We start from the raw sequence: 137,573 nt of genomic DNA, 5'->3' as shown, positions 1-137,573 counted from the left end.
CACAGCCGCACCACTTCTGAGCCAGGAAACTGGGCTTATCCCTCCAGTCGGTTTACAAGAGAGGGATCACACTTCACCCAGGGAGCCCCTAGGGTAGGGATCACCAGCCTTATCTCCCTCACGTCTCAACAGCAGGGAGCATCCCCCAGGTTGGGCTGAAGTTAGTTGGGGGTGTCCCTGTCTGTCCAATGGCAGGATCAACAGGTGCTGCTCTTTTCACTCAAAAGACAATCAGTTAGCATGTTGTTTTTATACTGGTGTCAACACAGGCTTAGTATGAAATGGAATGAGAAATCTCCAGATGATTTAAGATGATATCAGACTTCCGAGAGAGATGCTGCCGCAGGGGTTGGTCCGTGTCTTGCCCTGGAGAGCAGCTGTTGGAGGCTGAGGGATAAGAGGTGTGTATCCCTGCAGGTCCCTCAGGGCTGCATAGGATGAACATGGTCATGCAGTGGGTGTGACCAATGTGTCCAGGGAGGAGCTGAGGCCGCGCTGTCAGAGGAAAGTGATCCAGAACAGCTGTGTTTATTCCGTGGAGCAATTAAGCCCCGGCGCCACAACTACTGAGCCAGAGTTCTAGAGCCCGTGAGCTGTAACTACTGAAGCCCACATACTCTGGGGTCCCCAAGCCACAGTTAATGAGCCCTTGTGTGCACCTACTGAAGCCCCCGTGCCTAGAGCTGTGCTCTCCAACAAGAGAAGCCACTGCCATGAGAAGCCTACGCACTGTAACTAGAGAGGAGCACCCCCTCTTCACAACTAGAGAAAGCCCCCGCACAGCAATGAAAGATCCGATGCAGCCAAAAACGAATAAATAAATATAAATAAAGCAGTATGTACGTGTCCAAAATTAAAAAAAAAAAAAGATTAAAATAAAAAAGAACACCTGTGTTTGAGAGCCATTGATCCAGATCAGCAAACGAGTTGCTATGACATATGGATAACTGTGCCCGGATGGTGACCGCAAGCCACTCCTCTTGACAGCCACAGGCTTAGAAGGAAAGGAGAGGTGGGGGACGGACAGAACTCCCATGAGGAGGAGCATCTTTTGTCCCCAGGACAGGGCGGGTGATGTGAGAGGGAGTAGGAGTTTAGCACTGGGAACTATACTCAGTATCTTGTAACAAACACAGTGGAAAAGAATATGAAAAAGAAAAACAAAATTTTATATATATACATATATATATGTAACTGAGTCACTCTGTTATATCTGTGAAACTAACACAGCACTGTAAAGAAAGAAAGAGGAAGAAAGGGACACGTCAACCCTCAAATCGTCTTCCCTCCAGCCCGTAGCCAGCTGTGGACCCACTCAAGGGGACAAAAGGAAAAAAGGCTGCAGTAGCCCGGGAGACAGAGAACACAGCCACCGTCACACAGAGCAGCCACCATGGTCCCTCCACAGAGGCATCAGGGATGTCACACAATCACGAGGAGCCTGCAAATTCTGTGAGAAAGAGATCCATCGGGTTGCTTCCATGTCCTGGCTATTATAAACAGTGCTGCAATGAACACTGGGGTGCAAGTATCCTTTCAAGTTACCGTTTTCTCCAGTTGCATGCCAGGAGTTGGATTGCTGGATCATATGGTAATTCTGTAGCAATTTACATTTCCACCAACAGGGAACTCTACTCAATACTCATTAATTGTAATAACTTCCCTAGTGGCTCAGACAGTAAAGTGTCTGTCTACAACGCAGGAGACCGGAGTTCGATCCCTGGGTTGGCAAGATCCCTTGGAGAAGGAAATGGCAATCCACTCCAGTACTATTGCCTGGAAAATCCCATGAACAGAGGAGCCTGGTAGGCTACTCTACCCATGGGGTCGCAAAGAGTCGGACATGACTGAACGACTTCATGTTCACATGGGAAAAGAGTGGATATGTGTATGTGTACAACTGATTCACTTTACTGTACTGAAGAAACTAACACAGCATTGTAAGTCAACTATACTTCAATAAATTTTTTTTTAAAGAAGAGAGATCCATCAGGGTTAGCTCTTTCTTAGGAACTTCAGACCCAAACAGTATTCCCAGCTCGTGATACAGAGGTGATGTCATGGCTAATGTAGTAGAAAGAGCAGCCCAGAAGCCATGAGGGAGACACGTACAGCAGCGAGGGCTGGAGATCTCGGTGACACCTGAGACAGAGGACACAGTGACCTCTGACACCAGAGCAGGAGGCCGAAGAGGGGACCAGGGCTCAAACAAGTGTCCCTGAAGAACACATTCCCACTCTCTCATCCCAGCTTAACTAAATAGCAAGCGATGGGATGCTGTCTTCTGTTTGAAATCCCATGTTCCACAGTCTAGTGTGCCCTCAGAGTGGATTCTCTGAAGTTGGCTGGGTCTGAGACCCCAAAGTCCAATGTGAAGAGGAGCCCATCTCAGCACCCCTGCTCAGCGGAACCACAGGAGTGTCCCCCTGCCCTCAACTCCTTTCTGGCTTTGATTCCCCAGGGCTAGGGCTGAAAGCCACAGCCTGAAGGTTGTAGCCCACCACACGACCCCTCCTCTTCCTCCTTTTCCTTTCCTTCTCTGTGAAAGCCCCTGAACCTAGACATTCAATCCACAGATTTAGCAAGAACAGAACTCATGTTCCCTCAGGATATTCAGGGCAGGAAGGAAGAACCAGCAGCCTTTGCTGGCAATAGAAGGAGGAAGTCTATCTAGACAGCTGCTCTTCCGATAGAGCAGTCACGAGCCATCAATGGCTATTTAAATCTAAATGAATTAAAATTAGATAAAGTTTAAAATTCAACTGCTCAGTTTCACAAACCACATTTTGAGTGTTCAAAAGTCACACGTGGCAACCAGTCACTGAGAATCAAACGTTTCCATCATTATGGAAGGTTCTGTGCGGTGTGCTTAGTCGCTCAGTCCTATCTGATTCTTTGCAATCCCATGGACTGTAGCCCACTGGGCTCCTCTGTTTATGGGATGCTCCACAAGAATACTCGAGTGGGTTGCCATGCCCTCCTCCAGGGGATCTTTCTAACCCAGGAATTGAACCAGAGTCTCCTGCATTGCAGGCAGATTATTTACCAGCTGAGCTACCAGGGAAACCCATGGAAGGTTCTATCTGCTGCAGTTCCACTCCTGGGATTATACCCTGGAGAAACCTTCACATATGTGCTCCAGGAGAAACCACAAGAATCTTTATAGCAAAATAATCTGTAATAGCAAAGCACTGAGAAGAGCTTCAATGGTCATCTAATGCACAGAGAATATAGGCTACGGTGGAAATTAATAGCAGCTTTACACATTTGTGTGGACAAATCTCACATGATGTTCAATTTTTTTAATTTATTTTTTATTGAAGGATAATTGCTTTACAGAATTTTGTTGTTTTCTGTCAAACCTCAACATGAAGCAGCCATAGGTATACATATATCCCCTCCCTTTTGAACCTCCCTCCCATCTCCCTCCCCATCCCACCCCCATAGGTTGATACAGAACCCCTGTTTGAGTTTCCTGAGCCATACAGCAAATTCCCGTTAGCTATCTATTTTACATATAGTAATGTAAGTTTCCATGTTACTCTTTCCATCCATCTCACCCTCTCCTCCCCTCTCCCCATGTCCATAAGTCTATTCTCTATGTCTGTTTCTCCATTACTGCCCTGTAAGTAAATTCTTCAATACCAGTTTTCTAGATTCTGTATATATGTGTTAGAATATGATATTCATCTTTCTCTTTCTGACTCACTTCACTCTGCATAATAGGTTCTAGGTTCATCCACCTCATCAGAACTGACTCAAATGTGTTCCTTTTTGTGGCTAAATGATATTCCATTGTGTATATGTACCACAACTTCTTTATCCATTCATCTGTTAATGGACATCTAGGTTGCTTCCATGTTCTAGCTATTATAAATAGTGCTGCAATGAACAATGGGATACACATGTCTTTTTCAATTTTGATTTCCTCAGGGTATATGCCTAGGAGTGGGATTGCTGCATCATATGATGGCTTTATTCCCAGTTTTTTAAGGAATCTCTATACTGTCTTCCATAGTGGCTATATCAATTTACATTCCCACCAACATTGCAAGAGTGTTCCCTTTTCTCCACATCTTCTCCAGCATTTATTGTTTATAGATTTTTGATGAGGGCCATTCTGACTGGTGTGAGGTGATATCTCATTTCAGTTTTGATTTGCATTTCTCTAATAATGAGTGATTTTGAGCATCTTTTCATGTGATTGTTACCCATATGTATGTCTTCTTTGGAGAAATGTCTGTTTAAGTCTTTTTCCCACTTTTTGATTGCATTGTTTGTTTTTCTGGCATTGAGTTGTATGAGCTGCTTGTATATTTTGGAAATTAATCCTTTGTCAGTTGTTTCATTTTCTATTATTTTCTTTCATTCTGAGGGTTGTCTTTTTCACCTTGCTTATAGTTTCCATTGCTGTGCTAAAGCTTTTCAGTTTAATCAGGTCCCACTTGTTTACTTTTGCTTTTATTTCCATTAACCTAGGAGGTAGATCACAGAGGATCTTGCTTTGATTTATGTCATTGAGTGTTCTGCCTATGTTTTCCTCTAAGAGTTTTATAGTTTCTGGTCTTACATTTAGGTCCTTTAATCCATTTTGAGTTTATCTTTGTGTATGGTGTTAGGAAGTATTCTAATTTCATTCTTTTACATGTAGCTGTTCAGTTTTCTCAACACCATTTATTGAAGAGGCTGTCTTTGTCCCATTGTATATTCTTGCCTCCTTTGTCAAAAATAGGGTACCCATAAGCGCATGGGTTTATTTCTGGACTTTCTGTCTTGTTCCATTGGTCTATATTTCTGTTTTTGTGCCAGTGACATACTGTCTTGATGACTGTAGCTTTGTAGCATAATCTGAAGTCAGGAAGCTTGATTCCTCCAGCTCCATTCTTCTTTTTCAAGACTGCTTTGGCTATTCAGGGTCTTTTGTGTTTCCTTATGAATTGTGAAATTTTTGGTTCTAGTTCTGTGCAAAATGCCATTGGTAATTTGATAGAGATTGCATTGAATCTGTAGATTACATTTGGTAGTATAGTCATTTTCACAATATTGATTCTTCCTACCCAGGAACATGGAATATCTCTCCATCTGTTTATGTCATCTTTGATTTCTTTCATTAGTGTCTTATAATTTCTGTGTACAGTTCTTTTGTCTCCTTAGGTAAGCTTATTCCTAGATATTTAATTCTTTTTGTTGCAGTGGTGAATGGGATTGATTGCTTAATTTCTCTTTCTGATTTTTCATTGTTAGTGTATAGAAATGCAAGAGATTTCTGTGTATTGCTTTTGTGTCCTGCAACTTTGCTAAATTCACTGATTAGCTCTTGCAATTTTCTGATACTATCTTTAGGGTTTTCTACATACAGTATCATGTCATTTGCAAACAGTGAGAGCTTTATTTCTTCTTTTCTGATCTGGATTCCTTTTATTTCTTTTTCTTCTCTGATTGCTGTAGCTAGGACTTCCAGGACTATGTTGAATAATAGTGGTGAAAGTGGACACCCTTGCCTTGTTCTGATCTTAGGGGGAATGTACTGGGGTCCAGCCCCAGCAGGATCCAGGGATACCCTCAGGATGAACGGTGTCGGCGAGAGAGATAAAAGTAAAGGGGAGAGAAAGAGGCTGATATTCCTTGGTTTACACAGAAAGCCAATAAAGTCCCTGACACGGGACTTGCTCTGTTCACGGAGGCTACAGGCGCCCTCTCGGTGGGGTGAAGACGCAGGGCGTCTTCCCGGTTGAGTGTTAGAAGCCCGGGCAGAAAAGTGAACTCAGAGGGCCTCTGTGCTCCAAGAAGTCAGCCTGAAAGAAAGAGAGAAAGGGAGAAGGAAAGAATGACACGGGGAGACCAAGCTTTGGTGAGCAAGGCCTGTAACTTTATTTTTAAAAGGAGCTTTTATACCCTCAGTTGTACATAGAGGATAATGGAGGGTGCAGAGTCATGCAGGGTCAGCAGTCCTTGACCCTTATCGAGACCAGGCTTTCTTTCTGCAAACCTGTCATATACAAAGGCTTTAGGTGATTTACATCATCATCTGGCCAGGAGGCCTGTTAACATTTTTCTTCTGATAAAGGTTAGTCAACCAGAAAACTTACATTCTCTAAGAGTGATTTTTCTGAAGTCTGGCGCCACTCTCCGAAAGCACTAGATAAAGTTGCATTCCTATAGGGCAAAGGTGCAGTGGGGTATAACAAGGAAAGAATTTATTAACTCAAGGGTCTAAAGTTTAACACCAAGGCTACTACTTATTTTTTCTATATACCAACTATATCAACTAATATACTCCCAAGGACACAATGGGATACGGAAACTTGGCAGCAAGCATTGGCCCAACAATGAAATCCTTCACCAGTTCTATTCTAATAATTTTTAACTCCTCAAAAGGCTCTATACTTTTAGAATGTTTTAAGCTTCCCGTACCTCTCCTGGTTGGGAGGCTGTAAACAATCACATGCGTAGTCGTAAGAGTCCGGATAAACCTGTCAGGCAAGTTTGAAAGCCATCTGAGGGGTTTGAATTGAAACACTCCTATTATGCCCAGGAGACTTATTAACTAGAGCTCTAAGTTGGTTTCCTTTAGGGAAAGGTGGTTGGGGACAGCCCCCCATTAATGTCAGTTGGTGAATGTCAGAGGAGTTGGTGAAAGTCACAAAATAGTAAGACAGACAGATTCTGGTTTTGGGGTAGATGCTCGAGCAGGTCCAGGGGATCCCTCGAGTCCTGATCCGCCTTGCCTGTCAGGTCTCTTCCACATGACCTTGTCATGGGTGGGATCTCCCGTGCTGGCTCCCGGCAGGAATGCTTTCAATTTTTCACCACTGAGAATAATGTTTTCTGTAGGCTTATCATATATGGCCTTTAATATGTTGAGGTGGGTTCCTTCTATGCCCATTTTTTGAAGAGATTTAATCATAAATGGGTGCTGAATTTTGTCAAAGGCTTTTTCTGCATCTATTGATGCTTTTGAACTGTGTTGTTGGAGAAGACTCTTGAGAGTCCCTTGGACTGCAAGGAGATCCAACCAGTCCATTCTGAAGGAGATCAGCCCTGGGATTTCTTTGGAAGGACTGATGCTAAAGCTGAAACTCCAGTACTTTGGCCACCTCATGCAAAGAGTTGACTCATTGGAAAAGACTGATGCTGGGAGGGATTGGGGGCAAGAGGAGAAGGGGACGACAGATGAGATGAGATGGCTGGATGGCATCACTGACTCGATGGACGTGAGTCTGAGTGAACTCCAGGAGTTGGTGATGGACAGGGAGGCCTGGCGTGCTGCGATTCATGGGGTCACAAAGAGTCGGACACGACTAAGCGACTGATCTGATCTGATTGAGATTATCATATGGTTTTTATTTTTCAATTTTTTAATATAGTGTATCACATTGATTGATTTGCATATATTGAAGAATCCTTGCATTCCTGGAATAAACCCAACTTGATCATGGTATATGAGCTTTTTGATATGTTGCTGAATTCTGTTTGCTAAAATTTTGTTGAGGATTTTTGCATCTATGTTCATCAGTGCTATTGGCCTGTAGTTTTCTTTTTTTGTGTTGTCTTTGTCTGGTTTTGGTAACAGGGTGATGGTGGCCTAGTAGAATGAGTTTGGAGGTGTTCCTTCCTCTGCAATTTTTTGAAAGAGTTTTATAAGGATAGGCATTAGCTCTTCTCTAAATGTTTGATAGAACTCTCCTGTGAAGCCATCTGGTCCTGGGCTTTTGTTTTTTGGGAGATTTTTTTATTACAGCTTCAATTTCAGTGCTTGTAATTGGGTTGTTCATAATTTCTATTTCTTCCTGGTTCAGTCTTGGAAGATTGAACTTTTCTAAGAATCTGTCCATTTCTTCCAGGATGATGTTCAATTTGAAAAAGCAAGTCTTCATCATTGGACAAATAGATTTTTAAAATGTGGCATACCCATACCATGAAATATTATATTGTGGTAAAAAGGAATGAGGTACTGCCATGATATGGATGCATGTTGGAAACATCACACTAAGTGAAATAAGTCAGTTATGAAAGACTTCATGTTATATGACTCCATTCATATGAAAGTCCAGAATAAGCAAATCCCATGTTTTTTCTGTCCTAGAGACAAAAAGTAGATTAGTGGTTGCTTAGGGCTGAGGCTGGGGCTGGGAAGAAAGGAGAGTGATAACTAGAGCTTAATTCTGAGGTGATGAACATACTCTAAAACTGATTGTGGTGATGGATGCATATTTCTATGAATATACTAAAAATTATTATTTTTTAAAGTTAAAGTGTTAGTTGCTCAGTCTTGCCCAATTCTTTGTGACACCATGGGCAGTAGCCACCAGGCTCCTATGTCCATGAAATTCTCCAGGCAAGAATACTGGACTGGGTAGCCATTCCCTTCCCCAGGGATCTTCCCAAACCAGGGCTCAAAACTGGGTCTCCTAAAAATGTACTCTTTAAATGGATGAATTGTGTATGTGGTATGTGAATGACATCTTAAGGCTGTTTCAAAATGAAATGAAACAGCAAGTCACAGAAGAATATATATAATTTGAAGCAGATCAAAAACAAGACCAAACAATGCATTGTGTAGGTTACATATTTGGTAAAACTGTAGGGAAAAGGATGAAATGATAAACACAAAATCCAGTAGAATACCTGTTTCTGGGGTGGGAAGGATAGAGACGTGATCATGGAGGTGAACACAGAGGCTTCCGATAGTGTCCGGAATGATTCTGTGTCTTCAGCAAGGTAGTGGGTCACAGGGGTTTAATTCTGACACTGGAATGTCCTACAACTGCTGTTAGCAGGTGGCAGTGATGACATAGTTGTCATTGCCTGGAATATATCTTTTTTTTTCCCTCAAACTTTTGTTTATTTTTTGGCCACACCATGAGGCATGTAGGGTCTTAGTTTCCTGGTCAGGGATTGAACCCATGATCCCTGAAGTGAAAGCAGGGAGTCTTAACCACTGGGCCACCGGGGAAGTCCCAATGCCTGAAATGTATCTTAAAGAGATTTTTGCATTTTTATTTTCCTTTTGACGTATGCACAGTTACACATGCCATAAATCTAAGTCTGAGAGACCTCTTACAGCAGGTATAAAATTTAAAAGTAAATGACAAGAAGAATACAAAACGGAGAAGAGAAAAGGGGAGCAAAAGCCACCTGAGTTGGGTGAGAGCAAATGTTGGGAAGGGAGTGTCGAACATGGAGTCCAGGAGAATCTGGGATGGAATTAGGGAGGCAAGGAAAGAGCCGCTGGAGGATTGGTTGGGAATTAAACATACGATCCTCCTTGATGCCCTTCAAAATATTCAAGTACACAGTGCGATTCCTCTGAAATTATTTACAACCTGTTTCTGTAGGTGATTCTTCCCATGTATCCCAACTTCAGGTCGGAACCAGGGTGGTCAAGGAGTCCACAGGGTGGCCATGGGCAGGCAGCTTTCATTTAGCACTAATTAATTTATATCTGCCTCTTTGCAACAACAAAAACCAACAACCAAAAAAAGGACCATTAGTGAAGCAAGCAAGTACACTTAAGCTCCCTGAATCTTATTTTCTTCCTCTGACAAATTGGGCTCCTGATGCCAAGTATCAGGGAGTCCAGGTGACCAGGTGTGAGGCTGCAAAGATTCAATGAGTACACAAGTGAAGCACCATCACAATTACCTGGGACCAGGTAAAGCTCCCGGGCTTCCCAGGTGGCACAGAGGTAAAGGACCCACCTGCCAATGCAGAGATGCAAGAGACCCTGGTTCAATCCCAGGGTTGGGAAGATCCCCTGGAGAAAGAATTGGCAGCCCACTCCAGTATTCTTGACCAAAGAGTCCAACACAACTGAGCAGACACACACACATGAACTGCAGCTCCTTCCTCCTTACTTATAGAATACTTACAGAATAAGTATTTATTCTTATAGAATCACATGACTGTTTCAAATGAAATAATAGGGGTAGAATACTTATGGAATCATGTGGCTGTTTCAAATGAGATAATAGGCGTAGCAGCATCCTGAAAGCAAAAAGCCTCTCTAAATGAAAGTCACTTTATTACTAATTTCATGTGCTTTACAGACATGAAATTGACAAAGGAAATGTAATAACAGCTTGTCAAAGAAACGTCAGGTGTGTTCTACCTTTCTCAAATCTTGAAAGCAGGGAAAAGGAGGTGACCAGGGAGGCATTTTTTAGTCCCTCTCCCTTAAAGGGGAGTCATCATCAGTGGAGGGAGGGGCGGGTGACGATGACTCACCAATCTCTGAACCACTAAGACTCAGAGAGGAGTGACCAGCCTTGGAAGTGGTGGGGCTGGAGCTTCAGCCCACCTCATTGGACTCCTATGTGAGGGCTCCTGGCCTGATGAGCTGATGAGCACCAGAGCTATAGATACCAGGGTGTGACGGTATAAACGAGCCCATGGTCAAGTCCGCTCTCCTACTTTGGGGGGCTAGTCAAGTCTGCCCTCCTACCTTTGGGGGCTGCTCTGTCAAATGGGAAACCAGAACAGAATCTGAATGGCCCCCTGGCTAACCCAGGGCAGAAATTTTCTGGGAAAACTTCTCAGCCCAGCTGACTGTCCAGTTTACACTGACAGGTTGCAGGAGCCACTACACCTCCCCTCCAGACAGATACAGGGTTGAGACAGGTGGGAAAGTTTGCAGTTCATCTGGACCTGATGCACATGACTGGAGGATTTTTGCACAGGCTTTGAGAGTCACTGATATTTCTTCCCCAGCCTCTCTTCAAACCTACCCTTCCACCCCTCCCAGGAAAAGTGTGCCTTGTCCCTGCATGCCTAACAGCCTCTTTTGTGATCCTGAACATGAATTCTGTCCCAGGTCTGGGGGAGTGCCACCTTATTTGAACCTGTCACTGTTTCCTGCTCACTCACCTACACTTACCTGCTTTTTAAGAATGCACTTAAAGACTTTTTCCCTAGACACCTACACGTACCTGCTTTTTAAAAATGCACTTAAGGAATTTTTCCACCGATTTCCTCTATTCCTTCTAATTGAACTTGTTCGTTTGACTTGTATTTAAGGGTCTGGCCCAGGCCTGGCTCCAGAGGATTTCCTGGTGGCCTCAGTTCAGTTCAGTTCAGTCGCTCAGTCATGTCCGACTCTTTGCGATCCCATGAATCGCAGCATGCCAGGCCTCCCTGTCCATCACCAACTCCCAGAGTCCACCCAAACCCATGTCCTTTGAGTCGGTGATGCCATCCAACCATCTCATCCTCTGTCGTCCCCTTCTTCTCCTGCCCTCAATCTTTCCCAGCATCAGGGTCTTTTTGGTTACAATTCCAGGCTTTCACTTCGTTGTGCTGTGCTGTGCTCAGTCGCTTCAGTCCTGTCCCAGTCTGCAGTTCCAAGGACTGTAGTCCACCAGGTTCCTCTCTCCATGGCATTTCCCAGGCAATAGTACTGGAGTGGGTTGCCATGCCCTTCTTCAAGGGATCTTTCCAACCTGGGATTGAACCCAGATATCTTGTGTCTCCTTCACTGGCAGGAGGTGTTCTTTACTACTTGAACTACCTCCCCTGGCCTGGGGTTCAATCCCTGGTCAGGGAATTGAGATCCTGCAAGCCATGCAGCACAGTAAAAATAAAAAAAGAATATTTCAATTTGTTACTTCTCTGCCCATCTGTCTCTGTAGCCACCCAGTCTCCAGTGCAGAGTGATGGTAGGAGGCAGGTGGGTGGCCCTGCCCTGACCCCTCACCTCTCTCCCCAGCCAGTTCAGGAGCCTCACCAACAGTGTCCCCATGGGAACTGCAAAGCCAGGCTTGCATGCTAATAGTATCCAGCCCCAAAATAGATACATCATCAAACAAAATGTAAAGCGGAGAACACACAAACCATCCCCGGAAGGACTGCGGGGCATAAGAAGAAAGATACAACTTGGCTTATTAAGCTGCCATCAGTCAGCCAGAAGGCCGTGGGTGGGGGGCTGGAGTTGAAAGTTCCAGGGAAGATTCTACTCTTGTCAAGTTACATACCATGCCCCCCATCTCACCCCCCAGTTTCCTGGGCCTCAAAGTGGTTCAGAAGTGCTGGCTCTAGAAGCCTTGGAGAGACTTCGGTGAGGATTACCAGGATTGTTTAAATGAGATGAGAGCTGTGAGGCTGCTGGAAAAGAAAAGGCCCTCACACAGGGAGGCTGCTGGTATTAGGACTGTTATGACTATTATTAAGGTAAACACTCTTCAGGCCTAAAAGCTAGCAAGGGAGAAGTAAAAATGGCTGAGCCAGTAAGCCCTAAGGTGTGCTGCTCTCTTCTCGAAGTCCTAATACTATTGAAAATAGAAAAGGGGTTCTTGGAGCTGAAATGTACATGCTTCTTTCTCTCTGCAACTCACTGCTATTCACCCTCTTTAGGATAAGCTCGCAGCATCAGTGCAGGAAGTGTTCCTAATGGGCTCAAACAGACTCCCCGCCTGGACTCCCAGGCTGAGTGGACGGCATGGCCAACGCCAGGAGGCTATTTTCTACTTTTCAGAAACCTCTCAGCTTTTAAGATTCTCCTGTAAAAGGCTGTCTGCTGCAGGTGGTAATGAACCTGGAATGTTTCAGTGTTCCAACTCAGGCACAGCCCAGGCCTGACTGTGCTGCCAAAATCTTGGCTCCCGGTGCACCGATGCCAAACCGAAATACAGAGGCAGAGTTATGGAGGAGAAGGAAAAAGCAGCTTTACTTCTCTGCCAGACAAAAGGGAAACACAATAGGCTAGCACCTCAAGAATTGTGCCCCACTCCCTGGTGAATAGGGAGAGGTTGTATAGTCAGGAAGGGCTATGTGATAAGGATCAAGGTAGTAACAGTCTTGCATTCTTCTGCAAAGTTTCAAAAGGATGGGGTTACTGACAAGGTTGCAAACTTGAATTTTCTGAGCTATGTCAGACTCCACAAGGACTTAATAATTCCCCCACCCTCTCCCACAAGATTTTGGCTAAAGATTTGAGAGGATTACACCTGTATCAAGGTTGAATGGACTTCCCAGGTGGTGTTAAGTGGTAAAGAATCTGTCTGCCAATGCAAGAGTGGTAAAAGACTCTGGTTCGATCCCTGGGTCAGGAAGATCCCCTGGAGGAGGGCATGGCAACCCACTCCAGTATTCGTGCCTGGGAAATCCCATGAATAGAGGAAACTGGTGGGCTACAGTCCAAGGAATCGCAAAATCAAACAGACTGAAGTGACTTAGCACACATTGACAAGATTAGGGTGTGTGCAGGGTCTCAGGTGCTCCTAATTTTGATGAGCTTCTCTGGTCCTTTTAATCCTGTCTAAGGCAGTTTCCTGGCTGCTCCTTGATTGGCAACTGTTCAAATCTGCTCTTTGGAACTCATGTAAAAAGGTCATGGAGGCTGGAGTCTTGCCTATAAGAAATGGGGGACAAAAAGGCCTCCGTGTCTGGGAGCCCCACAGGGCCCTGCTTGGCGTCAACCGTGAGACCAGGCCCTGTCCCTACCCTTGATGCCTCAGATCTGAAATGACAGCCTTTCTACCCTCCTCTGAGGCCTGCCTTGAAGACAAATGGGCCAGTGTTCTACTAAATGCCTCCTGCTCCTCTGAGCAACCTCTAAAGTGAAAGTGAAATTGAAGTTGCTCAGTCGTGTCCGACTCTTAGCAACCCCATGGACTACAGCCCACCAGGCCCTCGGTCCATGGGATTTTCCGGGCAAGTGTACTGGAGTGGGGTGCCATTGCCTTCTCTGTTAACAGTGGCTAGGCATATTATATTTACTTGGAGCTGGTATACTTGGTGACAGCCTTAGTGCCCTAGGACACGGCGTGCTTGGCCAGCTCCCCAGGTAGCAGCAAGCACACAGCGGTCTGGATCTCCCTGGATGTGATTGTCGAGCACTTGTTGTAATGCGCCAGGCGCGATGCCTCGCCAGTGATGCGCTCGAAAATGTCGTTGATGAAGGAGTTTATGATTCCCATAGCCTTGGACAAGATGCTGGTGTCCGGATGGACTTGCTTCAGCAACCTCTGCAGAGTAATAAAAGCTGTTGGGGCTACAGACTGTCTTCAGCCGGTTGTGTGGAAGCAGGTGTGGGAGGAGATTTGCCCTCAGTCTCCAGGAAAACTTAAGAGGCCAGCTTGGCCTTGGTGTGGCTGGGCCTCCGAGGAGGGGAGTGTGGGCACCAGCCGTGCTGGGGCTGAACTCCAGCCCTGCTGAAGGATTCTTCCTCCTCCTCGTCACTCCCTTACCCAGTCAAGTGGGTGTAACAGGGGCCCCAGTTGAGACAAAGCAGGGTGGGCCTGGTGTCGGTCAACCTGCAGGAACCCCCAGTACGGTCACCAGCTTTCATGTAATCAGTGGAAACCAACCCAAGGCACTTTTCAAATTCTATTTGTTACAGGCTTATTCAACATAACAAAGATCACCCAGTATAAGATTACCTAAACTAATTCTTTTTATGCAACACATACATTTTTTGGAGTTGGGATAAAAGACCATGTGTACCCTAACTTCCAGGTGAGTGTCTGGGATGGCTGCTCAACTTGTAAAATGGAAACTCTCTTCCCATCAGCAGCTGCCTAGGCCAACCTGTGGATTGAATCCAATATGAAGATTTTTGTCTGTGACAATGGATTATATGCAAAAATAGGAAGGTCAGTTACATTGATTCTAGGTTTGGTAGCTCTATGCGCTGCCTGTCCCTCAGTGACACTCTGGCTCTGTCACCCAGCTGGTTGTAGGTTTTATGTACATGCAAATTGTGCTAAGTCGCTCAGTCATGTCTAAGTCTTTTTGACCCTATGGACTGTAGCCTGTCAGGCTTCTCTATGCATGGAATTTTCCAGGCAAGAATACTAGAGTGGGTTGCCATTTCCTTCTAGAGGGGATGTTCCCAACCCAGGGATCAAACTCATGTCTCTTATGTCTCCTGCAACGGTAGGTGGCTTCTTTACCACGAGAGCCACCTGAGAAGGGCAACCAAAAATATTAATGTAAATAGGATAAGATGGCCTGCATATTAGGAAGCTGGTGGCCTTCATGGGTTGGTATTGAGTCATAATCCATACACTCTGCACAAATGTGCTCTAGTCTCCCTTAGCACAGAACCAAAATTCTAAGAGTAGTCTCATTAGTCCTTCTTAAACTGCCCCTTCCCAGCAAGCTCCTCAATGAGTGGGAAATGAAGCCAGATGTTAATCAGTCCTTCCCTCCCCCCAGCCAAAGACAGAGCTTGTAAACATCTGGAGTGCCAGGACCATGTCTGTCAGGCCTCCCTAGCATGACATCCCCTACACAGGGATGCTAAAGGATTTGGGATGATAATGGCAAAACATGGCCCTACCAGAATCCCATGTGGACTAGTAAAGCTGACCCAGAAAGGGCCAATGATTATACTTCATCCTCCTGCCATAGCAATTGGTATAGAAACATGTGACCTAATTAGAACTACACATCAGTTCGGTTCAGTTCAGTCGCTCAGTCGTGTCCAACTCTTTGCAACCCCATGAATCGCAGCACAGCCAGGCCTCCCTGTCCATCACCAACTCCCAGAGTTTACTCAGACTCATGTCCATCAAGTTGGTGATGCCATCCAGCCTTCTCATCCTCTGTCATCCCCTTCTCCTCCTGCCCCCAATCCCTCCCAGCATCAGAGTCCCTTCCAATGAGTTGACTCTTCACATGACGTGGCCAAGTATTGGAGTTTCAGCTTCAGCATCAGTCCTTCCAATGAACACCCAGGACTGATCACCTTTAGGATGGACTGGTTGGCTCTCCTTGCAGTCCAAGGGACTCTCAAGTCTTCTCCAACACCACAGTTCCAAAGCATCAATTCTTCGACACTCAGCTTTCTTCACAGTCCAACTCTCACATCCCTACATGACCACTGGAAAAACCATAGCCTTGAGTAGACGGACCTTTGTTGGCAAAGTAATGTCTCTGCTTTTTAATATGCTATCTAGGCTGGTCATTCCCATGGACGGAGGAGCCTGGTAGGCTGCAGACCATGGGGTTGCTAAGAGTTGGACACGACTGAGCAACTTCACTTTCACTTTTCACTTTCATGCATTGGAGAAGGAAATGGCAACCCACTCCAGTGTTCTTGCCTGGAGAATCCCAGGGATGGGGGAGGCTCATGGGCTGCTGTCTACGGGGTCACATGGAGTTGGACGCGACTGAAGCGACTTAGCAGCAGCAGCAGGTTGGTCATAATTTTCCTTCCAAGGAGTAAGCGTCTTTTAATTTCATGGTTGCAATCACCATCTGCAGTGATTTTGGAGCCCAAAAAAATAAAGTCTAACACTGTTTCCACTGTTTCCCCATATATTTCCCATGAAGTGATGGGACCAGATGCCATGATCTTAGTTTTCTGAATGTTGAGCTTTAAGCCAACTTTTTCACTCTCCTCTTTCACTTTCATCAAGAGGCTTTTTAGTTCCTCTTCACTTTCTGCCATAAGGGTGGTGTCATCTGAATATCTGAGGTTATTGATATTTCTCCCAGAAATCTTGATTCCAGCTTGTGCTTCCTCCAGCCCCGCGTTCCTCATGATATACTCTGCACATAGGCTTCCCTAAAATTAAAGAACCCTGGGGGAGACTCTCCTTCACCAGGAGTCACCACATCAGGAGGATGTGAGTACATGGCAACCAGCATCCATGGTACCCGCAATGAGGTAACACGAGCAGGGGTCAGCTTGGCCAGATGAAAAGAGAGAACATTCCCAAGAACTTTGAGCAACTGGACCTAGCTGCGCCAAAAGGGACAGCAACCCTGTTATATCAGCAAATAGAATTTATATTTACAAGAAAGTTTGTTTTTTCTGTCAAACCCAGAATTCATGATAATATAATGATTATATATTCATGCTATTATTTTCATACCTCCTCCTGGTGCTCACAGAACATTTATTAGTGTTCGCTGACTTACAAATATAGGGTGTATACAATAGCTGAAGTTTTTCTACAACCACAATTGTCCTCCAAGTCAGCTAAACTAATTCTTATGGGGCTATAGAGCACAGGACAGAGTTCCATGAACTGTAGGTTACCATAGCTCCCACCGTGCCCCTTCAAAACATACGTAGAAAATGTAAAAATGTCTCCTGAACAGTCCTGGTAATAAGAATTGATAGTATTACCTGTAAACATATCTTTTCCCATCTTCAGTTCAGTCGCTCAGTCGTGTCCGACTCTTTGCGACCCCATGAATCGCAGCACGCCAGGCCTCCCTGTCCATCACCAACTCCCGGAATTCACTCAGACTCATGTCCATCGAGTCAGTGATGCCATCCAGCCATCTCATCCTCTGTCATCCCCTTCTCCTCCTGCCCCCAATCCCTCCCAGCATCAGGATCTTCTCCAATGAGTCAACTCTTCGCATGAGGTGGCCAAAGTACTGGAGTTTCAGCTTTAGCATCAGTCTTTCCAAAGAAATCCCAGGGCTGATCTCCTTCAGAATGGACTGGTTGGATCTCCTTGCAGTCCAAGGGACTCTCAAGAGTCTTCTCCAACACCACAGTTCAAAAGCATCAATTCTTTGGTGCTCAGCCTTCTTCACAGTCCAACTCTCACATCCATACATGACCACAGGAAAAACCATAGCCTTGACTAGACGAACCTTTGTTGGCAAAGTAATGTGGAGATTGAAAACAGGAAATAATTTTTAGGATGGGCCCACTCATCCTGTTGTCCCTCTTTTATGATCACCCAGAACCTAACACCAACAATTACAATCACAGTCATGAAAATACTACACATCTACACTTTTCTAACCTAGAATTCTAAGCATAAGGTCTGGTTATTCAGTTCGGGAGGCCCAAGTGTCCTCAATTCAGCAGGAATGATCAGGGCTTGGCAAATCTGATTTAACTGGAGTTCCAAAGAAATGACTTGAGGAACCAGAATGACTATTTATTGTTTAGAATGAGAAACATGACATTTAACATTTAATTGACAAGATCGGAGAATTTACTTTGTCTGCTCTGAACATTGTCTTCTTGGTAAGAAAATCTACTTGAAAAATTGAATTAAGGAGGCCATTGGGTAAATATGAAATGAGACTAATGGCCTTGGATAGTCATACTGTTTGTGTTCCTCAGGCTGGAATAACCAGATGACTCATGTTTGTCCAGTTGTCAGAGGGTCATTTCCGCAGGTCAGAGCACACTCTCTAATAGATGGAACCACAGACTTCCTAAGAAATCCTTCCATATTCATATAACAGTTCCCTCTTCCCCTTCTTCTCTGGGCATTCAAGATATTCTCATCATTCAAGGCCAATTTCAATAAAAGGCTCAGAAGAAGGTAAGCAGGAATGGAAAGAATCTAGACGCTTCTCTGGTGGACTTTGCTGGTTGCCGACCCCGCCCTCCTAAGAGAACTCCAATTGAGTTCTGGAGCCATGCTCATTCCACGTAGCCCATGTGCTTCAGTTCAGTTCAGTTCAGTTCAGTTGAGTCACTTGGTCATGTCCGACTCTTTGCGACCCCATGGACTGCAATACACCAGGCCTCCCTGTCCATCACCACCTTCAGGAGTTTACTCAAACTCATGTCCATTGAGTCGGTGATACCATCCAACCATCTCGTCCTCTGTCGTCCCCTTCTCCTCCTGCCTTCAATCTTTCGCAGCATCAGGGTCTTTTCCAAGGAGTCAGTTCTTCGCATCAGGTGGCCAAAGTATTGGAGTTTCAGCTTCAGCATCAGTCCTTCCGATGAATATTCAGGACTGATCTCCTTTAGGATGGACTGTTGGATCTCCTTGCAGTCCAAGGGACTCTCAAGAGTCTTCTCCAACACCACAGTTCAAAAGCACCAATTCTTCGGTGCTCAGCTTTCTTTATGGTCCAACTCTCACATCCATACACGACCACTGGGAAAACCATAGCCTTGACTAGATGGACCTTTGTTGGCAAAGTAATGTCTCTGCTTTTTAATATGCTGTCTAGGTTGGTCTTCACTTTTCTTCCAAGGAGCAAGCGTCTTTTAATTTCATGGCTGCAGTCACCATCTGCAGTGATTTTGGAGCCCCCAAAATAAAGTCGGCCACTGTTTCCCCATCAATTTGCCATGAAGTGATGGGACCAGATGCCATGATCTTAGTTTCCTGAATATTGAGCTTTAAGCCAACTTTTTCACTCTCCTCTTGCACTTTCATCAAGAGGCTCTAGTTCTTCTTCACTTTCTGCCATAAGGGTGGTGTCATCTGCATATCTGAGGATATTGATATTTCTCCTGGCAATCTTCTCTCCAGACTGTGCTTTATCCAGCCCAACATTTTACATGATGTGCTCTGAATATAAGTTAAAAAATCAGGGTGACAATATACAGCCTTGATGTACTCTTTTTCCTATTTGGAACCAGTCTGCTGCTCTATGTTGAGTTCTAACTGTTGCTTCCTGACCTGCATACAGATTTCTCAAGAGGCAGGTCAGGTGGTCTGGTATTCCCACCTCTTTCAGAATTTTCCACAGTTTGTTGTAGTCCACACAGTCAAAGGCTTTGGTAAAGTCAGTAAAGCAGAAGTAGATGTTTTTCTGGAACTCTCTTGCTTTTTCGATGATCCAACAGATGTTGGCAATTTGATCTCTGGTTCCTCTGCCTTTTCTAAAACCAGCTTGAACATCTGGAAGTTCACGGTTCATGTACTGTTGAAGCCTGGCTTGGAGAATTTTGAACATTGCTTTACTAGCGTGTGAGAGGAGTACAATTGTGTGGTAGTTTGAGCATTCTTTGGCATTGCTATGTGCTTCAGGAGAAGTTAAACTATCACCAGCTCTAGGAGCAGCTCTACGACTGGGAGCTGACTGTAGCTCAGAACGTGAACTCCTTATTGCAAACTTTAGGCTTAAATTGAAGAAAGTAGGGACAACCACTAGACCATTCAGGCATGACCTAAATCAAATCCCTTACAATCCCTTACAGTGGAAGTGACAAACAGATTCAAGGGATTAGATCTGATAGAGTGCCTGAAGAACTATGGACGGAGGTTTGTGACATTGTACAGGAGGCAGTGATCAAGGCCATCCCCAAGGAAAAGAAATGCAAGAAGGCAAAAAGGTTGTCTGAGGAAGCCTTACAAATAGCTGAGAAAGGAAGAAAAGCTAAAGTCAAAGGAAAAAAGGAAAGATATACCCATTTGAATGCAGAGTTCCAAAGAATAGCAAGGAGAGATAAGAAAGCATTCCTCAATGATCAATGCAAAGAAATAGAGGAAAACAATAGAACGGGAAAGACTAGAAATCTCTTCAAGAAAATTAGAGATACCACGGGAACATTTCATGCAAGGATGGGCACTAAAATAAAGGACAGAAATGGTATGGACCTAACAGAAGCAGAAGATATGAAGAAGAGGTGGCAAGAATAAACAGAAGAACTATACAAAAAAGATCTTCACAACCCAGATAATCACGATGGTGTGATCACTGACCTAGAGCCAGACATCCTGGAATGTGAAGTCAAGTGGGCCTTAGAAAGCATCACTATGAACAAAACTAGTGAAAGCAATGGAATTCCAGCTGAGCTATTTCAAATCCTGAAAGATGATGCTGTAAAAGTGCTGCACTCAATATGCCAGCAAATTTGGAAAATTCAGCAGTGGCCACAGGACTGGAAAAGGTCAGTTTTCATTCCAATCCCCAAAAAAGGCAATGCCAAAGAATGTTCAAACTACCGCACAATTGCAGTCCTCTCACACATTAGCAAAATAATGCTAAAAATTCTCCAAGCCAGGCTTCAACAGTACATGAACCGTGAACTTCCAGATGTTCAAGCTGGTTTTAGAAAAGGCAGAGGAACCAGAGATCAAATTGCCAACATCTGTTGGATCATCGAAAAAGCAAGAGAGTTCCAGAAAAACATCTACTTCTGCTTTACTGACTTTGCCAAAGCCTTTGACTGTGTGGACTACAACAAACTGTGGAAAATTCTGAAAGAGGTGGGAATACCAGACCACCTGACCTGCCTCTTGAGAAATCTGTATGCAGGTCAGGAAGCAACAGTTAGAACTCAACATAGAGCAGCAGACTGGTTCCAAATAGGAAAAAGAGTACATCAAGGCTGTATATTGTCACCCTGATTTTTTAACTTATATTCAGAGCACATCATGTAAAATGTTGGGCTGGATAAAGCACAGTCTGGAGAGAAGATTGCCAGGAGAAATATCAATATCCTCAGATATGCAGATGACACCACCCTTATGGCAGAAAGTGAAGAAGAACTAGAGCCTCTTGATGAAAGTGCAAGAGGAGAGTGAAAAAGTTGGCTTAAAGCTCAATATTCAGGAAACTAAGATCATGGCATCTGGTCCCATCACTTCATGGCAAATTGATGGGGAAACAGTGGCCGACTTTATTTTGGGGGCTCCAAAATCACTGCAGATGGTGACTGCAGCCATGAAATTAAAAGACGCTTGCTCCTTGGAAGAAAAGTGAAGACCAACCTAGACAGCATATTAAAAAGCAGAGACATTACTTTGCCAACAAAGGTCCATCTAGTCAAGGCTATGGTTTTCCCAGTGGTCGTGTATGGATGTGAGAGTTGGACCATAAAGAAAGCTGAGCACCGAAGAATTGGTGCTTTTGAACTGTGGTGTTGGAGAAGACTCTTGCGAGTCCCTTGGACTGCAAGGAGATCCAACAGTCCATCCTAAAGGAGATCAGTCCTGAATATTCATCGGAAGGACTGATGCTGAAGCTGAAACTCCAATACTTTGGCCACCTGATGCGAAGAACTGACTCCTTGGAAAAGACCCTGATGCTGCGAAAGATTGAAGGCAGGAGGAGAAGGGGACGACAGAGGACGAGATGGTTGGATGGTATCACCGACTCAATGGACATGAGTTTGAGTAAACTCCTGAAGGTGGTGATGGACAGGGAGGCCTGGTGTATTGCAGTCCATGGGGTCGCAAAGAGTTGGACACAAGTGAGTGACTGAACTGAACTTAGGAGCAGGTCTAATTAGTCTCCAGGCACCCACATCTCCTGTGAAGTGATTGGGTCCAAAAAGCATGTGACCTAATCTAAGCCAATCAGTGGCAGCTTCCGGGAAGTTAGCTTCACTTCCCCCCTGTGAATATTTTCCTATTTGACCATGAGGCTGAATTTCAGGCTTCATCTTGGGCACCAGCCTGAAGATGAAACCAGCACCCACAGGAGGTCTGAGTAAGAGGCTCACAGAGAAACCGAGCCAGAGGCTGTGGATGGTGTCTCCCCTGACATTGACCCCACACTAGGACTTGAGTATGCCAGACAGTAGGTGTCCTTATTGTTTAAATGAGTTCAGCTATGTTTTTTATTACTCGCAGCCACAGGCAACCTAACTGAACCATTTCCTCATTTGAGGATTATTTGGAGACAGGAGTGTTTGTTTGGTATCCTGGGGCAGAGTACAATAAACACATCTCCTTTAACAGTCATTTGATTAGACGCTGAACAAATGTAGGTGGAACAAGGATCCTCACAATCAGATCTCTAATTAGTTAACTCATACACTTTACTTCCTCCTGTTCATAAAGACTCTCCAAACCCAAGAGAAAGAGGAAGGAGGAAAAGGTGAAATAATATGACTGGTGCAGGGGAAAGTTTCAGTTTTACATACAGCAGTTTATCAAATGAAAGTTTCAGGGAGCCTGTAGGGTAGGTGGGTCTTCTCCAGGCCTGGCCTAAGGTTCTGATGCTAGGCGGGGGTGGGGGGAGGGCGGGGAGGGGGATGGGATGAGTACAGGGAAAGGAGGAACCAAGAGTTACATTATTCAAAACAAGCTGTCCAAAGATAGCCCTAAGGCATCCAGAACCTCCCCTCTTCATCTGACTCCTGCCTCATCCTTCTTACATAAGACTGCAGCTCAGCTGGTAAAGAATCCACTGGTGCTAGAGACCTGGGTTCGATCCCTGGGTTGGGAAGAACCCCTGGAGAAGGGAATGGCTACCCACTCCGGTATTCTGGCCTAGAGAATCCCATGGACTGTATAGAACATGGGGTCACAAAGAATCGGACATGACTGAGCAACTTTCACTTGTACACTTGTAAGTTATTAGGGAACCATTGACCAAAACTGCCTGTCTTGGCCAAGAACAATGATAACCACTCACATGTGTTGTCTCACAGCAGAAGGTCCCTGTGAGGAACATGGTGCTGCCTCTAAAAACTAACCAGAATTCAGGAGGGGCCGAAAGGACGGAGGAGACACCAGCCCATAATATTGTCCTATCGCCCTCCTAGAATCCTTTGCACTGGCGTCTATGTTGGCTGAGAAAAGCATGTGTCACCAGGAACCTTAGTTCTGACCTGAGTCAGACCAAATATGTGCCAAGCAAGATGTCTGGCCAAAGACAACCCAGAAACTAATCCCATCACCTTGAAACCTGAGACTGTGAGCCTCATGGCAGAGCAGTTCTCCTGGATTTCCTTACCCTGATGCTCTCTGCCTGGGTGCTCTTTCCCAATAAAGTCTTTCTCTTTGTCAGCACGTGTGTCTCCTCAGACAATTCATTTCTGAGTGTTATTTTTTGTTTGTTTTTTAATATTTGCTTTTTTAAAAAATTTGGCTGTGCTGGGTCTTAGTTGTGGCATGCACATGGGTTCCTTAGTTGTGGTATTTGAACTCTTAGCTGTGGCATGTGGGATCTAGTTCCCTGACCGGGTATTGAACCAGGGCCCCCGGTATTGGGAGTGCAGAGTCAGCCACTGGACCACCAGGGAAGTCTGAGTGTTAAATAAGAGCTCACTCTAGGACCCTGGAAGGGGTCCCCCTTTCTGCAACAAAATTATAAAATATAGATATTCATCAAAATATCTTTTAATAAAATTTAATACATAAATATATTTATGTTAAAATATTGTAATGAAGAATGAACTAGGTAAAAGAAAGCTGGCTATAGGATGTATGTAAGCCAATTATGGGAAGAAACTTCCATTTCATAAAAACATTAAGTGAGAGACTTTACATGACAGTCAGAGGGCTTCCCCTGATTCTACCATGACACTTGGCCTGAAGAGGAGAAGACGTTGAGAGAAGACACGTGAACAGAGGTCTTGTAGAGCAAAGCTGACTTGCTATGTGGCCCCGGAGCTCAGGATGCTTCCCAAGCTTTCTTCTCCCTGCCTCCTGCCATCTCCCCACCAGTCACCACTCAACACGCTGAACTGGCCAAAGCAGCTTCTTTGTGACTAGTACTCAGCAGGCAAGGTTATTGCCTCACACAGTGTTGCACAGATATTAAAAATGGATCCCAGGGCAAAGTTTCATGTGAGCCCCTACCTGGGCCTTCCCACCCCATGAGTGGAACTGAGTTTGGCTGAACAAGGAGAAGTTTCTCAAAGAGTGAGAAAGCAAGTGTTTATTCTTCAGCGAGGAGAGGTTGCTTAGCCTAGGAGTTTGGGAGAATTAGATTCTCTGCCATGTGAATAGCCTCAGGCAAGTGTAGACTCCAAAGTAGCTGAGTGGACGGAAGCCCCAACCCTCTCCCCACCCTTCCCTTCCAGGCTGAGCACTAACCAGGACTCCATAGCCCCAGGACAAAACCCACTACAGAGAGGGGAGCATAGTGGCCTCCGGCAGTATTTTTAGCCACCAGACCTCAGCCTGCTTCAGAGTCCAGCTTTGGTTTGGGGCTTTTATTTTTTTTTAATGTATTCATTTTTTTCTCCTTTTCTTTTCTTTTTACAGATTAATGATTTCTACTTTTAATTAAAAAGTTTATATAGTCAACTTTTTTTCTTTCAAATTCAAGTAAAAAAGAAGTAGGCAAAATATCCTACCACCTGCCAGCAACTAGAAATGAATGTAACAAGAGTTGGGCAAGACCTTAAAACATATGGAAGGACACAAAGGAAGGCTGGAACCAATGGAACATTATGCCATTTTTTAGATAGGAAGACTCATAATAAAAAATGTAAATTCTCCAAAATTAATTTATAAAATTGAGACAACCCATTACAAATCACAACAACAACAAAATACTAATTTTTTTTAACCAGGCAAGCTGGTTAAAGTTTAAATGAAAAAAGGAACAAGAATATCTAGGAAAATGCTGAAGAAGAAAAGCAATGATGGGAGATGAGGCCTCCCAGATATTAAAATATATCTATATAAAACTTTAGTAATTAAAACAACTCAAACACACAGAATAATGGAACAGAGTGAAATTTTTTAATGGGTCCCCAAGTATAGGAATTTTGTATATGATAAAAGAGACCCTTAAATTGATGGAAGAGAAGATGAACTATTCAAAAAATGGAGTCGGGAAAACCAGATAGTCATCTGGAAAAAATAATTAAATAGGAGCCATGCCTCACACCACACAACAGCATACGATCAAATGTTCAAATAAAAGAAGAAAAGGAACCATAAAATTACACATCCCGAGTCCAGTTCATTCACCTCTCAGGCTTGGGCTACTGGCTGCATGGAGAACACTGGCCACTGATGCCGTAGCCTGCTTCCCCAGCCACTATCTCCATCTCTGGGATGTTACCCAAAAAATTGAGTTCACCTCTCGGTGGCTGTTGGGAAACAAAGACAAAACCAAGCCAAAGATTTGAAGAAAGAAGGATTCATTGCTTGGAACAAGTAAGAAAATTACCGAAGATCTTTCCCAAAGCAGTATCTCCCCAACAACACAACTGGGGAAGCTTTAAGCCGAAGGAACAGGCGTATTCATGAAGGAGCTTAAGCAGAGGAGAATTCAACATAGAATTGGAGCAAAGGTTGACAGAGTCCAGGCTTTAGTTGACTGAGGTCACAAGGATCCGAAAAGGTCAACATCACCTTTCCATCCTCTACCTGGGTGGGGACCTTACTTTCTACAGAACTCAAAGATACGTATCAGGTTGAGGTGTTGATTTTACAGGTACATTCATTTGTCAAAACTCTTTAAAAGGGGCTTCCCTGGTGGTCCAGTGATTGAGAGCTTGCCAGCCAATGCAGGGACACAGGTTCAACCCCTGGTCTGGGAGGATTCCACATGCCACAGGACAACTAAATCTGGGTACCACAACTACTGACCCTGAACACTGGAGGCCCCGAGCTACAACTACTGAGGGCACAGGCCCTAAAGTTCTCTGAAACAGGAGAGGCCACCACAACAAGAAGCCCATGCACCGCTGCTGGAGAGTAGCCCCGGTTTGCTACAATTAGAGAAGGACTGCGAGCAGCAATGAAGACCCAGTGCAGTCATAAATAAAATAAATATTTTTTTAAAAAGAATGTTAACTATTCAGAAAAAAATTCTTTAAAGGGTACAATTGAGTCCATTTTATGTATGAAAATTTAGTCCAATAAAGAAGATTTTAAAACTATACTGAGCTATGCTGCACCTATCAGATTGACAAAATTCCAAAAATTTGATAACACATTCTGTTGGCAAAACTGTGAGGAAAACCACTCTTATAAGTATTAATTAGTACAACATTGACAGATGGCAATTGCTGATTTAATCAAAATTACAGCTTCATATGGGCTTCCCTGGTAGATCAGATAGTAGAGAATCCACCTGCAATGCAGGAGGCCTAGGTTCGATCCCTTCTGGGTCGGGAAGACCCTTTGGAGAAGGGAATGGAAACCCACTCCAGTATTCTTGCCTGCAGAGTCCCCATGGACAGAGGAGCCTTGCAGGCTACAGTCCATGGGTTCGCAAAGAGTCGAACACGACTCAGTGACTAAGCACAGCACAACTTCATATTCCTTGGCCTAGCAATTACGCTTCCAAGGATTCATCCTATAAGAATACTTATGCATATGCAAATTAATATATATGCAAGGCTCTTTACTGCCACATCATTTGGAATAGCAAAAGTTTGGACACAATATAAAGGCTTATCAATAGGAGACTTTTTTTAAAGTCATGGTATTACCATGTTCTAAATCTGGCCTCCCAGATATTAAAATATATTATGAAACACAGGGCAACCATACAAACACTGAGGATGCTGTTTGTACTGATAAAGACTTCTGAGATATATTGTTAGGGGAAGGTAAGGTACAGAGCAGCATGTATGTATAAAAAAAGGAGAAATTTTTTTTTTAATGTTTCATTTACTTATATATGCATAAAGAAACTCTGGAAGTATATACATGTTGTTATACTATTAGGATAAACCAAAAGATATAATGAAAAAGAGGAGGAACCTGAAGGGAAATTGGCAGATGGACCTATACTGAAGACTCATTACTGATTTTTATTTCTCTCTGGCTGCGCTGGGTCTTCGTTGCTGTGTGCTGGCTTTCTCTAGTTTCGACAAGTGGGGGCTACTCTCTAGCTGCAGTGCACGAGCTTATCACTGCGGTGGCTCCTCTTGTTGGTGGCTCCCAGGCTGTAGAGCTCAGGCTCAGTAGCTCTGGCTCACGGGCCTAGTCGCCCCAGGGCATGTGGGATCTTCCTGGACCAGGGATTAAACCCACGTCCTCTGCATTGACAGGCGGACTCTCAATCACTGGACCACCATGGAAGTCTTGATTATTTTCTTAGTTTGGGACCATGAGATATAATATCTAGTTGGAAAATTCTATGAAAAAAATTTTAAATTTAGCAGTATAGAAAAATATACCCCTACCCCGCCCCCCCAAAAAAAGAGGAGAGGGGAATGAGGAGAAGAGAAAAATCCCCCAATGTCCTGGCACCACAGCCAGCGGTAACACTGGTGACCACAGGCACCTGGAAAGAGAAGGTTTGCTCAAGGTCTGTCCAGGTTGTGTGTCCCCCCTGTCGTAACTCCTTCTCAGTAGAGCTCGCAGAGAGCCTGCGTGGTGTGGGCCCTCGCAGGCACTGTACACTTAACCAGTGTCTGCAGGCCATAGGATCACTTTGGTAAGAAGAACCGAGCTCAGCTAACTCATCCTGTCCTATCTGTTAGGCTCAGATACCAGCCAGCTTCAGAAACCCCAGTTATTTCTGTTGTTCCCCAGGGGTACCTCAGATGTGCTAAGGAATAAGTCCTGGCTGTCACTTTCCCTTCCTCTCCAGATGCAGGCTCCTCCAGCAATGGCTGCTTCTGGAGCCTTGGCTGACTACCAAGAATCGAGAAGGTGCATCGCTGCTGCTTCTGGGACCACTGACCCTGAGGCCACCGCTGGTACGGCTGATATGTTGGAATCCCTCCTCAGGCTGCTCAGGCTGGACAGTGGCCTGTGGCAGAGCAGGAACAACAGCTTCTTTTCTGCAATGTTTTCCAAAGAGGTCCTAAAGCGGGGCTGCCTGTGCACTGATGATCTGGAAACAGTTGCTGATGCGCCAACACTCATTCCCCTTAAATGACTGGTCTAATCTAGTCCCAGTAATTGCATCTGCACATCACAGCTGGAGCTGCTGACCCGCAGGACGGCACAGTAAGAGACAGAAAGAGCCCTGAAATCAAGCTCGAGAGTCTGATGAGCTGTAAACTTTGCTATTACAAGAAATAATAATATTGCCTAGGTCATTTCGAGTTGAGGTTTCTGTTTTAAGCAGTTGGAAGAATCCAAATTGATTCCTGTGAATCAGAGAATTTTAGTGAGTATAGCTCTTCACCCTCTCTCCCTCCTTGGTCCCTGGAGAGCGGGACCAGTGAAAATCCAGTGACAATCTCACACTGGGCTCACAATCCCCCTCCCTGGAGACCATACCAGGAGCAAGCCCAGCTTACACAGGTAAATGACACTGGCTGGGTATTCGGCCATGACTTCACACTTGGGAGATGGTAGAAGCGTTGGAGTTGTGACTTGCACTCAAATCTTATTTGCTATGTGCTGGTTCTCCACCTCCAGTGAACTGTTTGCCCTCCTTAAACCTCACTGGAGAAGGCAATGGCACCCCACTCCAGTACTCTTGCCTGGAAAATCCCATGGACAGAGGAGCCTGGTAGGCTGCAGACCATGGGGTCGAGAAGAGTCGGACACGACTGTGTGACTTCACTTTCACTTTTCCCTTTCATGCATTGGAGAAGGAAATGGCAACCCACTCCAGTGTTCTTGCCTGGAGAATCCCAGGAACGGGGGAGCCTGGTGGGCCGCCGTCTATGGGGTTACACAGAGTCGGACAGGACTGAAGCGACTTAGCAGCAGTAGCAGCAGCAGACCTCACTATCTTACCTATAAAATAGAGAAAATATAGTGTCTGCCTTAATGAGTTTGTCCATCTCTTCATTCACTCCCCAGAATTTTTTTGAGTACTGCTCACATACCACTGGGCACCACCTGATGCGAAGAGCCGATCCATTAGAAAAGACCCTGATCCTGGGAAAGATTGAGGGCAGGAGGAGAAGGGGACAACAGAGGATGAGGTGGCTGGATGGCATCACCAACTCGATGGACACAAGTTTGAGCAAGCTCCTGGAGATGGTGAAGGACGGTGAAGCCTGACGTGCTGCAATTCATGGGGTTGAAAAAAGTTGAACCTATCAGAAGCAGAAGATATTAAGAAGGGGCAAGAATATACAGAAGAACTATGCAGAAAAGATCTTCATGTCTCAGATAACCAGGATGGTGTGATCACTCCCCTAGAGCCAGACATCCTGAAATGTGAACTCAAGAGGGCCTTAGGAAGCATCACGACGAACAAAGCTAGTGGAGGTGATGGAATTCCAGTTGAGCTATTTAAAACACTAAAAGATGATGCTGTGAAAATGCTGCACTCAATATGCCAGCAAATTTGGAAAACTCAGCAGTGGCCACAGGACTGGAAAAGGTCAGTTTCCATTCCAATCCCCAAAAAAGACAATGCCAAAGAATGTTCAAACTACCGCACAATTGCACTCATGTCACACACTAGCAAAGTAATGCTCAAAATTCTCCAAGCCAGGCTTCAACAGTACATGAACTGTGGACTTCCAGATGTTCAAGCTGGACTTAGAAAAGGCAGAGGAACCAGAGATCAAATTGCCAACATCCACTGGATCATGGAAAAAGCAAGAGAGTTCCAGAAAAGCATCTATCTCTGCTTTATTGACTATGCCAAAGACTTTGACTGTGTGGATCACAACAAACTGTGGAAAATTCTTAAAGAAATGGGAATACCAAACCACCTCACCTGCCTCCTGAGAAATATAAGGCTGTATATTGTCACTCTGCTTATTTAACTTATATGCAGAATATATCATGCAAAATGCTGGACTGGATGAAGCACAAGCTGGAATCAAGATTGCCAGGAGAAATATCAATAACCTCAGATATGCAGATGACACCACCCTTATGGCAGAAAGCAAAGAGGAACTGAAGAGCCTCTTGAAGAAAGGGAAAGAGGAGAGTGAAAAACCTGGCTTAAAACTCACATTCAAAAAACTAAGGTCATGGCATCCTGTCCCATCACTTCATGGCAAATAAATGGGGAAACAATGGAAACACTGACAGACTTTATTTTGGGGGGGCTCCAAAATCACTGCAGATGGTGACTGCAGCCATGAAATTAAAAGATGCTTGCTCCTTGGAAGAAAAGTGAAGACCAACATAGATAGCATATTAAACAGCAGAGACATTACTTTGCCAACAAAGGTCCATCTAGTCAAAGCTATGGTTTTTCCAGTGGTCATGTATGGATGTGAGAGTTGGACTGTGAAGAAAGCTGAGCGCCAAAGAATTGATGCTTTTGAACTGTGGTGTTGGAGAAGACTCTTGAGAGTCCCTTGAACTACAAGGAGATCCAACCAGTCCATCCTAAAGGAAATCAGTCCTGAATATTCATTGGAAGGACTGATGCTGAAGCTGAAACTCCAATACTTTGGCCACCTGATGAGAAGAACTGACTCGTTTGAAAAGACTCTGATGCTGGGAAAGATTGAAGGCAGGAGGAGAAGGGGACGACAGAGGATGAGATGGTTGGATGGCATCATCACAGGACGGACATGAGTTTGAGAAAGCTCAAGGAGTTGGTGATGGACAGGGAAACCTGGCGTGCTGCAGTCCATGGGGTCGCAAAGAGTCGGACACGACTGAGTGACTGAACTGAACTGAACTGAACTGAGCAAGTGAACAACAACAACACATACCAGTGTCCTAGGCGCCAGGACTTAAGAAAATTAAGTGAGATTTCTGGTGAAAGATGTTCAATAACCTTTTTCATTGAAGTCCAGGAACTGTAACCTTTTGGAGGTCAGGAAGCCAGGACTAGGAACTTTGAGTCAGGCGTCTCCTGTTCCCAGTGGCCCACTGCCCCAGTCCACAACAGAGGGGTGATTCCCAGAATGCATAGACCCCCACTCCCGGACCCTGCACCAGGAACTTGGGGGTGGGGGTCGGAGAGAGGCTGGGCCCCGCTGTCCAGCAGCCACCAGACACTGCTGGGCGCTGGAAGCCAGCAGGGTTGGGGTGGAGGACAAACTGCCGCAGTCCAGGTCCAGAAGGGCCTGGGAGCCAGATCCTGATGGTTAACTCACAGAGGCAGTGGTTGTGAGTCCAGGCTTCAAGTCCTTGTCGTGATCTTTTCCCACCAGACTTCACTTACAGAAGCTCAAATTCATAAAGTTACTAAGCATTTCAAGAACACCCACTACAGCATTAAACCTAACGCCTGCAGGCCCTTCTATCTGTGGGGCCCTGTATAACCCATGTGCTCATCCCTGAGGCCAGGCCTGATTTGAGGCTATAATTATAGGTGCTCAGAAAATGCTTGTTAATTCATTTGAGACTCTTTGAGAATTTAAAGCAACTGGAAATCTTCATTGACATTTATTTGTCTTGCTGGACCGTGGCAATGCTTCCCCAAGTGTGGGCCCATGGGCTCTCGTGGTTAAAATGCAGATCCCTGGGGCCCACTCCAGACCTCCTTAGTCAGAATTGGGAGTGAGGCCTGGGAATCTTCACACTTATAGCTCATCCTCAAGACTCTTCAAGGATTGAGAGACTGAGAACCACTGAATTCAGGCAGTGAGGACAGAAAGCATGGGATCTGTTGATGGAAGTCTCCCTCTATGTCCCTATTCTGCTGTGGACTTCACTTGCCTGGGACGATACTTTGTCTTCTGTCTTTGCTGCTGCTGCAGCTAAGTTGCTTCAGTCGTGTCCAACTCTGTGCAACCCCATAGACTGCAGCCCACCAGGCTCCCCCGTCCCTGGGATTCTCCAGGCAAGAACACTGGAGTGGGTTGCCACTGCCTTCTCCAATGCATGAAAATGAAAAGTGAAAGATATAATGTCTGACTGGCTCACCCAGCAAGGCTTCTGTAAAGGCCACTCCCTCCAGGTCTGTGGACGGGCCCACCTCCTCTTAGGACCTTCTGTGCTCGAGCCAAGGAACCAGGTTCATGGGATTCACATCTGTGAATGCAACCCAAGTCTTTGGCTCTTCAGCCTCGAGACTTCACTGAAGAAGTATCTGTTTAATTCTGTTGCCCATTCTCCTCCATCCTCCCACATATCTTCATCTCATCTAGTGCTGGACACACTCAGTAATGGGAGGGTTTATGATGGTCATGAAGGTAGTTACCTGGGTGCCACATGTCCACCTCCTCTGTTATGTTCCCTAGCTGCTTCCTCCCTAGGGCTGGTCCTAAGCCTTGGGCTGTCTGAGCTTTGGGTCACCAGGGCTCCCAGACTGGGCCCCATCCACACCTCAGACTCAACCCCTCTGAGCAGCCAAGCGGGAGGGGGAGGAGAGAACAAGCATGGAGGTTCCCCAGAGAAGCACTTCATTGCCCATTGAATTAATCTTTTCAGCAGACGTCTCCTTGAATTTTATGAAAGCCTGCTTGCATCTGATAGACTAGGGCAAATCAGGAAAGGAGGGTGCCACTCCCCAGAGGCTCTGCCTCTGCAGAAGGGAGTGTCAGTTGCTTCCCACAGACTGCCCAGCAACCACTCTAAATCATGTTACCCCCAGTCAGTGTTCCCTCCTTTCCTGTTACTGCAAACAGGCTGGGTTCTAAGAGGTGGAGCCTAAGGCTGATCAGAATAACCATCATGGAGTCTAAGCCGCCTCCATCGCTCTGAGGGGCCAGCCATTCCTAGTCCCCTTGCCTCATCTATACATGGATAGTCAATCCAGCCGTCCACCCAGAGCCCTCGCAGGACTTGGGGCTCCACTGTTCCTGCATACTACAAGACCAAGATGGCAGGAAACCCCACAGCTCTGGCTTAAGCCGCTGCTTTACCAACTGACTGCTCAGTTGGTAAAGAATCCACCTGCAATGCAGGAGACCCCGGTTCAATTCTTGGGTCAAGGAAGATCCACCGGAGAAAGGATAGGCTACCCACTCCAGTTTTCTTGGGCTTTCCTTGTGGTTCAGCTGGTAAAGAATATGCCTGCAATGCGGGAGACCTGGGTTCGATCCCTGGGTTGGGAAGATCTCCTGGAGAAGGGAAAGGCTACCCACTCCAGTGCTCTGGCCTAGAGAATTCCATGGACTGTGTATATATATAGTCCATGGGTCAGAAAGAGTCCCACACTACTGAGTGACTTTCACTTTCTTTTCTTCTCTGGAAGGGAGTACAGAGCCCTGAGGCTCAGCTTCAAGGGTAAAAATCTCCCATCTCCAGCAGCCCAGCCCAGGGGAATGCCTAGCTCTGCCAGAGGTGAGCTGACAGTGTGAAACCAAAGCCTGGATGTCCCTCTTTGCTGTTGCTGCTGCTGCTGCTAAGTCTCTTCAGTCGTGTCCAACTCTGTGCGACCCCATAGACAGCAGCCCACCAGGCTCCCCCATCCCTGGGATTCTCCAGGCAAGAACACTGGAGTGGGTTGCCATTTCCCTCTCCAATACATGAAAGTAAAAAGTGAAAGTGAAGTCGCTCAGTCGTGTCTGACCCTCAGCGACCCCATGGACTGCAGCCTTCCAGGCTCCTCCATCCATGGGATTTTCCAGGCAAGAGTACTGGAGTGGGGTGCCATTGCCTTCTCCATGTCCCTCTCTAGGGATAACCTAATTTGACTTCCATCCTTATTCATCGCTGTCTCCAGCAAGCCCGGTGCGTTCATTAACATGGTGGAGTCTGGAGCCTGCAGCTGCCCGGGTTAATTGGAATTCCACGCCTCCAGCTAATTGGAAATTGATGACCGCCTCTGGGTGAGGAATAAATCGTCTTTCTTGGCAGCCCAAGGTCCTCACCCCAGGCTGTACTCGCCCAGGTCTGTGCCCTTCCCTGGGAAACGCACCATGTTCATCGTTCCAGCCTCCCTTCTGATGGGCACAACATTGGTAATGCTTCCTCGGGGTGTCAGGTACCTGAACGGGGAGCAGCCCAGCCACACCCTCCAGGCCCTCACTGCCCTCTGCACGATTCCAGGATGTGCAGGCAGAGTGAAATTCTTAACCAGAGGATGCAGATAACCCACTTCCTCATTTATAGGGGGATATATGTTTTTTCACTTATGTGGAAAAAAACCTCTTAAATATGTCCAATCAAGTGGTGACTCAATTTAACAATGTCAATCCAAACCTCAGCACGTGTGCTGTGAAATTTTAAGAGTGCCAAGCCGGGGCTGTCTAAGCCAGCAATTGTGCTATTATAGGTGCCATGGAAATCCCCCACCAAGATGCAACTCCAGTTTGTGTTGGGATGACTACTGCCTTCTCAGAGGTGTCCGGAATCAGAACTGGAGAACCCAAAAGTGGGGGTCAGTGGGGTGTGCGGATGATGTTGCTGGCTTGAAGCGCCATATTTGGGCATCTGACTCTCTGGTAAGTGTGAAAGTTCTCCTGCCCAAGGGCACCAAGATGAACTTCTGCCTGGTGAACCATCTGTGATCAAGGAACAGACCAAGCACAGCTGGGCACCAGTCTCCAGGCCTGGCTCCTCACCACCATGTCTAACCAGCTCTCTCTCCACTTGCCTGCGGCATCCCACAGACAGGATGGCCACGTGGGCGGAAGCTGTGATCCTTCGCTGATGTCCCCACTGGCAGTTCCTGGACAAAGGCCCAGATACTTGCCTCTCAACACACTGCCTTGTCTCCCTCTGCTGCTGTGGCTTCTCAGAGAGACAGCCCTGACCAGCTCTCCCCTACCCTATGCTCCTTGGGCCCCCTGTCTTTCTCTCCAAGGACCGGGGGCTGAGAATCTCTCTTAGTCTTGGCTCTCGGCCAGATGATTGAACACTTTAATTTATTTGCCAAGAGATGTCTTTACAGCTCCGGCCTCAGTCATTCTCCCTGCAGCCATCTGCTGGGATGGGTATAATTCAGTGCCAAGAGGGCTCTGGGATGTACAGCTTGAGATAAAACTGCTAGGAAGGGGGCTTGGAGCAGATCAAAGCAGAGGGAGGGAGAGGCTCCTGGCTGGGGGTGGGTCTTGCCCCAGCTGGGGGCTGGCTCAGTGCGATCTCCATGCTGGCTGTGCCTTAGAATCACCAGAGGAGCTTTAAAAGTGATGATCCCCGAGCCCCACCACAGACCAATTAAATAAGGCATCAGTATTTTCAAAAAGCTTCCCTGGTGATTCTAAAGTTCACCCAGAGATGAGATCAACAGGCTCAGCTAAGGCTGCTGGGGAGGGAGAGAGAGGGGGCCACTCCCAGTTGGAGGGGTGTCAATCCCACACACATGTCCCCCTTTAAGGCCAGAGAACAAGGGGACGGGGGTGTAGACCCTGAGTGTGTGCTCCTGTCTCTAAGAGAGGAGGTTGGCCTTGCAGAGCTTGCTGGGGTGGAGGGCGGGTGGGGGCAGTGGCCAGCTGCTCAGATGCCCCAGAGAGTAACCAGTGAAGGGGGCCCCAAAGTGACCAGGCCTCTTTCTGTGTTTCCTTTCTTCCTGATCCCACCTCCCGCTCCCTGCACCCCTACCCACAACTTTATCCTCTAAATCCTCCCCATCCACTAAGGCCCGACTCAGACAGCACCTCCTATTCAGTCAACAAGCAAATACATAGCACCTACTGTGCAGCAGGCACTAGTTTCTGGGGACAGGAAGTGGGGACATGGTTCCAGCCTGAAGTTGCTCACCGCAGAGGGACCCTGGGAATCACAGCTCTCCATAGCACGCAGTAACTGCCATGGGGGTGATCTCAGAGAGACAGCTGTGAGAGATCCTGAAGAGAGATCTTCACTTTCACGCATTGGAGAAGGAAATGGCAACCCACTCCAGTGTTCTTGCCTGGAGAATCCCAGGGACGGGGGAGCCTGGTGGGCTGTCATCTATGGGGTCGCACAGAGTCGGACACAACTGAAGCGACTTAGCAGCAGCAGCAGCAGCTTGGATGAAAGGGACCCCCAGGTGGTACTGGTGGTAAAACAAACAAACAAAAAACCTGCCTGCCAATGCAGGAGACAGTAAAAGACTCCAGTCTGATACCTGGGTCAGGAAGATCCCCTGAAGGAGAGTATGGCAACCCACTCCAGTATTCTTGCCTGGAGAATCCCATGGACAGAGAAGCCTGGCAGGCTACAGTCCATAGGGTTGCAAAGAATCTGACATGAGCAAAGCAACTTAGTATGCACACACAATGTTTGGAAGAAAACTAGGAATCCTAGCTGCTAGACCAGGGGCTAGAGGCTAGAAGCAAAGTGGCCCTGGCTCTTGCCCTGTTTGAAAGCAAAAATGTTTCAAGGAGGCAAAAAATGCAAAAAGAGGTACGAAATTTATTATTGGAGACACAGCACAATTTATGGGAGAGCACACAGAGAAACAGTTTATTTATTTAAGACAGAAGCAAGGCAGAAATACGCACTGGAAAGAAAGGATATGGGTATCCTCTCTGATGAAGAGGTGTAAAGGAGCAGTAAAGAGGTGATGTGAATTACTTACATAGGACTGTCCTTCTGGGTCTTTGTTTACCTTTGGTCAATTATCTTGTTTCTATTTTCACACCAGTCAGGTGTGACCCTCCCTGACGTGCATGCACAATTTTTTTGCTAAGATGGATCCCACCACAGAAACCTGTGGGTGCATGTCCACACTTATTATGGGGTGGGACATCCTCCCTTTTTGACCCCCGAGGAGCCTTCCAACACATATGCAGACAGGCAAGTTTTCCTCGGCCTCAAGAGTGGGCACCTTATCTCTTTACTCCAGCAGAGCTCAGCTTCTGCCACTAGCTTTGTCCTTTGAGTGTTTGGAGGAAAACAAAGCTTCAGTTTTACTCCACTTGACAAGCACCAGTTGTTCACCCCAAGGATCCATCTATCTTCTACCTCAGGGTTGCTGGGAGCACCTGGGGGCCTTCTTAATGGGACTTGAGGTCTTCTAGGGGGTTGCAACACTTAAGCAAAGTTTTAAGGGGCAGTAGTGTTCCTTGGGGGCTTTCTCAGGTTCTCACAGCCTCAGTTAACATCCCCCTTTTCCCTGTGACCAATGCATGGGCACCTTCTCTACATCAGGTGTCCTGTAACAGGTGTTTTGTGGCTGTACCTGAGAGCAGAAATGAGGTGCTTAGGTGGGAGGAAGGAGACTTGGTAACCCCAAAGCCTAGCTTGGCAACTGGTGTGCAGTAAATACCCAATGAATGGTTGTTGAACTAAATCCAGCTCTGGCTCTCACTTTTGTTGGGTGTGGGGCAGCAAAGCGGGGGCTTTCCTACAGTCGTATCCTCAGGCCTCTGTGGGCCCAGGCCCTTCGCTCCTCTCTGTGTGCTCTGGGGTGCGAGCAGGAAGATGGGGAGGGGAGGGCTGTGGTGCATGGCTGTGGGCCTTGAGGTGAAGTCCAGACGCTGCCCGGCAAGAGGACAGGAGCCAGGCTGTGAGGGCAGCAGCCTCTCTGGAGAGTACGGGTGGCCAGGCCTTCTCGCCTGAGGGGACGGGGGCCACCACCATGGATCTGCTCCAGGGCTGTGCACAATTTGCAGGAGGGTTGAGGGACAGAGAGAGACTGAGAGGGCCTGGAGGTGTTCTGTGAAGAAGAAAGGGGAAAACAAGGAAAGAGAGCATGCGCCGTATGTGGCAGTTTGAAGTGAGGAGAAGGTCAGAGTGGAAGAGAAGTGGCCTAAGGCCACTGGGAGGACTTGACCAGGAGCCTTGCCAGGTAAGAGGCCCAAGTCAGCCTCACAGACGGCCTCAGCTGCTTCATCCACCAGGGCCAGAGGTGGATAAGGGTCACCTGTGGTGAGATTTTTCAAAATACACTGGCTCAGGTCCAGCAGTCCTAAAGATTCTGATCTAGGCAGGGGCCCAAGATGTATGTTTGAGGGGGAATAAAGGAAAGGAATACACGTAACGTACTTAGAAGGACTCACACAAGCACTCAATACATCTTAGCTGTTTTATTCATTATTATCCAAAAAAGTCTACATATTTTGAGTATTGATGTGGCACTGACAATCTAATATTGATAATCTAACACCTCTGCCATCTTATAGAAAGAGAGATGGAAACTAGTAAATTCAAGGAGTGCCAGATCCGATCTTTCGTCTAGGCCTGCCTGTCTTTTCAGCCTCCAGATCCATCTCTCTATTCCTGTCGCGCACAGTCATGGTCCAGGCCACCATCACCTCCCACCAAGGTGGCTCAGACGGCCCCTGTTTTCCTCTGCCTCCTGTCTTGCAACAGAGCAACAAGAGAGACTCTCTAAAGGCACATCTTCCTCCTCTCCTGCCAGTTCCCAAATCTCTTTTAAAGCCTGCTGCCAGTGAACAAAACGAGACTGCCAAACTGGGGCGGATTAGATCTTTCCCCAGCATCACTCTTACTTGTGCAGCTCCAGTGATGTGTGCATAGGGGGTGTGTACGTGTATGGGACACCATCTAGTGGACAGCAGGGCAACTTATTTCCAGACTATGAAATGGAAATAGGGCTTCCCCAAGCCCTGGTCAAGCTTCCTAATGTCAGAGATTTAGTACATAGCCAGTTATTTAAAATAAAGATTTCTTTCACTCCACAGTAAGATCAATGTGGCAAAGGCAATTTATAGCCTGCTTGGAAGACCCTGACTCTAGGCCCAGGGAAGGGAAGATTGGGTTGTTTCACACAGCGGGTGACCTGGCCTCCAGGGCAGCTCTGCTGATAAATGCCTGACCGTGAGCACTGCTCCAGGTGCCCAGGGCCTCCACTGCCTCATCTGTAAACAAATAGCTTGTACTAGATGAATCCCAAACCCCTTCCAGCTCAAACAGTCTAGGTCCTATCAGATCACACTCCTCCTGCTGACCACAGCTTTCCTGAAAATGGGAAATTGTTAGTCTCAGTCATGTCCGACTCTTTTGCGACCCCATGGACTATAGCTCCCAGGCTTCTCTGTCCATGAGATTCTCTAGGCAAGAATACTGGAGTGGATAGCCATTCCCCTCTACAGAGGATCTTCCTGACCCAGGGATCAAACCCAGAATTGCAGGCAGATTCTTTACCATCTGAGCCATCAGGGAAGCAGGGTGACGATGTAATTTATCATCTAAGACAGGACACTTTCTTCCAAGAGAAAAGCTAGAGCAGATGGACACCAAGACTGCAGGTAGTGAATTGGACAGTCCTTCTCGAACCAGGACAAGTGACTGGCCACCTATAAAAAGGCAGCTCTTTGGAACTGTCCTAAAATGTCGATGTTCACTCTTGCCATCTCCCATTTGACCACTTCCAATTTACCTTGATTCATGGACCTAACACTCCAGGTTCTTAGGCAATATTGTTCTTTGCAGTATAACACTATACTTCCATCACCAGTCACATCCATAACTGGATGTTGTTTTCGCTTTGACTCAGCCTCTTCATTCTTTCTGGAGCTATTTCTCTGCTCTTCTCCAGTAGCATATTGGGTACCTAGCAACCTGGGGAGTTAATCTTTCCGTGTCATATCTTTTTGCCTTTTCATACTCTTCATGGCATTCTCAAGGCAAGAATACTGAAGCGGTTTGCTGTTCGCCTCTCCAGTGGACCATGTTTTATCAGAAAATTTGGAAAACCCAGCAGTGGCCACAGGACTGGAAAAGATCGATTTTCATTTCAATCCCAAAGAAAGGCATCTGTTGGATCATAGAAAAAGCAAGAGGATTCCAGAAAAACATCTACTTCTTCTTCATTTACTATACTAAAGCCTTTGACTATGTGGATCACAGCAAACTGGAAAATTCTCAAAGAGATGGGAATGCCAGACCACCATACCTGTCTCCTGAGAAATCTGTGTGCAGGTCAAGAAACAACAGTTAGAACTGGACATGGAACAATGGACTATTTCCAAATTGGGAAAGGAACACGTCAAGGATGTATATTGTCACTCTGTTTATTTAACTTATATGCAGAGTACATCATGCAAAATGCTGGGCTGGATGAAGTACATGCTGGAATCAAGATTGCCGGGAGAAATATCAATAACCTCAGATATGCAGATGACACCACCCTTATGGCAGAAAGCAAAGAGGAACTAAGAGCCTGTTGAAGAAAGTGAAAGAGGAGAGTGAAAAAGCTGGCTTAAAACTCAACATTCAAAAAACTAAGATCGTGGCATCCAGTCCCATAACTTCATGGCAAATAGATGGGGAAACAGTGGAAACAGTGACAGACTTTATTTTCTTGGGCTCCAAAATCACTGCAGATGGTGACTGCAGCCGTGAAATTAAAAGATGCTTGCTCCTTAGAAGAAAAGCTATGACCAACCTAGACAGCATATTAAAATGCAGAGACATTACTTTGCCAACAAGGGTCCATACAGTCAAAGCTATGATTTTTCCAGTAGTCATGTATGGATGTGAGAGTTGGACCATAAAGAAAGCTGAGCGCCAAAGAATTGATGCTTTTGAACTGTGGTGTTGGAGAAGACTCTTGAGAGTCCCATGGACTGCAAGGAGGTCCAACCAGTCCATCCTAAAGGAAATCAGTCCAGAATATTCATTGGAAGGACTGATGTTGAAGCTGAAACTCCAATACTTTGGCCACCTGATGCGAAGAGCTGACTCATTAGACCCTGATGCTGGGAAAGATTGAAGGCAGGAGAAGGGGACAACAGAAGATGAGGTGGTTGGATAGTATCATCAACTTGATGGAAATGAGTCTGAGCAAGATCCAGGAGTTGGTAATGGAGAGGGAAGCCTGGTGTGCTGCAGTCCATGGGGTCGCCAAGAGTTGGACATGACTGAGTAACTGAACTGAACTGAACTTGGAACTGTCAGTCACAAGATGAGGGTGTACCCTCAAAATCCAGTGCTTTCCATGCCCGTACCAAGGACAGAGTGAAAAGGAAGAGTGTCACTCAGCCCAGAGTACCCTAGTTTGGGTTCCCCCAGAAGCAGACCTGACTTAAGGACGTGGGTGGTGGTTTATTTTGGAGTGGGAGGGAGGTGGGGAAGAAATGAGACATAAGAGGGACTGTCACCAAAACATGCTACTTTATCAAATGGTTCCCTCTGAGGGCAGTTGAAGCTTAATCCAGAAGGGAAATTCTAGAAGCTTCAGAATGATCCCAGCCCCGGGGCAAGGGAGCTGGAGCATTTCTACATCATCAACCAGAGCAGATCTCAGCTGCTGGAATGGAGGTGGGACATCCTGAGTAGAGGAGACAAGGGGAAGTGGAGAGGGGGTGGGCACCCACAGAGGCTACTACACTGGGTTTGGGGATGTTTTCTTTCTTTTTTTCTTTTCTGCATTTTTCTTTTTAAAGTATAATTGCTTTACAATTTTGTATTAGTTTCTGCTGTACAGCAATGTGAATCAGCTGTATGTTTACTTATATGCCCTCCCTCTTGGACCTTCCTCCCGTTCCCTGCTCCCATCCCACCCCTCTAGGTTATCACTGAGCACTGAACTGAGCTCCCTGTGCTATAGAGCAGCTTCCCACTCAGTTCAGTTCAGTTCAGTCGCTCAGTCGTGTCCGACTCTTTGCGACCCCATGAATTGCAGCACGCCAGGCCTCCCTAGTCCATCACCAATTCCTGGAGTTCACTCAGACTCACGTCCATCGAGTCAGCGATGCCATCCAGCCATCTCATCCTCTGTCGTCCCCTTCTCCTCCTGCCCCCAATCCTTCCCAGCATCAGAGACTTTTCCAGTGAGTCAACTCTTCGCATGAGGTGACCAAAGTGTTGGAGTTTCAGCTTTAGCATTATTCCTTCCAAAGAAATCCCAGGGCTGATCTCCTTCAGAATGGACTGGTTTATACATGCTGCTGCTGCTAAGTCGCTTCAGTCGTGTCCGACTCTGTGCGACCCCATGGACTGCAGCCCACCAGGTTCCCCCGTCCCTGGGATTCTCCAGGCAAGAACACTGGAGTGGGTTGCCATTTCCTTCTCCAATGCATGAAAGGGAAAAGTGAAAGTGAAGTCACTCAGTCGTCCAACTCTTAGTGACCCCATGGACTGCAGCCCACCAGGCTCCTCTGTCCATGGGATTTTCCAGGCAAGAATACTGGAGTGGGGTGCCATTGCCTTCTCCAGGTTTATACATGGTAGTGTACAAAAGTCAAGGCTACTGTTCCAGTTTGCCCCACCCTCCACTTCCTGCTTACGTCCACATGTTCATTCTCTGTGTCTATATCTCTATTCCTGCCCTATAAATAGGTTCGTCAGTACCATTTTTCTTGAGGGAAACATTTTCATGGTATCATATAGGCAATGTTTCAAACAAAAAGAAGGAAGGGATAAGAGATGCCTCATACTTATTTAATAAAAAACTGGGGGTTGCGTATACAGGAACCCATGAGCACCCCCAAACCCACCACCATTGATGCTAAGAGGGAAGGACTTCCTCACTCCTGGTGGGAAAGATTTTCCAAGCACAGTCCTGACCTCTCCCTCCTCTTTACTCCCCTGTGCGTAGGAGGCAGATGCATCCTTGTCCCCACACCCACCAGGTCCAGGCAGGCTCCCAAAGTCTGCCTCTTTCTGGAGTTCAGTATTAGCAAGATCCCTGACCCAGAGTCTTATCCTCCAAGCTGGCCCCTATCTGTAAGAAGGGGGATGTTTTTCTTTCCTGTTCTGATTTATTTCTCAATGCCTGTAAAGTCCAGGGTAGAGAAGAGGGTGCTGTTTGTTGGGGAGTCACTGGGACACCCAGACAACAAGCAAGGCCAAGCCAGAAGTTGGCCCCTACCTCACCCATCCCTTCAGATAGCACATTGTCCCCATTTTTGTGTTCCCTCGCAACTGTCTTCAGTGTCTGTTTGGAGATTGTTTTCTCTTGATTTAAAAAAAAAAAAAAAATTTGTTTTGGGACTTGGAGAGGCGAGGTGAGCACAGCAGAGGATTTGGTGACAGCGTCTGGGACCAGCCTGGCCACAGGGAGCAGCATGAAGGCCGGGCCTGGCCCGAGTCTCCAATCACGGCCTCAGCCAGGGCCGGTGGTGGGGCGCTCTGGGAGCGAAGCTGTGTGTTCAGTCCCTCCCAGGCCCCTCTCACTTCCCCTCCGCCCGCGGTCATCTGCCTGAGGAGAGTCAGGAGGAAGTGACTGGCTGCTGCCTTCCTTTCACAGGTGAGGAGCTGGGACCCAGAGTGGAGACCTGAACACAGCACGAGAGTCGGTCGGTGCTTCCTGCGCTGTTCAGACGAGAAGGCACGGTGCCTAGGGGACCCAGGCTCTGGTCCACTCTGTGGATCCAGTCCAGAGCGCAGGGATAGTCCTAACCCCTTTCCTAAAAGGACAAGAGCCCTGACCAGTTCATTCCAAATGCGAGTCTCCACTGGGCGCTGGTGTTTTCAGTAGTAAATTAACACACGGGTCCTGACTTTTACATCACTCTCTCAGTTGGTTTCCAACTGCTTTCTTCTGGGTGTATGGATAACATTGAGTTACGAGACTCAGACACCTGAGGATGAGAGACTAGAACCTGGTGAGCCCGGCAAGACTCGGCCAGCTGGGCCTGTCCTAAGTACCAGCGACCTGGCCTTTCTCTGGAACTGCCATCTTGTCACATCTTCAGTCACAATCCATGAATGTGACGATCAGAGCCTGGGCTCTTCACAGGCTGGTGAGTGCTGGTCAGAGGCCATTCATTCAGTAAATGTTTACTGAGCTCCTTCTATGGGCCAGGCTAGGAGCTTCTCAGGCATTATCTTATTGAATCCTCACAGCAGCCTCATAGGTCCCACTGGTATTATGTCCCTTCCACAGATGAATAGATGGAAGATTAGAAAGGTTGGGACCTTGTTCAGGGACAAGAGCTAGGGCCAAGATTCAAACCCAGGTCCTCCTGAGACTTCAAAACCTGGGCTATAAACTACTGTGCCCCGTGTGATGGGAAGATGACATAGACCACCAACAAGGCACCCCATCAGAAGCTCTCCTCCTCCCCTGTTTTTTGAGAAAACTATATGCTGTACTTGTCAAAGGGCCAGTTCTGTCATCTCCCAGAGGAAAAAAGCTTGCTTCTCACAAGGACGTATGAATGCTGAGCCCCAAAGAGGGGTGTCTGCTAATGGACACTCAGTACCTGCTAGCCACAGACCCTTGGTAAACTGTGATGGGTTGGCAGGAGGCTGTTAATTTATTCTTCTTCCCTCAAGGATGCTGGAAGTGGTCCTTTGGGGAGACACCCAGTTCCCCCTGGGGCAAGGACAGCTGCCCTCCCCTGTCCTTGTCTATTCTACAGACAGACCCCTGCAATCAGAGGAACAGCACTTAGCAGATAGGCACTGAAATGGATGGGGTTCCAAACCCATTACATGTACAGCCAGACTGTTTGAGGGCCTTGGGCTCCCCAGCAGGTTCCTCCCCACCTCTGTGGGCAGAAAAGATGAAAGTACTATGAAGAGATTCCATATAGGTTTATTTGTTGGTGATGTTTTGTTTGAAACTTTTTATTATGAACTATGTGGGGCTTTCCACGTAGTGCAGTAGTAAAGAATCTGCCTACCAATGCAGGGGACACAAGAGACTTGAGTTTGATCCCTGGGTCAGAAAGATCACCTGGAGTAGGAAATGGCAACCCATTCCAGTGTTCTTGCCTGGGAAATCCAATGGACAGAGGAGCCTGGCGGGCTACAGTCCATGAGGTCGCAAAGAGTCGGACACGACTGCAGCAACTTGGCACTCACACACGCATTCCACTGAAATGTGGGTTGTTTCCATTTGGAGTTGTTATGAACAATCCTGCTACCAACATTTTGCAATGTTCTATTCTTGATGCTCATGGGCAAGCATCTTTCTAGCAATAGAGCTATGGGCCAGAGGGATGAACAAGTTCAACTTTATTAGGCAATGGGTGGTTGTGATTTTATTCTGCCCTGGGGTTGGCTCTAAATGGGGAAGTTGCCATTGTTTATTTATTTTGCAAATATTTGATGAGCTGTTTTTGTACCAGTCACTGTGCCAGGTAGAATTTCAAAAATGAACCAGATATTGCCTTTGTCCTGAAGGATTCACAAGTTAGATGGGAAAACCAGCTATGTGAGCAGATTATTTTAAAACAGGATTCAGCGTATGGTTAAGGAGAGTCCATGAGTTTACTCTAGGCTCTGGGAAGTTATGAAAGAATGCCTCTTTGGTTGTGTCTCCAGGGCACTGTCACTGGGTCTGGAGAGGGGTCCTTGCCCTCCATGTCCTACATGTGGTACAATCAAGGTGACTGAGCCTGTCTGGGGTTGTCCTGGCCTCCTGAGTTTGCATCATTGCTGGTTTGCTCACTGCCACTTCTTTACACCTCTGCCCACACCTTCGTCTCACAATGAGAGAATGCTTCTATCCAGAACACTAGCCCTAAACCCATATAGATTGATCATATTCCTGTTGGACAGAGTGGAGAAAGTCTGGGCTGGAATGGCTGTGTTCTCTCCCACTCTGTCCTCACTAGCTGGGTGACCTTTGGGAAATCACAGTAGCTCTGATCTTGTTACCAAGAGTGTATGGGATCCGGCTGCTCGCCTCTCAAAAGCCAATAAACAAGCCAAGTTGAAGGAAAGGAAAGTTTGCTTTATTTCAGATGCCAGCATCTGGGGTTTGGGGGGCTACATGCAGAAACAACACAGTACATTTCCAACAGTCATCTTCAAATTGGTCATCAGTGGTCTGACCAGCATCATCTTGGTTGTTTTAGGTAGTTAATCTTCAGTTCCAGGGTCCATTTGTTCCCATTTCTTTGCGGCTTATTCTCAGAATTGTGGCAGCTGTTGTCCTGGTCACAGTCTGGTCATCGTGTAGTTAACTTTTCACCTGGTCTTTTGGTATATATAAGACAACTCATGGGATATGCTTCAGAATATTATCTATAGCCCTGTGTGTGTGTGTTAGTCGCTCGGTTCAGTTCATTTCAGTTGCTCAGTTGTGTCTGACTCTTTGCGACCCCATGAATCACAGCATGCCAGGCCTCCCTGTCCATCACCAACTCCCGGAGTTCACTCAAACTCATGTCCATCGAGTCGGTGATGCCATCTAGCCATCTCATCCTCTGTCGTCTCCTTCTCCTCCTGCCCCCAATCCCTCCCAGCATCAGGATCTTCTCCATTGAGTCAACTCTTCGCATGAGGTGGCCAAAGTACTGGAGTTTCAGCTTTACCATCAGTCCTTCCAAAGAACACCCAGGACTGATCTTCTTTAGGATGGACTGGTTGGATCTCCTTGGAGTCCAAGGGACTCTCAAGAGTCTTCTCCAACACCACAATTCCAAAGCATCAATTCTTTGGCGCTTAGCTTTCTTCACAGTCCAACTCTCACATCTATACATGACCACTGGAAAAACCATAGCCTTGACTAGACAGACCTTTGTTGGCAAAGTAAGGTCTCTCCTTTTTAATATACTATCTAGGTTGGTCATAACTTTCCTTCCAAGGAGTAAGTGTCTTTTAATTTCATGGCTCAATCATGTCCAACTCTTTGCAACCCCATGGACTATAACCCACCAGGCTCCTCTGCCCATGGAATTCTCCAGGCAAGAATAACTGAAGTGGGTTGCCATTCTCTTCTCCAGGGGATCTTCCCAACCCAGGGATGGAACTTGAGTCTCCTGCATTGCAGGCAGATTCTTTACTATCTAAGCCACCAGGGAAGCCCCTGAGAGGGAACTAAAGATCCTTGACTATGCTTAATAGCTACATTATTATTGCTTAGTCTCCTTTGACTGTTTTCCTTTGTTTCAGCATTTCTCACTTCTCTGATTAAACTTATTCTTTGATTAATGTTTTCGACAGACAAAAGGTAGGCAGAGGACATGGTGTGGGGGCAAGGACCATAGGGTCCTGCTCCGTTTCAGCTTGAACTGTAAACCCAGGAGACCAGACACAGCTCCAAGATCCCTCCCTGTTTTCAAAGTCTGGGGATGGGGACTTTTGGCCCAGCAGTTAAGACTCCTTGCTTCCAATGGGAGGTGGGAGGTTCAAGAGGGAGGGGACATATATATACTTATGGCTGATTCATGTTGATATATGGCAGAAACCAACAGTGTTGTAAAGCAATTATCCTCCAATTAAAAATAACTAAATTTAAATTTTAAAAACTTAAAAAAAAAAAAAAAAAAGAACTCCATGCTTTCACTTCAAGGGACATGGGTATGAGTTGAATCCCTGGCGGAGGAGCTAAGATCCTGCAGCACAGAAAGAAAAAAAAATTTTTTTTTTAAATTCTGGGGGTGGAGAGCGGGGGTAGAGGGTTGCTATTATTGTATTCCAGGGAATTAAATTCAACTCAAGTTATTTCTCAATAAGTCAAATCACAAATCTCACTACAATAGGGTTCTACTGTCATTCAAACAATCAAACCTTTAAACATTAAATTATGTGTGTATTTAGTTCTAACTAAATTTTCTGCCCTCTGAAATTGTACAGAAAGAAGAATCACTGATTTTGATGCTATTTTTTTAAAAAAGGAATAGTTATTGAACAATAAATCATAACAGTTGAAAAAATGACTCTGTGTAAATGCAGTTAGGAAGTCTGCATTCTGATTAGAATTATGTAATGATTTCCAAGGCAGTTCTGTCTCATAAATACAAAGTTTCCCAACTGTATGGTAATATAACTGGGGCTTGGGGAAGCTATTACCCACTTGAATTGGTGAGCTACCTGTAGCTTTATTTTCTTCTCTTTTCTCCTTTGTATGTTTTTTTTAAAGAACAAAGAAATAAAAGAAGATTGTCTCAATCACTAAGAGAACAGGGACAGAGATCTTCAAACTAGAAATGTGGGAATGAGAATGTATACTGTATACTGTAGCTTTGCTCTCACTCAAGAAATGAGCTTGCTGCCAGCATTTAAGTTCCTGCATCAGCCTCAGACCTACGGATGAGGCTTTGATCTCTCTGCAGTTCTTTCTAGAACATTTCAGTCCATCACAACAAAGCCCCAATTCATGACAGAAAATCAACGTCCAGGACAATTGTGCGGGCTTAGCAGGGAACATAATCTTCTGAGGCAATTGTGAGTTTCTTTATGTCAGTCTCGTGTTTCAAAAAAACTAGGCTTATTTGCTGTGTGAAAAAGGTGCTCAGGAGAAAACTGGCCACCATGCGCAGAGAGGTGGGGCAGCGCAGCTGGGCTCAGACCAGGCTCAACCTGCCCACTGAACTGAGCCCACCGCTGAGGGGCCCTGCATCTTCACCAGGCCCTGTTGGGTTTGCTCCCGCCTTTTTTTCTTTTTTTTAGATTTATTTTATTTGTTGGCTATGGTGGGTCTTTGTTGCTGCACACGGGCTTTCTCTAGTTTCGGTGAGCAGGGGCTACTCTTTTGTTGTGGAGTACAGGCTCTAGGCAAGAGGGCTACAGTCGTTGCGGCTGGAGGGCTGAGTTGCATGTGGTGTCTTCCTGGGATTCAACCTGTGTCCCTTGCATTATAAGGCAGATTCTTAATCACTGGATCACCAGGGAGATCCATACTCCCACTTCTTTCAAGGCAAGTCAAAGAAAAAATTTTTTATGTATTTATAAATGCCAACCAAGGTCCATCTAGTCAAAACTATGGTTTTTCCAATAGTCATATATAGATGTGAGAGTTGGGCCATAAAGAAAGCAGAGCACCAAAGAACTGATGCTTTTGAACTGTGGTGTTGGAAAAGACTATTGAGAGAGTCCCTTGGACTGCAAGGAGATCCAACCAGTCCATTCTAAAGGAGATCAGGCCTGGGTGTTCATTGGAAGGACTGATGCTGAAGCTGAAGCTCCAAAACTTTGGCCACCTGATGCGAAGAACTGACTCATCTGAAAAGACCCTGATGCTGGGAAGGATTGAAGGCAGGAGGAGAAGGGGATGAGAGGTTAAGATGGTTGGATGGCATCACTGACTCAATGGACATAAGTTTGAGTAAGCTCCGGGAGTTGGTGACGGAGATGGACGCCTGGTGTGCTACAGTCCATGGGGTTGCAAAGAGTCGAACACAACTGAGCGACTCAACTGAACTGAACTGAAATGTATTTCCAGGTGGCGCTAGTGGTAAAGAATCCACCTCCAGTGTAGGAGACCCAAGAGACACGGGTTCAATCTCTGGGTCGGGAAGATCCCCTGGAGGAGAGCATGGCAACCCACTCCAGTATTCTTGCCTGGAGAATCCCATGGACAGAAGAGTCTGGTGGGCTACAATCCATGGAGTCACAAAGAGTTGGACACAACTACGCAACTGAGCACAAATGTATTCAGTCATTCATTCATTCAACAAATGTTTACTAAATTGTTTATCATATGCAGATGCAAGGCTAAGAGTTAAGAATACAAAAGAATTCACTTTATAACTTACCTATATTGCCAAGTAGTAGAGCTGCATTATTCACTCATTCATTCATTCACAGCACACTGCAAGTATAATATGGCTAAGACTCTCAAGGAGCAAGTGCCAGTCCTTAAAGAATTTACAGTTTAGTAGGAAGTGCAATTGGCATGATGAAGGTCATTGTAGGGGCTGCCTTCCACTCATTCATTCATTGATTCATTTCTACAGAAGCTGTTTTTTCTAAATTGCCTGACCCAGGTGTCCCTTTGGAATAATCTATGTTAAGAACTGCCAATCATTCAAAAAGTCCAGAGCAATCCCGTTACCCCTTTTTGAGATGTGGCCTCCAAGTGTGCCCTGGTCAGGACTCCTTGGCATGTAGATCGGTACTAGGGGGTAGAAGAGAACAAAACTTAAGAGGCCCAAGAAAATTCTTGAGAGAAATGGCAGAACCCAACCTCTCCATCTCTCACTAAAACTCCTCTGTCTGATTGAAATGGTTCCATCTGAGGTCTGCAGCAACAATGTCCACGAGGGCTCCAAAGATACCAGGGCTCAGACTGATGGGGAAGGGGTACTGGTTACAGCACAACTATAGCCTGTGTTTGGAACTAAACAGTTGACACTCATGGACATTCCTCATCCCCCACCAAAGGGCTCCATAAGAGCTCTGGACCCAAGATGCTCCTTCAGCTCAAATGACACATCTTTCTCGTGCACGAGGCTCAGGAGGCAGTCATCAAAATGAGGGGGAGCCCTGAAGTCCTCCATATCACCATATTTATGCCAGGAACTGCTCCAGGCCCCAGGGACCCAGCAGTGAACAAGAACCGGACGCACAGAGAGCCTGCGTGCAGACACCACCTTCTGGGGCAGCCACCAAAATGTGAATAGAGCCAGAGTCTTACCGCCTTCCTCACCTGGAAGTAACGTGGCTTTGCTTTGTTTCTAAGGCTGAATGTTTTACTTATAAAATCAGGGAAGCAACAAGGCTGTAATATTGTGGCTTTTTAAAAAGGAAGACAAGCAAAGGAGGGTGAGGCCATGCGTGGTAGAGGTGGCCATGGAAACAGGCCTTCTCCGCCTCTCGCTCTGCACAGACCCCTGGCTCCAACCGCCCACCACAGTCTCCCAGCATCATTTCTGTCTTCCCTCATCATGCAAGAGCATTTGTTCTTCTCATCTCACTCTGTTAATAAACCAGGCAACATAATGTAGGGTAGAGAGCATTTGGAAGTAGGAACAAACAGGGAAATAAAGTAAGGCATGTTTATATATCATTTAAAAAGAACTATGAGTCTTAGAGTAAACAATGTGGAAAATATTTTTTTAATGGGCAAGAGGTAGAACAAGAAATTTCTCTCACTCTTTTTTTTTTTTTTTAAATTCTTTTGGCCACATCTCTCAGCACGTGGGAATTTAGTTCCCCAACCAGGGGTCAAATCCATACCCCCTGCAGTGGAAGCACAGTCTTAACCACTGCACCACCAGGGAAGTCCCAGAACAAGAAATTCAAGAAGACATTGAAATAGCCAATGAATATATAAAAAGATATTCAATTTTGTTGACAGTCAAAAACTATTTAAATAAAAAATATTAAAACCCAACAATACTAAATGTTGGTAAAGATATGTAACTAATGCAACTCGGACAGTGCTCTCAGGGGTGTAAATTGGGAGGAACATTTTGGAAAACTGGCAGAATCTAATCAAATGTATGCAAGCCCTATGATTTACAATCCCACTCCTAGGTAAAACTAACCTAAATTGGAAAGGAGCTCCAAAAGTTATGTATTGTGTTGACCAAAAAGTTTGTGCGGATTTTTCTGCAAACGTGACAGAAAACCCAGGCAAACTTTTTGACCAACCCAATACATTCTAGTGGATAGGAATGAGACCTGGATCAACCAAAAACACAGAAACAGCCTAGATATCCATCAACAGAAGTACGTTGAAGTGTGGCCACCTGGTGGAATAACATGCAGCAATTAGTGACTGAAGTGCAAACACACACAACCCTGGGGTGAATCTCACAGACACAATGGTGAGCAAAAGTTAAGCATTAAAGAGCACCGAGTGTAGGAATCCATTTGCATGAAGCTCAAAAGCAAACAAAACTATAGAGACAGAAGCCAAGCAGTGGTTGGTGGGAGGTAATAACAGGGAGCGCACATGGGGGCTGCTTTTGAGGAGCTGGGGATGTTCTGTATCCTGAACTGGGCGGTGGTCATGCAGAGGAATTCCCTCAGTAAAAATCCATCAAGCTGTTTGCTCAACACATGTGCACTTTACTGTATGTATGTTATTCTTCAACAACATCATTACAAATAAAATCAGAAGATCATTAGAGTCTCAAAATTCAAGGGACTGTACATTTACCCACACATTCACAACTTCCACCGGATGTTAGTCTCAAACACTGCTGGAGGGAGTATAAATCAGTATAGCCTCCTCAAGGAGCAATTTGCCAGATTCTCTAAAAATTTTAAATTCATTATCCCATCTCTAGGACTCTGTCTCAGGAATCATAGCAGAGGTGTACAAAAACAAATGCGTAAGGGTGGAAATGGCAGCATTTTTTTTTTCCAGTTCAGTTCAGTTCAGTTCAGTCACTCAGTCGTGTCCGACTCTTTGCAGTCCCATGAATCGCACCATGCCAGGCCTCCCTGTCCATCACCAACTCCCAGAGTTCACTCAAACTCACGTCCATCGAGTCGGTGATGCCATCCAGTTATCTCATCCTCTGTCGTCCCCTTTTCCTCCTGCCCCCAATCCCTCCCAGCATCAGAGTCTTTTCCAATGAGTCAACTCTTCGCATGAGGGTTTTTTTTTTTTTTTAAGAACAACAAAAAAAGTAAGTAACAATCTAGATTTTTATAAAAGCCAAGTAAATTAAGGGGAGAGAGACTGAGCAGATATCATGTAGTATCCAACCCACCCCAAATCCCATGAAGCCAGAGAATAAAAAATATTTTTAAATTTATTTGTGTATTTATTTATTTGGCTGCGCTTGGTCTTAGTTGCGGCACTTGGGACCTTCCATCTTCATCACAGCATGTGGGGTCTTTCTAGTTGCAGCATGTGGAATCTAGTTCCCTGACCAGGGATCAAACCTGGGCTCCCTGCACTAGGAGTCTGCACTAGATCCAGTGGAGTCTTAGCTACTGGACCACCAGAGAAGTCCCCAGGGAAGAAATATGTTAAAGTAATTAATAAGCCCATAACAGCACAGGAAGACAAGAAAGCGTGCAGTCGGTGTGTTCTGATCACTCCCTCCTCACCCCGTTAGTGAGGGAGTGATCCCTGCCCTAAATAGTAGGACATGACAGCTGACACAGAGCAGATGAGGGTGAAGGGAGCTTCTTAGTCACCTGTATCACAGCCTCGGGGGGAGGGCACACACACCAGGAAGGGCCACACCAGGGCTGCACTTGGGAGCAGAGTGAAAAAGCACTGACTGTTGGAGGCAGGCTTTGTAGTGACAAGGAGATGGGCTGACCCTTGGTTTCCATGATGGGGGGATGTCACTGACTTGTTTGAACAAATTTTCAGGCTGGCAGGAAGGTAAAACCCCTTTGATTGAGGCTGTGGACCAAGAATGTCACCTGCCGTTTCAGTGAACAAGGATGCTGTGGCCTTCAAGTCCTCAGCCACTGCAGTCAACGCTGATGGTGTGTCCTGAGGGAATTCGGAGTGGAGAAAAACAAGATACTGGCCCTAGATAATTAATGCACATATCAAAGCATAATTCCATCAAGCCTAGACTTTTGCATCTTCCCGTATATAGAAAAGCACTACATTCACTAGTTTGATATGCTTTTTTTAATTACCAGTAATCTTTTGATGTTCAACTACCTGTTTTTTGTTTGCTTTTTTTGGTTGATTTTTTTTTTTTTTTTTTTTTTTGCAAAAACTCCTGGCTCCTTCCTTGTCTCTTTCAAACAGGCCCTCAGAGTTATATGAGAGGCTGCCTCCTGGACTTAAGTCCTCAGTAATGCAGCAAATAAAACATAAGTCTCAACTTTTTGGCAGTGTATTTTTTCCAGTCAATGAGATTCAGGTGGGTAGGGTGCTGTAGCACAGTTGATAGAGGAACTAACCAGTGGGGAGCCTTTCCTGATAGGAGAGGGGCATGCTGGTGAGAGCCAGGGAACACAGGGTTGGGTCCCGTGAGGCCCAAAGATGGCAAGGCAGGACATAGCATCCCAGGTCTTACAACACATGGTGGACCAAGACCTCAGAAAGCCCCAAACAACAGAGAATAGACAGGGTGGGACATGCGGGGAAACTCCCAGATAACACCACAGCAGACGGTGCCGCAGGAGCAAGGCTGGGTGTTGGAGGGTGGAGGGAATGCAACTGGCCCACTGAACTCAGAAGGCACCTTAAGACTAAAAAAATGAGGCAGGCCACTCCTTACAATCAATGGATCAGTTTATTATAGAGTCACTTACTTACTTGGTGGGAGCATAATCAGGTTGATCCGGAAGAATGTGCAGCTGCTCTCCACACCTGGGACAATTTTATAGTTATCTAGGAAATGAGGGCAGAGGCTTAGAAACAGCACATGCATTCCTAAGTCAAGACTTACAAATGACTAACTAGTCTCATGGGCACCAGAAATATATCAGCGAAGGTTTCCATCATTGTCTGGGGAATAACAGAGCATAGAGACTACATGGTCCTAATAATTATTAAACAGTATCTACTAATTACAATGCCCTTGACAACAGAGAAATGATTTGCTGCACAGTACAGTCCTGGGTAGGGTCAACAGAAGGATAAGAGAAACTGTAAGTGCCCAAGATGGAGTCAGTTATGCTAACAGCTGACTCCATCAGCTATTAGTGGGTAAGGAAAGCTGCACACCCAGACAACAGCTAAAAGGGGAAGAGGAATTTAGGGGTATTAGTCAAGGCTACAAGGGCACATCCAGGTTAGGTGTGGAAACTGGAGAGCCTCTTGTGGCTCCTGGCTTCTGCTGTCTCCAGGAGGGGTGGGAACTCCTGCAGGCAGAATAACCTACCAGCACCCCCATTGCAGAAGCATGCACCCACTCTCACCTCCCCACCCTGCTCCCCACAGACTAAATCACCAGTCACGACAAACAAAACCAGAGATGAACATATATATAATCTCTAATACACACATCAGCAGATGACCAAGAACGACTAAAGGTTTAAAGCCTGCCAACACTACAAAAGTCACACACAGTAAAACCCAGAGACGCTCTGGTTCAGAGTTCAGGTGATTGGTTACAGTGTGCTTCCTCCCCACGCTTGGTTCTCGAATAGGGGCAAGATAAATTTTATCTTTGAAGGAGATGGAGGGCAGGGCATATATAAAACTCTGGAGAAAACATAGAGGTACAGCTTCATGATGCTGGATTTTAACAGTGATTTTTTTTTTTTTAATTTGACCAAAAGCATGGGCAACAAAAGTAAAAACAGATAAGTTAGACTACAAAATTAATTAAACATTAATCAAAATTAAAAACTTCTGTGGATTAGAAGACTATACAACAAAGTGGGAAATCTATAGAATGGGAGAAAATATTTGCAAATCATATATTTGATACGGGGGATAATGTTAAAAAAATATATAGAAGTTCTACAACTCAAGAGTAAGAAAACAAACAACTCCACTACAAAATGGGCAAAGGACCTGAATAGACATTTCTCCAGATGTACAAACACCGACAAGCATGTTAAAAGATGCTCAACCTTACTAATCATTTCAATTCAGTTCAGTTCAGTTCAGTCGCTCAGTCGTGACCGACTCTTTACTAATCATTTAGAGAAATGCAAATCTAAACCACATTGAGACACCATCTCACGCCCATTAGAATGGCTACTATAAAAAGAAAAGAAGACCACAGAAAATTACAAATATTGGGGAGGATGTGGAAAAATTGAAATCCTTAAGCAGTGTAGATCAGCACGTAAAATAGTACAGCTGCTGTGAAAAGCAGTATGGTGGTTTCTCAAAAATTTTCCAATAGAATTACCATATAATCCAGTAATTCCACTTCTGGATATATCAAATCAGATCAAATCAGTCGCTCAGTCGTGTCCGACTCTTTGCGACCCCATGAATCGCAGCATGCCAGGCCTCCCTGTCCATCACCAACTCCCAGAGTTCACTCAAACTCACGTCCATCGAGTCGGTGATGCCATCCAGCCATCTCATCCTCTGTCGTCCCCTTCTCCTCCTGCCCCCAATCCCTCCCAGCATCACAGTCTTTTCCAATGAGTCAACTCTTCACATGAGGTGGCCAAAGTACTGGAGTTTCAGCTTTAGCATTAGTCCTTCCAAAGAAATCCCAGGGCTGATCTCCTTCAGAATGGACTGGTTGGATCTCCTTGCAGTCCAAGGGACTCTCAAGAGTCTTCTCCAACACCACAGTTCAAAAGCATCAATTCTTCGGTGCTCAGCCTTCTTCACAGTCCAGCTCTCCCATCCATACATGACCATAGGAAAAACCATAGCCTTGACTAGACGAACCTTTGTTGGCAAAGTAATGTCTCTGCTTTTGAATATGCTATCTAGGTTGGTCATAACTTTCCTTCCAAGGGTAAGCGTCTTTTAATTTCATGGCTGCAGTCACCATCTGCAGTGATTTTGGAGCCCAGCAAAATAAAGTCTGACACTGTTTCCACTGTTTCCCCATCTATTTCCCATGAAGTGATGGGACCGGATGCCATGATCTTCGTTTTCTGAATGTTGAGCTTTAAGCCAACTTTTTCACTCTCCACTTTCACTTTCATCAAGAGGCTTTTGAGTTCCTCTTCACTTTCTGCCATAAGGGTGGTGTCATCTGCATATCTGAGGTTATTGATATTTCTCCCGGCAATCTTGATTCCAGCTTGTGTTTCTTCCAGTCCAGCGTTTCTCATGATGTACTCTGCATATAAGTTAAATAAACAGGGTGACAATATACAGCCTTGACGAACTCCTTTTCCTGTTTGGAACCAGTCTGTTGTTCCATGTCCAGTTCTAACTGTTGCTTCCTGACCTGCATACAAATTTCTCAAGAGGCAGATCAGGGGTCTGGTATTCCCATCTCTTTCAGAATTTTCCACATTTGATTGTGATCCATACAGTCAAAGGCTTTGGCATAGTCAATAAAGCAGAAATAGATGTTTTTCTGGAATTCTCTTGCTTTTTCCATGATCCAGTGGATGTTGGCAATTTGATCTCTGGTTCCTCTGCCTTTTCTAAAACCAGCTTGAACATCCGGAAGTTCACGGTTCACATATTGCTGAAGCCTGGCTTGGAGAATTTTGAGCATTACTTTACTAGCGTGTGACATGAGTGCAATTGTGTGGTAGTTTGAGCATTCTTTGGCATTGCCTTTCTTTGGGATTGGAATGAAAACTGACCTTTTCCAGTCCTGTGGCCACTGCTGAGTTTTCCAAATTTGCTGGCATATTGAGTGCAGCACTTTCACAGCATCATCTTTCAGGATTTGGAATAGCCCAACTGGAATTCCATCACCTCCACTAGCTTTGTTCATAGTGATGCGTTCTAAGGCCCACTTGACTTCACATTCCAGGATGTCTGGCTCTAGGTCAGTGATCACACCATCATGATTATCTTGGTCGTGAAGCTCTTTTTTGTACAGTTCTTCTGTGTATTCTTGCCATCTCTTCTTAATATCTTCTGCTTCTGTTAGGTCCATACCATTTCTGTCCTTTATTGAGCCCATCTTTGCATGAAATGTTCCTTTGGTATCTCTGATTTTCTTGAAGAGATCTCTAGTCTTTCCCATTCTGTTGTTTTCCTCTATTTCTTTGCATTGATCGCTGAGGAAGGCTTTCATATCTCTTCTTGCTATTCTTTGGAACTCTGCATTCAGATGTTTATATCTTTCCTTTTCTCCTTTGCTTTTCGCTTCTCTTCTTTTCACAGCTATTTGTAAGGCCTCCCCAGACAGCCATTTTGCTTTTTTGTATTTCTTTTCCATGGAGATGGTCTTGACCCCTGTCTCCTGTACAGTGTCACAAACCTCTGTCCATAGTTCATCAGGCACTCTATCTATCAGATCTAGGCCCTTAAATCTATTTCTCACTTCCACTGTATAATCATAAGGGATTTGATTTAGGTCATACCTGAATGGTCTAGTGGTTTTCCCTACTTTCCTCAGTTTAAGTCTGAATTTGGCAATAAGGAGTTCATGGTCTGAGCCACAGTCAGCTCCTGGTCTTGTTTTTGCTGACTGTATAGAGCTTCTCCATCTTTGGCTGCAAAGAATATATAAATCAGCTCTGCCCAAAAGAAATATAATGCAAAACACTTATGTAATTTCAAATTTTAGCCATTTAAAAAAAAGAAGCATAAAATTAATTTTAACAATATATTTTATTTAAGCCAGTATTCCAAAATATTATCATTTCAACATATAATCAATATAAACAAGTTACCAGTGAGATATTTTACTGTAGTTTTTTCATACTAAGTCTCCAAAATCCAATGTGCATTTACACATATGGCACATCTGAATTTAAACTCACATTTCAGGTGCTCTGTAGTCACACATGGGAAGTGGCTGTGTTGAACACCGCCCTGGTAGCTCAGTTGGTAAAGAATCTGCCTGCAGAGCAGGAGACCTGGGTTTGATCCCTGGGTTGGGACGATCCCCTGGAAAAGGAAATGGCAACCCACTCCAGTATTCTTGCCTGAAGAATTCCATGGACAGAGGAGCCTGGCAGGCTACAGTCCATATCTCAAGAGTCAGATACAACTTAGCAACTAAACCACTAACCCTAAATATTTTACAAAATGGATGTGTCTGTGTGTCATGTGTGAACGATGAAAACTCAACACAGATAAACATAAGTAACATTATCATCCCTCCAAACAAACCAACAAACCAACAAAAGTATGGTTCATCTATTTTATAAATGTGCAAGCAGCTGTTGAAAGGAATGGTATCTCTGGGATACTAAAAAATGTAGGGTACAGTATGTATTCAACTCATACTGTGTGTGTAAAGAATCTTGCAGGTTATAGGCTGAACCATAAACAATGATGAGTGATGACCTCTGAGCTGTGGGAACAGGTGTAGGGAGAGCTTGAGAGTAGAAAGGCTTCCATTCTTTATTCTATTCATACCTGTGTTGTTTAATTTATTGTTTTTGTTGTTTAGTTTTATCAAAGAAAAACCACCATACATCCCTTAAATTCAGTCTCTCTCACACACATACACCTCTCCCCAAAACAATAATATCTGGGCTCTGGGCTCCTCAGGCATCTCTGGAGGTCCTGAGAGACGGTGAGCAGGTGGGGACGCATTTCCTTGCCCCTGCTCGGTTGCCCGTCCCCACATACAACAGGAATTGAGGTTCCTATGGAGCTAGCTATACAATAAAAAGAAAATTGACGGTACTTGAAAAATATGGATTTGATTAAATAAACACTTTCTGAGGGCCAGCTAAGTGCCAGGCATCTAGCTGTCATTCAGAAACAATGTTGAGCAAAAGAGAGTTTCTGCCAAGGAAGAGCTGAAACCTAGTGAGGGGCCAGGTCTGGCCACAGCCGGCTGTAGTACAAGGAAGGGTCTAGAAGACACCAGAGCTTTCATCAGAGAGAGAAGGATGGAGGAGACAGTGGCGTAAACTGTAAACTGAGAGGGAAAGGCAGAGGCTCAGTTCTCTTCCTGGCTTTAATACCAGGTGACCTTGAGCTGTCCATTCTTCTCTGCTCATCTCCATTTTCTTATCTGAAATGAAAACAGCTCCTGGAAAGAATTTAACTTAAAAAGTGAACACATAGCATAGAGACTGAGTCTTCCCTGAGAAGAGAGGGCAGCTGCCATGCTATGAGAGAGCCCAAATCACAGCAAGGCCATGTGAAGGGGCTTCAGCCTACAGCCCAGCCAAAAGCCAGCTGCAGCCACCAAAGGAAGCCTTCCAGCTGACTTCAGCCTCATCCCCCTCTGACTGCAACCACCTGAGACCCTGGGTGAGACCCAGCCAACCTCCAGGAACATGGCTGGTAATGACTATTTGAAAAGACCCTGATGCTGGGAAAGATTGAAGGCAAGAGGAGAAGGGGACAACAGAGGATGAGATGGTTGGATGGCATCACTGACTCAATGGACATGCGTTTGAGTAAACTCCAGGAGATGGTGATGGACAGGGAGGCCTGGCATGCTGCAGTCCATGGAGTCGCAAAGAGTCAGACACAACTGAGCTACTGAACTGAATGACCATAAGTGACTTTATTGCTTTTCACCTCAGAGTTTTGAGTGGTTGATTATGCAGCAATAGATAACAGGGAAGTAGCAAGAGGTGAGAGGACAACAACAATTGAATACCCCATTTTAAATGAGCAACACCCTTTCAGCTCCAGCCAATTTTTGCCACATGAGAATTCAAAGTCCAGGGTTCCCACATTTCAAGTTAAAATAGAAATCCAGGCTTTTATGAGAAACATTCAGGTTTTGAAATGTTAACAAACAGTTCAAAACCATCTTAAGCCTATTTAAGACAATGCTGTGGGCCAAATGTGGCCTTCAGGCCACCAGCTGCCTGGGTCTGGTTGGGCAAAGTGGAGTAACTATTGTCTGCCTAGCCCCTTCTTTCTCTGGGAACCCCCCACCCCACCCCATCTACGTAGCTGCTGTAGAGAAGCCCCATGTTCTTACATGACCAGACCTCTGAGTCCCTGTTGATTGGTTTGGGGATAGGCATCTGACCCACACTGTTTTCATCAGAATTCTCACCTGAAATGTCTTATGCAAAACAGAGGGGAAAAGACCCTCTCCCTAATGATACAAGCTATAAAAAAAGAGAGGTCAAGAGACATTTGGGGCCTTAATCTCTGCTGTACGTATCAGAAGCCAGTCTTCTATAAGAAACATGTTCTGGAGAAGTGGCAACAAGAAGCAGAGATAGTCCCAGAGGCGTCTCAGTCCCTGGATCCCACCGTCTCTACTGCCATCCACATTCCATCCTTCCCAGGTTTGGGTGATTCTTCCTTCTCTTCTTGGGGCTTCCCTGGTGGCTTAGATGGTAATCTGCCTGCAAGGCAGGAGACCCAGGTTCGATCCCTGGGTCAGGAAGATCCCTTGCAGGAGGAAATGACAACCCATTCCAGTATTCTTGCCTAGAGAATTCCATGGACAGAGGAGCCTAGCAGACTACAGTCCATGTGGTCACAAGAGTCGGACAGGACTGAGCGACTAACTTTGACTTTCCTTCTCTTACACAACTACTTCAGTATTCTCTCCCTAAATTGCCCTTCTGATCCATCTTCTTTCTAGCCAGATTTCTGTCATGTATAATCAAAAAGTATTTTTTTTTAATTTCACTCTTTATTTTTGGCTGCGCTGGGTCTTCATTGCTGCACGCAGGCTTTCTTTAGTTGCAGTGTGCCAGCTTCTCATTGCAGTGGCTTCTCTTGTCGTGGATCACAGGCTTATCTCCCCTGAGGTCTGTGCGATCTTCCAGGACCAGGGATGAAAACCATGTGCCCCTCTTTGGCAGGAAGATTCTTAACCACTGGACCACCAGGGGAGTCCTAGAGTCAAAAAAATAATTTTTTTTCTTTTTTTAAAAAATGTATTTTTAATTGGAAGGTAATTGCTTTACAATATTGCGTTGGTTGTCAACGTTTTGATACAGAAATTCAAGAGAGGGTTTTGAGCAGAGTAGACATCATGATCAACTTTATTTTTTTTTAAAGTTAACTTTGGAGGTTTGACAGAAAACAGCAAAATTCTGTAAAGCAATTATCCTTCAATAAAAAATAAATTAAAAAAAAAGAATCCAAAAAAAGAGGTGGGGGAGATATGTATAGCTATGGCTGATTCATGTTGACGTTTGGCAGAAACCAACACAATTCTGTAAAGCCATTATCCTTCAATTAATAATAAATCAATCTTTAAAAAATAAAAAAGACAAATTTGGCAATGGATGTATTGGAAGAGGGTGAGCAGAATAACATTGAAGGGCAAGGTGGTAAAGATGATGGCAGAGGCCTCCCTGCCTCTGAGGAAGGGCCAGGGGGGCAGCAGACAAGGCTTAAATGACCAAGGAATGAGCTGTCACTAGGCCTTTCAGGTTCATGCGCTTATGTGAAAACTGGGACTCAGAAACACCTGGAGACACTGCTGAGGCAAGTGAGAGCGAGGGGCGCTGAGCCACTCTGCCTCCCTGAGGAAAAGTAACTAAACACCGGCAGGGCAGAGGAGGCCCTGAGAAGCCTGAGGTCAAATGTCGTCATAGGCTCTTTGCATAAACTTGCCAGAAGGAGCCCAGGAAAATCCATCCAGATGCTTCAGTCATTCTCAAGTTATTCTTTAAATGCTCAGAAAGGGGACTTCCCTGGCAGTCAAGTTAAGACTTCACATTCCAATGCAGGGGGCACAGGTTGGATCCCTGGTTGGGGAGCTTAGATCCCACATGGCTCATTGCCCAAGAAACCAAAACATAAAACAGAAGCAATATTGTAACAGATTCAATAAAGACTTTAAAAATAGTCCACACCAAGGGAAAAAAAAAATCTTATAAAATGCTCAGAAATGTGGAAAGCCTTGTCTGACGAAGAGAAAGGAAAAAGTTAAGTGTGGACAAGGCCCCTTATCAAACAGATATGAAAACTTTTATTCCTCCCAAAATGGAAACAAAAAGTTCAGGGTTTCCAACCACCCAAAAAGCCTCCTTTGGCCGGTTTCTTGTGTTTGGTGTACCACCCCAAAACCAAAGAGGACCCTGGTCCTAAGTCTAGTGGCAATGATGCAAAGAAACCGGGAGAGATGTGAGTGACAGTGCAGATGGCAGGCAGCCTGAAAAGGAGTCTGCACTGTGGAAGGAAAAGTACCGAAAGGATCTTGCTGCATCCTGAGCCAAAGGAAGGCTGATATGGCAAAAAAAAAAAAAAAGATGATGTCAAGGCTGATCCAAACAAGAAAAAAAAAAGAGAGAAAGACAAAGAAGGAGAGATAAATGAAGAGGAGGAAGATAAAGACAACAAAGTTGAAGATAATGATTACTGATGAATGAAATAGTTCTAGGGCAGCTTTTATTTTTTTCTTCTTTCTTTCTTTTCTGTCAAGCATTTAACCTCCCTGGACACAATTCATTCCTTTTAAATTGAAAAAAAAATTGAAATGTAAAACTGTAAGATTTTCTTTTAAACTGCCCCTTTTGGGGATGGGGGATTATTGTTAACAAGAATTCCCCAATAATTTTTTAGACAGCCCTGTACTGGTGCTATTTTTCATGGCCACCAACCTCACCTGGTATCACTTTTGGTTGTAAATCAGCATGGGAATTCAAACCAGCTTCATGTTGGCGCCCAGGACAAATTAATTATATAGGTGCATGGTTGTTTTTTCAGTTGTCTCTCATGCAGCTTATAGGAAATAATTGTTCTGTTACTGAATTGTCCCCTGTAATTGGAAGTAGGGGGAGTTATTTATAACAGTTTCATGACAGTCTAAATGCTTCTGAGTAAATATAATAGTGTATTAGTTAATGCCATAAAAGTTTTTTTTTTTTTTTTTTTATCAGTTCAGTTCAGTTGCTCAGTTGTGTCCGACTCTGCGACCCCATGGACTGCAGCACACCAGGCCTCCCTGTCCCTTACCAATTCCTGGAGTTTACTCAAACTCATGTCATTAAACTCATTAAACAGGTGGGCTCTGCACAGGAAGTACCAAATGTGCATTCATTCATTCACTCAACCAATATTTAGAGTGCTTGTGCACTCAGGATATTATAACAGGCAAAACTACTGCCCTAGTGGAGCTTACATTTTGGTAAAGGAGACAGACAATAAACATACACGTGTATATGAAATATGCTTAGAAATAATAAGTGCAAAGAAGAACATAAGCAGGGCAAGAAGATGAAGATAGCGTACAAATGAAGCATCTTAGCTGGGGTGGTCACAGAGACGTGTGAGCAGAGGCTGAATGAAGACAGGGAGTGAGGCTTGTGCTCACTGGTAAAAACTTTTGGGTGGGTGGGGGTGGGCTTGAGGAACATGCAGGAAGCCAGAGTGGCTGGGACAGTGGGAGCCCTCAGGAGATGATGGCAACCAAGTCAGGGAAGCAGCCAGAGCTCAGATTCAGCCATAGGAAGAACTCTGGATTTTCTTCCAAGTGTGATGAAAAGCCTTTAGGTTTTGGACGTGGAAGTAACACAGGTTGAGATCTAAAGTGACCTCACATGCTTTCATGGGGAGGAAAAGAATGTAAAAAGGGCCAGCATGGAAGGAGACTCTCCCAGAACCGCCAAATATGCAGGCGGTCCCGAAAACAGTGCTATGTTGATGGGAAGATACTGAGAGACTGTGGAGGTCAGGAAGTCAGCATTCAGCGATGGATCGGATATGGAATAGAAAAAGAATCAAGTCTGACTACAAAGCATTTAGCCTAAGCAATGCAGAGAACCATGGACCATTTGCCGAGGTAGAAAGCACTGGGGGAGGTTTTGGACATTACTGGATGTCCATGTAAGATATCCAAACAGAAATATCAAGTAGAGGGGTAGAATATACCTGGCTTTCCTTGGTGTTCTTGGGCAGGAATTCCTCTCACCTTTTTGTAAATTGAACCAACCCCATGGAGTGCAGCCCACCAGGCTCCCCTGTCCACAGGATTCTCCAGGCGAGAGTAATGGAGTGGGTTGCCATTGTCTTCTCCAATAGTTGATTTACAAAATTGTGCTCATTTCTGCTGTACAGCAAAGTGATTCAGTTATACAATTTTTTTTCATATTCTTTTCCATTAGGGTTTATTACAGGATATTGAATATTGTTCCCTGAGCTATCCGATAAAATCTTGCTATTTATTCAATCTATATATAACAGTTTGCATTTGCAAACTTCCAATCCAACTTCCCACTTGGCAAGCAGAATCCCTTCTCTATGTGAGTCTGTTTCATATGTAAGTTCATTTGCGTCATGTTAAGACTCCACATGTAAGTGATATCATATGGTATTTGTCTCTCACTTCACTTCATATAATAATCTCTCCAGTATTCTTGCCTGGAGAATCCCATGGACAGAGGAGCCTGGCAGGCTACAGTTCATGGGGTCGCCAAGAGTCAGACACGACTTAGCAACTCAGCTACTAAACTACTGCTAGGCCCACTCACATAGCTGCAAATGGCATTATTTCATCCTTTTTTATGGCTTATACTCCATTCCATTCATCTGTCAATGGATATTTGGGTTGTTTTGACGTTTTGACTATCGTATACAGTTCTGCTATGAACATAGGAGCGCGTGTATCTTTTCAAATTATAGTTTCGTTCAGATATATGTAAGGCAGGGATTCTTAACCTTTGTGTGTGCACCCAGGGCCCATTTGTCAATCCAGTGAAGTCTATGAGCCTCTAATGCAATAGTAGCTTCCAGATACACTATCAGGCAAGTTATCTGAGAAGTCACAGAACAGAAAGCTTCACAGACTAAGATGCTTGAATTGCAGGGCTTATTAAATCAATTTGAAACACCTAATTGACATCTTCTGCAGCAAGGAGAACAACATGGGATGGATAACATACCCAGGACTGGCTGGAGGAGAGATGGAGCACATCATCTAAACCTGGGATCTTGCAATGTTCATTTGTCTGTCTCTCTCTGAGACTGACAGTGGGGTTATGAAGACTGGAATTGAAGATGTTCAAAGTTATTCAACAGAGAGTAAGTACCTGGAGCCAACCCACAGTCACCTATCAGAAAGACACAGGGGCAAGCACACCTGGCTGCAGCCGTAGCTCGCCAATAACCTGCTGAACAGACGTGGGTTTTATCTGCGGTTCTTGAGCAGAGCACATGGAAGCCAGAATGGGATCACAACATTATCACCAGTGAGTGGCTATTAGGGATGATACCCTTGTCAACCCAGAGGTCAAATGATGATGCCTGTTGATTTGGTTACCCTCCAAGTAAAATTCTTTTATTTGTTGCATCGTATATTCCACTTACTCTATTCACATGCAACATATCAAACAGGTCACTACTTAAGCTTCTTGCCTAGGTCTGTCTCACAACCTACTAGCCTACTCAACATCTGCATCTCAAAAACTTCTGGCTTTTTCCTTCTGTATGTTTAACAAGTTTTGTTTCATTCATCTTATTTTTCTTTTCCTCTATAGAATGGAATATTCTCAAATAGAGCATATTCCATTATAATCATGTTTTAGATGAATAAAATAAAATGCATAGAATTGAAAAAGAAACCAGGTATATACAGTTCTACATTAAATAACAAGACCCAAGGCAATGGCACCCCACTCCAGTACTCTTGCCTGGAAAATCCCATGGACAGAGGTCCATGGGGTCGCTGAGGGTCGGACATGACTGAGCGACTTCACTTTCATTTTTCACTTTCCTGCATTGGAGAATGAAATGGCAACCCACTCCAGTACTCTTGCCTGGAGAATCCCAGGGATGGGGGAGCCTGGTAGGCTGCCTTCTGTGGGGTCACACAGAGTCGGACACGACTGAAGTGACTTAGCAGGGAGGCAGGCCTTTCAGTGACTGAAATTTAAGTAGTGATGAGCTTAATACTGAGTTCTCCCTGTTGACTAAAAAAAGACGTACAACTTGAGAGTTGTGAGTTAAGTTCTATTTGGGGCAAAATGAGGACTGCAGCCTGGGAGGCAGGATCTCAGATAGCTCTGAGAGACTGCTCCAAAGCAGCTGTGGGGGAAAGTCAATATATAAGGTTTTGGTGAAGGGGGTGTTCACTGCCATGAAACACTCATTTTACAAAGGGTTTTTGTTAGTCATGAGAATCTGATGTCACCATGAAGGGATTTAGTGTTTCTCTAGATATGAGGAGAGGCAAGGACTGAGATCATAAAATCTGTTCCTCAACACATCCAACTATCTAAAGACCTGTCCCATCAGATTCCCTGGAGCACAGAGTGCCTCACTCCACCCTGAACTCCCTCAGGGTTGTTGAAGGTCAACAGCTTTAGCAGCATGGGGTTCAATCTCTGTAGAGGCAGACAGAAAATGCTTTTGTTGTTGTTAATTGGCAATGCTCTTGGTAAGTGCCAATTTGTAGTTTACATCCCCCAAAACTGTAAAGTGACGTGAAAGTCCTGTGGTAACTATTGCTGAGACTCCCGAAATTTGTATCCATGCATTAAAATTCATATGAAGGTGATGCTAGACTTCAGTTAGTGTTCGGTCCCAATGGCCCGCAGACTGCAGTCAAGCCCAAGCGAGGGCCTGCCCAGGTCCTCTGGCTGCCAAAGGACTTTCCCCAGCCAGTCCAGCCCCTTCCAGATCTGGCCGCCCTCAGGGGAGAGGGGACACATGCATTAAGAAGCTACAAGGGTGGAATCAGCTTAGGACACTTAAGCCTTCCTGGGGACAAACAGTTAAAGGGGACAAATGGTGAAAGGACTGGCACCCCGTCCTTCCCAGAGCTGCAGGCGAAGGGTCTGCCGGGCCTCTGCCTCCAGCATCCCGGAGGGAGGTCGCGCAGCCGCAGGCGCCGGGGAACTACCGCCCCCACCCTCGGCCGGCAGGGGGCGCGCGCGGGCGCGCGCCGGCGGCCCCGCCCCTGCGCACGGGCGCCGGGGCGTGCCCGCCGCCAGGCATCAGCAATCTATCGGGAGCGGCGGGTGGCCTACGCGGCGTGTTCTGAGGCGGCGACGGTTCTAGGCGCCTGGCCGCCGGGTAGCGGATCGGTGGTTGAAACGGCAGTAGCAGCAGCGGGTCTCCAAGTCGCGGCGTCGGGCTCCCGGAGCTGTGAGCGGCAGAAGGATGGCGGAGTCTTCAGACAAGCCCTATCGGGTCGAGTACGCCAAGAGCGGGCGCGCGTCTTGCAAGAAATGCAAAGAGAGCATCCCCAAGGACTCGATCCGGATGGCCTTCATGGTGCAGGTGCGGGCGGAGGGGGCGCTTTGTGCGCGGCCGGGCCTTCGCGCGTCCGAGGAGGGTGGGGGGAGAGCCGGCCCGGAGCCGTGGGCCTGGCCGACCGCTCCCAGCCAGCGCGGGGCCTGCGGGCACAGCTGCTATCGCGGGACGAGCCCGCCGGGTGGACCCTTCTTCCGTCAGGTTTTGCTGATCTTGCAGGAAAAGCCCGGGAAGTACGGTCTGGAGCCGGTGGGGCCTTTTACTTTGTGAAAATTGGGAGCCGCTTCTATCCTTAGTTCTGGGTTTATTTTATTGCCATACGTTTCGGGAAGGAAACTGACTCGTGGTTTTTTGAGGCTAGTTTTGTCTGGTTTTGACCTACCTTGTTTTGGAAGATATTTGTCCTACATTGACTGTGGCGACTGGCAAGTGACGATTTGGATTTTTTTTTTTAATCTATTTTTGGCTATCATTTCAACACCCGCTCACTGTTTTTTTTTAATTAATTATGCAAAACTATGCAAGTCGATGTTGTTTCAGTACAGTGCGTTCACTTTTGGCTTACGTTATGGTTTAACATTTCCCCCCAAACTTTCCGAGTTCACAGAACGTCGTCTTTGTAGCTATCCGGTTTGAATAAGAGTGGTTCGTAGTGATTCTCATCTGGGCTTGTTAATAGAGTCAAGATTCCCTCCGGTGATCCCTGAGGCTTCCGAGCAGGCAAGGAGGGGTGTTGGAGTGAGGTGGTGTGTCTGAAGACCCCTCCCAGGGCAGAGAGATTCCTGCCACTTTCAGCTTCCAAAAAGCTCCCGTCTGTCTGTGTAATTCTAGTTCCCACCTGCCCTGTCCTCCCCACCCCAAAGTAAAGCTTTTGTCCAAGCTTAGTGCTCATGGTCAAGATAGCTTGATTTTCCCTCCACCGGTGAGGCAGTAGGTATTTTAGGAATGACTAGGTGGTATTGCTGCATTTGCAGTAGTTAGGTGGTGTAGGGGAATGGGTACCAGTGTGTACTTAGGCTATCTCATTTCATAATATTGTTACCAAGTCCCAGCTCAATCTGCTTACTGCCCGACAGGCTAATTGAAGCAAGGAGTACTAACTTTATTATTTGGAAAGTCAACTGACTGAGAAAATGGCAGACGGTTGTCTTAAAGTCAGCTGTCTTGTTGGGATCTGGATGCCAGCTTCTTTTATAGGATGCAGAGGGGAAGGAGTTGAGAAAGTAAAGATCATTTTCTTGCAAATCTCTCCTGAAATGGCCGACCTTAGGGAGGGGAAAGAAACTGAAGTTGCTTAGTCGTGTCCAACTCTGCAACCCCATGGACTGTAGCCTGCTGGGCTCCTCCGTCCATGGGATTTTCCAGGCAAGAATACTGGAGTGGGTTGCCATTTCCTTCTCCAGCAGATCTTCCCGACCCAAGGATCCAACCCGGGTCCCTGGCACTGCAGGCAGATTCTTTACCATCTGAGCCACCAGGGAAGCCCTTAGAGAGGGGATGTATGTCTTAATCCCTTTAGGCAGAGGGGCAGGGTGCCCGGAAGCAGATTATTATATATGATTATAGTAACGAACAATGAAAACCAAAGGTTAAAGTCCAATAAACAGATCCTGATCCATCTGGGAGTTAGAATTAGCAGTGACATTAGAATGTCACTTCTCAGGTGGCACTAGTGGTAAAGAACCTGTCTGCCAGCGCAGGAGACCTGAGAGATGCAGGTTTGATCCCTGGGTCGGGAAGATCCCCTGAAGAAGGAAATGGGAACCCACTCCAGTATTCTTGCCTGGGAAATTACATGGACAGAGGAGCCTGACAGGCTCCAACAATATGACAGGGGTTGGCGTTGTCATCTTAGTATCATTCTCAGGGCCACCTAGCTCACTACCAAACACTTATCACTTAGTAAACACCCACTGAGCACCAGTTAGGTTCTAGGCATGGTGTTAAGTACCAGGGGCACAAGGACAGACTCCATTTCTGGGAGCTCCCGATTTGGTTAAAGGGGTGATGACTGGTAAACATTGCTGTGCTGGGGTGGGTGCCACCTGATGAGTGCCCTTGGCATGGTGCGTGCCAAATTGGAGCTCACCACAGAAGTGGCAGAAAGTTGAAGATGGAGGAGTAGATGAGGCCTCCTGTTTGAGGAGCCTTATCTCCCCTAGAGCATCTTTTCATTTCATCCTAACGTTTGGGTGGCTGGCTGATCTCGTGAAGTCCCCATTAATGCAGGGGCTCTTAACCTGGAGTCTGTGGGATGGCACGTAGAACTCAAGAGGTCCATGAGTTTCAATGAGAAAAGATTGCTGTCTTCCCTGGACTTCGGTTACAGTTCATTACTTTCTGCAGTTATGAATGTAAGCCCCAAAGCAAAGGCACATTGACAGTAACTGCAGTTTCTGTCATCAGTAGTAATTTTCATATCATTTACAGTTGTTGGGGATTTTTTAAAATAATCATTTATACTCATCTCAGCAAGATTGTGGGCTTCCCTGGTGGCTCAGACGGTAAAGAATCCACCTGCAGTGCGGGAAACCTGGGTTCGATCCGTGGGTTGGGAAGATCCCCTGGAGGAGGGCATGGCAACCCATTCCAGTATTCTTGCCTGGAGAATCCTCATGGACAGAGGAGCCTGGCAGCCTACAGTCTGTCGGGTCACAGAGTCGGACATGACTGAACAACTAAGCGTGGCATAACATGGCAACAAGATTACAGTAGTTGTTAGCAATAAGATTATAGTAGTTATTAAAGCAGTACTGTATCTTGTTATTTAATGCTATAAAGTTTGTGGTGAAGGACAGGGAAGCCTGGCGTGCTGCAGTCCATGGGGTCGCAAAGAGTTGGACTGAGCGACTTGTAGATTACTGTATCCCAGTAAACTTTTTAAATGTTTTCATAATTATTTTAATACCATTGATTTCCTTTGTGAACTTACGTATTTTATTGTGCATTTTAAAATGTTAGTCTGAGAAAGGGACATCCATGGGCTTCACTGGACAGAGGACCCTGTTCTATTGGGACATGGGTGAGGAGTAAAGAGGCTGGTTGGCTCTAGTCCAGAGGGTTCCACTGAGTAAACACTTCCTAAACTAAACAAAGTGTAACATTCTGGGCTCTCCTGTTTACTTTTAGTGAAGGAATTAAAATTAAGTGTGATTTTTCTCTAATGGTAATTGAGGGTGGAGTTTTATCACAAATGTTTTGTAGGTCCTGTAGGCTGAGCTGGTGAAGGCCAGAAAAAAGAAGCCTTTCTTCCCCCACCCCCCACCCCCTTTGGATTTAAATACCTTCTTTTACATTTGTGTGGGAGGATTGTTTTCGGAGGAGTATCCAATACCTGATACTTTAGCTGGCAGGCCCTGGGGCAGCCTGGAGGGGAATGAACCGCACCTTGGTGTTCTTGGGAGGGCCTGCCGGAAACCCTGCTGACTTTCTTCCTGGTAACAGTGGTTCTGCACTCTGGGGTATCCTGGCCCTGGTGTGGCCTCTTTTTTATAGCCCATTTCTCAGGAAGCAGCCTGAGGTGGCTGGGTTAAGGACCCTGGTTCATGGTGGGTGCTCATGTTTGCTAAGTCTACAGCCAAGGATTCTGCTCTTTACGGCAGCCGGGCGGCTGCCTGGTGAGGCAGTAGTCTTGTGACCTTGGTCTGGTTTACTTTCTTGCCATCTCATCCTCAGTCCTGAGTTCTTAAGTATAAAGCTTTGTGTTGATCAAGGGTTCTTTCCTCTGGAGGGAGACCAGCGGCCTCAGCAGTCCCAGAGTTTGTGCCATGAGTATACCCTGGTGGAGACTTTTTATGTTTGGCACTGTGCCGGTGGCTGGGGACACAGCACTCAGGCCAAAGTTAAAGGAGCAAGTGTGGGGGCCTCAGAGAGCCAGGAAGAAATTGTGGCCGTAGGTTCCGGGGTGGGGGAGCGGCGGGCAGAGCCATGAGTCAGGGCCCTCCCTCTGCACTTAGAGGAGGCTTAAAGAGGGCTTCCAGGGCAGGCAGAGCCAGGTCAAGGCCACTGCAGATGCTGTAACAAGACGTCCAGGTGCTTAAGGGTATGTTGGCTGCCTTGGTGAACGTTTGAGAGCCAGGATACGAGTCTGTTCTCTGAAATGCCATTTGTTGACTGGGTGTGGATGGGGAGGGCTATCTTGGAGTGAGCATCTTTTGCACAGCAGGAGTTCCTCCATCCTTCCTTTCTTCCTCTTCCCTCCAGACCTGGGGCACCCCGCAAACGTTCTGAGTGCCTGCCGTGACTGTGCCGGCAAGACAGGCGTTGCATGGCGCCTCTCTGGCAGCTCCTGACCTGATGCAGGGCACAGACCTTGATCAAATAATAGCCCAAATGGATCTTAACTCTGGGGAGCTATGGGAAGGGGCATCTGTCATGGGACCTGAGGAAGTGCTGTTGGCTCTGGTTAGAGCTGGGGAGCCCAGAGGACAGCCATTGCTGCTGTAAACCCAAGCTGCGCGACCCTGAGTCTGTGCCCCAGCCATTATCCCTGTATTTTATTCAGTGCTGTCTATAAAACCCAGAGAGAGGCTGCTCACCTAGTAGGAGAGGGCCAGTTGGGAGAGCTCATCCCTGCTTTTCCCAAGCACTTTCTGTGTCCGCATGACTCCATCCTAAACGTTCTGCTTGGTGTTTATTTTTAATGCTGTTTTATGCCATCTGCTTGACATTTAGATTTATGTCCTATCAAAGCAGATGTTTCGGGCGTTCAGTCAGAAGAACCGTTTGTGTATTTTTAAGTACCTCTTCCTGCCAAGAGACGTAGAGCAGCGTAGTGGAAAGAACGGGGGCTGAATCACCTGCTGCATGTCTGACCGCACCCCCATGAGACTGTGAAATGAGGGTGCTGGTTCCTCAGAGACAGCTGTGGGGTGTCCCATGGTGGGTGGTGGGCAGCAGGGTCCCTCCAGCTCCTGGGGGTGGAGCACCCCTCAGCCGGTCCCTTTGAGTCTCCCTCATGGAAGTCCTTCATTCCGTGCACATCTGCGTGGTTGCTGCCAGCATGACACTTCTCTGACACATCTGCTCAGCCCGGCGCTTATCAGGGACTCATTCCCCATTGTCCTAGGTGCACAGAGCCCTGGGGGCTGTGCGGGCCCTGGCGGTGGCGGGGCCTCTTCAGCTTGAGGGGGCCCGGGATGCAGGACTGGCATCTCCTGTGCCCTCACCAAGCTCTGAGCTGAGTTTGCGACTGAAACGCAGTGGCAAGTTTGGTATCCGCACTCAGGGCTGAACTCTAAGCTGAAGTGCCAGTCAGCCCCATGGGATGGCCTGGTGCCTGTCCCATGGCAGGCAAGGCAGCTTCCTCAGCTGAGGGGTGGGTGCCGTCCTCTGTTGACAAGATAAGCAAGGGGGTTTGGGATGTCTGGTCCTGAGGGCCGCGCCTGAGGCTCACGGCTCTTTTCCGCCTCTGATTCCGCCCTTCTAGTCGCCCATGTTCGATGGGAAAATCCCGCACTGGTACCACCTCTCCTGCTTCTGGAAGGTCGGCTACTCCATCTGGCACCCTGATGTCGAGGTGGAGGGGTTCTCTGAGCTCCGCTGGGATGACCAGCAGACGATCAAGAAGATGGCCGAGACTGGCGGAGCGACAGGTATGTGCGCAGTGGGGAGGCGCGGGGGTCGCCCCAACCCTGGAGCTTCCTGGGTAGGGGCCCGCTCTGTGAGAGCAAAGAGTAGGTCCTTCAGCTCACTCTCCCGTTACTCCAGCAGCATTCAGTGACCCAGACTTGTCCTGTTGGGTGTGGGGTATGTTCCTTCTAGATGCTTGAAATGTAGCCTTTAAATTTGCTGTGGTTGTTATCTTACTAGACCCTCTTTTAGAGTAGTTTCAGGTTCACAGCACAATTAAGCAAAAAGTATGGAAAGTGGAGAGTTTCCACAGAGGTGTGACCTCTTCCACCATCAACTTGCCCCAGCAGCTGAAGTTACATTGACACATCGGTTCAGCCAAAGTCCAGAGTTTATATTAGCCATCAGTCGTGGTGGTGTACATCTTTCCTGTAAGGGTTTGAGCAAATGTATAATGACAAATATCCATCATTATAATGTCATACAGAGTATCTCCATTACTCTATAAAATTCCTCTGCATTCTACCTGTTCATCCCTCTGTCTCCCAACCCCTGGCAACCACTGATGTTTTTCCTATCTCCATAGTTTCATCTGTTCTAGAATATTGTGTCATTAGACTCACACAGTAGGTAACCTTTTCAAATTGGCTTATCTCACTGAGTAATACACATGTAAGGTTCCTGCGTATCTTGTCACAGGTTGATAACATTTCTTTGGGGCGCTGAATATTCCACTGTCTGGAAGTACCAGTTTATCTATTCACCTACTGAAAGACACCTCAAGTGCAGCCCGTTCTAGCAATTATGAATAAAACTATGTCCCCGTGCAGGGTTTTGTGTGGACATAAGTTTTTTAGTCATTTGGATAAATACTAAATACCAAGGCACACAGTTGCTGGATTGTATGGTAAGAGTATCTTTAGATAGCAAGCTGTCTTCCAAAGTGGCCAGACCATTACATTCCTACCAGTAATGAATCAGAGTTCCTATTACTCCACGTCCTTGCCAATGTTTGTTACCAGTGTTTTGGATTTTGGCAAACTAATAGGTTTGTAGTGGTGTCTTGTTTTAATTTGCAATTCCCTAGTACCATATGGGCAAAGCTAACACAATTCTGCTAAGAGAACGCACTGGTCATAGTGGACACTCTTTTTCAACAGCATAAGAGACACTTTACACCTGGATAACACCAAATGGTCAACACTGAAATCAGATTGATTACATTTTTGTGCCCAAAGATGGAGAAGCTGTATACGTCAGCAAAAACGAGACCTGGAGCTGACTGTGGCTCAGATCATCAGCTCCTTACAGCAAAATTCATGTTTAAATTAAAGAAAGTGAGAAAAACCACTAGGCCAGTCCATTGCAATCTAAATCAGATCCCCTATGATTATATAGTGAAAGTGATGAATAGATTCAAGGGATTAGATCTAGTATACAGAGTGCCTGAAGAACTGTGCACAGAGGTTCGTAATATTGTACAGGAGGCAGCGAACAAAACCATCCCAAAGAAAAATAAATGCAAGAAGGCACAGTGGTTGTCTGAGGAGGCTTTACAAATAGCTGAGGCAGGAAGAGAAGCAAAAAGCAAGGGAGAAGGGGAAAGGTTACCCAACTGAATGTAGAGTTCAGGAGAATAGCAGGGAGAGATAAGAAGGCCTTCTTCAGTGAACAATGCAATGGAACATTTCATCCAAAGATGGACACAATAATGGACAGAAACATTAAGATCTGATATAAGCACAAGAGATTAAGAAGAGATGGCAAGAATATACAGAACTGGACAAAAAAGATCTTAATGACCTGGATAGCCACAGTGGTGTGGTCACTCACCCAGAGCTGGACGTCCTGGAGTGTAAAGTCAAGTGGGCCTTAGGAAGCCCTGCTGCCAGTAAAGCTAGTGGAGGTGATGGAATTCCAGCAGAGTTATTTAAAATCCTAAACGATGCTATTAAAGTGCTGCAGCCAACACGTCAGCAAATTTGGAAAACCCAGCAGTGACCGCAGGACTGAAAGAGGTCAGGCTTCACCCCAGTCCCCAAGAAGGGCAGTACTAAAGAGCGTTGACACTACAGTGCAGTGGCACTCACCTCCCGTGCTGATAAGCTTGTGCTCAAAATCCTGCAGCCTTCCACAGTACGTGAACGGAGAACTTCCAGACGTTCAATTTGGATTTAGAAAAGGCAGAGGAACCAGAGATTAAATTGCCAACACTCATGGATCATAGAGAAAGCAAGGGAATTCCAGAAAAACATCCACCTCTGTTTCACTGGCTATGCTAAAGCCTTTGACTTTGTGGTTCATAACTGTGGAAAACTCTTAAAGAGATAGAAATACCAGACCATCTTACCAGTCTCCTGAGAAACTTCTATGCAGGTCAAGAAGCAACAGTTAGAACCTTATATGGAACAACTGACTGGTTCAAAATTGAGAAAGCAGTATGACAAGGCTGGTTATTGTCACCCTGTTTGTTTAACTTATATGCAGAACACATCATGCAAAATGCCAAGGTGGATGAGTTATAAGCTGAAATCAAGATTGCAAAGAGAAATATCAACAACCTCAAATATGTAAATGATACCACTTTAATGGCAGAAAGCAAACAGAAACTTAGCCTTTTGAGGGTGAAAGAGCAGAGTGAAAAAGCTGGCTTAAAACTCAACATTTAAAAAACTAAGATCATGGCATCCAGTCCCAGCACTTCATGGCAAATAGAAGGGGACGAGGTGGAAGCAGTGACAGATTTCCTCTTCTTGGGCTCCAGAATCACCGTGCACGGTGACTGCAGCCATGAAATTAGAAGACGATTGCTTCTTGAAGACAGGAAAGTTACAACAAACCTAGACAGTGTATTAAAAAGCAAGGACATCACTTTGCCAACAAAAGTTTGTATAGTCAAGGCTGTAGTCTTTTTCTAGTAGCCACGTATGGATGTGAGAGTTGGGCCATAAAGAAAGCAGTGCCAAAGAACTGATGCTTTCAAGCTGGTGCTAGAGAATACTCTTGAGAGTCCCTTGGACAACAGGAAGATCAAACCATTCAATCCTAAAGGAAATCAACCACGAATACTCATTGGAAGGACTGATGCTGAAGCTGAAGCTCCAGTACTTTGGCTACCTGATGCGAAGAGCCGACTCATTGGAAAAATCCCTGATGCTGGGAAAAATTGAAGGCAGCAGGAGACGAGGGCAACAACAGATAAGATGGTTGGATGACATCACCGATTCAATGGACATGAACTTGGGAAAACTCCAGGAGATGGTGAGGGACAGGGAGGCCTGCCATGCTGCAGCCCATGGGATCACAGAGAATCAGAAACAACTTGACTGAATAGCAAGAAGTACCATATGATTTTGAGCATCTTTTCACTTCGTTTTATTGAATTCATCATATAGTTTGGATAGCAGTCCTTTATCAGATATGCCTTTTGCAAGTATTTTCTCTCAGTCTGTGGCTTATATCTTTTATTCTCTTGGTGCTATCTTTCACAGAGTAGACATTTTTTAATTTTAATAAAGTCTGACTTATCAACTATTTCTTTTATGTGCTGGGTCTGGTACCATCTCTAAAAAGTTATCACCAGGGGCTTCCCTGGCAGTACAGTGGTTGAGACTCTACGCCTCCAATGCAGGGGGCACAGGTTCAATCCCTGGTCGAGGAACTAAGATCCCACATGCTGTAAGGCACTGCCAAAAAACTTTAAGAATAATAATAATTGATAAGTAAATAAAAAGTTACCACCATACCCAGATGGTGCTAGTGGTAAAGAACTCACCTGCCAATGCAGGAGACTTAAGAAACACAGGTTCAATCCCTGGGTTGGGAAGATCCCCTGGAGGAGGAAATGGCAACCCACTCCAGTATTCTTGCCTGGAGAATCCCATGGACAGAGGAGCCTGGAAGGCTCCTGGCAGTCCATAAGGTCACACAGAGTCAGCCACAACTGAAGCAACTTAGCACCATACCCAAGGTCATCTAGATTTTCTCCCATGTTATTTTCTAGAAGTTTTATAGTTTTATGTTTCATCAATACATTTAAGTCTGTGATCCATTTTGAGTTACTATTTGCCACAGGTGTAATCTGTCTAGATTAAACTTTTTTGCACGTATATGTCTTATTGTCCCAGCACCACTTGTTGAAAAAGCTGTCTGTTCTCCACTGAGTTGACTTTGCTCTTTTATCAAACATCAAGTGACTGTGTCTGTGTGGGTATACTTCTGGACTGTGTTCTGGCTTATTTATCAGTTTCACCAGCATCACACTGATTTGATTATATAGCTTTACAGTGAGTCTTGTTGTCAGGCAGTGTCAGTTCCCTGACTTTGTTCCTCTTCAATATTGCATTGGCTGTTCTGCGTCTCCTGCCTCTCCGTATAAGCTGTGGTCAGTTGGTCCGTATCCACAAACTCAACTTGGTGAGCTGCCTTTAAATTTTAAACGGTCGATTTTATTTTTTAATCATCCTTTGAAGGCTATCTCCTGAGACTGTATTCTCATTTCTCTGCCTTCCTGTGAACTGACCCAGTTTAACCTATGATTGTGACTCCAGGCTGTTTTGGAGAACAAGAAGTTTTAAATTGTCCCAGATCCTGTAATTCGGAAAGAACTGTCATTAATATTGCAGGGTGTCTTATTAGAAAATGTTTTTCTATTCAGACATTGATGCTTGTGTGTTCGTGTGTTTTTACTCCTGCAGAAAAAGGTTTCTACCTTAAGTATAATAATTTTTTTTTAATGTTCAGTCACTTTTTCTTTGTGATAAAATATACATAACACAGTGCTTACCACTTTGAGTGTACATTTCAGTGGTGTTAAGTGCAATTCACACTGCTATGCAGCCACACCATCATCCTTCTTCAAAACTTTTTCATCTTCCAAAGTATTACTTCATACCCATGAAACATTAACTCCTCTTTTCTCCTCCCCCTACTCTCTGACAACCACTGTTTCTGTCTCTGTGAGTTTGATTACTTCTAAGTAGCTCATACACGTGGAATCATACAGTATTTATCCTTTTGTGTTTGGCCTATACTGTATTTGTCCATCTGTGTCTGACTTATTTTACTCCTCATGTCTTCAGGGTTCATTCATGTGGCGTCTGTCAGAATTTCCTTCCTTTTAAAGGCTGGGTAAGAATTCTGTGATATGGCTATTCCACATTTCATTTATCTGTTCATTCTTTGGTGGACATTTGGGTTGTTTCTGCCTTTTGGTCATTGGTGAATATTGGTGTGCATTTATCTGATGCAGACCCTGTTTTCTGTTCTCTTATATATGTACTCATAAGTGGAGTTATGAGTGGAATTATCATAAGTGGAATTTTCATATCAATACTCTACGTTCAATTTTTTTGTGTAAACTGTAGTACTGTTTGCCACAGCCGCTGTGGCTTTCTGATTTCTCCACATCCTTATCAACACTTTTGTTTTCTGGATTTTTTGGTTTTACAGGAGTTTTAAAAATATCCTTAATGTTTTGAAGTGATATTTCATAATCTTGATTTGTATTTCCCTGTGGTCTACACATTGCATTTTATAGTTTAATATTTACTCTTCTCACATTAAAAGTTACAGATTTCCATCATTATTGTTTAAGATAACATTGTATTCATTTATTCAGATCTTGCTAAATTTTGTGCATCATTTAAGTATTTGGCATATATTACAGTAATTTGATTGAATCCTTGTCATATTGCTTTATCAGTTTTTCCAGTTGAGCTGAGACACCTGAAGGTTAGTTGAGTGACCCAAGGTTAGCATGGTGGTGAACGCCCGTGGAGAGATTCAAGTCCAGACTCTCTTGCTTTTGAAACTAGGCTGTAAACCATTTAGCTCTGTTACAAACAGAACTGTCACAAATTTCTCATATATCCTGGGCATCTATCCAGTTATTTCTTTAATTCTAAGAGGAGGAAATACTGCTAAAAGAGATGAACTGTTTCAAGGTGTGTGTGCCAACCTGCCTTTTAGAAGGATTGTATCAGTTCTACCTGTATCAGCAATGTGTGATGTACCCATTTCTCCACTTCCACACCATCCATCCCTAAGTACTTTTCATTTCGCTGGACATGGGTTTCATCATAATGAAGCTTCATCTTTGAGTCACTGTTCTTGTTGTAATATCTGTTTTCTCACAATACCTGTTCTTAGTATTTTGAAATTTTTCATCCAGAATTTTTAAAATAATATACGGTTACATGCCCAGACTTTACACGTACAGTTCAGTGAATTTTGGCAAGTGCATGCACGCATCTAACATTCACCCATCAATAAGTAGCCCCAGAAGGGTCCGTTGGGTCCTTTCTGAGTCATCTTTCCTCTCAGCAAGGTAACCATTGTTCTGATTTCTGTCCCTTTGGATTAATTTTGTGTGATTTAGCATTTGGGAGAGAAAGCAATAGTATCTTTTTCTCTTTTAAACTGCTTTTGCTCAGCATGTCTGTGAGACTCATCCAGGTTGTCTTATGTGTCATCAATTCTTCTTTTTTTAATTACTGAAGAGTAGTCTTTTGACTATATCTCAGTTTGTTTGTTCATTCTCCTGTTGATCTATTATCAGACGTCATAGTAAACACTTACCAAGTTCTTTCCAAAGTGAGGAAGGGGGCTGCAGAGGAGGAGCCCAGGGGTGGGAAGTGGTAAGACCACCACCAGCTAACATTGTGCTGTTTCCAGGAGCCTGAGAAAATTTTTAATTTCATTGCCAGAGAAGAAACTGTTAACCAACCACAGTAGTTAGAAACAAACATAGAAGAGATGGACCAGCTGTGGTTGCCCAAAACACAAGGTGTCCTGGTAGAGGAATCCCAAGAGGTAGAGGGGGACAGGGCTCTTTGGAACTACACTGAGGCTGTTGAACTGAGCGTGGCTGTGTTAGATGTTTCAGGCAAAGGCCAAGATGGAGTTGGCAGCAAGACTGAGAAGACGCTGATTGACTTCGGGGCAGGGTACGCCAAGTCCAACAGAAGCACGTGCAAGAGCTGCATGGAGAAGATAGACAAGGTGAGAGCTTGGGGCTTGGTCTGTCTGCCTTTCTGGATTTCTTGCACTGAATGTCATTGGATAGCTCAAAAGAAAAAGAAAATAGGGCTTTAGGTGCTGGGCAAAAATAAAGTGAATCATCTTAGTAGAGACAGGAGATAACCGTGACTTTTCTTGTGGGCAGATCTAGCCCTGATCATTCATGGTCCCGTCCTTGTGTGTCATTGAACCTGCTCTTAGGAAACCTGGGAGAGTTTGGAAACCATGTACACAGTGGGTCTCTTCTGGACCCCCAAAGGGCTGCAGGAAGCTGTTGGTTGTGTTTTATGGTAGACTCAGTTTAAGGAGTGCGTTTGTTCCCTAGTGTCAGCTTCCAGGCTTTCTTCCGCTTAGTCAGGAACTCCGTCCACCCTCCTTCCTTTCCAGCTCTCACCCCTGTAGAATGACAGCTGGTCAGGTGAGGTGATGGCCGTCTGAGTAGCTCAGACGCGGATCGAGGGGTTGGCCTGTGCCCTTTAGCCTTGTTACCAGAGATCCTCTCATCTTAGGCAAACATTCTGGTTGATTAATTTAAGGCACTGATGAGAAGTTTCTACCTCCTCAGTATTGTACAGGAAATTGAGGCGAGTCAGTGAGTGTTCAGAAAGGAAAAACATGGAATCTCTAGATCTTCTCCAGCTGCCTTCTACCCCAAGAATTTGAGGCAAAAGTTGAAAGTTTCAAAGGCAGCACCCAAGGCCGTGTGTCATGGAGCGTGGCCAGGCCTGAGGTGGAGTTGTGTCAGTGCCACTTGGTCCGAGTTTCCCCATCTGGGGCTCACAGGCCTGAAACTCACTAGGGATGTCAGACCAGGGCAGGATGGCAGGACTGGATGCTAGCTTACGGGTTTGCTACCGCATTTTAGGGAGCCTTCATCTGCATGAAGAGACTGAGGAGGCTGGGTAGGAGGTTGCACAAAATCCCTGCTAGGATTGAGGCCTGCTCTGTGTCCCTCGGGGGCTTCCCTGGTGGCTCAGATGGTAAAGAATCTGCCTGAAATACAGGAGACCCAGGTTCAATCCCTGGGTCGGGAAGATGCCCTGGAGGAGAAAACAGACAACCCGCTCCAATATTCTTGCCTGGAGAATTCCTTGGGCAGAGGATCCTGACGGGCTACAGTCAATGGGATTGCAGAGTCAAATACGACTGAGCAACTAATACTTCTACTTCTGGCTCCCATGAGCCTGCAGTCTAGTGTCCCAGGCATTGTTCTTACCTCTGCACTGGGGTCTGCAGAGCGTCCTCAGGGTGATGTTACCACTTTATCACTTGCCCAGGCAGCTGGGTGGGTAGGTAGCTAGTTGGACTTAACCTTACTTAAAATTAGGGAGCAGAGGCTTCAGGGTAACACAATCCTTAATGGCATAAAAGAACCAAAACCTTCCAGCAGCCCTCCCATCACCTTCATTGTGGACCTGGTCGCCCCTGGGCCGCCCCGATGTTTGACCACCCTTCCTTGTCTCTCTTTTAACACGTGTGGATTCTCCTACAGGGCCAGGTGCGCCTGTCCAAGAAGGTGGTGTACCCCGATAAGCCCCAGCTGGGCATGGTTGACTGCTGGTACCACCCAAAGTGTTTTGTTCAGAAACGGGAGGAGCTGGGCTTCCGTCCCGAGTTCAGCGCAAGCCAGCTCATGGGCTTCAGCGTCCTCACCGCAGAGGACCAAGAAACCCTCAAGAAGCAGCTCCCGGGCATCAAGGGTGAAAGGTGGGTAGAAGGCTGGGGGTGGGGGGTGCCCATGGGGCTTCAGGGAAGGGCTTCCCACAGACCCAGAGTCTGTATCAGACTGCTGCACCCTCCTGACTGCCCCGTCTGAGCGTCCCCCTGACTTGAGTCCGCCACCGCCTCTCACCGCTCCATGGCCAGCTCTCACGTCCCCATGGCATCCTCAAGTGCAGAGATGGCCTTCAAGCACTATTGCAGTTCTAAATGCGCGCCTGTAGGACTTCCTGGTGGTCCAGTGGTTGAGAGTCTGCCTTGCAGTGCTGGGGACACGGGTTCAGTCCCTGGTTTGGGAAGATTTGACGTGCTGCGGGGCAGCTAAGCCTGTGTGCCCTAGAGCCCATGCTGTGCAACAAGAGAATCCACCACAGTAAAGAAGTCTTCGCACCACATCTAGAGAAAGCCTGCACGCGGCAATAAAGACCCAGAGCAGCCATAAGCAAATAGTAAATTTTAAAAATGAAATAAGTGCACAAGTTTATTGTATAGCACATGTGGTTCTGGAATGTTAAAGAAAACTAGAAAGTCAGAGGCATGGATTTTAAAGTCCTCAGGGCGCTTTGACACTCAGTATAGGTGTAAGAAGAAGGTATAAGCTTCCATTTATGCCGTAACCACTAGAATGGGTTGAGCATTCTGGTGTGCTGGGCGCTATGCTAAGCCTTTTACAGGATAATTCATTTAACCATCACCATGATCCTATAAGGCAGAGAATATTCTTTTCCCCACTTTAATGAATGAGGGAAAATCCAGGGGTTCGATCTCAGGCCAGCGTGACAACTGAAAGCATTAACCACCATGGCTGGCCTCCCCTGTTTCTAGGGGCTACTGATGACCCTCAGTGCCCTCTCTCAAGTCAGGGGTGATGCTCCTTGGTCAGCACTGTTTGCTGACCTGGCTGAGGCAGACCAGCTGGCGGCGCCTAGACTACTGCTGCTTGTTGGGCTTGAAAGGATAGCTCGGCCTCCCGCATTTGAGAACAGCTTCTTGGCCTCAGGAGCAGCCCTGTGTCTTAGCTTGAAAGACTCAGTGCCTGACACTGGTGCTTTGTCTTCTGCGGTCCCTGCCCTCAGCCGTGGCCTTAACCTGTAGCATAGTCCCTGCCAGAACCTTCCAGGCCTGGTCTATGCCAGGAGATGGGTGGCATTTTGATGTCAGATGGGGTCTAAGCCCTAGGTGCTGCGCCAGGTTGTTCCAAGGCTCTGGAGCGACTGCTGGCCCGTCCTCACAGTGGAGTGTGTCGTGAAGTGGCAGCTGCAGACCTGAGCAGACGGCAAGCTCCTGAGTGGGCAGCGCCTGGCCGGGCTGCATTCGAGTGGCCTGAGGATGCTGTGTCACCCGAGGCATCGGCTTTCAGGGTTTCAGTGGTTCTGATTCTTTCTCTCACATTCTTTGTCTCTTTCAGAAAGAGAAAAGGTGATGAGGTGGATGGAATAGATGAAGTGACCAAGAAGAAATCTAAAAAAGAAAAAGACAAGGAGATTAGACTTGAAAAGGCCCTTAAGGTGAGTCCTGAGCTGCGTGTCTCCTCTCGCCATTCAGTCTAATTCTCTTCCTCATTCTGGGGAGAAAGTTAAAGGAGGTGCGGGTATCCTGCTTTATAAGAGCTTTTAAAATTCCCAAATCAATAGTTGTTGTTCGGTAGCCTGGCTTTCCCCCCAGGCTTTCTTCCCTCCTCCCAAAGCAACATGAAGGCATCCACAGTGGGCTCTCAGCGTCAGACCAGTGGCCAGGCTGGTGGGAGCCCAGCTGTCACTTCCCACTCAGCAGCCTCGTGCTGGGATGCGTGTCACGCCTCAGCCATACAGTGCATCACCGCATCCCAGACCTGGAGCACATTGGAAACTGAGTATTGAATTCAAGGATGCCGAAGGTTCTTGGCACAGAGAATGGCTGAAAGAGATAAAATTCAATTTTCTTTTAATGAAAGTCTCTTCTTGGGGGGAAAAAAAATAGAAGGCATATAGTAAAAGGAGAAAACTGCCCGTTAGACCGGTTGTCATTGAACAGAGACATTCGTCACCGTGTTGGTAAACATTGTCGAAGCAAAGTAAGACTTATTAACCAGAAAATGGCGAGTGTTTGTTTGGGAAACTAGGAGGGGGCCATCGATCTCTTCTTGGGGGTGTGATTTCCATGCTTAACACGAATCACAGATTCGGTGTGGGTTGTCCTGCAGTTTAAAACGTGTCTGCTTTGTGCCAGCCCTGGCTGCAGGGCCGCTACAGTGGGTTTGGTGTTCTCCCTTCCGTGCTCCACACGCTCCCCAACCCGGCACATCCGTTTGTGCTGGCTTCCCGTCCTTGGTCACGTAGGTGACCTCATCCTTCTGCTGCTTCCGTCTCACCTTGCGCCCTTAGACTTCTTCCTTGTCCTCCCTCGTTCCTTATGCTATCTCATTCCAAGGCTCACCACGTGGTCCTGCAGGGGTGGATTTTTTAAATTGTATATTTTATTTTTAAAAAATGATGCATACTTGTATTCATTTTCACTTTGTTTTTGGACCACACCGTGCAGCATGTGGGATCTTAGCTCCCCAACCAGGCCTCGAACCCGTGCCCCTTGCAGTAGAGGCACAGATTCTTAGCCACTGTACCACCAGGGAAGTTCCAGGGGTCACTATTACTGAGAGGCCCTTACGGAGGTGGGGCAGGGGAAGCAGTGTGTGTGATGCAGCTTTGTCACGTTAAAGCCCTTCTCACCCGGTGCTGAGAGAGCTGGCATTTCCATCTGTCTTGCAGAGGTGGGGTCTCAGGGCATTACCCGCCCAGTCCCCTAAAGCGGGAGGAAGCGCTCCCCTGCCCTGACTCTGCTGTGGGGAGGCCACTGCCTTCCTAAGCAAAGCACGTGTGAGAATAAGTGCAGTGACGGGAAAAGTGCCCACGAAGAGTAAGCACTGCATAAATGTTACCACAGAGATTTACAGTCTATGTTCAGAAGACCTGAAGTCTGTTCACAATAGTGAGCATAATGCACAGTTGAGGCGGTCGGGGTGTTTGGGGCTTGTCCCTGCTCGCTCGCAGGTAGTTGGGGAGCCGACCCTCCTCCCTTCGGTGCTGGGTGTTGGGACAGATAAACCCGGTGCCTTCTTGCGTGCGTGTCCTGGGATTTGTCTGAGAGGCTGGTTCCAGGGACTCCGGTGCCCAAGTGCCCAAACCCCAGGCCGACTCAGACACGGCACCCCGTGCTAGGAGCAGAGTCCTGGGGATGCGGCAGCTCCACTCAGAGCAGGGCTGTGAAGCAGGGCTATGATGGGAGCCAAAGCAGGGCCAGGGTGGAACCTTCCTCTGGTTGGGCTTCTTTCTCTGAAAAGAGCCGATCTCTCAGCTGCTGGCTGTTGTACGCAGGCCCAGAACGACCTGATCTGGAACGTCAAGGACGAGTTAAAGAAAGCGTGCTCGACGAACGACCTGAAAGAGCTGCTCATCTTCAACAAGCAGGAAGTGCCCTCCGGGGAGTCGGCGGTGAGCTGCCCTTGTGTTTCTGGAGCCGCGAGCCAGGCGGCCAGGCCGTGTGCGGTGACTGTCCCGGTGGAGTGTGGGAGGCCCTCCGGTTGAACACCTGCTGGTATTAATTGGGAGCGACATTCCACAGTCGTGTTGCATGGTCATCGCCATCAAGGTCGCCATTTGCGGGGCAGGAAGGGGCAGGCGCTCAAGCACTGAGGTGGGCTGCACGTCTGCCTCGTGTGTTCATGCCACACCGTTGGGCCCGAGGAGCTCTCTCTGCTGCCTTCCTCCCAGACTCCCTGGGGGCCACGAGGGCTGTTTTCCCAGCAGGCCCTGCCGTCACTGCGGTGCACTCAGAAGCAGTGGATTCTCTGGGCTCTCCCTCTATTTCTCAGTCTCCGAGGGAAGGGGTAACTGCAGGAACACTTCATGCGTGGACATAAGATCCAAGTTGCAACCATGATCCGCCTCCCCTGGGGAATGTTAGGGAGCCTCAGGGCACTCCCTTTTTTAGCAAGTGAAGTCTGTGCAGATTCTTCATCCCACATTGGCAAATGTCCTCTCACGGCCCCCTGCCTTTCCTCACTGACATGTTTCTTCACTGGCTTCAGATCTTGGACCGCGTGGCCGACGGTATGCTGTTCGGCGCCCTCCTTCCCTGCGAGGAATGCTCGGGCCAGCTGGTCTTCAAGGGCGACGCCTATTACTGTACCGGGGATGTGACTGCCTGGACCAAGTGTATGGTCAAGACACAGACGCCCAACCGGAAGGAGTGGGTGACCCCAAAGGTAAGTATGGTGGGAGGTAGGAGCAATCCTGGGATCTATTTACAGAAAAACCTGGTGCCACTTCCATGCTTGTCCACACTTGAGGCCACCATGACTGCAGAGTAGAATGTCTCAGACCTCTTTACATTGGGGCCTTCCTCATAATCAGAATATAAAGTTATGTCACTAGTTCTGTACATTTGCAAACTACACAGATGGAGAACCAATGCGCTTCCAGCTGCAGCACAGGTTTGTTCAGCTGGTGTAAAATGCAAAGACTGTGGGTCATTTTTAATTTCTGTTTCTCAAGTGCCTATCCTCTGCCAGGCACTGTTCTAGGCACAAGGGACACAGTGGTGAACCAGTGGCGATTCCGGCCTTTATGACAGGAGGGTGCTTCTCAAGGACATTTCTTTGCCTAGGTGCTGGAGGAGGAGTAGGACCCAGGGTTCACGTGTCCCCTGTCACCTTCTCTCTGCTGAGTCCTCAGAAGGCAAAAAGCCTCAGTTGGGGCACCTTGTTAGGAGCTGTGCTGCTGGGGTGCCAGCAGTGTCGGGGCGCTGCTGGAAGGACCCAGCACTGCTGGGGGCGGTCGTGGCCCTGCCGCTCACTGGGCTTTGGGGTTGGTGTCCGTCAGGTTCCCTCACTGCCTGTGTCTTCTCCTGGGGTGGGGAGCATTTGGACCAGCAGTGTATGCATCTGTCACCTGCATCGGGGCTGATCACCACTTTCCCACGTTTTCCCCTTTTGCACTCATTCTCTTCCTGCCTTTTCTGTCCCCTACCGTAATTATTGAATACCTCTCGTGCAGCTGCTCTGAAACAAATCTGACTTTGTCGCTGCCCCACCCTTAAAACCTCAAAGTGATTCCCCATTTATTCTAGAAATATTTTCCCAGTTCTTCTGAGAATGCCAATGTTACGAGCCCATTTGTGGTATTTGTACCCCTTTCAGTATCTTGAGTGAGTGACGTTGCTCAATCGTGTCCGACTGCAACCCCATGGACTGTAACCTACCATGCTCCTCTGTCCATGGGATTTTCCAGGCAAGAGTACTGGAGTGGGTTTGCCATTTCCTTCTCCAGAGGATCTTCCCGACCCAGGGATTGAATCCGGGTCTTCGGCATTGTAGGCAGATGCTTTACAGTCTGAGCTACCATAGGTTGGGGAAAAAATAAGATTGTTACGTGAACTATTTTGTGCTTGATACGTCAGTTGCACTGCATCTATGTGTAGTTTTTTAAAGGTTGTTATAAAAGGATACCTGGACGTGCAAGACATTTTGTCAGGTCAGCAGTGCTTGCTGCCCAGGCGAACTCATGGACTTACAGGCCCTGTGTAGGGACTGTGCGGCCACCAGGGGCTTGGATCCCAGAATCAAGGGCATCTCCTTGGCTTGAACCCCCTTTCTCAAAGCCCTCCATGGTCTGACTCCAGTTGCCTTCTGCAGCCCCTCTTTTGGCTCTTTTATTCCTCTTGGCATCCTGCTCTCACCACTCGACGCACGTTCTCTCCGTCTCCGTCTCACCCCTTCCCCAGTCCATCCTCATCTGTGTCTCTTGGATCACGCACTCCGCAGTGGGGAACCAACTACCGTTGTGTGTTCCCAGTACATCACAATACCCGTCCGATGCATTTACCTAACTGCCTGCTTTCCAGCTTCCAGCCAGCTGAGCAGGTCACTGCCTCTGAGGAGCCCTCCCAGCGTTCCCAGTGTTGCATCACTTTAGCACACCTCTGGTTTAGAAGCTAGCTCCTATCTGGAAGTTGCCTCCTTACATCTGACTCTCAGTCAAGGCTGAACTTGTTTCTCAAAGGCCAAAACTCTCTTAAACCCACTGTGACGTGTGGCACATGTTAGATGCCCAGCATATGTTTTATCCACTGGGTGGTCATTGACCATGGATCTAGCAGGAAAGGACTTATTTTTAACTTTTTATTTTGTATTGGAGTATAGCCGGTTAACAGTGTCAATAAACAGTGAAGGGACTCAGCCATACATATGTACATATCCGTTCTACCCCAGACCCCCCTCCCATCCAGGCTGCCACATGACACTGAGCAGAGCTCCGTGTGCTCTAGTGGGGAAGGACTCTTTGTTGGTGGGATGAAGACTGAGGAGAGTAGAGAACTGGTACCCCTGAGCCTCGTGCATGTGATGCTTATTGTGTGACCACTTAGAGCAGAGCCCATGGTGACTCCTGGGCTGCAGGTGGACTGTGCTGGACACTGACCGGTGTCGGGCCGCCTGCATCCACGGTCGCTTCTAGGAAGGGATGAGAATTGCCTTGATTTCCTTCTAGGTAATAACCTCTCTCCCGGGATGTGGAGAGTCTGAGGGGCTTTTGGTCATGGAAAGCACATATGACCCCAGGACAATGCCTCTTGACCCTTAGGATTGCAACTCGAGAGTGAGGCCCGAGGGTTGTAATCAGGTTCCAGCAGAGGTCCCCTGACCAGATAATCAACAGGTTTTTTTCTTTTTTCTTTTTAAAGAAAATATTTTTCTTCTTAAAGCGTCACAGTACCAGGTCTATTATAAATGTAGAAGCACTAGTCATAAGTACTATATCACCTGTATTTCATACCAAAAGCCTCCAGTCTTCCTATTTTGTTATTCTTTATTATAAGAAGAGAAAGATTCTCAAATTCTTTGCTCTGTCAGTTGGTTATTTCGTGGGAGAACTGGTTTAACTATAACTTATGTTCTTTAGGAATTCCGAGATATCTCTTACTTCAAGAAACTGAAGATCAAAAAGCAGGACCGTATATTCCCCCCAGAGAGCAGCACCCCGGTGGGGGCAGCAGCCCCACCCTCCGCAGCTTCAGCGCCTGCCGCTGTGCACTCTGGCCCCCCAGGTACAGCTCCGGGCCCAGCCTGGGTAGGGAGGGCTGGGGCCCTGAGCTTAGCGGGGAGAGGGGATCCGGCTGGGTTCTTCTCCTGTTGGCTGATCCCATGGGGAAACTCTGCCCTTGTTCTCCCCACCCCACCGCCAGCAGGAGGAGGAAGGCTGGGGAGGGGCTTCTGAGAAGGATCAGGGAGACGGTTGCCTGTGGGGACGTTGTCCTGCCTGCCTGAGTCTGCACTGCTGAGCAGAGTCAGTCCAGGTCTCCCCTTTCCGCCTCTGGGCAGCCCTCCCCTCCACCCCACCATTCATCCCGAGCCTAATGTGACACTGGGGCTCTGTCCCCTCAGAGACCTGCTGTACATACTGTGATCGACATGAAAGGTATTCCACACCAGCAAAGACAGTGACATCAGTCTATTTTCCTGGCAGAAAGGGGCCGCTGTCTTTGTTTACTCAGATATGTGGCTTAGTTGTGGCCACCGTGTGGCAGGTGGAGGATGAGGATTCATCTGTGAATGTCAGCCCACCAGTGCCCTCCCTCCATCCCCTGGGGAGAGGTTGTGTGGTCATCCCGAGTCACCCTGCTGTTTGCAGGTGGGCTGGCTGGGATTAGCATCCAGGCCCTGCGCTGAGGGTCCCCTCTGCTTTCCCCTCACTTGCAGTTCACAGCTCAGTGGTTCTGTTTGCTCTGGAGACCTCAGACAGCTTTCAGTTAAACCCTGTGGGTGTCCCTGGTTGTTCCCCCCTCACAGTTCAGTTTAGTCGCTCAGTTGTGTCCAACTACTTGTGACCCCATGGACTGCAGCACGCCAGGTTTCCCTGTCCTCACCAACTGCCAGAGCTTCCTTAAACTCGTGTGCATTGAGTCGTTGATGCCATCCAACCATCTCATCCTCTGTTGTCCCCTTATGTTCCTGCCTTCAATCTTTCCCAGCATCAGGATATTTTCCAGTGAGTCAGTTCTTCACATCCGGTAGCCAAAGGATTAGAGCTTCAGCTTCAGCTTCCAATAAATATTCAGGACTGATTTCTTTTAGGACTGACTAGTTTGATCTTGCGATCCAAGGGACTCTCACAGGGATGGCTTAAAGGATTCCACTGCATCACTCGTGGAAATGTGTCACTAGCTCTATACGTCTCCGTTTGCAACAAATACTCCTGATCCAGGTCTTCCTGGCTTGGGGTTAGTGCTGAACACCTGAAATGCCAAGGTTCTTGGTGCCTGAATCCATCTCAACTCAGTGTGGTCCTGCTGACCAGAGCTTCTAGTGGTGGATGAGACTGATTTTTTAAATGGGGTTGATTAATAAGTATCCTGTGAGGATTGTGGTTTGTTTTTAGTTGTGGAATGGGGGGAAAAAATAACAGAAGGAATTGCAAGTTAATATGATGACTCCGGCTGCCCACCCCTGCCCAGACCCCTGGTCCTTCCTTGTCTGTGGTGCAGACCCAGACCCCCCCAGACATCCCTGCTCATGGCCTAATTGTAGAACGGTGTCAGTGCATGGCTCATGCCCAGCTGGCCCTCTCTGTGCTGAGGACTGGGTGCGGTTTGCTGTCCTCTGCTTTCCTGGTGCTCTAGCTCTTTGCTGTTTACGTGGCCTTTTCCCCAAGGAGACCCATTTCTCCCTGATCAGAGAAGGTGCTGAGGCCGTTCAGGGGCCTTGCAACCTGGCTGACTTTTCCCTGGGAGCTACTGCCTCGTTTTCTGCTCTTCCCCACCACAGGCAGCAGCCCTGTCTCATGATCCTGTTTTCCATTCCAGACAAGCCATTATCCAACATGAAGATCCTGACTCTCGGGAAACTCTCCCAGAACAAGGATGAAGTGAAGGCCACGATCGAGAAACTCGGGGGGAAATTGACAGGGACGGCCAACAAGGCCTCCCTGTGTATCAGCACCAAAAGTAAGTCTCACTGGCCTGAGAACCAGGGGGACCCTGTCTGTCTCTCCTGATTGTGTTGGGCCCAGTGTCCGACACACACAGGGACCCTAGAAGTATGTCTCTTACTGCGGGTGTGGTTCAGGTTCTCTAGGAAGGGGCATGGGCTCTCATAACTTGGCCTTGCTCCCTGCTGTGGTCTGTGCTCACTTGTCTGAAGACCAGCCCACTCTTCTTGTCGCTTAGCACTGTTCACAAGATGTTGGTAGATTTTCCACTAGAACAAAAGTTCACAGCTTAAGCAGGCTTGAAATGCAGAGTTCAGAGGGTACACAGATTTTTTTGCAGGCTTATTACACCAATGACCATCTTAAGTCTCCCAAGAGCAGAAAGCACTACACCACTTTTCCCATACAAACCTCACTCACCTTCTGTGTGAAATGCTTGTTGACATCTGGTTCTGTAGAATGGTTTGGAGAAAGCAGCTCTCATTCATCACACCTTAGAAAAGGAGGCTTGTTGCTAGTGGCAGACAGTTGTCTAAATGAGCGAGTTCCTGAGTGCTAGATTTTGAAGGAAAAGAAAACTGAGTGGGGAGGAAAGTACTGAGCGAGTAACAACTCTGGAGTAATCTGAGATTTCGCTTTTTGTTCCTTCCAATTGGAACAGAGGAGGTGGACAAGATGAATAAAAAGATGGAGGAAGTAAAAGAAGCCAACATCCGTGTCGTGTCTGAGGACTTCCTCCAGGACATCTCCGCCTCCACCAAGAGCCTTCAGGAGTTGCTCTCCACCCACCTCTTGTCCCCCTGGGGAGCCGAGGTGAAGGTGGAGCCTGTTGAAGCAGTGGCCCCAAAGGGGAAGTCGGGGGCCGCGCCCTCCAAGAAGAGCAAGGGTCCCGTCAAGGAGGAAGGTGAGGCCCTGAGTGGCCCCATCGGGTCCACCCATGCAGAGCCTCTCCCTTTGTGCACCAGTGGTCTGATGAGTGCTGCCCACACCAGCTTTATCAGTTCGTTTTCCCTTGACACAGAATGGCATCAACTTCAGGTGGTGAGAGGCAACATCCCCTGTTGACTCTGATACAGGCAAAGATGACCCACCTGCCCTGCCTGCCACCTTCCCCTTCCTGGTTTATTTTTAATGTTTGCATTTCTCTGTTTCCTTCCAAGGTACCAACAAATCTGAAAAGAGGATGAAATTAACTCTTAAAGGAGGAGCAGCTGTCGACCCTGAGTCAGGTGAGGAAATGGGAGTGAACAGAGTGGGGTGCCAGGTTCCCTGGTCCTGGGGAACCAGAAGGGTCCCCTCCCTCCCCCTACCATGGGGGCAGACTCTCAGGAGCTCTGTCCTGACAGGTCTGGAACACAACGCACACGTCCTCGAGAAAGGTGGGAAGGTCTTCAGCGCCACCCTCGGGCTCGTGGACATCGTCAAAGGGACCAACTCCTATTACAAGCTGCAGCTCCTGGAGGATGACAAAGAGAGCAGGTGCACCAGGGGGCGGGGAAGTGTCCAGAGAAGCGAGCTCCTGAGAGCAGGGCCCCTCGGAGCTAGGCTGTCTGCGCACCTGGGGACCAGCCGCCTCTCGAGGATCATAGGTGTGCAGTGAGGTCTTCAGTGAAGGAGGGAAGAGGCCGTGGCCCCTGGACAGCCTTGCTGTCCTCGGTTATCTGTGTCACGTCAGGCTCCTGGGTTACCAAAGGCGTTTGGGATGGCTTCTTTTTTTATTTCAATGTAATGGAGCCAGGTAAGAGCTGGTCCTGGCGTGCTGAGAGACGGGGCTGGCTTGACTACCCATACTTACCTAATCGGAGTGGTCTTCCAACAAGCGGATGGGCCCTTGTTACAGAGCTGCTGTGGAATGGGAGCTACGTGTAAGCAGGAGAGGTGTGTGAAAGGAACTCTTGCTAAACCCTAATGGCGGCAGAAAAGCACTTTGTATTTTGAACTTGATCTTTTCTTTTTAGTAAATGGGAACAGTTTACCCGTTGAAGTCCAAGAGATTCAAAGAGCTTTACTTGTTGAAAAGCAGACCCCTGAGAGAACGTCAGCACTTGGCGACTCTCGGCAGCTGCAAGTTGTAGGCACTGGCAGGCTCAGGCTCTTCCCATTTCTTCAGCTTCTCACAAACCTGTCAGTTAAAATGTGAACCTCAGGGACTTCCCTGGTGGTCCAGTCATTAAGACTCCATGCTTCCACTGCAAGGGGTGTAGGTTCAATCCCTGATTGAGGAACTAAGATCCCACATGCCACACAGCACAACCAAAAATTAAAAGACTGCTAAGTCTATCCATATGAATGAAACAAGGTTTTAAAATGTGAACCTCAAAGGTGACCTTACAAGGGCACCTAACATCTGTGTGGCTCTTCGAAGTTTGTAAAGAAATAAAATCCTACATCGTTTAGTTTACTGCTGACTCTTGTTGGAGATTTGAAGATAGGGTTTCTTGCTTGTAAAACATAACCTTCCAAAAGCTAGCTGAGTATTGGCGTGCAGGAGAAGGAGGGGGGCTTTTGTAAAAACACACTGAGTGCTATAGTTCATAAACCACAGGCAGTGAGAACAGAACTGTCTACTACCAACACACAAGAAGTTATACTGGTGATTTCAAATGGGTGGCTTATCCTGGTGGCCTTGATTTATTGGTTTTTATAGGGAAAGGGCATTATGGCCTGTTAGAAGATTTTCAAGTTAGGTCCCTGTGATATCTTCCAAACATTTCTAGAGGGGGAAAAAAAACAACAAGAGAATGAACTTATATGCCTCTGGGCAGTAGCCCAGAAAACCAGCAGGAAGCACTAGCTTTTCTTTGAAATCTCTGATTTTACTGCTATATTTGTACTTACTATGGTGTGAGATTTAACTTCTGCATGATTTTCACTAAGAAAAATGCACTCCCCCAAAGCTAGGCAGCCCTGCCCCTAGAATACCTGGGACTTAGCTCTAGCTTAAGATGGAAACTGAGGATATTAGCCTACGTCTGTAGGTGGCTGACCCTGTGGACCACTCTCCTGCCCCCTCCCATTTCATTGTATCTCAGCCTCTGATCTGAGCCAAACGTTCTTCATTCCTTTTGGTACCTGTTGTTAATGAATGCATAACTTCCAGGTAAATACTTGCTGTGTTTATTTGGGAAAAGGAATTGGATGTTTTTATGTAAAGGCCTCTGGAGAAGGAAATGGCAACCCACTCCAGTATTCTTGCCTAGAGAATCCCATGGGCAGAGGAGCCTGGCTAGCTATGGTCCATGGGGTCGCAAGAGTCGGACATGACTTAGTGACTAAACCACCACCACTACCATGTAAAGGCCTCAGGATTTACTCGTCAAGTTCATCTGCCAGATCCAAGGTTAAACTATTCTTTGGTACTTTTTATAGCTCACTTGCCAGTATGATATGGAAGGACATTTTTTAATTACTTTAAACTTAACAACTCTCAGTTTAATAGAAATTAAAATAAAAGTTGTTTAATACTGGTTCCTTTTGTTCCTCTTTGTCAGTTATCATCATTTTGGGGTGTTTACAACTCTTTTCTCCCTCAAGGGAAATAGCAGGGAGAGGAAGCTCATCCTGAAATATGACCGGCTGACCCGCAAAATTGTATCTGATGCTTTTCTTCTCTTCCCACAGGTACTGGATATTCAGGTCCTGGGGCCGTGTGGGCACGGTGATTGGTAGTAACAAACTGGAGCAGATGCCATCCAAGGAGGATGCCATTGAGCATTTTATGAAATTATATGAAGAGAAAACCGGAAATGCCTGGCACTCTAAAAACTTTACGAAGCATCCCAAAAAGTTCTACCCTCTGGAGATTGACTATGGCCAGGTAATCATGCTCTGATACTTGCTAGTGCTAGTAAAAGGTTTTCTTTTAAAAACCTGCCATGAATCAGATGACATCATTGATGAATTCCACCAAATATTTAAAGAATTAATACTGGTCCTTCGTAAACTCTTCCAAAAACAGAAGAGGAAGGAACACTTTTCAACTCATTCTACAAGGCCAGTATTATCCTGATAAGCACAGATGGATAAAGACATCACAGGAAAACTACAGACCAACATAGTTATGAATATAAATGCAGAACCTTCGACAAAATACTAACAAACTGAATCTAGCAGCACACGGGCATTTAGACACCATGATTGAGTAGGATTTATCCCAGGAATGCAAGGTTGGTTCAACATGCAGAAATCAAATCAGTGTAGTATAACATGAACAGAATAAAGGATAGAATCCACACAGTCATCCTAATGAACACAGAAAAAGCATTTAATAAAATGCATGCCCTTTCATGAATAAAATCTGTTCCATGAAGTGTGAGGTGAGGCTTGTAAAAACAGTGTGAGCATTTTGTCACAAAGGAGCAGTCTTTGAAGTTGCTCCGTAACACAAGGGAGGAGGAGTTCATAGAGGTTGCTTATCTGAAGGTCACATGACTTGCTTTATCATCAAGATAGAATTGTAGTGACTACACTGGGTCACAGTTTTTAGTCCTAAATTATTTCCTGATAGTTTCCCATTATTTTTATTTGTAGCTTGGTCATCTCCCTTTATATTACCAGGCAACCTTCCAGTGTCTCTTGACTGATACTGTTGAGGCCATTTGTTTTTGACAAAATTCTTACATTGTTTCTATATGAAAACCTGTTGCTTTTATAATGAGGGGTGGTGCACATTTATTATGCAGAGGGAAAGAGATTTATTGCAGTGGTACAGGTTTTAACTCAAATCTTTGAGGTCTAATGTGTCAAAGGGGGATTTGAAGTATTTATAAACTGTAAGTTCTCTAGTTTACAGAGTGTCATGAACTGTACCATTAAAAACAGAAATTAACTCTTGTATAATGTTGGGGTAGAGAACTTGGCGGAGAAGGCAATGGCAAGCCACTCCAGTACTCTTGCCTAGAAAATCCCATGGATGGAGGAGCCTGGTAGGCTGCAGTCCATGGGGTCGCTATGAGTTGGACACGACTGAGCGACTTCACTTTCACTTTTCACTTTCACACAATGGAGAAGGCAATGGCCACCCACTCCAGTGTTCTTGCCTGGAGAATCCCAGGGAAGGCAGAGCCTGGTGGGCTGCCATCTATGGGGTGGCACAGAGTCGGACATGACTGAAGCGACGTAGCAGCAGCAGAGAACTTGGACTTGAGTGTTGGACATACTTGGTCTAACTCAGCAGTGTTCCCTCCTGAGTTTATTTTTTGCATTTCAAAAAGATGGACAGTTGAACAACACAAGTTTGAATTACATGGGTCCACTTGCATGTGGAATTTTTTTCATTGTAAATACCGCAGTTCCATACGATCCATGGTTGGTTGAATCCACGGATGTGCTGAGGATAGAGAGAAACCATGTAAATTAGCACATTTTCAACTGCAAGGAAGGGTAGCTAGCACCTGAGGTGTACAAAGGTACAGAAGAGTTAAGCTCAAGGTACACATGTGTATATTCTTCCTTTCAGTTGACAGGTGCTTTCAGCCGTTGCAGCCCTGGAGTCCTTCCTTACGCACGTGTTGCCACCACCCACGTTTTGCCTCGATGTTCTAGGAATGTTTCCCCATGTCCTCTAGAGCAGCGCTGTCCAACAGAGAGATGCGGCCACTTATGCAATTTTAAATATTCTAGTGGCTACATTTTATGAAGAACAGTGACATTAATACCAGTTAACCCAGTATGTCCAAAATATTATCATTTTGATATGTTGATATTGAAATAGCTTTCCTTTTTTTTTTTAATTCAGTCTTTGATAGCTGATGTTTTTCTAGCTCTTAAAACATATCTCAATTCAGAATGACCACATGTCAGAACCAGGGGCTACTCTGTTAAATGGTACTGAACTAAAGCATCATTTCTAAAGTCTGTATAGAATTCCTTCCTCTGGTAGTAATAATAGTGTTAGTCGCTCAGTCATGTCCAACTCTTTGCGACCCCATGGACTTTAGCCCACCAGGCTCCTCTGTCCGTGGGATTCTCTAGGCAAGAATACTGGTTTGATCCCGACACAGGGATCAAAACCCAGGTCTCGTGGGTGGCTGTAGTTTGTAATTTACCAAACTACTCTCTCCCATCCCCCAGTTAGATATTTAGATTATTTTTATATATTCACTATAATGATGCTGATATACATATCTGTATGCCTTTTTGCTTACTATTCTTAGAGTTCCTGGTTACAGTATATGCATATAAATAAGGCTTTTTAATGGATTAATGGTTTGTCTTCAAGTAAAGTTACAGCCGGAAGATAAGAATGCACGTAAAGACGTGTGTTTCAGCCTTGAGAGTAGATCCACGGTGACACTGGCAGCAGCGGCCCTGGGCACTAGCACACGGGTTCTTCTCTGCAGATTAAGCCAAGCAGATTCCAGGAGCAAAGCCCAACAGCAGTTACCCTCATTCAAGCAGGGTCTTGGCTCAGCCTGGGATCCCCAGCTGGCTGGAGTTAAAGTCCTGTGTTGCTAGTATATCAGGAAGAGCAATCCCAGGGAGCAGGGGTGAGGGGTAGGGATGATGCTCCTATGTGCTTGAACACTGTCAGGCTGCGTGACAGGAAGTGGGACTGCTTGCTTGACCCTTCGGCACTACAGAGAAGGCTGTGTGAATTCAGCCTTGGGTGAAGCAGTGTAAGAGAAGGAAGGAGGCAGAATTTGTCCATCAGTCCAGTGTGCCTTGGCTCCAAGGTTTGCCCTCGTAGGTGCCAGCACTTTCACGTTGGGCATGAATGGGCACTGGGCAGGTTCCCAGGCACAGGGCACCAGCAACCCAAGTGTGGGAGGCAGTGCGGGTGCCTGCAGGTCTGCCTGTGCAGAACTGGATGCTTCGGCGGTGTCTGGAATAAGAATCGGGAGCAGCCGAGAGGATCTGGGGCGCACAGGCAGTCTCATCCTGTCCATACTCAACATCTTCCTCCTGGCAACTAATGCCAAACCTTTTACACGTAGCCTTTTTTTTTTTTTAACCTTTTGGTGGCACTCTATCCTTTCTCTGCCAGATGACACTACCACAGCTTTGCTTGGGTTGTTTAATTGGGTCTCTTCCTGATTTTCCCTACAGGATGAAGAGGCGGTGAAGAAGTTGACAGTAAACCCTGGCACCAAGTCCAAGCTCCCCAAGCCAGTGCAGAACCTCATTAAAATGATCTTTGATGTAGAAAGTATGAAGAAAGCCATGGTGGAGTATGAGGTTATTGCACTTTTGTTATATTTGTGAGCATTTGCTGGGGTGGATGATTGGAGTGCTGAGTTGGCAATGAGTTCAATGGCTGGTCTTTAGCCTGAGGCATACAGGAGCACTGAGGCCTGGGGTACCTACACTTTCACAGAGAATCGTTGGCCTGTTGTGAAATAGATGGTATGTTGTCCCCATTGCACTTTTTCCCTTGAAGTTGCCATAAAGGAGTGTGGGGCATGGTTCTTTTGTGGCTCAACCAAATAGGCCACTTGGAGTTGTCATGGAAGTCCAAGATGGAGCCCATTTACAGTGAAAGAACTGCTGTGACCAGCAGAGAGCTTCTGACACTTGCTTCATCAGATAAAATTCATACCAGCCAATCATAGGGGTGGAGGGGAGGGGGAAGTGATGAGTAGATCAGTCATATTTCTGTCCAAGGAAAAGTGGCAGGGACCACCAGCCAGGGCCAGGTGCTCTCTGTTTGTCCCCTGGGAGATGAATGTTCTTGCTGCCTCTAAGCTTGGAGCCGTTTTGAAAAAGAAGCAGGGACCAGCAGAGTGCAGGAGTTGCAGATTAGCCTTGTCCATTCTGCCCCTTCACCAGCTTGCTTCCTCTCTGCTCCTTCCAGCCAGCCTTAAAGAAGGCAAGACAAATCTGGGTTGTAGAGACCACTAGCAGCTTCTCTTCCTCAGCCCTGCATCTCCCTGTCTTAAGCCCAGCCTGGCAGGACTGCTCGGGCTCTGCTGTTGTTACAGTGTTGGGTCATGACTTAGACACCCCTAACAGGTGTGAAGATAGCTAGGGCTTGTGCAGATATCTTGTTCAAGTAGATATACAACCAGGCTTCTTGCTGGGAGGTCTGACAGGTTTGAACAGCTTATGGGCAGGCTCAGCAAGAATGCCTAGAGAAGAGGTGTACCAGAGTGGGCAGGGGCATCTTCATTTCATGAATCTTTCAAAAGAAAGGTCCCACATACCCTTTCTGGCTTTCTGTACTCTGGCTTCTCTGTGATTCATAGAATTTCTCAGCTGTCATCAGACCCAGTCTCTCTGTGTGAAATGACTTTTTTTTTTTATATTGTTTTACACTCTAAAAAGGGCTTTCCCTGGTGGCTCAGACGGTAAAGAATCCACCTGCAATGTGTGAGACCTGGGTTCAATCCCTGGGTTGGGAAGATCCCCTGGAGGAAGGCATAGCAACCCCACTCCAGTATTCTTGCCTGGAGAACCCCCATGCACAATGGAGCCTGATGGGCTATAGTCCATGGGGTTGCAAAGGATCAGACATGACTGAGCAACTAAGCACACACACACTCTAAAACAACTTAGAGACACGGAACTAAGTGGGTTGAGCATGTGGAGAGTGGGGCACCCACTCCCAGCCCAATGGCCTGCACGTGAAAAGGGTGACCAGGTAGATAAGGAAACATAGTAACCAGGGCACTGTGTGCTCCCTGTGAGCAGGTGAGCAGGTGAGTCCTGAGCCCAGAGCAGAGTCCAAGCCAGGGCGGGGAGGGTGTGCGCTGTGTCCAGAGCCCACGCTCCAGCTTTGAAGCCTCCTTCCCCACTGCAGCCCACGGTCGGGAGTGGAGGTGGCTTGTGCTGGTTGAGCCCTTTCCTTGTTCTTGTGGGCTGTGTCTGTGCATTTGAGGGTGTGGGTTAGAGAAACAAGGTCTATTTAAAACAAGCACCAGAATTACCCAGCTCAGGGAAGTGCTTCCCTCAGAGTCTGCTGTCACTCTGGTCACACTGCTCTTGGAGTATATCTTCTGGAGTTTCCTCTTTAGAATTGCTTTAGAGCCAACTCACAGTCCATGCTTGGGTCACTCTGCTCTTTTACTATGCTGTGTCCTTGGCTCAGAATACATTATCCATCCTCTTCCCTGGACTGCACTCCAACTGTTTAAACTCTTCCCAGAAACCAGCTCTCCCTGGAGATGGGTGGATGGGCAGTACTGAGAATGCAGACGCTGTCACCACTGGTCCCTAATTGGTGCCTGTTGGGCTGTGAGCACCTTCACATCCTCTTAATATTTCATCTAATCAGATAGCAGTTCCACTTCTTGAGTGCTTGTCCAGCTCCATCTTTGTTCCAGGCCCCGCAGATACTAGCCCCAAAGATGGACTAAGTGCAGTCCCGGGGCCAGGAGCTCAGGAGGTCTGCTGGGAACAACCCTAGAGACTGCGGCTCAGGATTCAGAGCAGGGGGCCCCATGGGGGGCTGACAGAGGAGGGGGCCTAGCCAGCATTCAGCCAGGTCGCTCCCATTGGGAGTGGGTGCCTCGCTCCTTAGCTGGTGACCAGACCCCTGGCCACAGAGTTCACGCTTCTGCCACTGCAGCCGCTCCCTGCCTTCCTGCTGGTTCCCAGGGTGTTGTGAGCAGCACTGTTGTAGGGACAGACGTTTAACCTTCAGGGTGACTGATTTGAGGGGTACATTGTTAGGTTGATGTCAGTATGTATGTTCAGGAGCGTGTCCTTTTAAAAATAATTTTCCCCACTTTATGGTTATTTTCTGGCTGGGGATGGCCTTGGCTCTGAGACCCCAGGGAGGGCCTCACTTGGGAATTAGATGAGAGTCCTGCTGTGTTTTCTTCCAGAAGTGTGGGACTGTTTCAAACCCAGTGCAGGGGTGGGGGCTTGGCTTATCTCTGCCATAAATGAACAAGAGTCTTCTCTCACAGACTCCCATCCACTGCACTGGGGGTAGGGCTGCAGAGCCTGTGGAATCGGGTCACCAGGTCTCCTTAGGAGGACCAAACAGACTGTGTCTGCTTCTTTTGGAGCTCAGAAGGCCTGGGGTGATGTTCGGTCCGGCTCTCCCATCATCACGCCGGACAGTGCCCAACTTTCAAAGGGAAAAAATCCCCCTGTCTCCTCAGATTGACCTTCAGAAGATGCCCTTGGGGAAGCTGAGCAAAAGGCAGATCCAGGCTGCATACTCCATCCTCAGTGAGGTCCAGCAGGTAAGACACCAGCCTCCTCCAGCTGCCCCATGTTGGGGGCAGGGGCATCTCCTGGGCTGCCTGTCATCCTCCGGTGGGGAAAGCAGCAGTACATTTACTCAAGGTTAAGAAAATAGACATACTGATTCCTGCTGATTTAGATGGTTTTCAGTTCACCAAGTATGACAAAGAAAGTAAGGTGATCACAATCCTAATGAATTAGCAGTGTTTCAGTTGTCAGATATGAAGTAAACACTATATGCCTGATGAGGAATTTCATTCTCCCGCCTCATAAAAACGTTCTGATTTTATTCTGTGTGTCCTTAAGAGAGCCTGAGTTTATTTGGCAGTTACTATGAAATCATCAAGTAGCATCATCAAGTAGTTAAACATCGCTTTGCTCTTGTTCGTGTTCATTCCACGTCAACTTGCTGAGCATCTCCCAAGGCCCCCCAGTCCCCAGTGTCTTCCAGCCTCTGCCCTGGAGGGTTCCACTTGTGTTTGGGGGTGGCACATGAAAGAAGAAAACCACACAGGACATTGAAGTCGGACCAGGGCAGTGGACTCTGGCTGATGCTGGAGAGGAGGCCCTGAAATGTAGCGGTTAAATCCAGTTACAGCCAGTCCTGATCAGTTGACCTCTTTCCTTGTTACCCACTGCCAGAGACCTGAAAGACTGCTCAGCCTGAGCTCTTTCCCATTCCAGAATGTCCAGGCGGAGGGGCTGGGGTGGTGTCCTTTGCCTGTTGCACAGAGCAGCCTGCAGCACAGGCAGAGGTTTACAACGAGGACAAGCCCGAGTCACCGTGAGAAGCCAACCTAGGGCTTCAGGTGCTGATTCGTTGCCCCTTTGCCCTCCTGTAGGCACCAAGGGTGTCTGCCGAGCGTGCACTGACTAGGGGTCCAGCTCCTCCGTTTCTTTGTGCGTTTACTGAGCACCTTCTGCGGCCTGGGGAGGGGCTCACCTTTCTGTGCTGGCCCTGGCCCACCCCACCCCGCCCCCGCCTTAAAGATGAAGGTCAGTGGCCAAGGCGGCTGGATTGAATTTTATAGCAAAGGGTCTTTTTTTCTCCCCCTCGAGGTTTGTTGTTGTTTGTTGTTGTTGTTGTATCAGGTCTTAGTTGTGACCTGTGGGTTCTTTGTGGCAGTGCACAGGCTTCGCCGTAGTTGGTGATGCTCGGGCTTAGTTGCCCCATGGCATGTGGGATCTTAGGTCCCCAAACGTGGATTGAACTCACGTTCCCTCCATTAGAAAGCAGATTCTTAACCACTGGACCACCAAGAAGTCCCCGACAGTTTGTTGTGAAATCTTTCCAAACACGCAGAAAGTTGAAAGACTTCTGTAGCAACAGCCAGTGCGCCCACCATCAACATGCCCCAGTGAGCATTTTGCATAGTGGTGAGGGGTTTATGGGTGTATAAATGCACAACTGTCTGTACAAGTGAAATCGTGTACGGGAACCCCGTGTGTCCGGAGCCACCCGGTTTGAGGATGGGATCCTGCCGCTGCCCAGCTGAGTGACAGACGCTGCAGAAGGTGGTTTCCTGGCCTGGCCACACAGACTTGGCGGCAGCACCCGGCTTCCAGAGGAGAAAGTCCGGCAAGGTGCTAGAAGCTCAGCGGCGCCTCAGGCCGTTCCCTCTGTTCCCTCCCCCCAAAGGCACTGTCCCAGGGCAGCAGTGACTCTCACATCCTGGATCTCTCCAACCGCTTCTACACCCTGATCCCCCACGACTTCGGGATGAAGAAGCCCCCGCTCCTGAACAATGCAAACAGCGTGCAGGTAGCACCGCGGCCCAGGAGGAGCCACTGGTCTGGGCTGTGCAGGGCTGGGTGTCACTCCCGCATCACTGCCCCTCTATGTTGTGATCCCCGAGGGCAGTGGCCAGGGCCGGAGGCCCACCGCTGGGCTCTCATTTCAAAGTAGGGTTTCTCCCCATATCAGGAGCCTGACCATGGGTAGAACAGTTGGGTTTTCCTGCCCTTGCTGAACCACATCAGCCTGGGGAAAAAGAACCATAGGAGAGGGGGGAGCATCTTTGTCTCTGGTTTCCCTCTCTCCTTCATTAGGGAGCCAGTGAGAGGTCTCCACCTGTCACCAGTGTGTGGGAGAGAAACCCCACACACACAGCCATGTGTTTGCTGCCTCTTGTGCCCTGGATAGCGAGCCTCCTTAGCATTCCAGAAATCCTTAGACGTGTATCCTGTGAACAGAGAACAGGCTGTCCCTGGACACCTGGGAGGGACCTCGTCACTGTGTTAGACATTGTCTGGGTTCTGGGTGAGTCTTTCTCCCTCGCCTTGTACTTAGCTCTAGGTTTTCCTTTCCTCCAGGCCAAGGTGGAAATGCTAGACAACCTGCTGGACATTGAGGTGGCCTACAGTCTACTCAGGGGTGGTTCTTATGACAGCAGCAAGGACCCCATTGATGTCAACTATGAGAAGCTCAAAACTGACATTAAGGTAACAGGGCCCGCCCTTTCTGAAGCATCAGACCCTCTGTCCCAAGAACAGTGGTCCCCAGACTTAAACATGCATCAGGATCTCCTAGAGAGCTTGTTAAAACAGATTGCTGGGGTCCAAGGATTGACCATCCTGATAAGGTTCCTAGGTGTTTCTGCTTGTGGTCCTCTGAGAACCTCAGAGCCTTCACCTGTAAAGAAGCACCTCGTTTGCGAGGCAGGTTCCAAGTCAAGGCAGGCGCCTGATGGCAGCCGTAATAAAGCTGCAGTGCCTAGATGCATGTCCTCTGGAGTCAGTGGCTGTGTTGGTGCACACAGTTCTTGAACTTGGGTCTGTTGGAGGCTTGGGCAGAAATCACCCTGCCTTGGCCAACCAGAGAAATTTTTGCCTTAGCTGCAGGCTTGCCCTGGCTTTGAGCCTGGTCTCACATCTCACATGTGCCTCATTTCACAGCCCATGTCCTGCCCTGCAGTGTGAGGAAGTTCAAGTGCACTGGGATCTGTTCAGCCTGGTGTCCTGTGTTTACGTAACTAAAAAGGGCCTTTGCTCCGTGCTTAGGACAAAGTATAGGTTTTGTGTGGTGTGTGGGTGTATGCTGGGTAGGATACCAAACAGCCTGGTTCTTCATGAAGGGGTTTGTTAATGTCTCTATTAATGATTGTGAAGCCATTTAATTAAGAAGCAATGAGGAGAACTAGAATTTCTGCATTCTCTGAACTTTGGATTAGACTGAAAATATAAATCCCATCACACACTCATTGATTTAGGCAGAGATTCCATTATCTGACGGTTATTTAGTGCACATTTGCTCTGAGCCACGATGTGCTGTCCCTGAGGATTCAAATGGAGCACCCATCACCGTTGTCAAAAGCCCTAGAGTCTGTCGTATCCTCACTGCTTTTGGTTGCAGGTCTTGGCTGCAGGGAGTCTCCTGGCCCCAGGGCTTTAAGTCATGGTTCAGTTCAGTACACACAAGCAAAGTCGTTTCCGACTCTTGGTGACCCCATGAACTGTAGCCCGCCAGGCTCCTCTGTCCATGGAATTCTCCAGGCAAGAATACTGGAGTGGATTGTCATTCCCTTCTCCAGGGGATCTTCCCGATCCAAGGATTGAACCCAGGATCCCCTGCTTAAGTTATGGTTCGAGGGACTATTACCTGAGAGCCAGCTAGCTCCTCATGGCAGAGGTTCCCCGCTCCAGACAGTGAGCCCCACATTCCTAGCTTTCGTGGTGGCCCAAAGCATAGGGTTCTAAGGCAGGACGGAGGCTGGGATCATGCAAACAGGTGATGCCCGAGGAGGTGGGGGGCCTGGAACGCAGGTTGGCTGTCTCCCACCCGGGCTCCACGTGAGCCATGTATTACTTGTGCATCAACTGAGCCTGTTGTTCTCCCTGCCTCTGTGTGGCCCTCCTTGCTCTGATTCCAAAATGCTTTATTTCTAGGTTGTGGACAAAGATTCCGAAGAAGCCGAGATCATTAGGAAGTATGTGAAGAACACTCATGCGACCACACACAATGCGTATGACTTAGAAGTCGTCGACGTAAGGCTCTCTCCTCCTCCTGCCCCCTTTGTGTCCTGCCAGCTCTTCCCTGTCCATTCCTCCAACCTGGGCCTGGGTAGGAGCAGTTGGCTTTGCTTTAAATAACCAGAGGAAGTGACGCAGTTGTTTGTGGGACACACAAGTCCATAGTCTTATGGTTTGGGGTTGGCTTTTTATTCTGTATTAAAGGACATTTCCTACCTACCATTCCAAAACCTAGTTCTCGCCTAGTTTTGGAATCAGAACTATTATGAGAGATCCAAAATAAAGTGCCTTAGGTGTGCCTCTGCTGCACACAGTATGAGTTCAGCTGCTGGTCCCTGCTGGACGAGACCTTGAGTGGCCTGTTGGTGCATCCCAGCCCGATTGGAACACCTTCCGTGCTGCAGAAGGCCTCACGTGTCTCAGCTCTGTCCCTGTGTCTCTTCGGATCTTCCAGTTCCCCCACAGTAACTGGTGGCTCCTTCCACCTCTCTCCTTTATGTAATAACTCCGACCAGATCTTCAAGATAGAGCGCGAAGGGGAGAGCCAGCGTTACAAGCCGTTTAAGCAGCTGCATAACCGGAGGCTGCTGTGGCACGGGTCCAGGACCACCAACTTCGCGGGCATCCTGTCCCAGGGCCTCCGGATAGCCCCACCTGAAGCGCCTGTGGTATGTGCCTGGCCCGGGAGCCATAGCAGGAGAGGGGTGGACTCTGCCCATCTCTGCAGCCATCTGCACTTGAGCCCTGTGGGTACTTGTGTGGGAAGCCTCTGTGTGCCTCTGTGACCACGCGGCCTTGTTTAAAGATGAAGGCGCAGCCATGGTAGTTAAGGTGAGCGTTGCCGCACGGCCCTTTCCTGACCTCACTACCAAGCTGCACACAGTTTCTGGAACAGAGGAAGTGAAGTGTTTTCCAGAGCCTGCTGTGAATGATAATTGGGTGTTGACTGGCAGAGAGCACAGACTTTGGCCACGGCCCAGGCTGAGTCCCAACCTACCTCTCCCTCCTCCCAGCTGGGGACCTCCAGTCTGCCTCGGTAGAGTCCAACCCAGACCCAAGTCAGACCGCTGTGTCAGCTGCTCAATTATAGACGTGACCCACAGGCAGGAACTTAAGAAGGGTCTGCCAGGCCCCTTGTTCTGTACTTGTAGAAAGCGAGGAGCTTAATGACTGGACTTGTTAGTGTGGCAGAGTCCACTGTGCCATGCGGCGGCAAACACTCTAATGTCTCTTAACTCCATTTTCCCTTAAAGGAATAAAAAGTATAGCTGTGTTTACTGGGTGTTCATATATGCCACACCCTGGTCTAAGAAGCCGTTAGTAGCTCATTTAATTTTCACAGCAGCCCCGTAGGGTTCTTTTCCCCAGTTCAGCGAAGAAAGTGGGGTCCAGAGAGATCCCAGTGACTTCTCACAGCCCCTGGGCAGCAGGTGGAGCTGGGATCTGAACACCCTGCTCCTGAGCGCAGGCTCTGCCCTCTGTGGGGGCCGCTAGTAACCTGTCATGGCTGTTTTCTTGGCGCCTGGCTCACAGTCAGCGCTCCCATGAGAAGGTTTTCAGCTGTCCCTTTTCCATCTCTCCAGACGGGCTACATGTTTGGTAAGGGAATCTATTTCGCCGACATGGTCTCCAAGAGTGCCAACTACTGCCACACGTCCCAGGGAGACCCAATAGGCTTGATCCTGTTGGGAGAAGTTGCCCTTGGAAACATGTGAGTAACCCCAGCTCTGGGGCTGGTGGCACTTGATGGGGGTGGATGGGGTGAGCTGCAGGAAGGAGCTTCCCCTGGATAGACGTGATCCTGGAAATTCCCCACCACAGTTATAGGACCCACCAGTTCGGCGGTGGGTGTCAGACACCAATGCAAGTTAAGTGAATGAGGGAGGCACAGAAATGCTTCACAAAACCAAGACAGGAAGACAGCCAGGCCTCAGGTACTGGCAGTTCTGTTCTTCCTGTGGACTGGGAAGCACAGAGGGTGGTCACTTCATTGCCCCTGTCCCCCTACTGATTTTTAGATTTCCTTTCTGAGACCATCTCAGGTTGAATTGGAATCTTAATCCCAGTTGCAGATTCCTTGCAGAGAAAATCTGATTGGTCTAGCTTGGATTGGTTGTCCACCTTGGCCTCATCGACCATAATCCAAAGAGAGCAGGGTTATGTAATAGACCAGGAGGGGTCTCAGGGTCCTGGACTGGACAAAGTTCCAGAATGGCAGCTACATCATAGCTCTAATTGGGCCCTTTCCTGGAAGTGGCCTTCTGGCAGTGATCGTTGGCACCAGCTGTTCAAAGGGGGCTGCACCTTCCATGTCTAGAACCAGAGCAGAGGGGAGCTCCTAGCAGGGAACGTGGACTGGGCTCTCTGAGTGTTGGTCTCAGCAGCTTCTGTGGCCTTGCTGTGCTGTTTGTACTGTTGGTCTGAGAGCCCAGTGACCTTAGAGGCTCTTCTGAAACTACCTTCTCTTATAGGTATGAACTGAAACACGCTTCGCATATCAGCAAGTTACCCAAGGGCAAGCACAGTGTCAAAGGTAATGTGTTTCGGAAGCTGCCGCAGCAGGTACCCAGGACGGCACAGGGAGGGGCTTTGTTTCCCCCAGAGTCATAGTTTCTGTGGCTAGCTGTTACAGGTTCTTTTCTTTTTTTTTTTAATGTTTGACTCTGGCCACAAATGACCCTTGTTTTACAAATGCCATAGAAGAGTTCTGGTTCCAGCTGCTAATAACCAGGTGCACTGACTTTGGGATCTAACCTGACTCCTGGCTTCAGTATTGAGGGCCTTCTGGTGGCATAGTGGTACCTGGAGCTTCTTGAATTGCTACAGCTCATAGCCCGTAATGATTTAGGACTTCCTTCTGCCTAGGTGAAGCGAGGGCTTTGGAATTCTACTTAACGGAAAGCAGGGTGGGGGCACTACTACGCTGATGAAAATCAGTTAGGCTGGAACTTGCTGTATACCTACAGCTGTATGTCTGGAAAGAGGACACAGTATTGGGTTTCGTATGTCTTTTAAATGTATATACAGATCTCATCTCTCTGGACCATTTTCGGCATGTTTCCACAAATCGTATCCTGTCTGCCTTCTGTCCTGCAGGTTTAGGCAAAACTACCCCTGACCCATCGGCTAGTATTACTGTGGATGGTGTGGAGGTGCCTCTCGGGACAGGGATTTCATCTGGTGTTAATGACACCTGTCTGCTATATAACGAGTATCCTTTTACGAGTGTGCTATGCACGCCTCAAGCAATGGTCTGGGGCTGTGAAGTCACTTAAATGCAGCCAGTTCACCCAGGGGCGGGCTGGCTCAAGACTGTCCCGTGGTGTGTCTCACGGGGAGCAGTTCCCCTCAGTGGTCTCCCCGGTCAGGATGAGAGACCCAGCCCCCGACCTGGGAGGGTTTGTGGCGTGTGGCCGTAGGCCGGCTTACGGGCAGCAGGCACGCCCTCCTTTGTGGAAGCGTTTGTACCTTGACACACTTCCCCTCCAGGTACATTGTCTACGACATTGCTCAGGTCCACCTGAAGTACCTGCTGAAGCTGAAGTTCAACTTTAAGACATCCCTGTGGTGAGCTGTGAGGTGCACAGGCTGGTGACTGACTGGCTTTGCACTGACTGGCCAGGCAGAAACCTCAGCTGAGTTGCTGAGGCATAGTAGCTTCACTCGGTCTCCTTAGAAGGGATTTTATATGAACACTTGGTCACATGTTTCAGCGATTTTCCCGGCTTTTCAAATCCCTTGATTGTGTTGGGCGGGGGAGCGGGCGGGGGGTGGTTTTGGGGTTTTTCTCCTGCCAGCCATAACCCTGGTAGGTGCAACTGACAATAGAGGAAAAGCTGGGGAGGGTCTTACCTGTGTCTAGATTAGTCCAATGAAAGAGCCTTGCAGGCCACATTAGAACATCTGCCTTACTGGTTTCCCCAGGGAAGGAAAAAAGTAATCTTCTACCCTTGTTTTTAAGTATTCATCTTTAGTTTTGGAAAAATGTTAAGTGTTTATTTTGAAGTCAAAATAAAAACTAATTTCATACTATTTAAATTTCCTTTTTTTTTCACTTTGTGTTTGTTGTCACCCTTTCAGCCTCTTGTTTTTCGGTGAGAAGTGTTGGGAGACCACAGGGAGGAGCTTTAACAATTTCTCATACTGAGAAACAAAAGGCACTTTCCTTTTCTAGAAACTCTTGAACGTGGAAGCTCTCAGAATACGTAGTAGTTTTAGATTGCATTTAAAATTCTGTTTTCCTCTGAGCAATTTTGTCTTCTAAATTAAGACTAGCATCACCAAAATACCAAAGGGCTAATAGTAATTCTGGATTAAAATGGAAATGGCTTCTGTCGTTATGTGTGTTTGGTCGCCTTCTGACTGCGGATCTATTTATCTTCACAGTGCAAGGTCCACAGAGACTGTAGGGGGATTGTTTGCACCCGTATCCATGAAACCCCAGAATGTGCCAGGCAGCATACAGCAGTGGCCAGTAGGAAAGCCCCATCTGAGTAACAGAAAGCCAAGCATAGGAGACCATGCTTCTTTCTCTTCAGTTTATCAGATAGTTAGCGGTGATAAAACCCATGTCAGCATGCTCTTCCTTTCTGTGGAGTGTTATCTTACATATACTACATTGCCTCCTGCCACTACTGTGTATTTGAGCATGGTGCTTATTAAATATTTACATTTAAGTTCCCTGAAAGCCAGGATGGTATCTCGTGACACTTGATTAAACCTTCTACAGAAGGAGAATGGGAAGTGAGGGCTAGAAGGTGGAGTCACAGGTAAGAGAAGGCCTCAGAATGAGCTGCTGTTGCGGCCCCAGACACACAGGTGTTCTGGGTCAGAGGAACAAAGAGCAGACGTCATTCCAGACAGGAAAGAAGAAAAACATTTTCTCTGAGTTGTTACATGGAAGTGATGATAGCGGCAGGTGCAGTTATGAACTGACTGTGTGTCTTGGTAGCCATATTTGTGGCTTTCTGCAGTTAATAAAATTTAAGGGCCACACAATACCCAAGTTAGGGTGTCAGATTTCAGAAACAGGCAAACCAGCTTCTTTATCTTTTGTTTGGTGTCCTTAACTTTTGATGAAAATCCTTAGCAAAATCAACCTGAGGCCCCTTTCCTGGTTAGCTGGCCACTCAGTAATGCTCTCAGGCTCCCTAGATCCTGAATATTCTGTACGCTTCACCATTTTTTTTATCAGCACAGAGAAGGGCAATTACCAGCCCCCACCCCTCCCCGCACCACAGTACCTGATTAAACAGAGTATTTTTAGGTTGGAGTGATTGCTTAATGGGTTTTCTATAATCAGAAGTGATTTCTTTCTTAAAAAGAGATTCTGAGTCCATACTTTCCTGCTAAAAGAGGGAACCTGCCATGTTATGTTTCAGTATTCATATTTATATTTTCTTCACTTTACAAAAATTCAGGTTAGCAACTAAAATGTGTGTAGGTAGTTTAAAATTGTAAATCATACAGAAGCACAGGGTGCCTGGTGAGCCAAGGTGCAGCCCTGGGCCTCTGCTGGGAGCTGCCCGCCCTCCTGCCTTTGCCTGGAAATGCCCTTGGACGGCCGCAGCTGCCAGAGACAGCATTTGGCTCACGTTTCAGTCCACACTGTTCACACAGCGTGGCGCATGACCGTGGTTTAAATGTTCTAAGCAGAAGCACCACCCATCACTCCAATATGTTAACCAACAGATTTTGCATTGGCAGTTCTCTCTTGCTGCCCTCTTTTGGAGGCTGAGAACAGCGCCTTGAACAACCCTGTGAGAGCACACCTGTGAAGCTGCTATAGTGATGTGATGACTGGAGTTTCGCACTGGGGTGAACCCCCAAACACGGTGCTTTTAGGGTCCCCTGAGTTAAGCCCAGTGGCAGCTTGGCCATGCAGAGTGTGTGTTCTGTGTTCAGTGTCCACGCTGAAAGCCCTTTGACCTGCTCCATACACCTTGTGTCTTCTCTCCATGAGGATCTGAATATCAGGGATAGTTTATCTCCAACCTTTTGGGCTGGTTTTAATTACTCTCCTTGTCACCCAGCTACTTTAAGGATTTCATATTTCCAAAGTAGCATCACTTCCTCTTCAATTCCCCAAATACTGGGAGTTGTTTTTTTAAAGGAATGGTGTTCTAAGTAAGGCTTTTCGTATTGTGGCTCCCTGGGGGCTTATGGCTGGTTTTGTGGGGTCCAGAGTAGTGATGACCAACATCCCACCACCTGCCTCACTTCTGCCCAGTAACCTCTGCCTGAAAGATCATCAGGCAGGTCCTATTTGCATTTCTCTGGCTTAGGAGAGCAAAGCCAGGCCAGGATCTAGGTTATAAGCAGGTACATTTTTGGAGACTCATTTTGGAAAATAAAAAGATAACGGCCTGCAAACATTTTCCTCAGGTAAGAGGTTGCCGACTGGTGGACAGGGCTGAAGATGGGGACACCTGGGGATTAGCCCTGTTCCACCACTGTGCCTTTCCGGGCAGGGGGTCTCACCTTGCAGCAGTGGGCTCGTGCCCGTAAGTCGACTGGTTTTGCCACATGTCCGTTCACCTAGATGTGGCCTCATTGAAGGTGGAATGGGTCCTAAAGCTGAGCTAGTGTGCCAAACGGGGTGAGGCTGCACCACAGGGTCTGTGAGATCTTAGTTCCCCGATGGGGTCAAACCCTCGCCCCCTGCATTAGAAGCATAGTCTTAACCACTGGACTGCCAGGGAAGTCCCTCAGAATATGTTTTAGATCAGATACCAGCCTGTGGTCCTAGAAGCAAGGGCTAGAGTGGGCATAGCTCCTGACTCTTGCCACGTGTCACTTCCCCTGGAGCTCTGCTGGTTTGGAAGTCCAAGGCCTGAGGGAGACATGCTTCCCTAGGGGCCACAACAGTGGTTCCACCGAGTTGGAAGATAAGGCTGCCACTTTAGGGCTCTAAAAACCACCATCTCCACAGGCAGAGAAAGGGGTTACTCTACTGGCTAATGTGACATTACCCAGTGGGAGATTGGGACGCTGGACCTTGGAGGTGGAAGGACAGTCTGCAGCCCAGGGGCTTCTCAGCATCACCTTGTCCATGGCGTAGTTGGACGGAGGCAGGGTGGGGGGCGGAGCTACGGTCAGTGGAAGTCAGCAGCCCGTGACAGTGGTGGGGCTGTTGAGGACCTGACCCTCAGGAACGATGGTTTGAGCACTTCACCAGGTCAAAAACATCAGCTAAGGTTCAGACTGAGGGCAGAAGAAATAGGAAAGAAGAAGCTATAGGTAACAATTGTGGTTTTATGACCCGAGCATAAACAACTGAAATAACCAAGTACGGGGCTGTAGACAACTGGCCTGAGTGGCCTGAGCCTAGGATGTGAGATGATGGGTCAGAAGGGCTATAAATGTAAAATTGTTTATAAAGTGTCTATATATGTCAATATGGGGCTTCCCTGGTAGCTCAGCTGGTAAAGAATCCGCTTGCAATGCAGTAGACCCCAGTTCAATTCCTGTGTCAGGAAGGTCCCTGGAAAAGGGATAGGCTACCCACTCCAGTATTCTTGGGCTTTCCTGGTGGCTCAGATGGTAAAAAATCCACCTGTAATGTGGGAGACCCGGGTTTGATCCCTCAGTTGGGAAGATCCCATGGAAGAGGGCATGGCAACCCACTCTAGTATTCTTGCCTGGAGAATCCCCATGGACAGAGGAGCCTGGTGGGCTACAGTCCATGGGGTCACGAAGAGTCAGACACAACTGAGCGACTAAGCACAACACAGGCAGGTGTTAGTAAGGTTACATTTGTACCCCCAAGCTCGCATACATAATTCGGTAGATCCTGAACTCAGGGATGCTGTTGCCTGAGAACTGGTGGTGGGTTCAGCTTGGGGGAAGCAAGGTTCAGGGCCCAAAGGAGAGAACCCCTGACTTCCCAGGGTCATCTGAGTCCTTTCAATCAGGGCTTTTTCTCTTGACTGCAGAAAGATGAATCAGGGCTTTGCTGGTGGCTCAGTGGTAAAGAATCCACCCACCAATGCAGGAGACACGGGTTCAGTCCGTGTCTACATGCCACAGGACAACTAAACCCGTGAGCCACAACTGCTGAAGCTCGCACACCAAGAGCCCGTGCTCCGCAACAAGAGAAGCCACCGCCATAAGCCAGTGCACTGCAGCTACAGAGTAGCCCTGCTCTCCCCGACTGGAGAAGGAAGGCCCGTGTGCAGCAGCCAAGGCCCAGTGCAGCAAGAAATTTTAAAACGAGAATGTCAAGGAAAAATCGAGCCATTCTGAATGCCTGAAATCTGTTGGTACCAACCTCTGAGTTGCTCTGAGAATGTGTGTGCTAATTCCTATAAAGTACTTGGCATGGTTCCTGACCTTGGTATGTCCTCAGTAAACCTCAGCCATTATTGTTGAAATCCTAACGGATACCTTTGCCTGGGGTGTGAGTTGAAACAGGAAGCTCCAGTTTTAAAAAGAGAAACAGGTTTCCCTAGTGGTCCAGTGGTTAAGACTCCACCCTTCCACTATAGGGAGGCATGGGTTTGATTCCAGGTGGGGAAGTTTTTCATGCCATGAAGTGTGACCAAAAAAAAGAAAAAAAGGAGAAACCAAGGAACAAGACTAAGGAATAAATGCTATGCTTGTTGGGAGCCATTGGACAGTCAGGAGGAAGTGAAAGAAACGTGAAAGTGTGAGTCACAAAGTCGTGTCTAACTCTGTAATCCCATGGACTGTAACTCTCCAGGCTTCTCTGTCCATGGGATTCTCCAGGCAGGAAAGTGGAGTGGGTTGCCATTCCCTTCTCCAGAGGATCTTCCCCACCCAGGCATCAGGAAGAAAAGCCCAGGGTTATAAAGGTGACCTTATGCCCACATTTCAATCTCCTGGGAAGCCTCACCTTGACACTGGCCTCCCCTCAGTGTGCCTTCATTCTCTGCCCCTCCCTGTCACTCCCTTAACTGTAAAGGGACAGACGCTCCAACAGTGCTCCCCCCAGGCCCAGCCCTGCTTCCAGCCAGGCCTCCTGGGGCTCAGAATAGCCCAGCTGCTGTTTCAGCAGATGGCCAGTCTAATTTTAGCCATGTGGTGCTCACCCAGAGACCAGGCTGGGCTGTTTAGATTTGAATAAGCCAGTGTGCGACTTGGGTTTGGAGCCAGTAGCAAAGCTTTGAGCTGTTGTGATCTGTGTCTGCTCGTGCTTTACAGGCATTCCAGAAATATAATTTTTGAAGTATTTTGTTTCTCTAAACCAACAAGAGCCCAAACTGTAAAAAAACTAGCAGGCAGTCAAGCCTGCGGTGTGGTGGGAACCAGCCAGGAGACTGAGGATGGAAGGGGGTGAGAAGCAGACGGTGCTGCGGGCTCCTGCCCTGCTCCCCCAGCGACGGGCAGGTGGCCGGGCCTCACTATCCAGGGCACACCTACCCCTCGATGCTGTCTTTGTCAAAACACAAGAAGAGAGCCTTAGCTTCCCAGTTCATCTCCTGAACCACTTCTGGTTGATGGGCTGTATTTTTGATGCTGTGAAAGGACTGTGATCAGGAAGAAATTAACCACAGATGTAAACAAGAATGGGCTTCCCGGGTGGCGCTAGTAAAGAACCCGCTTGCCAATGCAGGAGACGTAAGAGACTTGGATTTGATCCCTGGGTAAGGAAGGTCCTCTGGAGGAGGGCATGGCAACGCACTCCAGTATTCTTGCCAGGAAAATCTAATGGACAGAGAAGTCTGGCGGGCTGCAGTCCATGGCATCACAAAGAGTCAGATGTGACAAACAACTTGGCATGCACACAAACAGTCCCTTAAGACAAGGTAACGTGAAGTGGCAGATGTGGAAACTCAGTCTTGGAGAGGTGAGACTGTCCAAGTTCCCACCACAGATTGGAATTGAGCAGGTTGAGAACCTGTGTTTTCCAGCATGATATTTCTTACACATCATCCCCCATATATGAAGACTGCTTTGCATACAAATTATCTCAGAGAGTTAAGACAGCCCAGTGTGGCTTGGAGACCCCTGACATAGCCTGCCTTTGCCTTTCTGTGAGCTGATAGTTGAGGACCCAAGAAGACAATTGCTAGAATGAGGAGACCAGGCTCTAGTTCACAGCTTCCAATGCTGGGTCTGAACTCTTAGAAGGTGCTGGATGGTCATCAAGGAATCCATTGAGTCAGCAGCTGCTTTCAGCAGTAAGAAAAGGAAAGCAGGAACTTCCCTGGTGGTCCAGTGTTTAAGACTTTGCCTTCCAATGCAGGGGCCATGGGTTCAATCCCTGGTCAGGGAGCTAAGATGCCTTTTAGACAAAAAAAAAAACTAATACACAGAACAGAAGCAATATTGTAACAAATTCAATAAAGACTTTAAAAATGGTCCACATTAAAAAAAAAATCTTAAAAAAGAACAGGAAAGCAGTTCCAACAATAATAATATATGTCATCTCTCCCGTCTCATCACTTCATGGCAAATAGGTGGGGAACAGTGGCTGACTTTATTTTTGGGGGCTCCAAATCACTACAGATGGTGATTACAGCCATGAAATTAAAAGATGCTTACTCCTTGGAAGGAAAGTTATAACCAACCTAGACAGCATATTAAAAAAGCAAAGACATTACTTTGTCAACAAAGGTCCGTCTAGTCAACACTATGGTTTTTCTAGTAGTCGTGTATGGACTATAAAGAAAGCTGAGCGCCGAAGAATTGATGCTTTTGAACTGCGGTGTTGGAGAAGACTCTTGAGAGTCCCTTGGACTGCAAGGAGGTCCAACCGGTCCATCCTAGAGGAGGAGATCAGTCCTGGGTGTTCATTGGAAGGACTCATGTTGAAGCTGAAACTCCAATACTTTGGCCACCTGATGTGAAGAGCTGACTCATTTGAAGAGACCCTGATGCTGGGAAAGATTGAGGGCAGAAGGAGAAGGGGACGACAGAGGATGAGATGGTTGGATGGCATCACCGACTCAATGGACATGAGTTTGGGTAAACTCCGGGAGTTGGTGATGGACAGGGAGGCCTGGCGTGCTGCAGTCCATGGGGTCTCAAAGAGTTGGACACGACTGAGTGACTGAACTGAACTAAACTGTCCAGAAGTGGACAATGGCAGGATTGCTTAATTCAGCTCTATTTCTCTTGACGGTGACAGAGTGGCAGCTGGACTCCTAGCATCAACATCCAAAGGAGGAGAGAGTTGTCCCCTCATCCTTCTCTTTTTACTAAAAAGATTTTTCACTTTTTTATATGTTGGTTTACTTCTGTGCTAGGTCTTTGTTGCTGCTCCCAGGCTTTCTCTAGTTTCAGTGAGTGGGGGCTGCTCTCTTAGTTCAGGTGTGCTGGATTCTCCCTGTGGTAGCTTCTCTTGATATAGAGCATGGGCTTTAGCTGTGCAAGCTCAGTAGTTGTGGTGCGTGGGCTTAGTTGCCCTGTAGCATGTGGGATCTTCCTGGACGAAGGATCAAACCTGTGTCCCCTGCATTAGCAGGCAAATTCTTATCCACTACCACCAGAGAAGTCCCAAGACAGACTTTTCTCCATTACTGCTAGTAGACCTGGTCTCACTGGCTAGGGCTGGGACACAGCTGTGAGGGAAGTTAGACCCAGAATATCTGGTGTTTTCAGCCTGTTTAGAGGGAAGTGGGCTCTACCAGCAAGGACCAAGGGGGTCAAGAATGGTGCCTGAGTGCATGTCAGTCTCTAGGAAGTGGATGGGAAGGAAGGTGAGGCCCAGCGCACTTTTTTCTGGGCAGTGGGTCCATAGAACCCATCAGATTCTCAGCAGTCCATGAATGCAAGGCCTTCCCAGAACCATAGCTGTGGAGAAACTACACCTCACTCAGCTGCTCTGACATTCTGTGGTATTCCTGAAGAAAGATACAGACCATCATAGAAATAGAAACAGTTGTCCGGGATGGCAGTTATTTCGTGCTCATCTTGGACTTCCCTGGTAGCTCAGATGGTAAAGACTCAGCTTGCAATGCAGGAGATCTAGGTTTAATCCCTGGGGTGGGAAGATACCCTCGAGGAGGGCACAGCAACCCATTTCTGTATTCTTACCTAGAGAATGGACAGGGGAGCCTGGCGGGCTACAGTCCATGGGGTTGCAAAGAGTCACACATGACGGAGCAACTAAGCACAGCACAGTGCTCATCTCAGACAAAGTCAGGCTTCGCTGACACTGTCGAGGTCATGGTCAGCAACCCACGGGAACGCCAAGCTCTTCTTTTCCTCTTTAGCTTTATTTTTTGCTGTGAACCCCAGGGTCCTTGCCCAGAAGACGATCATGCTCTGTTCGTCTGGAGCTGAACTCCATCTGAGTCGGCGCTGGATTCCAATTGGACTGGTGGTGATTCCATTCCTGCTCAGGTCGGGGCAGCCACTGTGGTGCCCAGGACACCAGGAAACAGCTCCAAGTGGCTGGGCCAATCTGAGAGCTTGCTGCATTGGGTTAGTGACTCCCTAGGGACAAGGGCCAGTGGGTCACAGGCACTGAGAGCTTCCGCTCCCTTGAACCTGGTGAGCTGCAGCCTGGTCGTCTTGGTGACCACCCCCCACTAACCCTGGTGCAGGGGATCCCTTCTCCTGGAAAGCCCTGATTTACGGCAACAACTGTGGAAACACACCTAACACCCCTGCCAAACAAAACACATCTATATTATGTTGAACAAGCACAACTTGTGATCGAAACCATTTACAGTAAGTCTGTATACAAATAAGTTCTGTTCCAGGAATGCGTTCATAAGTTTAATTTGTTTGTAAGTCAGAGTTAGCCTAGGTACCCAACTAACACAATCAGTTATATAGTACTGTAGTATGTTTTAGTCACTCAGTCGGGTCCAACTTTTTGTGACCCCATGAACTGTAACTCACCAGGCTCTTCTGTCCATGGGATTCTCCAGACAAGGATACTGGAATGTGTTGCCATTCCCTTCTCCAGGGGATCTTCCTGATCCAGGAATTAAACCCAGGTCTCCTGCATTGCAAGCAAATTGTATACTGTCTGAGCCACTGGATAGCCACTGTAATATAATAGGTTTATAATACTTTTCTGAAAAGTAATACATAAAAAGCAAAAAAAAAACAGTTTTAATCTTATAGTACTCTGAGATCAAGGAGATTAAACTAGTGAATCCTAAAGGAAATCAACCCTGAATAGTCATTGGAAAGACAGATGCTGAAGCTGAAGCTCCAATACGTTGGCTCCCTGATGTGAAGAGCCAACTCATTAGAAAAGCCCCTGATACTGGGAAAGATTGAAGGCAGGAGGAGAAGGGGACAACAGAGGGTGAGATGGTTGGATGGCATCACCGACTCAATGGACAGGAGTTTTGAGCAAGCTCTGGGAAGTGGTGATGGACAGGGAAGCCTAGAGTGCTGCAGTCCGTGGGGTCACAAAGAGTCGGACACGACTGAGCGACTGAACAAGAACAGTAGTGCCCTGAAAAGTGCAGTAGTACGGTACAACAGTTGGCATACAGGGAACGGCATCCAGTGAACAGGCAAGAAGAGTTACTGACTGGGGGAGGGAGAGGAGGTGGGAGCCAGAAGAGCAGAAGGATCATCGGCAGTAGAAGACGGAGGGCAAGCTGCAATTTCACCCATGCCTGATGTTGATGAAACACTTGTTCACGTCTTTGAAATTTTGAAACTTGAAGGTTTGTATGCAGGGGACTTACTGTATTTTTCTCCCACCACCCTTATAAAATTGTTCAGTGAAGGAACCTTTCTGCTGCCACTGGGAAAAAAACTCGGCAGGCAGGCCCTTGACTTCCCTTCTATAAAAGCAGACAGTCTTTTACACTCCATGGTAACTCTAAAATTCAACCATTTCAACTCAGGACAATCCAAGATGACAATCAAATCTCCAGACTTGGTTTTAACATTACCATTTCTCCCTCCTTTGGCTCCACTGGGCCGGCTTCAGGCTGGAGGCTGAGATGGGAAAGGGACACAGTGGTTCTCTGTCAGGCACTCCTCTTCCTGTCTGAGTTTCTGGCCAGTTTCAGGGTCCCAGAGACGAGAAGGAAGGGAAGCAAAGGCTGGAGGCTGGGTCAGGTTCCCCCTGCACAGGCACCTGGCTGATCTGTCTCTGGCAGCTACATGACAGACTTTCTTAGGGTGCTTTCGTCAGGGAGCATTCACCAGGGAGTGCATCCTAGGCCCCTTGAACCTGGCAGGTGTGTCTATTGTGGTTTCGTGGGGCAGGTCTTAAAATCAGACATTTGCCTCCAGCTTTCTCCTGCTGCCAGGCTCCCCCCAAAACACAGGCAGCTCCACTGGACAGGCCACGAGAGGACCTCTCACTGTACTCCCCCTGGTCACCCCTGCGCCCCCCAACTCCCACCCTGACTCTCTAGAAGCTTGGCCAGTCCCAGCACAGTGACCCTCTCCAACCTCACCTCTCCAACCTCTCCTGCAAAGCACTCGATCTGTTCTGTATTCCCTGGTGGGAGACAGACTCTAGTCCAGCATGCCCCAGGCTGAGGGCTTCCAGACAAACCTTCCAAAAAAGTCACCCACTTCCCCTTCCTGGGGGAGAAAGATGGGCTCTCAGTACAGCTTTTTATAAGATGCTCCCCTACTACATACTGACTTCCCTTATATCCCCGACCTGATTGAGGGTTCTAAGATTCTTAAAACTCCTCTCAGACTGTTTCCATTCATATCAATTGTATTTCAGAGTCTCCATCAGAACTACAGTCCGAATACCCTTTTGCACACTATTTACAACCAATGTTCTTGCCTGGAGAATCCCAGGGACGGGGGAGCCTGGTGGGCTGCCGTCTATGGGGTCGCACAGAGTCCGACACGGCTGAAGTGACTTAGCAGCAGCAGCAGCAGCAGCAGCAGAGGTAGACATTATTGTCCTTACTCTCCTGATGGGAACTAGGCACAGTGAGGCTAAGTGACTTGTCCAAGGTCCTACAGCTAATGGAGGACTGTTCTCAACACGCCTTTTATTGCCTGCCAAGCCACTCCTGCATGCTTAGTTGTGTCTGGCTCTTTGTGACCCTTTGGACTATAGTCCACCAGGCTCCTCTGTCCATGGGGTTTTCCAGGCAAGAATACTGGAGCTGGTTCCCATTTCCTTCTCCAGGGGATCCTCCCAACCCAGGAATCGAACCTGTGTCTCCTGCATTGAAGCAGATTCTTTACTCACTGAGCCATCTTGGAAGCCCTGGCCACTACACAAATCCTGCTGAATGGGTAGACCACATGACAATCCCCTTCACCTAACCCAAGGCCAGCAACTGATGATCAATATGTTCAATAATCTGTACAAAGAAAAAAAAAGATTACTCCCCCAAGGAATGCTTTGGGGGTGACAGAAAGGTTATATATCTTGATTGTGAGGTCAAAGTCATTGAGTTACACACTTTAAACAGATGCATTATTAAGTTATACCTCACTGAAGTTGATTTTGAAATATCAATCAATTAAATAATAATAATAACCTCTGGCCCCTCAGTGATGAGGGACTAGAGCTGAGACGTCATTATGCAGATGTGGAGCCGGGGACCAACTTGGACTCTGCATGAAGAGCTAGTGGAGGTCATCAAAGGGAAGGGAGGTGCCCAGCAGAGTTCCAGAGAAGTCACTCGGCTCCCCCATCAAGGGGAAGAGAAGACTTTAGCTCCTGACTTTCTACTTCCCTCTTCCTTCTGTTTCCTTCCTTTGGACTCTCAAGGCCTCTGTAGCTTTATCGTAAGGCTTTTAAACTTGAGCCAGACCAAGTGGACGGCTGATCTCCACCCCAGCGTGTGCAGCAAAGGGACCCCAGTGCAGGCTCTTGGGCCCGGAGTCCCTGTCTGAGTTCCCAACTGTCATGTTTCTGCTGGGCTGGCCCTCTCCTGGGGACTGCATACTCATCCAGGTACCCTGACATCTGATGAGCTCGCCCTCACATCCCCACAGAGTGCCTACAGGGCCTCTCTGGGAAAAGGGCCGATGAACAGGAAAATGTATGATGGCTATCTGAGGCCAGACCCAGTCTGCTGTCTGCTGCTGTGGCTCCTGCTTGGAGGAATGAGGCAGGGAGAAGCCATAGAAACTAACCAAGCATGTTAGTCAAAGGGAGCATCTGAGCTCACTTTCTGCATGAGCGGGACAAGAAGGACAGAGCCACGGATGCCTGAAATGAAGAAAGCACTGGTTTGCCCAAACGAAGGAGGTTGGTGTGACTGTCCTGAACCCTTGTAGCTTGAAGGGGAGGGGGCCTGGCATGATGAACCCACAGCCAAAGCCCAGGGCAGGAGAGCATGGTCTCCAGATACACCGCCTGGGCTTCAGTCCTGGCTTTACCAGTTGTGAGACCTTGGACAGGTTACTAAACCTCTCTTTGCCTCATTCCTCATCTGTAGGTGAGGATCACAGCACCTACTCATGCAGTTGTTGTGAAGGCTTGGGACAATTTTTGTTTCTTTAGTTTCCATGAGTTAGAATGTGAAGTACTTAGATCAGTGCCTGATACAGTGTGATTTTGTGGCCACAGCAGCAAAGACCACATGGCCTCAGAAAGTACCTCAACAGTCAATACCAAGCTCTTCTCACCCACCCCCAGCCCAAACATGCCCCTCCTCTCAGCCAGCCCTGTCAATTTCAAACATTTCAACTTGCTTAAAGACTTGAAAGTCTTGCTGAAAGACCTTAAAACACACTTGTTTTTATACCTCACTTGCTTAGCCCACTATCTACGTATATTCATCTCATTAAAGTTGAAATTAGGTTTAAAATGTAGTTAAATTTTTAAAAGTTATATTTAAAATATTTAAAAGTTATATTCGTGAAGCAATTCTATAAGAAAAATTGAAAATATCAGATCAGATCAGATCAGATCAGTCGCTCAGTCTTGTCTGACTCTTTGCGACCCCATGAATCACAGCACGCCAGGCCTCCCTGTCCATCACCAACTCCCGGAGTTCACCCAGACTCACATCCATCGAGTCAGTGATGCCATCCAGCCATCTCATCCTCTGTTGTCCCCTTCTCCTCCTGCCCCCAATCCCTCCCAGCATCAGAGTCTTTTCCAATGAGTCAACTCTTCACGTGAGGTGGCCAAAGTACTGGAGTTTCAGCTTTAACATCATTCCTTCCTTCATGGGAAATAGATGTGGAAACAGTGTCAGACTTTATTTTTCTGGGCTCCAAAATCACTGTAGATGGTGACTGCAGCCATGAAATTAAAAGACGCTTACTCCTTGGAAGGAAAGTTATGACCAATCTAGATAGCATATTCAAAAGCAGAGACATTACTTTGCCAACAAAAGTTCATCTAGTCAAGGCTATGGTTTTTCCTGTGGTCATGTATGGATGTGAGAGTTGGACTGTGAAGAAAGCTGAGCGCCGAAGAATTGATGCTTTTGAACTGTGGTGTTGGAGAAGACTCTTGAGAGTTCCTTGGACTGCAAGGAGATCCAACCAGTCCATTCTGAAGGAGATCAGCCCTGGGATTTCTTTGGAAGGAATGATGCTAAAGCTGAAACTCCAGTACCGGCATAGAAAAAACAAAAAAGATTGAGAAGAAATCCCCCAAATGTAAAAATAGCAGTCTCTATGTGGTAGCCTTGTAGGTACTTTTTATGTTCAGGTTTTTCACATTTTCCCACAATAAGCCTTAACAGTCAGAAAATAAAAATAATCAGCTTCCCCAGTGGCTCAGCAGTAAAGAATCTGCCTGCAATGCAGGAGATCCAAGAGACGTGGATTCAATTCCTGGGTCAGGAAGATCCCCTGGAGAAGGGTATGGCAACCCACTCCAGTATTCTTGCTTGGAGAATCCATGGGCAGAGAAGCCTGGCGGGCTACAGTCCACAGGGTCGCAGAGAGTTGGACACGACTGAAGCAACTAAGCACGCATGCGTTCAATAAAAATAAATCTTTTTTTAATATAGTTGGAAAGTCAATTTTCCTGTCACACTCTCATTATTTCTGCTCTTTACTACAGATAAGCACTGGTCTTTTTGTTTTTTAATTAATTAGTTAATTTGGCTATACCAGGTCTAACCTGGTGGCACTTTCATGGTGCCCTGCAGGATCTTTTAGCTGCGGTATGTGGGATCTAGTTCCCTGACCGGGGATCAGACCTGGGTACCCTGCATTGGCAGCACAGTCTTAACCACTGGGCCACCAGGGAAGTCCCCTTGAAGTCTTTTCTAAGATTTCCCCTTGAGAGACCCTGGGTGCCCTTAGCTGGAAGCAGAAGGCGCTGTGGCAGAGGGGCACAGGCACTGCTGGGTGACTTTCTGGAGCCCCCCTCCAAAGCCACCTCCTCAGGCACCTTAGCTGGGGCTGTTTATCTCTAAGACGCTCCTGCCTTCAATTCCAGAACACAGGCCTGCAAGACTGCTGCTGGCCTTGGTTTCTGAGAAAACTTTTTCCAGGCTTCACCTCTGCTGCTGCTGCTGCTAAGTCACTTCAGTCGTGTCCAACTCTGTGGCAAGAGTACTGGAGTGGGTTGCCATTGCCTTCTCTCTTCATCTCTGGGTGGGTTATAACCACCCACTGGTAGAGTCAAAGGGGCACTCATTTTTCTGCACTTCCAGGGACTGACCATATTTTCTGACTGGGAAGTTGGGTTTTACTGAGGAAAAGGTCCACTTGGTCAAGGTGGACTCCAAGGGGAGGGTGAGCTCTGCCGACTGGTTAAGGATAAGGGAGTGAGGAACTGTGGAGCGGAGGGAAGACAGTGGTAAGCTTCTGGAACCTCAGGAACTTCTCCACATGGGTCCTGACTGTTAGCAGCCGCCTGCTCCCTAGTGATTAGCAGGAAAACTCTTGAAATGGAAATGGATTAATGTGCTTGCCTTTGATAGCAGCAAGAAAGAGGGAAGCAGGGAGTTCTGGGAGGCCCTCCTCAGCACTCCAAAGAGTAGAAGGGTGAAGGGCGGGTCAAGGCCTCCTGCAGAGGGGGGAACATTTCTGGGAGGATGGTCCTGATACAGGGGACTCTGGGCTGAGCAGCGCGAAGTCCAGTGTGGAGCCCCCAGCAAAACTCACCTTCACATTATAAACCCCACATCCTAAGTGAAGCTCAGGAAGCTTGATTTAAAACCCACGTAGAGACTTCCCTTGGAGAAGGCAATGGCACCCCACTCCAGTACTCTTGCCTGGAAAATCCCATGGACGGAGGAGCCTGGTGGGCTGCAGTCCATGGGGTCGCTAAGAGTCAGACGCGACTGAGCGACTTCACTTTCACTTTTCACTTTCATGCATTGGAGAAGGAAATGGCAACCCACTCCAGTGTTCTTGCCTGGAGAATCCCAGGGACGGGGGAGCCTGGTGAGCTGCCATCTATGGGGTCACACAGAGTCAGACACGACTGAAGCGACTTAGCAGCAGCAGCAGCAGCAGCAGCAGAGACTTCCCTGGTGGTCCAGCAAGACTCTGCACTTCCACTGCAGGTGGACGCTGGTTCCATCTGTGGTTGGGGAGTTAAGATTCCATATGCAGCAAGGCCCAGCCAAAAGAATAAAAAAAATAAAACCCAGATAAATATTAATAGTAACTTGTTGAATTTTTAGAGGTCAAAGACACTTCTTCATAGTATGTCATCTTTTAAGTTTGTCTACAACGTCTTCATTGCTTATTTGAAGATGTAAATAGACAATTTACTTACTTACTTACTTTATTCATTTAACCAACACTTAGCTATAGTATTTGCCTGGTTCTGTTCTCAGTCCTTCAGAAAAAGATCAACACATTGAAACTACTGTATTTTATCTTAAAACTAGAAAATAATTAATTTAAAAATCTCACTCCATATTTTTTTGTAATTTTTAAGAGAAAAAAATAAATATTCTTTTTGCCTGGCTTTAACACAAAATTCAAGGCCATAGGTCCTTTCAACTAGATTGACGGAGTCTCTTTGTAGTTGTCATTTCTCTATTTTAGGCATGAAACTCGGCCAATCTATTAGTCATCCTACAGATTTCAGGAAGTATATGAAACAGTGAGGACCTCCCCCGTTAGGCCTCTATGTGTCCAGTTAACCTGCCAGGCCCTACTGTGCTTGGTAATGAATGGTGCCCCACCATTCAGTTGGGGAGCAGAGGTTGAGCCCCCATGACAGAGACACACAGAGGTTTAACTTCCTGTGGACAAGAGATTAACAGGTGTTATCTGATGCCTGAGGAGTGGGCTCCTTGTCCATTTTCCACCGTGCCTTCATGCCACAAACGATGTCCACTTCTATCCCAAGAAGCCTGTGAAGGAACGACCCCTCCCACAGATGCGGTTTTGCAAGTACCTCCCATTAAAAATCAGATCTCTGAGGAAACCACAGGGCCTGAGTCTGACTGTTCTTGTCACAGGCTCTGTTTGTTCCAAAGGTGATCAAAGAAGCAGCAAGAAGCAAAGCTGGCAGCATTTCCAGGCCAGGAAAAACACCTGGACCCTGTTTTTAAAACCCTTTGCTCCATTGATAATTTGCCCCAAGGTGCTCAGCTGAGATATTTCAAGGGCAGATAGCCAAGTGTATTAGAGCTTTTCCCCTTTCATCTATCAAAGCACTGGATTGAGAAAGTCATTTTATATCCAGAAAACTATATGCCTCTCTGTTCTGAAAGCAGAAAATTATTACCAAAAAATTATTTTGTAGAAAATCTTTTAAAAATCTAAGTAAAAAAATATATCCTGTTCTGTTCCAAGAAACACTCTTGGAATGACTATGTTGGAAGTTGCTTTATTTAATGGAAAGCAAATAAATTTATGGGCTGAAATTAAATAGGTCATCAGGAAATCAGTGAATGGATCTGAATGCATCACTTAACCTGCTGTCCTTCATTTTCTCTGATAGACGATGAGAGCTACCTTTACTTGCAAAATTAATAGTCCTAGTTGGTTTTGGGAGGCTTTGTTTGTTTTTTAGTTTTTGGCCCAGCCTAACAGCATGTGGGATCTTAGTTCCCGGACCAGGGATCGAACTGGCACCCCCTGCAGGGGAGGCAGAATCCTAACCGCTAGACCCTCAGGAAGTTCTAGTCCTACTTGTTTTATCTCATGGTGAGGGAGGTCTTGAAATCCCAGCCAATCTTTCTCTTAAAATGTAGTCTCAACTCTCCAATCTGCAAATGACAGTGGCTCAGTACTTCTGTTCTGCTTTAGAATGAAATTGAATGATATCACATTTAGAATGAAATAGAATGTAAGACAGTAAATTACAAGGACTTTGGATTAAAAACCCAGAAGGAGATAAGAAAAGGGATAATGTAAAAACAGGGGCTTGAACTATAACAGGGGGTAGAATATTGAGGGTTTTTTTGTTTTTTTTTTCTTGTTTTGTTTTGTTGTTTTGCCAGTTTTTACCTGTCCTTGCCAATTTCCTGACCATGGGTTGTTAGATTTTTATCTGTTGGAGGTCAAGGGAACCTGAGAGGAATCTGTGAACCCTCAAATTTGACAGGTTAAAATGTTGTTGTATGAGGGTGTGTTGATTCTAAGATACGCCCACAAATTCTTTGATAATTCTCCCCTCCAACAAGAAAAGTTGATTCCTCTCCCCTTCCTCGTGTGCTTATTTGGTGACTTGCTCCCAGAAACTCAGTCATCAAGGCACTGCCTGCAGGCCGTCCTTGCTTTCTCTTTCAGCTCACCTGGGGAAAGCCAGCCACCACCTTGTGAGGACGCCGGCAGCCCTCACCAGCCACATGAGTGAGCCACCTCAGAAGGGGGTCCGCCCGACCCAGTCCAGCCTGTGGACCAGGGTTTCTCAGCTTCAGCACTCTTGCCATTTGGGGCTGGATCATTTTTGTGTGTTGAGCTCTCTAGTGCGCTGAGGGAGGTTTAACAACATCTCTGACCTCCACTCCCTAGATGCCGATAGCACACACACCACACTCTTGGTGATAATCAAATATGTCTTCAGACATTGTCAAATGTCCCCTGAGGGGCAAAGTCACCCTCAGCTGACAGCCACTGTGTTAGATGACTGCAGCCCTGGTCGACTTCTGAACTTGAACCTCATGAACCAGAATCTCCCAGCTAAACTGCTTCTGAATCCCTGACCCAGAAAAACTGTGAGCTAATAAGCTACTAAGTTCTCAGGGGTGATTTATTATGCAGCCATAAGTAATCAGTTCAGTGGGCATGTGAATTTTCAGAGGGAAACAAAGGTCTTTCCCTTTCTTCGGGCTCCTGGGGGCACCTGACCCTAAAAGGTTTAAGAACCCTGGATCTTGTCCAGCCTCCTAACCTATGTAAAAATCCTTTCCACAACATCCTTGGGTATAGGTCAAACATACACTACTTGGACTTCCAGTATTCCTACTTCATAACATCATTCAGTTCATTTTTTTTCTCAACAGTGACTTGTACTGAGCCAAAATCTACTGCCTGATTTCCTGCCTGTGTGGCTGGTGACCTGTGTATTTTCATTTGTCCTTCCCAGCTCCTCAATCCCCATCAAACTTAGCTTTCCTCTGCCCTTTCTTCTGTTTTTTTTTTTAAGACCCCTGTTACCTAGTAAAATGTTTCTTGCTACTGAAAATATCAGCTCCAAAAGATAGTACATATTCTGTGTAGCATTTGTGGAATAAGAATGCCAGGCAAGGGGCTTCCCTGGTGGCTCAGTGGTAAAGAATCCACCTGCCAATGCAGGAGACAGGGGCTTGTTCCCTGGTTTGGGAGGATCCCACGTGCTGAGGAACAAATAGATCCATGCTCCACAACTATTGAGCCCGTGCTCTAGAGCCCAGGAGCCACAACTACTGAGCCCACGTGCCACAACTACTGAGCCCGCTCACGCTACAGCCCGTGCTCTGCAACAAGAGAAGCCCCTGCAAGGAGAAACCATGCACCACGACAAAGAGTAGCCTCAACTCATCGCAACTAGAGAAAGCCTGCTTCCAGCAGTGAAGACCCAATACAACCAAAAATAATAGATAAATGAAGAAAGAAGTAGAAGAGGGGGTGCCTTGCCCTGGGTATTCTGAGTCTGGATGCCTAGATGTGCCGTAACCATCAATCACCACGAGAGGAGCTCTCTCAAGGAAAAGGTGATGTGCTGAGAAAGGCAGAGCAAGAAGAGAGAAGGACCCAGGCCCTGCTAATCTCCCCAAATTGCACACCCACCAGCCCGAGGCTGCCCTCCTCCAGCAGTCTCGTTACCTGAGAGAGTACTACTTTATTGTTTAAAGTCACTCAATGGCACCCCACTCGAGTACTGTTGCCTGGAAAATCCCATGGATGGAGGAGCCTGGTAGGCTGCAGTCCATGGGGTCGCTAAGAGTCGGACACGACTGAGCGACTTCACTTTCACTTTCCACTTTCATGCATTGGAGAAGGAAATGGCAACCCACTCCAGTGTTCTTGCCTGGAGAATCCCATGGACGGAGAAGCCTGGTAGGCTGCAGTCCATGGGGTCGCACAGGGTCGGACACGACTGAAGCGACTTAGCAGCAGTGAGGGTAGTCCGGAGAAGGCAATGGCAACCCACTCCAGTACTCTTGCCTGGAAAATCCCATGGACGGAGGAGCCTGGAAAGCTGCAGCAGTCCATGGGGTTGCTGAGGGTCGGACACGACTGAGCGACTTCACTTTCGCTTTTCACTTTCATGCATTGCAGAAGGAAATGGCAACCCACCCCAGTGCTCTTGCCTGGAGAATCCCAGGGACGGGGGAGCCTGGTGGGCTGCCGTCTATGGGGTCGCACAGAGTCGGACACGACTGAAGCGACTTAGCAGCAGCAGTGAGGTTAGTCTGTTACTTGCAAAGATCCTAACTGATACAATTAAGAATTCTCAATATATAAAGGACTCACTACATAAAGGCCACCTGATGCGAAGAGCCAGCTCATTGGAAAAGACCCTGAGGCTGGGAAAGACTGAAGGCAGGAGAAGGGGGCGACAGAGGATGGGGTGGCTGGATGGTATCACCGACTCAACGGACACGAGGTTGAGCAAACTCCTGGAGACAGCGAAGGACAGAGAAGCCCAGCGTGCTTCTGTTCATGGAGTCACAAAGAGTTGGACACAACTTAGCAACTGAAAACAACACAAAGGACTTTAAAAAGATATTCCTCATGAGGGAAAGCTCAGGAGTGGGAAGTGTGTGTGTGCGCTTGCATGTGTGTTTGCCCCAAGGGAACAGCAACATCTAAGGAACAAATGAAACAGAACAGGAAGGCAGAGGAAGATAGGGGGACAAGAAGCCAAGAGCTAAATATAGACAAAAACCCAAATATATCGTTCAAGAGGAGATTATGTTTAGAAGAGGAATTAGAATGATACAGGGAGAAATTAAGAGGAGGTGCTGAATAACTTTGGGAATTTTAAAATGCTGATGATTAATGGAAAGGCAATATAGTTTTCAAACACAGAGGCCCAGGGAAAGGACGAGAATTAAAGGACTAAGGTAGTAGGAGAAAGCACCAGTTCTAGGACCAGGTGAGAGGAAGCAAATGCAAAAATACCTATTAGATACTCATTCTGTGTTTGCTCATGCAGGTGACACAATAAATCCAAGAACAGTTGAAGCCAAAGTACAAGATTTTCTCTCAAAAAAGCAATGGAGAACATTCTATCCTGCACATAAGATGCACACAATAAATATTGCTTGAATCAATTAGGAACAATATTTGATCAAGAAGCCAATTGTTGGGTTAAGGTTATTGTGTCTTTGGAACACAGGGAAAGGAAAATTAGCAGAGTGGCTAGAGTGATTCTGGAAGGGACCATGGGATATATGAACTGGGTCTTAAAATTTATAGAGAATTTATTTGGGCATGGAAAAATGTGTAGAGAATTAATGATATTGTGGTGGGTCATTAAATTCTTAGTCATAGTTGCCTGGCAGTTGCTGCAGTCTAAATAAGTCCTATTATTATGATCCAGAGACAAGCATGTTATCAATGCAGTAGAATTGAATGTGTGACTAATTGTTTTTAATTTAAAAAGTAAAAAGGATTTCATTCAAACAGAAAAATGTATGAAAAAACTTGAGTGACTAATATAATCTTTGTGCCACTCTTTTCAATGTTAGCAATTCTTACATTTTTTAATTAATAAACAGGTACCACAAAGAAGCTTAACTGAAAGAGAGTCTTTGTTAAGCTTGGTGCTTATGTCACTAAGAAATTGAAGCTGTCAGTCACCCTGAAGTGAGGAGCGTAAGCTGCCTGACTGCTTCTTGCTAGTCACGTGATGATGAAAAGTTTTTTAAACTCTAGGAACATCAGTAAAATAAAGATAATAGTAGTGCTTCTCTCGATAGATTGTGAGAATTAACTGAGAAAAATGAAGGTAGTGATAATTAATGAGGTGGCTCAGACGGTAAAGCGTCTGCCTGCAATGCAGGAGACCAGAGTTCAGTTCCTGGGTCAGGAAGATCCCCTGGAGAAAGAAATGGCAATCCACTCCAGCACTCTTGCCTGGAAAATCCCATGGACAAAGGAGCCTGATAGGCTACAGTCCATGGGGTCACAAAGAGTCGGACACGACTGAGCAACTTCACTTTCACTTTTCACATACTAAGTATTCTTAAATAAGAGCTAAAAAGCTCAATGAAAACTAAGATCATGGCATCCGGTCCCATCACTTCCTGGGAAATAGATGGGGAAACAGTGGAAACAGTGTCAGACTTTATTTTGCTGGGCTCCAAAATCACTGTAGATGGTGACTGCAGCCATGAAATTAAAAGACACTTACTCCTTGGAAGGAAAGTTATGACCAACCTAGATAGCATATTCAAAAGCAGAGACATTACTTTGCCAACAAAAGTTCATCTAGTCAAGGCTATGGTTTTTCCTGTGGTCATGTATGGATGTGAGAGTTGGACTGTGAAGAAAGCTGAGCACCAAAGAATTGATGCTTTTGAACTGTGGTGTTGGAGAAGACTCTTGAGAGTCCCTTGGACTGCAAGGAGATCCAACCAGTCCATTCTGAAGGAGATCAGCCCTGGGATTTCTTTGGAAGGACTGATGCTAAAGCTGAAACTCCAGTACTTTAGCCACCTCATGCAAAGAGCTGACTCATTGGAAAAGACTCTGATGCTGGGAGGGATTGGGGGCAGGAGGAGAAGGGGGTGACAGAGGATGAGATGGCTGGATGGCATCACTGACTCAATGGACATAAGTCTGAGTGAATTCCAGGAGTTGGTGATGGACAGGGAGGCCTGCCGTGCTAGGATTCATGGGGTCGAAAAGAGTCAGACACGACTGAGCAACCGATCTGATCTGAAGTCATTATATAGGACTTCCCTGGTGGCTCAGACTATAAGGAATCTGCCTTTGGTGCAGGAGACCTGGGTTTAATCCCTGGGTCAGGAAGATCCCCTGGAGAAAGGAATGGCTACCCTTATTATATAAAATTTTTATAAAGTAAAAAATTATTATATAAATGCATAATAACAATTATCACAGGCATGCAAAACAGTCTAAGGCCTAAAACCAAGTGGGCCAGAAAAAAGAAAAAAGTAATGACCAATAATTATGAAATAATCACCAAATAACCAAAGTTACCTACTATTGACATTTTGGTATATTCCCTTCCAGTCTTTTCTCTAATATAAAATGTTTTGGTTGTAACCATACTACATGTACAATTTTGAATCCTACTTTTCTTTAAAATTTACCACCTTCAAATCAATGATATATTTCTAAATCTGTCCGTGTACAGTCTTCTGAGCTCTTTGTTATTTATAATGTTTTTGAATTTGCAGAAAAGCTGTTTTTGAATTTGCAGAAAAACCTTCGTTACTGGGGTCTCTGAAGTATCAGTCTGCCTTGGGCAGTGATGCTCTTCACACTGTTCTGTGATTCTTGGGGGCAGTGGGCGCCGTCTGATTCAACTTTGTTCTCTTAGCTCTAAGCAGGTAAGTGCCTGACATCAGGGCAGGACTGAGGATACTTTGGCTGAATGAATGAATGAGTAAATGAGTTAACAGGGATGCAGGTTGCTTGAAGTTTATTTAAAGACTGAGGAGATCATTTTAAGGTCAACCAGCTTTATTTGATTTGAATACTCTCTCATGCACATGTGGCAAAACAGTATCATGTCTAGATTCAGTTCAGTTCAGTTCAGTCACTCAGTCGTGTCCGACTCTTTGCAACCCCATGAACCGCAGCATGCCAGGCCTCCCTGTCCACCACCAACTCCCGAAGTCCACCCAAACCCGTGTCCATCGAGTCGATGATGCTATCCAACCATCTCATCCTCTTTTGCCCTCTTCTCCTCCTGCCCTCAATCTTTCCCAGCATCAGGGTCTTTTCCAATGAGTCAGCTCTTCTCATCAGGTGGCCAAAGTATTGGAGTTTCAGCTTCAGCATCAGTCCTTCCAATGAACACCCAGGACTGATCTCTTCCTCTAGGATGAATTGGTTGGATCTCCTTGCAGTCCAAGGGACTCTCAAGAGTCTTCTCCAGCACCATCAATTCTTCGGCACTCAGCTTTCTTTATAGTCCAACTCTCATATCCATACATGACCACTGGAAAAACCATAGCCTTGACTAGACGGACCTTTGTTGGCAAAGTAATGTCTCTGCTTTTGAATATGCTGTCTAGGTTGGTCATAACTTTCCTTCCAAGGAGCAAGCGTCTTTTAATTTCATTGCTGCAATCACCATCTACAGTGATTTTGGAGCCCAGAAAAATAAAGTTAGCCACTGTTTCCACTGTTTCCCCATCTATCTGCCATGAAGTGATAGGACCGGATGCCATGATCTTAGTTTTCTGAATGTTGAGCTTTAAGCCAACTTTTTCACTCTCCTCTTTCACTTTCATCAAGAGGCTCTTTAGTTCTTCACTTTCTGCCACAGAGATTATGACTCTTATTTTTTACACAACCTTAGGTTTTTTCCCAAAAATGGACATTTGGGGTGCAATGCAGAAGTATACTAAAGATCCAAAAATCTCAATGAACCTGAAGCAGGAAAAAACTCAAATAGCAACATGCCAAAGGACATTATAATCAAATTGCTAAAAACAAGCAATAGAGATCTTAAAAGTAGAGAAGAACAAAGATACGTTACATCTAGAGGACCGAACAGTTTTCATTAGAAACAATACAAGCACCCACCCCCAAAATGTCATCTTTAAAATGCTGAAAGATAAAAAGTTACCAGTCTAATGAAATAAAGATACTTTCAGATAAGCAAAGGGTGAGAGGGTAATTTCCCTCAGAATTGCATTATTAAGAAATGCTTTTAAAAGAGTTCCTCAGTACTCTTGCCTGGAAAATCCCATGGACGGAGGAGCCTGGTGGGCTGCAGTCCATGGGGTCGAAAAGCGTTGGACATGACTGAGCGACTTCACTTTCACTTTTCACTTTCATACATTGGAGAAGGAAATGGCAACCCACTCCAGTGTTCTTGCCTGGAGAATCCCAGGGATGGCAGAGCCTGGTGGGTTGCCATCTATGGGGTCGCACAGAGTCGGACACGACTGAAGCGACTTAGCAGCAGCAGTTCAGTTCAGTTGCTCAGTCGTGTCCAACTCTTTGCCACCCCATGAATCACACCTCCCTGTCCATCACCAACTCCCGGAGTTCACCTAAACTCATGTCCATTGTGTCGGTGATGCCATCCGGCCATCTCATCCTCTGTTGTTCCCTTCTCCTCCTGCCCTCAATCTTTCCCAGAATCAGGGTCTTTTCCAATGAGTCAGCTCTTCGAATCAGGTGGCCAAAGTATTGGAGTTTCAGCCTCAACATCAGTCCTTTCAATTAACACCCAGGACTGATCTCCTTTAGGATGGACTGATTGGATCTCCTTGCAGTCCAAGGGACTCTCAAGAGTCTTTTCCAACACCACAGTTCAAAAGCATCAATTCTAGAATAAATGAATGGAAAAAATGCAAACACCAATCATAAGCAATCTAAACTAATATCAGACAAAGTAAATTCCAGAAGAAGGAGTACTACCAGAGATTTTAAACATTTTTTCATGATGACAAAAAGGACAATCCATCAAGAAGATAAGAATCCTAAGTATGTGTATACTTAGTAAATGAAATTCAAAATAGAGGAAACCAAAAATAAAATGAGAAATCCACAATGACAGTTTCAAATTTCAACAATTCTCTCTGGGCAATTGATAGGTTAAGTAGAGAGAAAATCAATAGGTGCAGCTTTGAACATTATCAATCAACTCAACCTAACTGTTATTTATAGAACATGCCACCTAATGATTGGAAAATACACATTCTTCTCAAGTGCAAATGTGACATTCACCAAGATAGTCTATATCCTGGGCATAAAGCAAGTCTCACATTTAAAAGGACTGGAACAGTGTAGAGTATGTTCTTTGACCATTAAAGAATCAGAATGGCAACAACAAATAAAAAAAAAAAATGACAATATCTTCACCTTCCAGGGTAAGTCTCATCCAATTAGATGTTCATGTGGCCTTTTCTATCTCAGTTCAGTTCAAACAAACTCACTGGTTTGAAGCATTTTCATAGTTGAGACCACCAGGTAGAACTAACCATTCTATTTCTTTTGCCTGCACTGTATTCGGTATGAATGTCTGTATATAAGTATGAATATATGCCATGCAATAAATACAGAGATTATGCTGATATTTTATGTACAGACACACATATGTAATTCTTATTTTGTAGTCAGTCTCATCTTAATCCTTTCATTTTTGATAAAGGACTGACTCTAAAATCAAATTTTAAAAATACGATAAACTACAATGGAATATAATTTGCAAAAATGCTGAGTCAGCATGCTGTACACCAAAAACTAACATAAAAGGTACTTCCCTGGTGGTCCAGTGGCTAAGGCTCCAAGCTCCCAATGCAGGGGCCTTGGGTTCAATCCCTGGTCGGGGAACTCGATCCCACATGCTGCAACTAAAAAAAAGATCCTGCGTGTTGCAAGCCAGACCCATGTAGCCGAATTAAAAAACAAAGGAAAACTAACACAATATTGTAAATCAATGACACTTCTGTTAAAAAAAAAAAAAAAAAAGGAAAGAAATGGAAAGAGCCTTGGGAGCACTGCTAGGGCTCAACCTCTCTCCTCTCTCTGCACCTTTAGTCCACCACTTTCTTTTCTGTGGACTGGCTTTTTCTAGCCGCAGGGCAGAAAACACAGGCAAAGAAAAGGACACATTTGTGCCCTACCGTGTAACCATTTGGCAAGTGACTAAGTCCACGCTTTCCCACCCAATTCCACAATCCTTATAGGAGAGATTCACTGATTCAGTTTCCTATTCTTGAACCAATTACCTGTAGCAAAGTGAGAGAAAGCAAATCTTGGGTAGGAGTTACTTTTGAGCCAATCAGCTGTGACCTGCAAGTCCTAGAGGAAACACATTTCAAGTCCAGCTGTGCTTTCTTGGTTCTTGCTGTCTGACTCAGCCCTGGGACCTTCTGCTGCAGCCAGAGCAAGGATATTTAGGACAGGATAGACATGTGCTAACAGTGCCTGAAACAAATATTGACAATTCTGATGAGCAATGATTTCCATTTCTGGCAGTGATGTGTATTCTTATCCATGAAAACGACAACAAAATTAGACCTAGAATCAAAATGAATTGTGTCTTGGTTGAAAACATTGCGAAAAGACTATTGCATCAAGCCTTAAGCGTCATCTTATTCAACACAGAAAATCAACTCCTGATACAGCAGAGATCAGATGCTAAAATTTCCTTTCCATTTTGTTTTACCAGCACTTGCAGTTATCCATTAAGTCATAAAGGGGAACTTGAAGAAAATAAGGCAACTGAAATACGAAGGACAGCACAGAGGCCTTTAAAAGCTGAATTAGTGATTTCCATGGCACAGGTTTCCCCAGACGATACTAACTTTTTAAATTTTATTTATTTTTGACTGCATCTGGTCTTAGTTGCAGCAGCGGGATCTTTTTCATTGCAGCACATGGGCTTCCCTCTAGTTTGTGACTCGTGGGCTTAGTAGTTGAAGCATGTAGACTTAGTTCCCCTGAGGCATGTGGGATCTTAGTTCCCAGACCAGGGGTCAAACCTGAGTCCCCTGCATCAGAAGGCAGATTCTTAATGACTGGACCACTAGAGAAGTCCTTTTTTAAAAACTTTATTGGGATATAGTTGATTTACAATATTGGGTTAGTTTCTACTGTGCAGCAAGTGAATCAGTTATACATATACATATATCCACCCTTTTTTAGATTCTTTTCCCATATAGGCCGCTACAAAGTGTTGAGAAGAGTTCCATGTACTATACAGTAGGTTCTTATTATTTATTTTGGTTATCTATTTTACATATATTAGTGTGTATATGTCAAACCCAATCATCCAATTTATCCCTCCCCCACACCCTCTGGTAACCAGAAGTTTATTTTCTACATCTGTAACTGTATTTCTGTTTTATAAATAAGTTCATTTGTAGTTTTCTTATTAGATTCTACATATAAGCAATATCGTATGGTATTGTCTTTGTCTGACTTACTTCACTCAGTAGAACAATCTTTAGGTCCGTCCATGTTGATGCAAATAACATGATGTCATTTTTTGATGGCTGAATAATATTCCATTGTGTATATGTACCACATCTTTATCCATTCCTCTGTTGCTTGACATTCAGGTTGTTTCTACATCTTGTCAATTGTAAATAGTGCTGTCATGAATATTGGTGTGCATTATTCTTTTGGGTAGTGTTTTTCTCTGGATATACTCCCAGGAGTGGGTTGCTGAGTCATATGGTAACTCTATTTTCAGTTTTTTAAGGAACCTCCGTAGCAACTACACCAGTTTACATTTCTACCAACAGTGTAGGAGGGTTCCCTTTTCTCCATACCCTCTTCAGCGTTTACTGTGTAGATTTTTTTTTTGACAACGGACATTCTGATTGGTTGTGAGATGATACCTCATTGTAGTTTTGATGTGCATTTCTGTAATAATTAGTGATGTTGAGCATCTTTTCATGTGCTTTTTAACCATCCGTGTGTTTTCTTTGGAGAAATATCTATTTAGATCTTGCATCCATTTTTTTTATTGGATTGTTCATTTTTTCAATATTGAGCTGCATTATCCATTGGTATGTTTTGGAGATTAACCCCTTGTTGTTGTCGTTGCTTCATTTGCAAATATTTTCTCCCATTCTGAGGGTTGAAAGACAATAATTTTTTAATGAGAATTCACTGTAATCCGATGGCGTTTGGGGCGAAATTAGGTGCATTTTGCTTGTGAGGAAGAATGTATTAATAGCTTTGGATTCCAATGCCTGTGAGATTAAGAGCTATTGTTATGTGTCCAAGGGAGAACTAGAAGATTTCTGCAGCCAATGGTGTAATCAAGATAACTTCCAGGTTTAAAATGATCTCACAGATTTTTCTTTTCACATGTTGAGGTAACTTTATTTGAATCAGTTCATTGAACATTAAAAAACATGAATATGAAAGTTCATGAATGATTTTACAAGTACTGAAAAACTGGTCCACAATAAAAGGGACTGATGATGGCCTCAGGCCTGTGACTATGAAACTCAGATGTGTGTTCAATAGTCCTTGAAACATTTAGGTATCCGATTTTCCTCAGTGTACTGTTGCTTGAATAAACAGGTTCCTTTGAGGAATGACTAGGAATCATTGGTGTTCACTAGCCATACGGATCAAGGGTGCTTCCGCCTAAGAACTTGGCCAGCTCTTCCATCAGTGGGTCCCAGATCTGTATGTAATTTGGCTCAGGGTTGGGAAATGAGCAAGGCATCAAGACTTTTTATTAGGGTGACTGCCCTCCTGTTCCGGAGAAGGCAATGGCAACCCACTCCAGTGCACAGAGTCGGACGTGACTGAAGCGACTTAGCAGGAGCAGCAGCACCCCTCCTGTTCCTACTCTTCCAACTTTGTCTTGACTGTAGATATTAAATAATTGCCATCTATTTTGCCCCTGGAGACGCCATATGTTATTAACTATTTCCATTTCCACATGTTTCTGTGGGTCAACTCCCTTGGCTGTCCCTTCAACCATGCCAGTTTTTGTGGTAGAAGCATCCTCCACCCACACTGCTTTCCCATGATTAAGCACTGCCATCTGGCCTCTGTTATTAAAAAAAAAAAATTCTTTTATATTTAGTTTTGGCTACCTCAGGTCTTAGCTGTAGGCTCAGTAGTTGCTCTGTGAGATGTGGGACCTTCGTTCTTCAACCACGGATCGAACCTATGTCCTTGCACTAACAAAGCAGATTCTCAACCCCTGGACCACCAGGG

At 46.5% G+C, this 137,573-nt stretch overlaps 1 protein-coding gene and 1 pseudogene across 5 annotated transcripts; both read left to right on the top strand.

Moving 5' to 3' along the window:
- Nucleotides 1–60,122: 60,122 nt before the first annotated feature.
- Nucleotides 60,123–108,539, top strand: PARP1 (poly(ADP-ribose) polymerase 1). 5 transcript variants are annotated; one of them, XM_055582024.1, is made up of 25 exons: nucleotides 60,123–60,275; nucleotides 64,799–64,968; nucleotides 66,946–67,167; nucleotides 72,569–72,734; nucleotides 79,598–79,713; nucleotides 81,224–81,438; nucleotides 82,859–82,958; nucleotides 84,801–84,917; nucleotides 85,514–85,690; nucleotides 88,383–88,527; nucleotides 90,283–90,423; nucleotides 91,069–91,311; nucleotides 91,568–91,636; nucleotides 91,754–91,886; nucleotides 94,029–94,224; nucleotides 97,455–97,583; nucleotides 100,454–100,537; nucleotides 102,178–102,300; nucleotides 102,852–102,980; nucleotides 104,424–104,522; nucleotides 105,023–105,175; nucleotides 106,091–106,218; nucleotides 106,979–107,040; nucleotides 107,604–107,718; nucleotides 107,997–108,539. In XM_055582024.1, exons 3-25 carry the CDS (start codon nucleotides 67,048–67,050, stop codon nucleotides 108,076–108,078), a joined length of 3,042 nt encoding a protein of 1,013 aa, XP_055437999.1. In that variant the 5' UTR covers nucleotides 60,123–60,275; nucleotides 64,799–64,968; nucleotides 66,946–67,047; the 3' UTR covers nucleotides 108,079–108,539. The 5 variants fall into 5 exon arrangements, with proteins under 5 accessions (XP_055437999.1, XP_055437997.1, XP_055438000.1 ...); XM_055582022.1 differs by having other exon boundaries at nucleotides 79,589–79,713; XM_055582025.1 differs by lacking the exon at nucleotides 66,946–67,167 and having other exon boundaries at nucleotides 79,589–79,713.
- Nucleotides 108,540–118,050: 9,511 nt separating this feature from the next.
- LOC129654263 (isopentenyl-diphosphate Delta-isomerase 1-like) lies at nucleotides 118,051–136,713 on the top strand (annotated as a pseudogene).
- Nucleotides 136,714–137,573: the final 860 nt, after the last annotated feature.

This window comes from Bubalus kerabau, chromosome 5 (genome assembly GCF_029407905.1).
Source record: "Bubalus kerabau isolate K-KA32 ecotype Philippines breed swamp buffalo chromosome 5, PCC_UOA_SB_1v2, whole genome shotgun sequence".
Classification (NCBI taxonomy): Eukaryota; Metazoa; Chordata; class Mammalia; order Artiodactyla; family Bovidae; genus Bubalus; species Bubalus kerabau.
Note: the sequence above shows the minus strand (reverse complement) of the source record. Positions and strands in the feature narration are given on the sequence as shown.

What these genes read in the sequence shown, in the direction of transcription:
- PARP1 (XM_055582022.1), top strand. Translation starts at nt 67,048, where the DNA reads ATGGCGGAGTCTTCAGACAAGCCCTATCGGGTCGAGTACGCCAAGAGC. An exon ending in AAGCCATGGTGGAGTATGAG is followed by an intron (nt 97,584 to 100,453) that starts GTTATTGCACTT and finishes CTGTCTCCTCAG; the next exon opens with ATTGACCTTCAGAAGATGCC. An exon ending in AGCTCAAAACTGACATTAAG is followed by an intron (nt 102,981 to 104,423) that starts GTAACAGGGCCC and finishes CTTTATTTCTAG; the next exon opens with GTTGTGGACAAAGATTCCGA.